At 36.3% G+C, this 144179-nt stretch overlaps 2 protein-coding genes, 3 long non-coding RNA genes and 1 pseudogene across 11 annotated transcripts in view; 5 read left to right on the top strand and 1 right to left on the bottom strand.

Moving 5' to 3' along the window:
• The window catches only part of LOC120612235 (uncharacterized), a 24245-nt gene extending 23597 nt beyond the window's left edge, over positions 1–648 (top strand). Inside the window, exon 5 of the long non-coding RNA XR_005655419.1 lies at positions 1–648. This exon is cut by the window's left edge and continues 1435 nt beyond it. This is a non-coding gene — a long non-coding RNA (uncharacterized LOC120612235).
• Positions 1–48139, top strand: part of LOC120612234 (uncharacterized) — a 219178-nt gene extending 171039 nt beyond the window's left edge. Inside the window, exons 2-3 of the long non-coding RNA XR_005655418.1 lie at positions 11088–11165; positions 45347–48139. This is a non-coding gene — a long non-coding RNA (uncharacterized LOC120612234). The remainder of the gene's footprint in view (positions 1–11087; positions 11166–45346) is intronic.
• A 7429-nt stretch (positions 48140–55568) lies between these two features.
• On the bottom strand, positions 55569–55684 carry LOC120612285 (uncharacterized; annotated as a pseudogene).
• A 4556-nt stretch (positions 55685–60240) lies between these two features.
• Positions 60241–125838, top strand: LOC120612231 (uncharacterized). Of its 5 annotated transcripts, XR_005655413.1 has the most exons (6): positions 60241–60280; positions 60797–60846; positions 61590–61706; positions 62674–62721; positions 86227–86311; positions 89088–89714. XR_005655413.1 is itself a non-coding variant. In XM_039874718.1 (5 exons), the coding sequence occupies exons 1-4, from the start codon at positions 61478–61480 to the stop codon at positions 86243–86245; spliced, it is 435 nt and encodes a 144-aa protein (XP_039730652.1). In that variant the 5' UTR covers positions 60855–61477; the 3' UTR covers positions 86246–86282; positions 125557–125838. The 5 variants fall into 5 exon arrangements, 1 of the variants encoding a protein (XP_039730652.1); XR_005655414.1 differs by lacking the exons at positions 86227–86311; positions 89088–89714 and adding an exon at positions 63268–66768; XR_005655411.1 differs by lacking the exons at positions 60241–60280; positions 60797–60846; positions 89088–89714 and adding exons at positions 69570–69708; positions 125557–125838 and having other exon boundaries at positions 60855–61706.
• BLID (BH3-like motif containing, cell death inducer) lies at positions 125564–125820 on the top strand (the record flags this gene model as incomplete). The annotated part of the gene is given in 2 exon segments (XM_039874719.1): positions 125564–125726; positions 125729–125820. Coding segments are annotated over 2 exon segments (255 nt in total), but the record flags the coding sequence as incomplete, so codon positions are not given.
• A 10710-nt stretch (positions 125839–136548) lies between the features above and the next one.
• Positions 136549–144179, top strand: part of LOC120612233 (uncharacterized) — a 14542-nt gene continuing 6911 nt past the window's right edge. Inside the window, exons 1-4 of one of the 3 annotated variants that reach the window (XR_005655416.1) lie at positions 137726–137736; positions 138298–138440; positions 139050–139117; positions 139539–139722. This is a non-coding gene — a long non-coding RNA (uncharacterized LOC120612233). Of the gene's footprint in view, positions 138441–139049; positions 139118–139538; positions 139723–144179 lie in introns of all 3 variants that reach the window. The other 2 variants (XR_005655415.1, XR_005655417.1) reach the window with 2 other exon arrangements.

Below are 144179 nucleotides of genomic sequence, written 5' to 3'. Positions count from 1 at the left end.
ACATATTTAGATTGTAAAAAAAATTTTCTCCTTAAAACTAATTTAGCTCTGATGACATCAGCTGTATTTGCAGTGCACCTGATTAAGGCCATGATACTAATTAAATTCTTGAATGATTTGAAATTCAAATTACCAGACTTGGTTTAGTAATAGGCATTGCTGCCTGGTTCCATAACAGTAGAAGAAATAGCCAGACTCCTCTTAAGTAACAAAATGCTCTTGAGTCTAACCTGAATCTAATGGGAAATAATATTAACTATGAATGACAAAGACTTACATATTTCATATTAACATTTCATTAATAGAAGCAGCTTTTTTCTAGGTGGCTCACATCCATGTGAATACATTGAGAAGTGCTCTGGTAGAGTGGAAGGACCCCAAGCTTTGAAGTTAGACTGATTTTAAATTCTGCCTTGTCAGTTACCAGTGGTGTGATCTTTGGCTAATTATTTAGTTTTTCTGAGCCTATATATCTTCATCTATAACAGGAGATTTGTTTATCTATCTCAAAGGGTTTGGGGCTAATTAAATGAGACCACTTACATCACTGGGCCTAGTATACAAAAGGCACTTAAGAAATGGAATCTAGGATAGCTTATGTAAGGTGAGGAGTCTTGACTCTCCATTCATTCAACAACTATTAACTGAGTGCCTACAATTCGTTTATCCCTTCAATTCAACTAATGTTTATTGAATACCTACTATATTCTTTGTAGCATACTTAGTGTTCAGGATACATTAATGAATTAAAAAAAAGACAAAAATCCACATCTTAGTAAAACCTACTTAGACATAATAATAATAATTAATAATAATAATAATAATTTTATGATATGTTACAAAGAAGTATGTCTTATGGAAAGAAAGAACAAAGTAGGGTAAGGGGGAATCTAAAATGATATAGATGGGGAAAGGATGAATTTTAATTTAGGTTGGTGAGAGAATGGCTTATTGTGTAAGTAAAAAATGACCTAAGCCTTAGAAGAGATGTGGAGCGAACTGACCTCCTGCAGATTTCTAAGGAAGAGACTCATAGGCCAAGTAAACCACCAGTATACAGGTCCCCAAGTAGAATGTACCGGACAACTTCAAGAAATATCAGGGAGGCCAGTTACTGTGCCAGCCACCAGATATAGAATGGTAAACTGAATAATCAGAACTATGTTCAAATTCTGCCTGTCACTTGCTAGTTCTATGATCTTAGCTAATCATTTAATTTCTCTGAGCTTATATCCATTTCATTTATAAAATGAGATTTGAACATCTGTTTTAAAGGATTATCTGTCCCAAAGAATTAAAAAAGTCATTTTCCCCAGTCAACCCTGAAGCTAGAATTTGTAGATTGTACTTCAGCAGAATAGGAACTACTGTTTTATTTTTGTCTGGTTCTGATCCATTTGGTTGCTATTGCATCCTCTTACACTGAACTTATTCTAATACTCCAGCACTACTGGTGGGGCAGTAAGGAGATTAAATTGACTGAAATAGAAAGATGAGAGAGATAAGCATTAATTTATTCATTCATCCAATAGATATTGAGCTCCTACTATGTTCCAGGCACTTATTGCATGGAGAAGAACAATGCAGAATATGGTAAAGAGTTTTAAATACTAGAACAGTACTAAATTTATATCTCTATCTCTATCTCTATCTCTATCTCTATCTCTATCTATCTCTATCTCTATCTCTATCTCTATCTCTAGACTTTATATTCATATCTTATATCTATATAGGTAGTGTGTGTGTGTAGAGAGATATATATGTACATATATATATATGTATATATATGTGTGTGTGTGTGTGTGTGTGTGTGTGTGTGTGTATATAGAGGACATATATATATATATGAGAGCATATAGGACATATATATATATATATATATATCTGTGTGTGCATGTAAACTTATAGTTTCTTCTCAGAATCTGTGCACCAAAGTTGATTCAGATATTTATGGAATTTTTATCAGCAACTTCTGGTAAATTGTGGGTTGGAGGTTGAGAGAACAAGAAAGGGACATGGTGACTCCTTCAACATTAGTCTTCTCAAATTTTTCTCTTATTGTCTCTGGCTGGCTATGATGTTATGGAAAGAATACTGGATTCAGATTCATAAGACCTCAGTTTGACAACTGCTCCTTCAGGTTTTAGCTGGGTATTTGGGTTTGACCTTTAACTCTATTAGCTTCATTTTTCTCATTTATATGAGGAAAATAAAAATCTCTATTGCATCTGCTGCTCAAATATCAAAGATCAAATGAAGAAATGCATTTGAAATCATTTGATAAACTATAAAACTAAACAAAATGAGGTGTGGTGTTGGTCATTGCTGAAAAAGAAAAAAAGACTGATGAGACTGGGAAATGGTCAGGTGTCTATTGTTAAAAAGAATAATTTGGGGGTATTATTCCACAGAGTAGACATGTAAAATAACTAATTTTTTTTGTGTGCACATTAGTTAATTTTGTTTTGCTAGGGGCTCAGATGGGACTCTGATGGATGTGCCATCCATAACAGAGTCAAGAAAACAATGTGATTCCATACTGTGACCCTTCCAGGAATGAACTAAAGGAGATAGGCTAGTAAGAGGCACAGGCTTGGCAGACGATTTCAAAGGAAACCCTGCTGAGGCCTAGAAAGTGGGATAAGTAGAGAAAGTCCCCTTTTTTTTCTAAAAAAACTGTCAGGTTTACTTTCGACCCAGCTTTCTGGTCCTCTGTGCTTTACATTTTAGGCATGTAGGAATATAGTCACCCAGTGGGAAATGGTGGTGCTGTACCCTTCTTTCCAAGCTCAGCAAGCCCATCTGGGCTAGCTGAGAGTGAGAAGGAAAAAGGTGGTATACATTTCAGTAGGAGAAAAACACTTTTAAGAGTCAAACTTAAGGCTAGTTTTTGGAGAAAAGAGAATTATTCAGAAGAAAGGCAGCCAGATGCTCTGTAAATCATGTGTCTCATTGTAGCATAAATTGAGCATGGGCAAGAAAGAGTCACTGAATCTTAAGAATTATCGCACCTCATAACTCAGGCAAAACATAGATTCCCTTGTATCTCTGCTTATACATTGGTTTTACTCTCCACACTGTAAGCTGCTCCTAAACAAGACTGAGGTTTTGCATTGTTTTGTTGTTGTTGTTGTTTGTTTGTTTGTTTGTTTAATCTCCAGGACTCACTCCAGCACTTGGCATTTCACAGTTGCTCTTTATATGTGATTAAACAGAATGGTTGCCCTGGCCCTTTCTACACACCAAGACTTGCTAGGAAAGACAATCCTTGAGTCTTTCACAAGTAACTTACCTCAGTGTTCCATAATCTTTAATATTTGAAGAAGATTTTCATTTGGTTAAAAAATTTTAAAAATTCTCCCCTTTGGTAACTGTTCATTTTGATTGTGCTCATAACACTATCAATGGGTTAGAAGGGGATCAGCAGGCAAATAAATTATGGACTCTTTCTATAGGCAGTGCTTCCTAGGGGCACTGTGGCAGGCTCAGGTTCGCTGTAATGGTTTGCAGGCAGTTTCTAAGATATGAATGGTTCTAAATTTCTTATAGTGGTAAAATGTGTAAAATCGGATTGATAATTATTTAGACAGCTTCACTTCTATTTGAACATACATTGTATGGCTTTGTTTCTAAACTACATGAATTCTGTAATGACTATTTGGGTATCTGAAACTTTTTGAAGAGCACCCACTACCAGATAGTCCTGAGGCAGCTACATATAACTCACTTCCTCCTGACCTTACCATTAAAATGTCCTGGTATTGGTTCAATTATTATTATTATTATTCTTTAAATAATACTTTCATTTTTCAATTATAGTTGGCATATAATACTATATTAGTTTCAGGTGTACAACATAATGATTAGACATCTATAGAACTCACAATATGATCACCCCAATAAATCTTATACCCATCTGACACCATACATAGTTATTACAATATTATTGACTATATTCCTTATGCTGTACTTCATATCTCTACGACTATTTTGTAACTACCATTTTGAACTTCTTAATTCCTTCTCCCTTTTTCCTCTACCCTCACAATCCCCTTCCCATCTAATAATCCTCAAAATGTTCTCTGTGTCTGAGTTGGTTTCTGTTTCTTTTTATAAAATTTATTTTTATTTTTTTTGAATTCCACATGTACATGAAATCATATGGCATTTGTGTTTTTCTAACTTACTCCACTCAGCACAATATCCTTTACATCCATCAAGGCGGTATCTTTTTCTATCCCCTTCCTTTTAGTTTGCGTGTGTCTTTTAATATGAAGTGAGTCTCCTGTAGGCAGCATGTGTATGGGTCTTGTTTCCTTATCCATTCAGCCACCTTTTCTTTTGATTGGAACATTTAATTCTTTTTCATTTGAAGTACTTGTTGATAGGTATGCAGTTATTGTTATTCTTTATTCATGTGTTTGATACGTATATTTTTCTTTTTCTTAAAAAAAGTCCCTCTAACATTTCCTGTACTACTGACTTGGCACTGATGAACTCTTTAAGCTTTTTTCTTGTCTGAGAAGTTCTTTATCTGTCCTTCGATTCCAAACGATAGCTTTGCTAGGTAGAGAAATCTTGGTTGTAGGTTCATCACTTTGAATATTTTGTGCCAAGCCCTTCTGGCCTGAAAAGTTTCTGTTGAGAAATCAGCTGACAGTCTTAGGGGAGCTCCCTCGTAGGTAGCTAACTGCTTTTCTCTCACTGCTTTTAAGATTCTTTCTTTGTCTTTAACCTTTGGCATTTTAATTATGATGTGTCTTGGTGTGGGCTTTTGGTTTCATATTGTATGTGACTCTCTGAGCTTCCTGGGGTTGTATGTCTATTTCCTTTACCAGGTTAGGAACATTTTCTATCATTATAGGTTTATATCTTAAAATGGGTTTTTAATTCCTTGCTCTCTCTCTTCTCCTTTTGATATCCTTATGATGTGAATGTTGGTATGCTTGTTGTTGTCCCAGAGGCCCCCTAAACTATTCTCATTTTTCTGGATCCTTTTTTTGTTGTTGCTGTTTCAACTGGGTGTTTTCCGCTACTATATTTTCTAAATTGCCAATTCGATCCTTCACTTCATCCATTCTGTTGATTCCTTCTAAAGTACTCTTCATCTCAGATATTGTATCCTTCATTTCTGACTGGTTCTCTTTTCTGTTTTCCATCTCCGTTTTTGTGTTTTTTATCTCTTTGTTAAAGTTCTCATTGAGTTCATCTACTCTTCCCTAAGTTCATTGAACGTCCTTATAACCAGTGTTTTGAACTCTACATATGGTAGATTGCTTGTCTCCATTTTGTTGAGTTCCTTTTCTGGAGCTTTGTTCTGTTCTTTTATGTGAGACATGTTTCTTTGTCTCCCCATTTTTGGCTTCCCCGAGTGTATGCTCCTAAGTCTCCTGGTCTTAGTAGAGTGGCCTTATACAGTAGGTTTGCAGTGGGTCCCAGTGCACAGTCTTCCCTGGTCACCTGAGCCAGATATCACTTTTATGGGTTGTGTGTGCCCTCCTGTTGCAGTTGAGCCTTGATTGCTATTTGCCCATCAATGGGAAGGATTGGCCCTAGGGCTGATTTGTTGTTATGACTGGCCGTGGCCAGTGGAGGAGCTGTTGTGCAGGGGCTAACCCTACAAAGCAGGATTCACTTTAGCAGGGCTCTGGTGACTGCCTTGTCTGCCTTTTGGATGTGTTGCCTTCAGATGTGACCCCAGATGTTGCTCAGTCTCAGGCCAAGGCCAACCAGTGGGTATGTAGGCCATGGCCTTCTGTGAGGGGCCCTGCCATAGGCCAAGTTCAGCTGTAGGCTGTGTCCTGCCCGGGGCTATCTGGCATGAGCCACCAAACAATCTGCAGATATGGGCACCGCCACATTGGACTTCAAAGTGCCTCAAGAGGCCAAGCCACAAACAAAATCACTGCAACTAGTGCTGGGCTTGGGGCTGTTCAGCAAGAAGTAGAGGGCACGCCAAGGCCAGATGCTGCTTGTTTAGGTTTTGTGAACCTTTGAGAGATTTTGGAAAAGTCCGCAGCATGAGCCAAGACTGGCCATTTGTATGGAAAATCCACTGGAAGGGGCTTGGGTGGGCCCGCACATTGGGAGGGGCAGGGTCTCAGGGAATCATCTGGGCGAGGGGACCAGTGTTAATACATTGATGGAGACTAAGATATGGCGCCTAACTTGGTCTCTAAGCCATTTCAGGAGAGGGATCAATAAAGTAACAATGAATTCTGCCAGCACGTTTGTCTGGGAGAAGGCTGTCCCTCCAGCCCTCATCCTGAAGCCAAACAAGTCAGTTTCTCCCATATGTCCTTGGTGCCTTTCGAGCTGCTGCCCTAGAGCTAGACCTCAGAGAGAGTGACTCCGTCACTGAGGAAGTCCACACATGGGCCCTTTAAGAGGAAAGTCTGTGACTCCCTTAGCCCCTTGTCTCACTCAGCCACAATTTCCGCTAGTTTTCACAACCAGAAGTTGTGGAGACTTCTCTTCCTGGCACTGGAATCCTAGAATGGGGAATTCAGTGTGGAGCTGTGTGCGGAGAAAGAAGGATGGCTGTCATCAGGCTCCCTCCTCTCACCCATAGCTAACTTCTGAATGGAAGAAAGTCTATACTTCTTCCCTTATGTAACCATGTGCCTGGTACGCAGGTATGGGCTCCCACCATCTGGCAGTGTGCTACTATTGTTTAACCTGTGTATAAAAGGCGCCACCACCATGTGAGGGGGTGCCATGTCCTTGTTTGATAATACTGCCACCCTGTGAGTTGGGAGTTGCCCTTTCTGGAATAAAGAGCTACCTTGCAGTTGTCTACAGCTCCCTGCATTTTCTTCCAACTGCCTGAGTCTCACGCCTCTCACCTCAGAACCACAAATCTGCAGCAACACATTTGGTGTAGTCAGGAGCAGGATTCCCAGGCAAGGGAGCTGTCCGCCCACCAGAGGACGGGAGGGACATGTGGCCCCCACAAAGTACGTGGTATCCTGTGGCATCTCTATTAATGACTTGGACCCCACCTAAGCCTTACGTGAAACGTATACATGAAGTGTATAGAGGGGAGAAGCCATGAGGAGGGGAACAGAAGTGTCTGTGTGATAACGCCCAGACCCCTGAGGGCTGAGAAGAAAAAGAAAGGCCCTGGGCAGGGTCCTGTTTGGGTGACCAGAACACAAATGTGGACTGATTTGCTAGCTGTAGGAGTTGATCAAGACAAGATAGACTGCCACCCTAATGCAGTGTTGCTAGAATTGTGGTGGCAGCAATTCAGGTGTGGGCAGAAGCCTCCCACTGAAAGAGTTAGACCTGTGGCCCTGAAGGACTTTTTGAAACCCCAGAATGCTCTATTGACCCTATATGATTAGGGAGAATGCTGAGGTACCTGTTTGGAGGGGATAGGTGGAGACCGGAGGTGGTATGTGAACTTGGCAATCCACTGGTCCACAAACAACATGCAAAGAATCCTAGCACAGGTAGATATTGGGGCCAATTGCAGTCTTATCTGGGGAATCCAGACAGATTCCTAGGACCAGCCACTTATGTAGATGGCTATGGGGGAAAGACTGTTAAGACCAAAGCTGTGATTTTGCCTCTTGGAAGTTTGCCTCACATCTATATAAAGCGCATCTTTCTCCAGTGCTGGACTATATCCTAAGGGTAGATGTGTTGCAAGGGCTCAATCTGCAGACCTCTGCTGGTGAATTCCATCTGTGTGTCCAAGTGGTGAAGACTGTAGTGCGGGGACATACTCATCACTCACCACAGAAGGTGCCAGCACCAAGGTGTATTGTCAATGTTAAACAATATCGCTTGCCTAGTGGACATGATGAAATCGGGGCTATAATTCAGGAATTGGAGAAAGCTCATATTGTGCACCCCACCCCAGCCCTGTGCGGCCAGTGAAGAAGCCTGATGGCTCATGGAGAATGACAGTGGACTATCAGGAATTGAATAAAGTGACTCCCCCACTGCATGCAGCAGTACCATCCATCAATGATCTAACGGATGAACTAACTACAAGGCTGGGAATGTATCACTATGTCTTGGATTTGGCTAATGCTTCTTTCTTCTAAGATTTAGCTCCCAAAAGTGAAGACCAATTTGCCTTCAAGTGTGAAGGAAGACAATGGACTTTTGTGGTATTACCCCAAGGCTACTTACATAGCTCAACAATTTGCCATGGGTTGGTAGCCCGGAATTTGGCAACCTGGACCCAACCAGCAATGGTAGAATTGTTTCATTATATTGATGATATCATGTTAACCTCTGCTTCCCATACATATATAGAGCAAGCAGCACAGGTGCTATTGAAGTATCTGAAAATATGTGGCTGGGTAGTAAATGCAACCAAAGTTCAGGGACCTGGCTTATCTGTCAAATTCTTGGGTGTTGTCTGGTTGGCTAAAATGAAAATTATCCTTGTTCTATAATTGATAAGATACAAACATATCCATGACTCACTACAGTTAAAGAATTGCAGAGTTATGTGGGCCTTTTGGAGTACTGGAGAGTGTGCCCCACCTAGCACAGCTAGCAGGGCCATTGTATGGCCTGATCAAGAAGGGAGCTACTTGGGAGTGGGAGCTACTTGGAACTGGAATGAAACATCACAGAAGGCATTTACCGCCACCAAGCGGGTGTGCAGCAAGCCCAAGCCCTATAAATAACAGATCCCCGTAAACGCTTTGAACTGGAAGTGCATGTAACAGCAGAAGGATATGGCTGGGACCTATGGCAATGTTCAGAACAAACTAGGACTCCAGTAGGTTTTTGGTCCCAATTATGGAAAGGAGCAGAGAGCCAGTACTCACTAATAGAGAAGCAATTAGCAGCTGTATATGTGGCCTTACAGTCTACTGAGGCAGTGAGTGACTGGCATGGCCAAAGTGTAGGTGCATACCACTTACACTATACAAGGATGGTTACACACATGGATACAGGCCCCCAAAACAGGGGTGGCCCAAACCCCTATCCTGTATAAATGAGGTGCCTATCTGGAACAATGGAGTACCTTAGCTGCTAGCCCTCTGGCCATGGAATTACAGATAGTTTTAGGCCCAATTGAGTTTACCACTGACGATACTGGATGCTGAAGTTCCTACAAGTTTAGAAATGTCCCCTTGCAGAGAAGGGAAGCCACCCATTCCCACTGATGCATGGTACACAGATGGGTCCATTAGGAAGCAGGGAGCCAAGTGAGTAGCTATAGGTGTGAAGCCAGTTACTGACCACATTTGGTATGATACAGGTACGGGCCAAAGAAGCCAATGGGCTGAACTGCAGGCTGTATGGATGGTTATAGCCCATGAAGATAGCCCCTTGACTATTTGTACTGACAGTTGAGCAGTGTTTAAAGGCCTAATATGGTGGTTGACTATATAGAAATGCCAAACTGGCTAGTGAGCCATAGACCCTTATGGAGACAAGCCATGTGGCAAGACCTATGGGAGAAAGGACAAGACAAAGACATAACTGTTTATCATGTTACGGGTTGTGTCCCCTTGGTGACTCCAGGAAATGACAGGCAGCCTCCTGTCACTGATGTGGCACTCTGGCTCCACAGACGATTGCAGCGTATGGGTGCCAAAACTATGTGGACAGTGAAGCAACAATGGAACTTTCTCCTGAAGTGGGAAGATGTCACAGATGCCTGTGTCAAGTGTTCAGTGTGCTGACAGATAAGCCGCATCCTCTCCACATAAAGTGGGAGCGTGCCCAAGTAACAAGGGGAGTAACGAGTAACTATCACATAGTAGATAGATTATATAGGACCTCTTCCAAAGGCTCAAGGGACATCGTATGCCCTTTATGGCATGGACACGACTACCAGGTTGTTGTTTGCATGGCCCTGTGTGGCCGCATAGGCAGGCCTAACGTCTACTGGGCACTAGGTCTTAGCTCTCCTAGGAGGTGGAGCCTGCCTTCTAGTGGCATGTTGTTGTTTCCTGTATTGTTGTGGCCTGTGAGTACAGAGCTCTGCACTCCTGCTGCTATCACATACCAAACCTCCATAGGTGTACGGAAAGAACCCTGAAGGAGTGGAGTGTGTGGAGAAAGGAAGATAATCATAGTCAGGCTCCCTCCCACATCTGTAGCTAACTTCCGAGAAGAAGAAACTCAGCACGTCTCCCCTTATGTAACCATGTGCTCAGTATACATGTGTGTGCTCACATTATCTGACAGTGTGCCACTGTTGTTTAACCTGTGTATAAAAGGTGTTGCTGCCATGCGAGGGGGTGCCATGCTCTCGTTGGATAACACTGCCTCCCTGTGAGGTGGGGTGTGCCCTTGCCAGAATAAAGAGCTACGTTGCAGTTGTCTACGGCTCCCCGTGTTTTCTTCCAACTGCCCAAGTCTCATACTCCTCACCGTGGAACCGTGAATCTGCAGCAACACAGTCTGGGACCTCTCGCTCTTCTGAGGGACCTCTGCAGCTGAGATGTTTTTTCTGATTTTCAATCGCCACATGAGTATGGGACCAGCCCATTTTTTGTCTCTGCCTCTCCTACCAGTCTCACAGAGGTAGCCTCTTCTGTGTGTCCCCAGTTGTAGGACTTCTGTTCAGCTAGACCTTAGACGACTCCTAATGATGACTATTCTGTAGTTTAGTTGTAATTCTGATGTGGTTGTAAGGAGAGGCAAGCATAGCATTTACTGTCTCTGCCATCTTGACTGGAAGCCCCTATCTTTACATTTTAAAGTCAGATATTATGTGTTCCTAAATAGAAAATGATCAATTTTATTGGGAGATTTTCAATTTAAAAAACTTAATAATTTTATTATTAAGTCTCAAATAGAATCTCCCAAATTCTTTCCAACATATCCCAGTTATGCAATTGTTATAATTTCCTGTGTGAATGGCATGAAAATGGTAGATCGACACTGCTATAAATTATGCTTGTTGCAATTATTCACCCTGGGAGATTGATTTTAAGTGAAAAGAATGTTAATATTGGTGGAAGGGATATGTTAGAGGAATCCAAAATGTTACATTTTTATTTTTTAAGTTCTATTTATTAAGATAATGAAATAAAGATGGCAAATTAAACTTAAAGATATTTCGTAATGGTGGCCAGTGTCTGACGGGATTTGATTTATTTCTGCAGATTCACACCTTGCCAACTGAATCGCCCTTGCTTCTTTCAGGAGAGACTGGGTTGAAAGAGTCAGCAGGAACTGAAAAGGTAAATGTTACTACATCTAGTTTGCTATACTATGAAATTGAACAAGGATTGACAAATTCCAAAGTGTCACAATCATATAATTCATACAATTTATTAAATAACATTTAAATGAAAAGTAAATAACCTTACTATTTAAAAATAATTGAGTGTTTTTATATTGAATGGAAACATTTACATTTCATTTCTATTTAATAAAAACATCCATTACAAGAGGAAAAAACACAAATGGATCTGAAACTGACCTTAAATTACTCTTCCAACATTCTGGAAGTGTGTACTAGGGGTGCCACCCTTTCATTTGAGTGGCCATGGAGAATGGTCAGTGCTGAGAAAGTGCACTTGTAACTTTGAATAACCCTCTCTATCCCCCACATTCAGGAAGGGAGGAGGAAACATGGCATGAACTCAGTGGTCTCAGGAGTAAGGTTGCCATATTTAGCAAATAAAAATACAACACATGCAATATTTGGAATGTACTTATACTAAAAATGACTTATGCTTTATCTGAAATTCGGATTTAATTGGACATTCTGTTTTTATCTGGCAATCCTACTTAGGAGGGAGTTGGGGGGTTAGAGATCTGGGAAAACATTAAGAAGCAGGTCAAAAGTAGTGAGTGAATATTATAGTAGGAAAATGGAGATACCAATATCATTTCTATAACATGTACTTAGAATGAGACTTGCACAGGACTGCTAAGGACACACAGGAGCAAGGTGCTGGTCAGAGAGGGCTTCAGATGATAGCAGTACTGATTCTTAAAGATCAGAAATAACCTACAAAAAGAAGATGGTGGGGGCTGACAAGGCGCAGAGAGGGTGAAACTGTTAGACAGGACAAAGGTCTCAAGATCTAGGCAGTTCTTACTAAATGCTATTTTTGCTAAATGTTAAAATGTAGCACAATATTTTGCAGACATAGCTGTAAATAGGATAAGCTTGACTGGGAACCTAACAAGATAAGTGTAGCCAACTGCAAAGAAGAAATCAACATGTAATTAACCAAAGAGTGTACTACTCAATGACTAAGTTCCTCTTCAGGAAGACAGAGGTTTGGTTGTGAATCCCCCCACCCCAACTCTTTTACTTGCTACAAGTAATAAAGCTATCTAACAACAAACACCTCTTATTCTTGAATGGAACACCTTAAGTTCAGTTACAAAACAACTCCAATATCTGTCTCCAGGAAGCCTTTCTGGTCTCACCTGGAGGGAATTCATCCTTCCCATCTCTGTGCTCTTATGGTCCTTTGTTGGAGCCTGAATCACCTAGCTCTTGCACTTTCTGTATTGATACATCTTTGATGTGGGCCCCCTATTAGTTGCAGGTAGTAGGTTGAGGGACAGATTCCAGATTCATCTACTGTCCTAGCTGAGCAGATAACCCAGCAGTGAACCTAGTTGAGCAGACCTCACTTTTTGCAGAAGATTGAAAACAAACACATCAAATGTTTCAACAATTTTTTGAGCAATATAAAATTTTGCATATTTGTATATGTACTTAAGTAAGCATCAGTAATTGATTTCTATAACATCAGACTTAACTATCTGGGATTGTTTCCCTGTGAAAGAAATAAAAACATGAAAGTAAACAAAATACAAAAATATGTACAACTCTTTGCATTCCCTAAGATTTGTCTTCAAGCCAACTCAGACTGCTTAAGTGTACGAGGTAAATTCTTTATTGCACGTCTCAGTGTCTACTGCTTTTGAAAGTGAGATTTTAGAGGAAAGAGGTTGTGCTATATTTTGTGTGATACTTTTATCCCCATGTTTAGGATCCTCACCTGCTTAATTTTTTCAACTATGATGCTGTTTAAATAGGTGTTTTTTGCTTTAGAGGACACAGAAACTGAGGAGCCATGGGTATATAGGGGAGAAGAACTTTCTTGTTCTCTTTTTCCCATAATGATGTGATCTGGAGACAAGCTTTCCTAGAGATAAGAACATGGAGAAGGTGGCTTGTCTAGTAGCTTTAGGGTGTAGATAAATTTATTTATTTTTAATGCTTCTTTCAAGAACTTTACCAACCAGAATTAGTTTTTGTGTTTTTTTTTTTTCTATTATCATTGTTCTTGTTTTGTTGGTAGTGGGGGCAGGGACAGGCTATTTGGGAAATTATACTTTGCCCATCCTCTATCTAAGTGTCAGAGTGGTTTGAGCTTTTCAACTCTAGAAGTGTTTATCTCATGCCAGAAGTTAATGTTGTATGTTGATTTTCTCTTTCATTTTCTTTACACATTTCTTAAAAGTGCTTCATACAAGGATTTTATTCAGACCTATGCTCCCTCCAGGCAATTTGTCTTTTTTGGCACCATGTAGAGAGCCTGTTATCCTTTTCTTTTCTTGACCCTAGTGCCTCTTTTGGGGGTGGAATGAATCCCAGGCTTTCTTTCTGGCTCCACTGAGGGTTGGTTTCTGCTCTCCTGCGCCACCTGCTGTAACCAACTCCAAACACAGATATCCCAGTCTCCAGCCCTAGGTTCTGAGAAAGGAGCCAGAGCCAAAACCTTAGACCAAGCAGATGTTATTTAGGCTGCCAGATTTCTGTCCTGTTCTTATCTGTGCTGCCTCCACTGGCTCAATAGATCAGAATCCCAAATGTCCCCAGATGATTTTCCTTAAGTCATGCAGTCCCTGAGCTCCCTGGCCAGAAAGAGGGAACTTGCCAGCTTGGAAGTTGGTGACTAGCAACGCCTGCCAGCTTCCTGAATGTGTAATTAGTGGAGGCCAGGTCTGCTCAGCAGTGAAAATACAAATAGTTTCTTTCTCAATGCCAACATACATATGGCACTTATTCTTTAATGGGCTCTACAAAGTGTCCCCAACATGTTTTCTCATTGGGCCACTCAGTTTTCTCCCAAGTTGTTCAGAAATTAGAAACTATGTTTGTTTGTTTGTTTTGATTTTAGCACTCTGGACTTTGCTACATTCTCACCAAATTTGGTGATTCTAATGGAGACACTACAAAGAAAAGAAAGAGGAGTGCTGCTTTTTATTAAGTGCCCTCATTATGTCCTATTCCGGGTGAAAGATCTCCTGATGACAGGGATGTATAGTTTACTTATTCTCCATCACGCACAGCTTGGCACATAGGCACTTCACAAGTTTGTTGAAATTTGCAGATTCTCCTTGGTCAGAATCCTTCTTGAAAGTTATTTTCTATTCGTCAGTTAGAAGAAAAAACTGTCAGATCTGAGATTCTGATTGTACATTCCTGATTTAAGCCTCCCAAATAAACTAACTTGGTAGAAAGAAATGATGAGTCATAGTAGCAATTTCTACTGTTAAGAAGTAACCAGCTCTTATCTCCTGAGGTTAGAAGAAGTAGCAATGTATGTATGCAGGAGAAAGTTGCATTAAGATATGAGATAGAACTTCCTGAGAGCAAAGGTTATAGCCTACTCTTATAAAATACAAACAGGAGTTTATGCCACCAATAAATAGTTCAATAAACAAGTATTAAGATCTCACATTGTACAAACACTGTGCTAGAAGCTGAAGTTAAAAAGATTAATAAAATACAATGGCTGACTACAGAGAAGGCTGAAACAAATAAACAATTTCAATATCATTTCCTAAGTGTTAACATAATGATGTGCCTATGGTGTGGGAGCATGATAAAGGGACACTAATTTGAGCTATGCAATCAAGGAAGGCTTTCTGGAGGAGGCGATGCTTGTACTGAGTTTTACCATTGTGTGAGAGATACCTAGATAAATAAATGCAGTCGGTGCATTCCAGTGCTAGGTTAATTGACGTAAAAATGTCTTTAGATCATAGAAAATCATTTTAGTCCTTCTGAGTTGAATTATCTGGGAAATGCTATTGTTCTAAGGGAAATGTCTTACAATCCTGGTGACAAAAGGGGGCTCAATTTTCTGTTCCATGTTTGACTTGTCACCTTTTTGGGATAGCCTTTCATCAATTTAGGAGTGGAAAAGTAAAAGAGTGACTTTATTTTCCTCTGTATCCAAGAGGCATGTTTCTTTAAGCAATCTTTCTTCTCCAACTGCAGAGCAGGCACGTCTTTGATGCATCAGATCTGAGATATTAGGGGGCTGCCCACAGAGCTATGCTGACTGGACCCATAGGCAGGACATTCTCCATGAGATCCAGGAGGCCACACAGAGGAAGGTTAGGTCTGCGACTTGCCTACTGGCTCAGAGAAAATGGAAAGATTTATATCTAGGAACTCTCACAGCAGCTACTTTCTGAATTCCAACGTATTATTTTACCAGGCCTCATTGTACAGACAAGAAACCAAGGCTGAAGAACACAGAGCTGCTTCCTAGGTCCTGGAGAATAATGGGTGGCTACTATGTACTCATTTAGCTTATTTCTTCTCACTTCAGAGCTGTAGCTAGTACTCCCCAACCTCCCAAGAATGGGAACCTCCGAAAGGCATTTTTCACAGAAAAAAGTGCTTTGAAATGGCAGGCAAGTTAGTAATGGCCTGTTTCTACTAAATATCCTGCTCATTGGGCTGGCATCATGGGAGTGGAAGTTTCCAGCCTCATCTAGGGAGGTCATTTCATCCCAGCCATAGCAGCTGGTGTCCTCCTTGCCCTAGACCACCATCAGAGAAAGGAATCTGAGGGGAAACAAAGAGTGCTGCATGGCTGCAGACCTGAGCCCTCCACGCCCACTCGCCTGAAGCAAGCCACAGCAGGGCTGGTACCAGGTGTTGTACTGCTTCTTCACCCTCTTCCTGGGCCTCTTGGCTCATCTGCTCACTTTCAGAACTTCAGCCATCCTGAATAGGTCTTTGTGTGCATCCAGGAGCTTGCCTGGAAGAGCCTTGATCAAAATGTTGGACAGAGATGTCTCTTCTGGAGGCACGGCTCTAGGTACTGCTCACGCTGTGGGAGGCAAGACTTTACTGTGTCATGGCATTGCTCCAGTTCAGGGAACTAGTTGGGACCTGGATGAATGGGAGAAATGTTCTACACTATGCACAGTGGGGTCATTGGCAGGGCCATGGTTCTGGCAGTGCCTCAGTCCCTTCCCCCGAGCTCTCTTTTCCTCTCTCTTTGCTACTTTGCCTTAGAGGTGCCTGTGCTAATATTACTACCAAGAGGCATAATTAAATGGTCACTCCTTATGTGCCAGGCATTTGTTAAGGCTTTTATCCCATTTAATTAAACTTTCTCAGCAAATTTGTGAGATACATCTTTTTATCCCCATTTTGCACGTGAAGAAACTGAGGTAGGAGAAGTTAAACAGCCTGCTTTAGGAATTTTGAACACAGATTGGATGGGCTTCTGCCCTTTCCCCCTCTTTCTGGCCTTCAAAGTATTTCCTACCAGACACAGAAGTCCCAAGGCCACTTTATGCTTAGCCATCTAAGAAATCACTATGCTGTAGGGTGCTGGCAGATTTGGGGGACCTGAAGGAAGGCAAAGCCTGGTTCTGGCAAAATGCAGCAAGCCTCCTGGCTTTCTGAAGTCCCATCTTGTTTACACTGTCACCCTTTGTGCTTTTTTTAAAAAAAAATCAAGAGTAACATTTAATTTCATAAGATAGAAGAAATTAGGGCTGTGTAAGGAAAAAATTGGGGTACAACTACATCCTGACAATTTTACTAAAGAGCCCTACTCTCGCCTCCAGGAAGTAAAATGGCTTTATGAGGTAATCACCACATGAAGATTAGACAGAGGATTTATTTCCAGTGTCAGTGGTGCCAGCTCTTACTGACTGCACTGCTCTGGCCTAGTATCACTCTGTAAATAAGGGAATAGAGTTAATTCCAGGTGTCTGACTCTGCAGCTCTCTCTGGTCAGATTGAAGTGTAAGCATAAATGTTGCTTTTATTTTTTTTCTTAGTAAATAGAAGCTGTGGTGACAATAGCATCTACATTCAGGCATATACGGCAGGGCTGTCTAGCTTGAGAGGTGTGATCCATAGCTCTCCTATGGGGCGAAGCTCGTTGGCCTTTTGGGGGACAGAAATTTTAACTATGGCTTTTAAAACAGCTCTGTTAGCTAAGCCAAATAGCTAACTGAGAAGGACTGTGAGTATTTCTCTGTTTGCAAAGAGGCCATGGGCAATTTGTGATCAAACAAACAAATAAATAAAAACTGCAAGATAAATGTAGGTTAAATCTTAAGAAGACCTTTCTAACTGTGCAGTGTGGTGAGATAATCAGGCAAAATTATAAGTTGCCTCCAGAGTTTATATTTTTCTTTATTTTTCTCTTTTTTCTTTTTAAAATAAAGTTAGCTCCTCACCTCTCTAGGCTATTATCATTATAGTCCATACTACTTCTGGGGACAGGGGAATGACTATCCTAGGCCTATGTAAAAGGAAATTCCTTTATGTCTATGTTTCACACATGACAATAAATCCTAGAATTGGAATCCTCAGAATTGCGCGTGATGTGGTGTGCTCTGCCCCTCACCAGGAGGAGTTAATGTCCACTTCTAGCCACTGTTTCATTCAGCCCTAGAAACGGCAATGTTGTAATGATGGGTAAAGTGACTGAGTAATTTTTCTCTGCATTATTCTCCAACTTTCTATAATATTTATGTATGGCTCTGGTATCCAAGGATCTTTACTTGAGTATGTTTCTCCATTAAATTATTGCTATCATCATAGACTATCATCATAGTCTAATTGTAGTGATATATAATAAATACTTATGTTTTGAGTAACTAGAGTATAAATGCAACAGAGAAATACCTATCACAATCAAGATAATAGTTTGTACATGATGAAGGTTCTGAGATGTAGGGTATTATGTAAACAAGAGTCATTAACACTCATTAACTTACCTTTCAGTTCCAGCCCTTCTCCACTCAATATGCTGTCATTCTTTGGTATTTTTCTTGAGAGTCGCTTGCTTTTTTTTTTTTTACTGTATTAGTCTCATTCCTGAAAGTGGAACTCACTCTTTAAACGAATAATAGTTAAAGATAGCAGAATTCAAGAGCATGAGGGATAATTTAGGGTAGACAAAGGAAAGGACTTTTTGATTGTAACAGGGAGGATGTATTGGAGATTAAGTCATTTGAATCAGACAAGTGAAATTCGCCTCCGGTGTGTGGGCTACTGAAGTTTGAGCAACTTTCTGGGTTTCAATCTTCTATTCAAAGGGTAACATGTGAGTCTTTGGATAATTTAATCTTTGTAAATAAAGCTGTCCATTTTTTCATTAAAATTTAGTTGATATGTAAGGTAGAATCATTATGTTTGGACTGTGAACAGTAGACAACAGAGTATGACTAAGGATTTTTTAACAGAAGCGTGACATAATAGGTTGCATGCATCACGAAGACTAAACTGAAAGTCATATGTAAAATGAATTATGGTAGATATATATTAGTATAGGGAAACCAAATGGAAAGGTATATCAAAGTCTAGCAGAGAGACAGGCCAAGATGGCATAGAAGGTAAAGGCACTCCTCATCTCATGACTGCACCAAAATTTTAATGAAACTACAAAGCAACCAGCACATGGAATCACCTGAGATCTTGCTGAATAGCAGCTCTACAATTAGGGACAAAAATAAGAGGTCACCTCAGACTGGTAGGAGGGGTGAAGACACTAAACAGCCCGGTCCCACAACTCTGTGTAGTGATCAAGAATTGGCAGGGCTATCTTGGCTGCAGATCCTCCTCCCCTACATGAGGAGCAAAGGCTCATGGCTCCACCCTGGACTCCTCAGCCCAGGGTTCCAGTGCTGGGAAGAGAAGTCCTCACAATATCTGGCTGTGAAAACCAGAGGAGATTTTGGCTGAGTGAGACAGAGGGCTGCAGGAATTGCAGGCATTCCTCTTAAAGGGCCCACATCTGGACTTACTCGCTGACAGACTAACTAATTCTGAGCTCAAGCACTGAGTCAGCTGCTCAAGGAGTGCCAGGGACATATGGGGAGACAGTGAGTTATTAGGCTTCAGGGCAAGGGCTAGAGGGGTTTTCTCCCAGACAGAAGCACTGGCAGTATCCATTGTTCCGTTGTTGAGCCCTCTTCCATCCCAGTATACAGACACAGGTGGACGTCATATCTGAGTTGCCATCAATCTAGATAATTCAGGTTGCTCTGCCCGGTGGTTCTCTGAGACTCCACCTCTCCCAACGTGTAGGCCTACCCAAGCTGCTTCCAGTGACTTATTCTATACAAATAGCCTATCTCGGTTCTTGCTGCAGACTTTCCTAAAATCTCTCGAAGGCTCACAAAATCCAAAGTAGTAGCATCTGGCCTTGGCATCCCCTATACCTCTTGCTGAGCAGCCCCAAGCCCTGCACTAGCAGCTTCTGGCCTCAGTTCCTGTCTTGGCCTCTTGGGGCACCTATAAGCCCAGCACAAGAGGCAGCATGGGATTTCTTGATGACTCTTACTAGGTCACTCTTACATGGCCGTGGAGATCATAGGCTGTGCCTGAATTTGGTCTGAAGTAGAGCCCTCCCAGGACTATGCCACTGGGCTCCACAGCACACCTACTACATAAAGCCACTATGTAGGAGCCCTACCTAGTACACAGAAACAGACAAAAGGAGGCAGCAAAAATGAGGAAACAATGAAGCATGTCCCACACCAAAGAACAGAACAAAGCTTCAGAAAAGGAACTCAACAAAATGGAGACAAGCAATCTACCACATACAGAGTTCAAAACATTGGTTATAAGGACGCTCAATGAACTCAATGAGAGCTTCAACAAAGAGATAAAAAATATAAAAACAGATGAAAAACATAAAAGGGAACCAGTCAGAAATGAAGAATACAATATCTGAGATGAAGAGTACATTAGAGGGAATCAACAGAGTGGATGAAGCGAAGGATCGAATTGGCAATTTAGAAAATATTGTAGCAGAAAACATCCAATTGGAACAGCAACAACAAAAAAGAATAAAAGAAAAATGAGGCTAGTTTAAGGAGCCTCTGGGACAACAACAACATTCACACCGTAGGGACACCAGAAGGAGAAGAGAGAAAGAAATTAAAAACTCATTTCAAGAAATAATGACAGTAACATCCCTAACCTGGTAAAGGAAATAGACACACAACCCCAAGAAGCTCAGAGAGTCCCAAACAAGATGAAACCAAAGCCCATACCAAGACATGTCATAATTAAAATGCCAAAGGTTAAAGACAAAGAGAGAATCTTAAAAGCAGTGAGAGAAAAGCAGTTAACTACCTACAAGGGAACTCCCCTAAGACTGTCAGTTGATTGCTCAACAGAAACTTTTCAGGCCAGAAGGACTTGGCACAAAATATTTAAAGCGATGAAAAACAAGGACCTACAACCAAGATTTCTATACCTAGCAAAGCTATCATTTAGAATCAAAAGACAGATAAAGAACTTCCCAGACAAGAAAAAAGCTTAAAGAGTTCATCAGTGCCAAGCAAGCAGTTCAGGAAATGTTAGAGGGATGTTTTTAAGAAAAAGAAAAATATATGTATCAAACATGTGAATAAAGAATGGCAATAACTGCATATCTATCAACAAGTACTTCAAATGAAAAAGAATTAAATGCTCCAATCAAAAGAAAAGGTGGCTGAATGGATAAGGAAACAAGTCTCCTGCATATGTTGCCTACAGGAGACTCACTTCATATATAAAAGACAAACACAGAGGCAGAAAAATAATTATGTAGAGGATAGAGGCTCTGTTCAATCCCTCTGGCAACCAAATCAAAGCTGTGACAGAAACAAGGAGCAAACAGCAAGGAAGATCACTTGGAATCTAGATGAACGAGCCATATAACTATAGAAAAATCTATGAAATCACCCTGCAACAGCAGAAGGTAGGACAGGGTAAGGACACGAGGCTGCCCAGTCCTGAGTGGCTGAGTGGGATAGAGGCTGCGGCAGTGGCAGCAGTATCTGCAGACACCACTTAAAGGGGCCATGTCCACCAGCAGACTTTCGCGGTGATGGACCTGCTCACTCTGAGCATCAGTGCTGTTTCAACTGCACAGAGGGCACCAGAGTCTTACAGGGGAACACTGAGTCATCTGAGTGAGGGCTGAGGCAAGACTCACTCTGTACAGAAGTGCCAGCGGTACTCATTGTTGAGCCCTCCCACTCCCAGTGCGGGGACTCAACACTGCATTGCGGAGATGTCATCAAAATGGATAACAGAGGTCACTCTGCCCAGAGGATTCCCTGAAACTCTGCCTCTCCCAACTTGCAGCCACATCCAAGCCATATCCAGATGAATCCTCGGTGAGTCAGGTGGTCCTTACTGAACAGAGCCAAGACCCACACTAATTGCAGCTGGCCTGCCTCAGTTTCTAGTGAGCCTTTTGAGGCAACTATAAGCACAGTATCTTTGGATCGCTTGCTGAATTTTAACAGGTGGCCCCTTAGGGACACAAACTTGGACTAAACTTGACCTGCAGTTGAACCCCTCTCAGGTCTGTGCCACTGGATAGCTACTACACAAAGCCACAGTAGTAAGACCAGGAGACTTAGGAGCTTTGCTTAGTACATAAAAATAGACCCAGAAAGGCAGCCAAAATGAGAAGACAAAGAAGTAGAAACCATATGAGAGAATAGAACAGAGATCAGGAAATAATGGAGTCAAGCAATCTAACAGATGCAGAGTTCAAAACACTGGTTATAAAGATGTTCAGTGAACTTATGAGAAGTGTAGATAAATTCAGTGAGAACTTCGACAAAGATAAAAAGCATAAAAATAGAAATGGAAATTATAAAAGGGAACCAGTCAGAAATGAAGAACACATTATCTGAGATGAGAAGTATATTAAATGGAATAAACAAAGTAAATAAAGAAGAAGATCAAATGACCCATAGAGGATGGGGAAGCCTAGGACACTCAACTAAGAAACAAGAAGCCAAGACTATAATAATAATTTCAGAAGCCTATGGGACACTATTTAAGGTAAAAATATCCATTTCATAGGGGTACCTAAAAGAAAACAAGATGTTTAACAGCTATTTGAAGAAATAATGAAGGAAAACTTCCCTAACCTGGTGAAGGAATTAGGCATACAACCCCAGGAAGCTCAGAGAGTCCCCCAAACCAGGAACCCAAAAGGCCTACACCAAGACACATTATAATTCAAATGCCAAAGGTTAAGTATAAAGAGAGAATCTTAAAAGCAGCAAGAGAAAAGCAGTTAGTTACCTTCAAGGTTAGTTACCTTCATAAAACTGGCAGCTGATTTCTCAAAAGAAACTATACAGGACAGAAGGGCTTGGCACAAAACATTCGATGTGATGAAGACCCAGGATCTATGACTAAGAATACCTTATCCAACAAAGCTATAATTTAGAGTTTAAGGACAGATAAAGCACTTCCCAGACAAAAATAAGCTAAAGGAATTTATCATCAATAAGGCAGTAGAACAGGAAACATTGGAGGGACTTCTTTAAGAAAAAAAAAATGTATAAAAAACAGTAATAAAAAATGACAATAACTACTTCCCTATTAATAAGTATCTCAAATGGAAAAAAGATTAAGTGCTCTAACTAAAAGATAGAGTGGCTGAATGGATAAGAAAACAAGACTTCCTACATATGCTGCCTACAAAAGACTCATTTCAGATTAAGAGACACGCAGAATAAAAGGAAGGGGATGACAAAAGATATTGCCTTGATAGACTTAGAGGGTATTGCGCTGAATGAAACAGGTTGGGTAGAGAAAGACAAACATAGCATGATTTCACGTACATGTGCAATCTAAAGAACAAAATCAACAACAACAAAAGTGGAAATAAACTCATAGATACAGAGAATATTTTGAGTGATACTAGATGGGAGGGAGTTGAGGGGACAAAAAAAGGCAAAGGGATTAAGAGGTACAAATGGATATTTGCAGAAAGACATGGAGATATAGAGTACAGCATGGGGAAGATGGTTAATGTAATAAATACATAAGGGGGAAGAGGGGCACTAGATTTAGTGGGGTGATCACTTTATGAGTTATGTGGATCTCTAATCACTATACTATACAGTTGAAACTGGTATATTATTGTATGCCAACTATAATTGAAAAAAAAAACTCATTGAATTGTACTATGTAAATACAAGCAACTAATTGTCTATTGTATTTCAATAAAGACAAAAAATAAAAGACATACACAGACTGATAGTAAAGTGATGGGAAAAGATATTTCATGATGGACCTAGAGGGTATTGTGCTGAGTGGAAAAAGTAAGATACAAAAAGAGAAATGTCACATGATTTCACATACATGTGGAATTTAAAGAACAAAATAAACAAACTCATAGACACAGAGAACATTTTGAGGGTTACCAGATGGGAGGGGTTTTGTGGGGGTAGGCGAAAAAGGGGGAAGAGATTAAAAAGTTCAAAATGGTAGTTACAAAATAGACATGGAGATGTAAAGTACAGCATAAGAAATATAGTCAATAATATTGTAATAACTATGTATGGTGTCAGCTGGGTACAAGATTTATTGGGGTGATCACTTTGTGAGTTACATAGATGTCTATGTTGTACACCTGAAACTAATATAGTATTATATGCTAGCTATAATTGAAACAAAAATAATTATTTAAAAAATGTCTAGCAGAGAGAAAATGAGAACTTCAGCAGGGACAATTGAAGCAAGAGTGAAAGAAAAGGAGTAATTCAAGATACACAATAAAGAAAGAATGAATGGAGCTTGGCAACTAAGCAACTTTAAAGGAAGGGTATGGTAAGGAAGGAATTAATTGTGGCACAGTCGCCATCAGATTTCTCCAGGCAGTAATTGGGCATTTGCCAGTGGCCAGTAGGAGTAACTGAACTTTCTGCATTTTTCTTGCTGAGAAACAAGGAAGGCACAACAGCAGTCTGTTTATCTGTATAAACTTACCCCCATAAGCTATCATTATAGCTAGAATATGGCCTTGACACAGAGTCAAAATCAGAAAAAGGGTGGTGGACACAGGTTTGTACTTCCACAAGGGGTGACGTCATTGTATGGATTCCTTTGCCACTACTCAACCCCCACTCTTAATGGTAATGAGATCTAATAATCAGGTCACTTTTAGTTAGTAGGGGCCTTTGCACACAGAAGTACTGATGACTTCACAAATAATTGAGAGTGAAAAATTTGACAGAAAGTGTCATGACAATATCCTGGATGACCAACAGTACTAGATGACTTTTAGTGGTTTTAATTACTTCCTACCTCACTCTTCTTGTCACCATTTCCCTACCCTGAAAACAAAGGCTCTGATACCGGATTTCCTCACCTTTAACAATGAAGTGGGAAATGACTTTCAATTAAGTTTTCTGTTTGTTGCTGTCATGCCACCTGAAGACAGTAGGTACTGGGAAGTATAGTGAAGATGGCATCTTATTGGCTTTCAAGATTAAAGATTATAGTATGGGACCATACTTTTCTCATTGGTGTCTCCCTGTGGGCCTCTCAGTTAACCTGGCAGCACATTTTTTTATGCTGACTCTGGGGTAGGAAAGAATATTCTTTCAATAAACAAAGCCCAGATGACTAAAACTCTTTCTTTAAAAGAAAGGCCCAGAAGTTTCCTTTTTCTATGATCCACATTGATCTCTGGCAAGGACCTATGAAATCCCCTGAAAATAAGTGGCTCTTGAGGATCCAGCTGTATTCTTAATTAAAGACAAGAAATTTGACTTCTTACAATCCCATTTGATTTCTCACATTGAAAGGTGCTTTTAACCTAAGATGTTTTTTTTCTCTTCTTGGATGGAAATGCTAATATCTATTATCATTTGTTGGTACAGAAAAACTAAACATCTGTGTAGTTGTCAGGCGAACTTTAGTTTGTAAATTTTTCTCCTAAGCATGTGGTTACTTCTGATTGCCAGGTCCCCATGGGGACTGCAAACTGATGAGGGCTTCTGGATCAGTTGGTGCTTGGGCTCTTGAATTAACCCACTTCCAGGAGGGTTATTAGTATCTACCAACCCTCTTGCTCATAACACCAGGCTTTCTGACAAGGGTATTGAAGCCAGCCTAGGTTCCTAGTATTTGTTTACCACCTGCAAATGAGAATTGCCCTGATTTCTTTGTTTTTGTTTTTGTTTTTTTTTTTTAAGTTAAAAAAAGGTAGGTTTAACATTGGAACCCTTTTAGTTTCTGTCTGAGTAAGAAAGTTCCATATCGAATGACCGCTTTTGGTATCTCTGGACATACGTGGGTCATCTTAACCTGTGAGAATGAGTTCAATTTTTTCTTTTCAAAAGTCCCTGTTTCCACAGTCTGAAGAATACCCTCAGACTCTGAACGTGGACCTGCAATGCTGTTGCCTTAGTTAACTATGAACCACTGCCAAAAATAGAGGATGCATTTCTATAATTTATTTATTTTTTTTAATTTATCAGAAGACTGTTTGGCTGGTCTTGCAGGCACCTCTCGGAAGCAGTCAGTTCTCAGTGATCTGCATATGGATTATATGGTTTGTGAATTATTTATGGATAATTTTTAATTCCAAACTGGCTGTGCCACTGCTTGACATACTCTCATTAAGATATTCTTCATTCTTTTTTACCTCAGCTAGGGATACCAAAGAGGGTTGTTACACATTCTAATATTAGTATAATAGAAAATAAGCAGAGAGGTAAACTTATTGAAAACTTATCATGTAATAATTTCCAAATCAGGAAAAAACTTTGGAGTAATTTCTTTTGGAATTGGATTATTTCTGTCCCAACATACTTCCATGATTATTTAAAAAGTCAACTAATCTACATACTGACTCCATCTTCCTCCCAAAGCCAGAACTTACAGGAATGTAATTGCAATATTGAACCTTGAACCTAGTGAAAGTTCAAGAATGAGAAAGGGTATCAACACATATAAATTCTTCCTACTCGAAATCCCATAAGGCTAGCTCTTTCTCAAGACATTCATCAAGGAAGCTGACTCTGAGCCATATTGTTCATCCTCTTAAACAAGATGAAACCCAATCAAGCAAAGTAAAACCAAAGTAAAAATTATTACACTTCATCCTCTCTTTGGTAAAAGCATTCCATGCCTCCACCACCTTAAACATAAAACATGTACTTTTTGTGTGCAGGGACTACATGAAGCAGATCCTCTGCTCCTTTCAGGAGGGAAAGCAAGCAGATCCCTGAAGAAACCACTTGGCTCAGCAATTTTAGGGTTCGTTGTAATTGGCTTGGCCTAAAAGAATTCTACAAGCTGTACCTGTGCCAGGGAAAATGCAAATGCTTCCCAGAAGCAGGTGTTTAGGGTAGGTGAGAGAAGCTGGGATCATCTGAGAACCCAAGGAGAAAGCAAAGCAGACAGAAAATTTGGGAAATCACAGAGTCTCCTTAGGGACTGTTTTCTTACTTAGCCTTGGGCAGAGGCCATATCAACTTAATTGGTCACTCAAGACAGGATCAGTATGGTTCAGAGGGAAAGAGTTTGGGTAGAAGGCTTCCTTCTTCCATTATGAGCATCATTATTTCCTCCTGAGCAGTAAGCCAGTCTGGGTCCCTACCAGTTGCCCCAGTGATCCTCTGCTGGGCTCAGCATCTACTTTCCTTTGGACACTGGAAACTTGACTGGGTATACTCTCTGACATTCTCAGGCCAGGAAGAAACTCCCTATGGACTGACTACTCTTGATTTTCTATGGCTCCTCACACCTCTTTTTTCTTATAATGGTAAAACATAGGAGCACTATTTTCTATGTCTGTTATTCTTCTTTGCAGCATCCTATAATTCTTTACAGTCGATTTTACATTTGGCTACCCTGTCCCCACTTCCTCATCATCTGTAACCTCTATAGGAGAAGGCTTGGTGTTCGCAACTATTTATCTACTGCTTGCCATAGTCCTCAGCCCGTAGTAGTTACTAAACAAATGATTGTTAATTGACTGATAGTAATTCAGATTCATGATTTTTTACTAACATTTTGAGTTATATTTCTATAAAATATCTGAGAGTTAGGAGGTATTCAGTCAACTCTTGATGGATTCAATTTTTTCTGATGAATTCACTATCTTTTGCAGCTTGGACGGTACTCTTGACAAAGCTCCCCTAAGACACAAGCTAGCCAGAGAAATGGAGAAACGAAGTCTTATGATGAGTTTTTCTGCTTTTTTCCATTAGATTTTTCAGTGCCTTGCCTCTCCCTTCCCCCTCAACATTTACTCTTATCCCTATTGCTCACCACCTCTTGAGACCCGGAGATGGTCTTGAGAACATCCCAGGTATCTTGGCCACTCTGTAGGCTCTCTCTTCACTTTGCCCTACCTTGAAATTTCCTTTTCCGATTTCATTTCTCCATTTTCCTCTATCTCTAACTTCTGTGTCTTTTTCCTCCTTCACATAAGCCCTTTATCTCCTCTACTCAAAGGTAAATTCTTTAATGCTCCATTTTTCTTGTCTGCCATCCTTGCCAGCTTTCCACTCATTTTTACATCTCTTCCCTAGTTCACATCATGTAAGCAATTCCAAACACATACCACATACCACATACCAGGATCGCTCAAAGTTCCACAATATTTCTTTCTTATTTATTAGCAGTCTTCAACTTTTTAAAAATTGTCTCCTGCCCCTATTCTTCTACTTTTTCAACTGGCATTGAAATGCTTCCACGTATAGGCAAAAGATAGCATAATGGGAAACAATTTCACCTATGCTTTTTACCAGTCCATGTGTCATAAGTAATGTTCACTCAAACTGAAGGTGGTATTTTTTTTTAATTTACTATAATTCCAACTTTTAAAAATTCTGATTAATTTTAGTTTCTGTCCTTTTACTCTGACATAGTGCATACGAAAAGTATCATTTTTCTTTTCCTTTGTTTCCATGTCTTGCTGATGCATTTTGTATATGTATATTTTGCTTCTTTCTCCATTAGAGTGAAATTAGCCTACAGTGAAATTAGCTTTGGGGAAAACATTCCAACGGAGATCAGACAATACTCAATCAGGGAAGATATGGCAAGATTTCAGACATGAGGGATAAGAGTATTCAACAAAATAACTTCTAAACATCTCTTTTAAAATCTGAGAGCCTCCTGAAACTGATCAGGGTATAGGAGTTTTGCCTTTTTCTTTGTGTTTTCTATGCTAAAGTGCTTAACTATTGGAACTACTTGAGATAGTAAAATAAATGATTTTGTTTGTGGGAAAGAGAGGAAGAGGCAGCAAACATGCTTTGTGTTTATGTAATCATTGAAGAGATTAGACCACAATAAATATCAATAGGAGTTAAATGCTCTGTGTGAGGATTTCATGTGTTTCTCTTGTCTAGTTTCTCTTTTGGATTGTACGTTGTTTATAGATCCAAACGCTCTCAGAGCTGGAGGCATCCTCAAGAGTTATTTCAGTCCAGTAGATCTTCATGCTTGGACGCTCTTCTTGACCAAAGAACTTCCGATGACAGAGCCCTTCTAATCATCTCTAGACAGAAAGCAATCTTTCCAATTTTGGATTGAATTAGCAGAGTGTTTTTCTTTTAGTGATTCAAAAAGCATTCTCTTTGGACTTTCTCCCCATTGATTCCATTCTATTCCCTGAAACTCCACAGAAAAAATCTCATCTCTTTTCTACCTGAGAGCCTTTGGTATTTGAAGACAGTAATTATTTCCTATTCAGAGTTGTATCTTCATTTACCTAAACATTTCCAAATTCCTCATGACAAGATTTGCAGTCTCCTCTATACTTTGATTGCTCTATTTTCAGTGTACTTCATTTTGTTTGGTGTGGGGTCCAGAGCAGAAAGGGATGCTCTGACCAGCCCCAAAGGAACAAGACTCTCCTTTCTACCCCATTTGTTTTCCTGTTCTTCAACCCCTGACCCAGTGTTCTTCCTATGCTCCAGATTCCTTGATACTTTCTCTTTGAGAAGATTTATGGACACTTATTCCATCCTTCGTAGCAGTCTTATCACTGAAGGTCCTCAGTTTTAGATCTATCTGCATGAAAGGGATTTTGTTTTATTTTATTTTGTTTTTGCAGCTTTCTTTGAATTCTTCAAATCCTTATGGTTTTTTACTTGACTATAACAAAGTTTAAATGTTTTCAGGGCAGGTTTTTTATTTTTCTTTTTTAATATTCAGTCCAGAGCCCAATATAGGTCAGAGAAATATTTATCTGGACTTGGCTTGTGTTTATTTCATCATCATCATCATTACCATCATCATTATTTTAGTAGCACATAGCTCCTTTTGCCTAGTGTTTGTTTGTTTCTTCGTACCAGTAATATATGATTTTAATCCAACTCAGTCTTCTCATATGGTTCAGTACAGAGCTGCCACCAACATCAGGAAGATAGTGGCATTTAATAGAGATCAGTAGGAACTGGCTTGAGATGTCATTTGTTAAAATTAATATGAGGTGTTTTATGTTGACCCCCTGGCCAAAGATCCTTTGGCAGGATGACTAAAAGAGTTATTGAGGCAATGTGATGTGGTGAAAAGTCCTAGGCATAAATAGATCTAAATTTTATTCCTATCCCTGCCACTTATTTTATGGTAACCACCTGGACCTCAGTTTCCTCATCTATAAAACTGGAGTTAACCTGACTTAACAACCAAGGTCTCAGAACTAGTATGATAGTGAAATGAGATAATGTATCACAACACATGTGGTAAACTCTGACCAGAGCACTGTTGTCATTCTGCAAATGTCCTTAGTCAGGCCCTACTTCTGGTTCTGGTAAATAAAGAACATTCCAAGAGAATCATTGGTTGTTTTCCCGACATTTGACATAATAACAAATTCTCTCCTGCAAGCTCAGTCTGGGTCTCTCTATCTGTGTCACACCCAGCATGCTGTCCTCATGGCTAGGGAGTCAATCAGTACTCCTTAACAGTGCAGCTCATTGCCCTGCACTAAGGAAAATCAGCAAGCATCATTTCCATTTCTCTCCAGAGACAGAGCATAGTCTAAACACATGGGGCAGGGAGAAATCAGGAAACCTGGGCCCTTAGCTCCACTGATGCTTTTTTTCCCAGTGTATTAGACAACTTACTTTGTTGCATAAGCCTCTGATTCTGTTTGTAGAAAGAGTAATTGATTTCCTACCCTGTCTATAAGGGTATGTGAGAATGATGAGATTATATGTCTCTGGAGAAAGATCCTGTTTGGACATACTGTCTATTTTCATCAAAGTGGGGAGCAGTAAGGTGCCAAGACTCCAAAAGTCTGTGTGCTCACCCTGGAGAGAGCCCAGGAGACTGGACCATCACCCTTTCCCCAGACGGCGGAGACCACACCTGTCTCCCCAGCACAGCTCTGTGTGAATGTCCAACTTTATGATACATTTGCGCTGGTGAGGGAATTGGACACGAAGCAGAGGCAAATGATTGCCAATCGCCACTTCCCATACAGAGCATGAGCTGTGCAAGCTCATGACTCATGCCATATTCACCTGGACTCAGAGACTTCCGGGCACCGAGAACTCTGTCTTCCCAAAGCATTTCTCTGATTAATTACGAAGGGCCTCAACACTGCAGCTCACTCAGTGGGCATTATTCATGGCTGGAGTTGGCCTCCACACCCTCTGGGTCACACCCCTGAGTGTGTGCCCTCTTTTTTTCACTCACTCTCTTCCCATGAAAGCACTGGCTCAGCTGGGTACTGCCTTGCCATGCCCCAAATCTCCCACAAGGGGGAGCCCCCGGAAGGCAGCGGAATTTTGGAAGCTTTCGTTTTCTCCTTGTCCTCTGATTTGCAGGCAATGCACCCAACTGTGAGATTTCTTTGTTGCAATGTTAGGATCTGAGATAACACTTCTGGAGGCTGAGGGTGACGACCACAACTGATGCCATCTTTTATTGTTTGTTGTTATCATCTAGTGTTATAAACTAAGAAGAAAAAGTAACAAAAAGCTTGAGGACTTTCATGGCTCACAGGCCCTGGATGGAGGCAAGAGGTATCAAACAGACAGAAACAAGAAATTTGAGAGGCAGCCAGGAGGTCCCTGTGGTTGCAGAGCTCAGATAGGTTCCCGAGAGAGGTCAATGGGAGAGACTCATAGGCTAAAGAGGCACAGAGGCCCTGACGGTGGGAGAAGTGAATGAAGCAGACACAGTGGGTCAGGAGAGAAGGCACTGCAGAGAGGAGCTGGGAGATTGAGTGAGAGTGGGGGGAAGAGCCTAGAAGGAGCTTAAAAGAAAGAAAAAAATGCTTGTAGACTGTGATACAAAGGACTGGCCCAGGAGCTGGAAAGGGAAGTTTAGTGAACAGAATTAGAGACTTACACTGGTTTGAAGTTGATTCCAACTTGACCGCCCTAGAAATTTCACAGAATGTCACAGGGCAGAGTTTGAGAGCAAATGCTCAGTAGAACAAGAAAATTCAAAATGAGTACCTGAAAGTCTATCTAATTGCTCCGATTGTGTGTCATGTAGCCACACCTACCATGTACTTTTGACCTGAACTAGGAGGAATTTTGGTCTGATGGTGTTTTCAGATTCTCTTCCCTCAGAACTAATGTTTCAGACTTTCCCCTTTTCCTTCTAGTCTCTACAGTTGCACCCATTAATGAACTAAGAGTCAGAAGTTCTCTTTCTGCCATTTCCTGAGATTAGTTTAAGCAAGGAAACGTCGGAGCATACTTTTTCTTTGTCTATAAAAGGGAAAGAGTAATATATTACTGATGAGCCTTTTAGAGTTTTTCTGAGGATTAAATAAATGTGATAATGTGAATAAATGCTCTTAATAGATTATAATTGCTAGCTAAATAAAAGATGACATTAATAATAATTATTTGGTTAATATGTCCTTACAGGGTGTTTTCCTACTGAGCTTTGCTTGGAGAGGGAAGGGGGGATTTAAATACACTGCTGTGGATTTCTGCCACACTTTCTAGAGGAAACTCCTTGGCAGATAAGTGGGAAACTCGATGTTCTTTCCCTTTTAGCCACCTTCACATGTTTGTTTTCCTAGCCTTGGCTAAGTTTTTCTATTTCTCAAACATGTAGATAGTGATTGATGGCGTCTACTTGGCTACCTGATAGAGTAATCAGTCTATGTTCTAGACACTGTGCTGCCTGATTGAATGTCACGTTGTATCTCAGGCACATGATCAGACTGAATTTGCTTGGAAGAAGCAAACAATAGACTGTATTTATAATCCCATCACCATAGTCTTTGCCTGAGATGTTCCTTTCACACTACTTATTCACTGAGATGTCTCAGATAGAAAATCAGGTTCTGCACTCTCTGGGTCAGTCTGAGTCAGTCAACCTATGAAGGCTTTCATACCTGTGAACACATTACCCTTTTCTTAGTTCCAGAAGCATTGTGGTGTATGGAGAAGGCAGTGCAGACATGGGCAGAACCCTTGACTTCACTGAGCCTTCTCTTCCCCAGTCGTCTAATGAAGTTGTTATTGCCCTTCCTTTCTGCATACAAATGTAGGTGTGAGGTGCACATGAGATTATACCTGAACACACCAAGTGTTTGTAATTCTATAGTGTTATATAATTATAAGGCATCATCATCATCGTTATTCTGATGCATGTTTCTTACTAGTGATCTACCTGTATTTCAGAATCTTAATAATTTTAAAAGCTGACATTTCCAGATGTTGATGTGTCCTCCTACTTCTTTATTTCACCAATCAACAGATAAATTGAATACTTAGAGATGCTAAGTTTAAGATCTACACCTACTAATCTTCAAAAAGTTGATATCTTATCTAAATCACATGATTAGATGCACAATATGTACATCGACTTTATTATTCTAAAACCACCAAACACACACCCGTGCATCTCTTCTTTCAAGCATGTATTTACTCCCCTTTTAATACAAAATATATACAAATATATGTTTGAGCAAAAAACATACACTGACATCCACATGGTGTACTCAGAGAGTATATTTGATTGGGAAGAACGAACATGTCATTCTAACAGCATCTCAGCTATTTTAGAGTCCAGAAGTGACCTCAATATGCAATTCATGTGGTTAAAAAAAATCATGAATCAATTTCTTCCTGTTCCTAGCAATGAATATCAATATCTTGCCTCTTCCAGACTGATTCTCAGCAACTTCAGATATTTTTAAATAAGTTTTTAAAAATATATTTGCAAAGTCAATTATTTTGAATCTCATCTGAAGCAATTAAAAAAACATCCTGACATTTAAGGTGATATTTTTCCCAAGTAAAATAATTATAAATAATACTAATTATGAACAAGTCATTCAGATGCTCTCAGTCTAGCTCAACCTTTAGGTTAATAAACCAATGCATTAAAATTCATCTTGCTCAAAGGACCAATTTGGTAAAAAATGTAGCGACATTTTACCACAACTATAATTGATATTTTCTGTAACAATAATCAGAGCTGTCTTTCCCAGAAGACAGTGTGGTCAAGTGGTGGATATAGAAAACGAGAGTTTTTTATGCCTCTCTTGGTAATACTTCTCAGTTAGGTACAAAATGATGATGATGAAGAAAATGGTGAGATAATGTACAAAACTAAAACTGATTTTGAAAAGTATCTTAAAGAGATGTGTGAGTCTCAGGACAATTGCACACAAAAACTGATAATATCAGTCTTCATACTGGAAAAAATTATAGCTATGTCCTTCTGTTTGCCTCTGGTGTTTCATTCTCTCCAAAGGTTTACTGAAGGAATTTGCAAACATGGATCATGGACCAAATACAGTGTGCCACCTGTTTCTGTAAATAAAGTTTTATTGGAACAAAGTACATCTCTTCATTCACATGTTGTCAAGGGCTGCTTTCCTACTTCAAGGCCAGAATTGAGTAATTACAACAGAGACCATATTGCCTGTAAAGCTTAAAATATCTATTATTCGGCCCTTTATAGAAAAAGTTTGTCAAACGCAGATATAGAATAATGAAAACAAAAACAAAACCAGTTATTTTTGAATTTATAACCAACTAATATTTGAACAGAATTTTACAGTTTATAGTCTGACCACATTATTTTGTAACAGGTATTATCATCCTCACTTAACTTCATCAGTTAAGTGAGACTGAAAAAAGTTTTCAGGGTCATTCAGCCATTAAGTAGTGGAGGTAGGACTTGGCCTCTGAAGAGGGAACAGTGCTGTCCTCATGGCAGTCTTTAGAGAAGCAGTAAAGGAAATGGCTTTCAAGCTGCAATAATGGTTACCTATCTCATTTACCCACCCAGATGTGGTCACAGCCAAAAGACAGTAGAGGAAGCAAAAACTCTTCACATTCTGTTTCCTTTTTATCTGACTTTGGCCTGGGTGATTTTAACCTAGTCTGCTTCTACATCCTATTTTCATAACCAGAGTAATATTAATAAACAGAAGGGAGAGCAAAGTACTTTGCAACCAAAGCTAAACTTTATTGCATCAACTCTCACTTTCCATACTGAAGGAAAGTATATGTATCCACCCTAAATTTGGCATGGATATTCTGAAATAATTAGTAACACAAAAGTCTTTCTTTTGGAATATGCTATCTTTTTTAAAGTTTGAGTTTTGAAACAGCAAATCTCCTATTACTTATGTTTTTTCCTCACTTTATTATTAAAATTAGATTTTTTTCCCTCAAGCTTGTTCAATCTACTAGCAAGGAAGGCCACCAAGGTATTAGATATCAAGAAGAAGGAAGCTTGGGATTAAGGCTTTGCCTTTGAGATCCATAGCTATAAAACAAGTTGTTTGCAGAGACAAAAAATTTTTTTTCTTTTTTTCTTCAAATTTATTTTTTAATTACAGTTGACATCAATATATTTATTTCAGGTATACAACATTGTGATTAGACACTTATGTGCCATACAAAATAATTCCATGCCCCCCCCAGTAAGTCTAGTACCCACTTGACACCATACATAGTTATTACAATGTACTAATTATATTCCCTATGTTGTATTTTACATCCCTGAGATTATTGTCATAATTGTATTTTTTAATCGCTTTACATTTTTCATCCATCCTCTCCAACCCCTTTTTCATGCAGCAACCATCAATTTTTAATCTGTATCTATGAGTTTGTTTCTGTTTTTTTTTTTTTTTATTTCCACATATAAGTGAAATCATGTGGTGTTTGTCTTTTACTGTCTGACTTATTTCACTTAGCATGATACCTTCTAGGTCCATCCATGTTTTCTGAAATGGTAACATTTCACTCTTTTTTAAGAATGAGTAATATTCCTTTGTATATATGTACCACATCTTTATCCAGTCATCTATTGGTGGACTCCTAGGTTGCTTTTGTATCTTGACTGTTGCCAATAATGCTGCAGTGATCATAAAGGTGCATATATCTTTTTGAATTAGTGTATTGGATTTCTTTGGCTAAATACCTACAACTAGAATTGATGGGTCATATGGTAATTCTATTTTTTAATTTTTTGAGGAATCTCCATAGTGTTTTCAAATTTACAATCTCACCAACAATACACAAGGTTTCTCTTTTCTCCACATCCTTCCTAACACTTGCTGTTTGTTGATATATTGATGATAACCATTATGACAGGTGTGAGATGATACCTCACTGTGATTTTAATTTGAATGTCCTTGATGTTTAGTGATGTTGAGTATCTTTTCACATGTCTATTAGCCATTTGTATGTCCTCTTTGGAGAAATGTCTGTTCGGGTCCTCTGCCCATTTTTTAATCAGATTGTTTGTATGGCTCCTTGCCCAGGGAGCCATAGCCCATGTATGTATATATATATATATATTATATAGAGTATATATATATATATATATATATATAGTATATATATATATATAATATATATATATATATACACATACACACATATATATATATATATACATACACACACATGGCTAAGAGCAATGCCAAAGAGTTTACTGCCTATGTTTTCTTCTAGGAGTTTTATGGTTTGGGGTCTTACATTTATGTCTTTTATCCATTTAGAGTTTGTTTTCGTATACAATATTAGTGGTCTAGTTTCATCTTTTTTGCATGTGTCTGTCTGCTTTTCTCAGCATGATTTATTAAAGAGATTGTTTTTATCCCATTGTATATTCTTGCCTCCTTTGTCATAGAATAATGACCATATAGGCATGTGGGTGTATTCATGTACTCTATCTTGTTCTATTAATCTATGTGTCTGTTTTTATGCCACTACCATTCTGTTTTGATTACTATAGCATTGTAGTATAGTTTGATACCAGGTAGCATGATATCCCAACTTTGTTCTTCTTTTCAAATATTGTACGACTATTCAGGGTATTTTGTGTTTCCATATAAACTTCAGGATTATTTGTTCTAGTTCTGAAAAATGCCATTGGTATTTTAATAGGAAATGCATTGAATCTGTAGATTGCTTTGGGTAGTATGGACATTTTAACAATGTTAATTCTTTCTATCCGTGAACATGGTATACCCTTCCACTTATTTATCTTCTTCAATTTTTTTCTTCAATGTGTTATACTTTTCCAAGTATAGGTATATCACTTTCTTGGTTGAATTTATTCCTAGGTATTTTATTTTTGATGCAATTGCTTCCTTAATTTCTCTTTCCAATAGTTCATTACTGTATAAAAATGCAACCAATTTTTGAATATTATATTTGTATCCTGCTACTTTACTAAATTCATTTATAGGTTCTAATAGTTTTTTGATGGATTATTTAGGATTCCCTCTATATAGTTTAATGTCATCTGCAAATAATGACAGTTTTATTTCTTTCTTTACAATTGGGATGCTTTTTATTTCTTTTTCTTGTCTCATTGCTGTGGCTAGGACTTCCCATATCATGTTGAATGAAAGTGATGAAAGTAGACATCTGTGTCTTGTTCCTGATCTTGTAGAAAAAGCTTTCAGCTTTTCACCATTGAGTATAATGTTAACTGTGAATTTGTCATATATGGCCCCTATTATGTTAAGCTTTGTTCCTTCTATTCCTACTTTGGTAAGAGTTTTTTCTTTCTTTCTTTTTTTTTTATCATATATGGATGTTAGATTTTGTCAAATTTTTTTCTGCATCTATTGATATGATCATATGATTTTTATCTTTCATTATGTTTCTCTGGAGTATCACATGAATTGATTTGTGGATATAAAACCAATCTTACATCTCAGGAATAAAGCCCACTTTACCATAGTGTGTGATCTTTTAAATGTATTGCCAAATTTGGTTTGCTAATATTTTGTTGACTATTTTTGCATCTATGTTCATCAAGGATGTTGGACTATAATTTTTTTTTTTTTTTGGTGGTATCTTGTCTGGTTTTGGTATCAGTGTAATCCTGGCCTCATAAATAAGTTTGGGAACCTTTCCTCCTTTTTAATTTTTTTGAATAGTTTGAGAAGGATAGATTTTCATTCTTTTTTTTAATGTATGGTAACATTCACCTGCAAAACCATCTAGTCTAAGACATTTGTTTGTTGGCAGTTTTTTATTAGTTATTTAATTCTGTTAGTAGTTATCAGTTCATTCAGATTTTCTGTTTATTCCTGATTGAGTCTTGGAAGATTGTATATTTTCAATAATTTATCCATTTCTTCTATGTTATCCACTTTGTTGGCCTATATCTTTTTGTCGTATTTTCTTATAATCCTTTGTATTTCTGTGTTGCTAATTGTCACTTCTCCTTTTCATTTCTGTTTTTATTTATTTGGGACGTCTATTTTTTCTTATTAGTCTTGCTAAAGGCTTATCAATTTTATTTATCTTTTCAAGGAAACAGCTCTTGGTTTCATTGACCTTTTCTGTTTTTGTTTGTTTGTTTTTTAGACTCTATTTTATTTATTTCCATGATTATCTTTATTATTCTCTTCCTTCTACTCATTTTGGACTCTGTTTGTTCTTCTTTTTCTAATTTCTTTAGGTGTAAGGTTAGGTTGTTCATTGGGATTTTCCCTGTGTTTTTGAGGTAGGCCTGCATTGCTAAATTTTCCTCTTAGAACTGATTTGGCTGCTTCTCAAAGATTTTAGAATGGTGTGTTTTCATTTTCATTTGTTTCAAGTTTTTTTTTAAATTTCTTTTTTGATATTGTTAACCCATTCATTGTTTAGTAGCATGTCATTAACTTCTACATATCTGTTTTTTAGTTTCCTTATAACTGATTTCTAGTTTCAAATTATTGTGATTAGAGAAGTTGCTTGATATTATTTCAGTCTTCTTAAGTTTATTAGGACTTGTTTTGTGGCCTAACATGTGGTCAATCCTGGAAAATGTCTTGTATGCATTTGAAAAGAATATATATTCTGCTACTTTTGGGTGAAATGCTCTAATAATATCAATTAAGTCCATGTAGTATAATGTGTCATTTAAGGCTACTATTTCCTTCCTGATATTCTGTCTCTGCAATCTATCCATTGATGTCAGTGGGGTGTTAAAGTTTCCTACTATTATTGTCTTACTGTCAGTCTCATCCTCTATGTTCATCAATATTTGCATTATATATTTAGATCCTCTTATGTCGGATGTGTAAATATTTACAAGGGTTATATTCTCTTTGTTGGATTGATTCTTTTATCTTTATGAAATGCTCTTCTTCGTCTCTTGTTACAGTCTTTGTTTTATAGTCTATTTTGTCTGATATAAGTATTGCTACCCCAGCTTTTATTTTTCATTTCTGTTTGCATTTGATATCTTTATCCATGCCTTTACTTTCAGTCTGCGTGTATCTCAATCTGAAGTTGGTCTCTAGTAGGCAGTATATGTATGGGTCATATTATTTTTAATCCATTCAGCCACCTTATATCTTTTGATTGGAGCAATTAAAGAGATTATTGATAAATATATAATGATTGCCATTTTATTAATTGTTTTCTGGTTGTTTTTGTAATTCTCTGTTCCGTTCTTATTTTCGTGCTCCTTTTTTTATGTTGATGATTTCTGTAGAGTTATGTTTGGATTATTTCTTTTTATTATTTGTATATCTTTTATAGATTTTTGGTTTGTGGTCACCAAGTACTTCATAAATACCACGTTGTATTTATAGCAGTCTATTTTAAGTTGATGGGAGCTAAGTTTGAATACTTTCTAAAATAACTACAATGTTTACTCACCCCTCGATGTTTATGTTTTTGTCACTTTTTTTGCCTCTTTTGTGTGTTTGTATGTATGACTTAATTTATTGTTGCAATTACACATGATATTTCTAATTTGTCTTTTATCCTTTGTACTAGCTTTATAGTTGGTTGATCCATAATTTTTATACTGTTTACTTTTGTCATTGAGAGATTTTTCCTTTCGTATATTTTCCTATTCCTAATTTTAATCTTTTCTTTTCTTCGTAAAGTAGTCCCTTTAACATTTCTTGTAATACTGATTTAGTGGTGATGAACACTTTTAGGTCTTTATTCTCTAGGAAACGATCTCTCATTCAATTATAAATGATAGCCTTGCTGAGTAGAGTAATCTTGATTATAGGTCTTTACTTTTTATTACATCGAATATTTCATGTGAATCACTTCTAGCTTGCAAAGTTTTGTTAAGAAATCAGTTGACAGTCTTATGGGAGCGCCCTTGTATGTAACTAACTGCTTTTATCTTGCTGCTTTTAAGATTCTCTCTTTGCCTTTAACCTTTGGCATTTTAATTATGATGTGCCTTGGTGTGGGCCTCTTTAGATTCATTTTGTTTGAGACTCTTTGCACTCACTTCCTGGGGTTGTAAGTCTATTTCCTTCACCAGGTTAAGGAAGTTTTTAGTCATTATTTCCTCAAACAGGTTCTCAGTCCCTTGCTCCTTCTTTTCTCTTTCTGGTACCCTTATGATGCGAATATTGTTGTGCTTGATGTTGTCCCAGAGGCCCCTTAAATTATTCTCATTTTTGAATTTTTTTTTTTTTTACTGTTCAAGTTTTCTGCTACCTTGTTTTCCAAATCACTGATTTGATCCTCTACTTCATCTAATCTCCTATTGATCCCTCTAATGTATCCTTTATTTCAAGTACTGTATTCTTTATTTCTGACCACCTTTTTTATGTCTGCTGTCACCTTTTTTATGTTTTCTATGTCTCTGTTGACGTTTTCACTGAATTCATCAATTCTTCCCTAAGTTCACTGAGCATTCTTATACCATTATTTTGAACTCTATATCTTGTAGATTGCTTAGCTCCATTTTGTTTAGCTCCTTTTCCTGGAGTTCTGTCCTCTACTTCATCTGGGACATGTTTCTTTTTCTCCTTATTTGGCTGCCTCCCTGTTTTTGTTTCTACATATTAGATAGATCTTCTATATCTCCCAGTCTTAACAGAATGGCCTTATGTAGAAGGTGTCCTGTCCAGTAGCACAATCTCCCTGGGTGTCCTTTGGGTAGGTAGTGTGCCCTCCAGTTGTAGTTGAGCCTAAACTGCTATTGGCACAGCAGTTGGTGGGTTTGACCCTCAGGCTGACTGGCTGTGAGGTCTATTCATGACTTCAGCAGAGGAGCTATTTTGCAGTAGTCTACCATACAGTGTGGCAATCACTTTAGCAGGGCTCTGATGTCAGCTGTGTCTGACCTTCAGGTATGTCATTTATGAAGTTGCCTAGATGGTGCTCTGGTGTGTCGTAAAACCAGCCACTGGGTGTGCTGTTTCTAGAGACTCTTGAGAGGGGTTCTAGTGTACGCCAAAGTCAGTTGTCACTGTGCCTTGCTTGGGGCCTCTTGGTAAATGCTACAAAGTGATCTGTGGTTGATTGATGCTTGTGGTAGGTTTAGAGGCACTTGGAAGAGGCTATTCTGCTAACCGAGGTTAGCTGCCACTTGTGCTGGGCTTAGGACCCTTTGTTTCACACCACAATGTGAACTGCATCCACTTACTTCTTTTGCCAGAATTCTAGTCACATAGTTGAAGATACATTCCAGGCCAAGACTGGTTGCTACTTATGCCAAGCTCGTGGTTACCTGATGGGAACTACTATGCAAGTTTAGACCAGTCACCACTTGTGCTGGGTTTGGGGCCACTTAGTAAGAGCTTGAAGTTACACTAAGAGTGGCCACTGATTGTTTGGGGATTGTGAAACTTTTAAAGATTGTGGTAAAGTCCACATTATAAGTGAAGGAATGCTGCCTGTGTGAAGGAGCTAGTGGAAGAGGCTCGGGACAGGAGAGTGAGTTGAGTGGGATGGGGTCTCAGTGAATCACCAGGGTGAGATGAATGTTGTCAGCCAGGGTAACGGAGAGCTCAGATTTTGTGCCTGCCTATTTTGAGCTGGCTGGGTTGGAGGAGTTCCACAAAGGAACAATGGAGCCTTCCAGCACTTCTGTCCCTGGAGAGAGTTCCCCCAATCCCTGCCTCTCCAGTTCTCATCCTAAAGTTAGTCAATTTAGTTTCTCCCCATATGTCCTGGCACTTTATGAGCTGATGCCCTTGTGCTGGAGCCTACAGCAAGTGGGTTTGTGAGTAAATGAGTTGTGCACTGGCCCTATGCGAGATATGTCTTGGTCTCTAGCAGCGCTTTGTCTTTCTCAGAAGCAATCTTTGCTGTTTTTCACAGCCAGATGTTATGGGGACTCTCTTCCAGGCACTGAGGCCCTAGGTTGGGAGCCTAATGTGAGGCTGGGCTCCTCACTCCTCCAGGAAACCGCCAAAGCTGAGATATCCTTTCTGTTTCTTAACTACCCACCCTGGGTGTGGGACCTGCCTGTTCCATGTCTCTGCCCATCCTACTAGTCTCAATGCGGCTTTTCTTTAAATCCTTAGTTATAAGAATTCTGTTTGACTAGTCTTCATGTGGTTCTCAATGATGATTTTTCTATTATTTAGTTGTAATTTTGATATCTCGATTTTGTTAACATTATGTTTTCTTGGAAAGGAAGTAAGGAATAAAACACAAGAGATGAGAACAAGAAACTCCATGTCAAACCTTTCCTGAAGATTCCAAGACAAAGATAAAGATTTAAATATTCAAACTTTTTCAATTTTTCTACTCGACAAACTTTTATGTTGGGAGTCCACTATGGCTAGCATTGCCAGGAGTTGAAGGACTATCACATTGACTATGATTCAGACATTCTCCAGGAAGTGATTTATTCGAGATATGAGCATGTTCATGCGAATTTATAATACACATTAGAAATAAGCAATGGAATGAGAGTGCAAATAAAATCTCAAAGGAGAAGTGTTCTTCCTTAATGGACAGTCACTGAAGATATTATGGAGAAAGTGGCATTTTGTGAATCTTGAAGAATATGTAGGTTTAGACATATAGAAATGGAAGAGAGTATGCATTCTAGGAAGAAAGAGAGGGAACAAAGCCATGGAGCAAAGTATAAAATTTGCATGTGATCAGAAAGTTGTTCATTCTACTTGTAGCACATATTTATGTGGAAGTGGACGCAGATAAGTTTGGTGAAGCAGGTCAGAGACAGATATGAGAGGGCCTAGAATCATAGGTTAAGAAGTATGGTTTTTATTCTGTAGGTGATGAGAACCACCACATTGTTTTTTCTTCAGGAGAATTACATGACCATACTGTGATTTGGAAAAGAGTGTAACAAATGTTTGAAAAGAACTTGGAGGCAGTGTCCCTACTTAGCAGTTAGAGCAATAGTCCAGGCAACATGAATAAGGTAACACCTTCATCCTGTACACTAACTGCAAGAATGCTCCTCTATAACCTGACTATCGGAGGTTATAGCACTGGCTGAGGGCTTTCTGAGGGCATTTATTTAATGACATGCCAGTGGCATTTACTCATAAAACCAAAAAGACATTGGGACCAGAAATAGGGGTTTGGTTACTTCCCCGGACAGGATGCAGTGGGGTGATTATACATGTGATTCACTGAGGTCGGGAAACAAGTCCTCCACAAACAAATATCCCTCCCTTCCAAGTCTGGTGACTCACAGCTTCTTCAGTTTGGAAACCTCTGGTGTCTAGGAAGAATTTGAGATATAATGGTAAATCATAAATCGTCAGTGTTCATTTTATGAGAGAAACACTTTTAATCATTCTTTTAACTATTCGAGCAGTAAACATTTATTGCACTCCTATTGTTTTAGGCTCACAGAACATGGAGTTATAAAACATAGTTCCTTCCATAAAATATTCCCCAATTTATCTGGGAAAACATATATAACATAAACAATATGTAGGTTATCTCATGAATGTTATAATAGAGAAATGCAAAGTACTAATGGGTCAGATGAAAGACCCATAACTGCTTTGGGAGAGGAGGAGTGACATTGGAGTTGGTCCTAAAGAATGGTTGTTCATCATGTATTTATTCATTAATTCAACAAATAATTATCAAGCACTTACTACATGACAAGCAGTGTTCTAGACATGAGATTCCATGCTTTGTGGAACTTACATTCTAGCGCAAGGACTCAGATTGTAAATACATCTGGGAATCAAACAAACAAATCTCTAGGGAATTTACATTCTTGTAGAGGAACATAACCAAGAGCAGCAACTAGCATTTCATTCCAAGAAAGAACAACATATGCAAAAATAAGTATAAATTCAGCCCTACTTAGAATGAGTGAAGAAAGAAAGCTCGGATTTGGGGGAACCCAGTATGATAAGAAGGCTTATTAATAAAACTGAATTAGGATGGGCAAGTGGCCTTGACACTCTTTGGCTGGAGCTGACAGACTAAAAATACACATTATTTTTACATGGATACCCATAGCGCTGAGTTCCCAGACATTCTGATTTTGCATTGTATATCAGGCAAATGAAGTTACTGATTCAGGAATGTGAGAACTGTGGTTTTGACCCTTTAATAATTTTTTCTGTACCTTCAGTCTGACTGTTCTGCAGTGGCCCGATGTGCTGAAAATAAAAACTTAAGACACTGACTACCTCTTTGCTTAAATAATATTCAGGTCATATTCTGTAACAGCCAACTCTGGCTTGGAGGTCATGCTTGATTCTCATTTTTATCAGGCTGTCTAAAATAACCAGGCCATGAGGTGGTTATTGTTATGGTACTCATTGGTATGGGATTTAACCTATATAAAGAAAAGAACTAGGACAGAAATAGCTCTTCAGCCCATCACAAGCTTGGATAAATCCAGTATAAGCAATTGCAGAATTACAGAGCTGAAAGGAACTTAAGGTGATCCTGGCACCTGCCTCTAGGAAAATATGCCTATCAGGAAATGTAATATAAATTCTAGGACTCATTATTTTAATAGTACATAAAATTTACCCATCTTAAATAATATAGTTCCCTTCAGGGCAGTGATGCTGCCTAGCCTTAGGCAAAACATCTTTGAACTTATATTTTACAATTGATTTCAGAACCTATAGCATATATATATATATATATATATATATATATATATATATATATGTGTGTGTGTGTATATATAGAAAGAATATATATTACGTATATATATACATATATGTATATATATACGTATATATATACATATATATGTACGTATATATATGTATATATATATGTACGTATATATATATCTACGTATATATATATATACGTATATATACGTGTATATATATATATATATATATATTTAATATACTTCATAGGAGAAAATCATTGTCTTTGGAGGGTGTTTTGCCTTTTCAAAAAATGAAATACCTATCTAATTGGTCCATCTGGATGATACCATTTTTGTTCAAAAGGGAATTTAAATGCAGCTATGAAATTATGAGGTGACATTTTTGTTTAGCTCATAGCTGGTTCAAAAGGGACTTACCAGCAATTTCAAAAATAATTAGTAAAATATTCTCCCAGATAGCTAATTTGTAAGTATATGAGCTCTGGTAAGCCATACTATTTCTCACTATATTTGGTGAACTACTTGAGATAAAGGAGCATGCCTTGTTTGTCTCAAAATACCCACCTATCACAAAGGAAGATGCATGTCAGGAGCTATATTTTGAGGAACTATATTTAAAAAACAATAATGTATCACTTTATAGTCATTATTATGAATTATGTGTCCTTTTTTTCACTAAATTTGAATCCCACAATCACCTCTTACCTTGAGGCTGATTAGCAATAAATGACAAGGAAATAGTGTGTGGTGGATGAAACTGTTTTGTGAAGAGTCCACATTCTAGTGTAAATTCTGTTATGAGTAGGATTGGGTGGCTTTGGAAAAGGTACTTAAGCCGGTGTCTCCATTTAGAGGAATGAACTAGACAATGGGAGAAGATCTGTTTGAGGAATAAAATATTAAGTAGCTACTTTGTACCTATCTCTGTGCATGTTGTGGGAGATTTTCTTAAGGTCTTAGTGAAGATCCAGATTCTTATGTTTGTATGTCACAGAAACCCAGCTTGATTTAGTTGAGGTAAAAGAACAAGCTTTAGGAAATGTAGGGTACACCAAACTCCAGAAATTACCAGAATCAAGGACTCAATTGCTTCCATGACACACTTCCTCCAACTTTGTCCTTGGTTTCTCTCTCCAGATCAGCTTATTCTCTCAGATCTGCATCCTTTGTGAGCCTGGAGAAATTTGTAAAACCTGTGGGAAGTCCTCTGGGCCAAAGAAACAGCATACCATGACTGAGAGGTGCTATTAGAACCATGAGGTTGGCTGGAGAAGGGGAAACTGACCCAGAGAAGGGGTTGCTGTACATTAAAAAAATAGAACTCCACTAAGCCTGCTGTCCTCATTTGCTGCCTATTCCCACTCTACTCCTATCACTTCGCACACACTGGCTGGTAACCTACCTCTTTGAAGACCCTGACCAACTTCAACATCTCTGAGGGCTGACTGCCTGGACAACACAATCCCTTCTACCCATGCTCTCAGAGTACCATGAACCCACCTTCACTAGGAAAATCCAACTCTTCATATTGCTTGTCCTGGTCTGTCAACAGGTTTTTCTTCACCTTGAGACTGGGAACTCTTCAAAGGCACTACTGACTTAATTGGTTTGTGTTTCTTTATTAGATTTTTTTGTTTCTCAATTATTGATAGTCTACTGTGTGGTGGGTTCTGGGAATTCAAAGAGAAATAATTCAAGATTCCTGTTCTCAAGATGATCAAGGCCAAGTGGGAAACATATGATAAAGAGACACTTGCAGTATAATGAAATGGAATGAGTTTACCATAGCCATCAGCACTAATGCTATAGGAGTACATGGATGAGTCTCCTCCCTGAAGCAAGGACAGAGGTGAGAAGGCCAGAGAGAGTTTCCAAGAAATAGAAAGGAGCCACTGCTAGCCTATGCTGCCTTCTGTTGAATAGGATCAGGCCTGACTGTGTTAGGTCTGGAGGGAAGAAGCATTCTTTGCAGTAAGAATAGCCTATGAGAGCTCAGAGAATACCTGAAATTACAGCATAATCAAAAGCTTGTGGCAAAATGAAATCACTAAGACAATAAGACAGATGAAGTTATTGGAAAATAAGACAATTTCCAGTAAAGTATTAATTTTATAGTATAATACATTAGGAGTTTAGAAAAGCTTGAGATCACCATGATCTTAACAAGGGAATCCTTCAAAAAATGTAGGTGTTGCCTTACTACATGGGGAGCTGACAGTGGTAAATCTGAAATCAAAGAGTTTGGATTTCAATTTTACTCTGCCAGGTATTAACTTAGTGATAATTTCTCAATCTCTAATTTCTACATCATAAAACAAAGACACTAAAATTCATCTCTGAGTTTTATTGAGGATAAAATAAGACACATAAATGAAAGTACTTAGAAAACTGTAAAGTACTATACGAACTTATTCTTTAAACATGCTTATCGGGAAAACAGAATTTTTAACTGACAAGAATATTTGGAAGACTTAAAAAGGCATGTAAGTATAGTTACATGGCGAGATACATTATTCACATTAAGAGGTATGTTAATTGTACTTACTGGCTAAACATCTTGGTTAATGCTATTATAAATGCATAACATCTTAATGAGTTGACTATGGTTTTTTTATACATTTCTGACTCTGAGGATAGGGCAGAGGAACACTTTAGGGGAGGCAGTCTGACTCAGCTAGACATGTGATATGTTAGGAATTAAGTCATTTGGATGTTGTGATTATAAGGCATTCTCTCTAACAGGTGAACTATATATATCCTTGTAGATGAATTAGCCTAAGAATTTCCTTCTAGTTCTAGAACTCTAAGAGGTGAAACTTTCACTTCAGTGCTTCCATTTTCTCCTATGTAAATGATTGTAAACAATGATAACATTTTCAAGAGTCACATAGCATATAAAGGAACTGAACAAGTATAATTCCATTATATTCTGTGAGTCTGTCTCATGCTCTGGTCAAGTATGGAAGAAGGCAAGGAAGTACATCTGACAGATAGAGAATGATCCACTAAAGAAATCTGAACTCTCTGAATATATCCTAAAGACTATGGGCAAAACGCTAAGTTGTAATTGATACAGTGTGTTCAAGCACACAATGTAAATAATTTTACTCCATGTGATCCTTCAATTTTCCAGAGTTCTTGGCCCTCCCATGAGAAGAAACCCCTGCCTCATCTCCCACATTCCCCACTAAGACCAACTCTGACCTGATTATTACAGGGAAGATTGACTCCAATAATTTTCTATGTTGCTATGAGGGTGACCCTGAAAAGCATTAGAGATTTGTTACTCACTCTTGTTTAAAGATAAACCCAGAAAATCTAGAAATAGAGGTCTATCACTCCCAAGTATGGGATCAAAGATACGGCCAGTTGGTAGTTCTCTCTCTTCCATGAATTATTTAATCTCCTTGGACCTAACTCTTCTGATAGTTGCCTTTCTAAAATTTAGGTAAGGAAGAACATGGCTTCTTTTTTAGAATATTAGGCCTATGAGATATTAATACAAGTTCCACAAAATAAGAAGATATTAGAAGGTTAAACACGTTCTGGGTATGTCCCCATTAAAGATATAAAATGCACACACACATATCTGAGGCTGTAAAAAATAAATTGAACTCAGCTTTTCCAAAATTATTTGACTATAGAACTGTTTTATTTAGCAATACTCATTAGCATACTGAGTACCTCTTGTTCCTCCATAGATAGTTTGGAAAATGATGTTCTTGGATAAATTTCAGTAAATAGTCTTATTAAAAGCTGAAATCTATATTTTAGAATAAAGAAAAGTTTAATACAGTTTAGATACATCCTTGAAATTAGGGAATACATGTTTACCATCCCAAAGGTTCTTTTAAACAGCCCATTCCTCATTAAATTGAAGGTTTGTAGGAAGGAAGTCTGAAATAAACAGTCGAGTTTCTAGTACATACATCTAATAAAGCTCTATTTTTAAAATTAATTCAGAAAAAAGGTTTTTCTTTTCTCTTAGACTGAATAAATTTAATGGAAAATTCCTTGAAAATGGTGAAATCGACTCTTCCTCTCACTCCCCTCTGCCTTTTTTTTTTCTTTATAAACATTAAGTCCAGGTTTGATTTATAACTATTATAGTCTGTATTTGATGGGACCTTCTGGAAAACTACTAGCCAAGAGAAATAGTAATAGTAGTTTTAGTTGTCACCACAAAAAAATCCTTTCTTTTCCTTCCATGTTTCCATTGCTCTGTGATCATGAGCCATGTCTTCAATAGAACCTATCTGATAAGTGCTAAGATTGTGTTTTCTTTCCATAGGCTCTCCAAAGTATCTTTTCTTCCTACCCATGAAATAGCCAGGAATATATAGGCAATAGAATCAACTCTACTTGTTATATACTTTATTTTTTAAATGTATTTTAATTAAATTTTTGGTGACATTGGTTAATGAAGTCCAGTAAGTTTCAGGTGTACGGTTGAACAGTAAGGTATGTATAGATATATCTCTGTCTATTCATTTGCGTATTTTCTCTGCCAACTAGAATTTAAAGTTCATTGAAGGTAAGTAGACTATATTTTAATATTTCATATTATCTTCAAAGTCTCATATGCAGCTCTGTACAAAGTAAACATATGTTTATTTGAATCAATTTAAGAATAATTTACATGGATATTAACCTTTCATCAGATGTGTCATTAGAGAATATCTTCTCCCAATCAGTCAGTTGTCTTTTTGTTTTGTTGATGGTTTCCTTTGCTGTGCAATTTTTTTTTTTAATTTGATGTAGTCCCATTTGTTTATTTTTTTCTTTTGTTTCCTTTGCCCAAGAAGATATATCTGAAAAGAAATTATTGTTAGCAATATCAGAGAGTTTACTGCTTATGTTTTCTTCTAGAAATTTTATGGTTTTGAGTCTTACATTTAAATCTTTAATACATTTGAGTCTATTGTATGCAGTATAAGAAAGTGGTCCAGTTTCTTTCTTTCTTTCTTTCTTTCTTTCTTTCTTTCTTTCTTTCTTTCTTTTCTTTCTTTCTTTCTTTCTTTCTTTCTTTCTTTTCTTTCTTTCTTTCTTTCTTTCTTTTCTTTTTCTTTCTTTTCTTTTCTTCTTCTTTTTTTTTTGCATGCATCTGTCCAATTTTCCCAACACCATTTATTAAAGAGACTATCTTTACCCCATGGTATATTCTTGTCTCCTTTGTCATATATTAAGTGAGCATATAGGCATGGATTTATTTCTGGTGCCCAACAAGAGATGATTGGATAAAGAAGTTATGGTTCATATATACAATGAAATATTACCCAGCCATTAAAAAAATGAAATTCTACCATTTGCAATAACATGGATAGACCTAGAGGTTATTATACTGAGTTGAAATAAGTCAGACAAAGAAAGATAAATACCATATAATTTCACTTATATGCGGAATCTAAGGAACAAAAAGAACAAATTAATCAAAAACCGACTCAGGAATATAGAGGAAAATTTGGTGACAGACAGAAAGGATGGGGGGTTAAGGGACTAGGAGAATGGGGGTGAAGGGTTAAAGAAGTACAAATTAGCAAATGACAGATGGTCACAGAGATGGGAAACATGGCATAGGGAATGCAGTTATATTGGCTAGGTGGAGAGCCAGAGGAAAGAAGGAGCAATTAGGGGGAGGGGATTGCTTTATAAACTATAAAAATGTCTAACCAATGTACTGTATACTTGAAACTAATAAAATAAATAAATAAAATAAATTCAAAAAATTGAAAAAGAAAAGAATAATTTACATGGAGTGAATTTAAGTTAGGATATTTGCTCATCTTTTGAATTTAATCTCTACATGATGAGAACATATATGTTGTAATCCATCTGACCTGAGTTTAAATTCCAGGCTAAAAACCATTAATAATCTTTGGGTTCTTAAGCTACTTATCTTCTTTGAACTTTTATTTTCTTAAACATAGTGGAGACATTTTATCTACCTTTCTCTCTCTCTTCTTTTTTTAAAGAACTATATGAGGATAGTAGTTTAAGTTTAGGTATCAGACACTCTGGGTTTGACTCTCATCTCTCTTTCTTACTTGGCATATCATCTTGAACAAGTTAGTTAACCTCTGTGATCCTCATTTTCTTCATCTGTGATTTGGAATCCATAATAGTATTTATCTCATGGAGCAGTTTGGATTAAATGAAATAATGCATGTAAAACTTAAAATGGCACTTCATACCTAGTAAGAATTCAATTAATGTCAATTATTACTGTAGAAAATCACCTATTATAGCCGACACCAGTGGGCTCAAATAAACTTTAGCTCTTTCTCCTACTAATTCTCATCTTTAAATGGTTGCCATTGACAGACATGTTGGCTAAAGGAACTTAATGCATAACTTTTCTGTATAAATGGAATTCTGACTCTTTTAACTATCTTAAATGGCACCAAGGTTTTTCTGAAGGAAAAGCTTTCTTGGGAAAATAATAAATATCTGGATTAAAAAAGATCTTACATTCTTAAAATATGGTGAGGTGAAGATATTTTTAATTGAACACAGCCATTTTGTGATTTGATTTCCTCAGGATATGAATCAGAGAAAAAAAACTGAAATTTTGTCCCAGAAAAAAGGGCAGGATAGGCAGAGAATTTTTCACTGGTAAGACAATTTATACACTTATCCTTTTCATAATGAGTCATGGTCTATGATACATTTCATGGTAATGTCTATGAGTTTCCAAATCTGGAATTAGACATATCAGCCAAATAAGGCAGAGAAAAGAAAATGGACTTTTAATCTACCTAGTTACCATTCACAGAGTTCTAGAAGTGGAACTTTAAAAAAAGAATTATTCTAGCACTCCACTTTTAGTCATATCTTTAAATCCATTGAGAGAGAGAATTAGCTAATCACTGTTAAAATATCTTCAGCCGAGCAGCAGAGGAATGCAATCACTGGCTCTAGTGTCCTTTTAGAAGGAGTTTATTCTTTCTTCCTTATATCTTCCCCAAATCTTTATTTGCTTTTATATTGACTGACCTAAGTTTATCTTAAAATGACATTATAAGCTTTAAAAAATATATTAATGCTTACCTCTTAGTCTTTCATTTTTTAATCAAGCAATTTTCATTTGTTTAAAAATTCTTCTAAGTCTAATTTTCCCATGCTTTAGGTCATTTTGGGTTACTATTCTGAGGTGTTTGTCAGCTATTCTAATAATAGAATAAAAAACACTAACACTTTTTAATAGTCATTTGGGTATCCCTGGGAACTACTGCCACTCAGAGTGCATTATATGTACCTAAATAAAATGTTAATTGATGATAAATATGGTCTCATATTTGTGTAGACTTTGTACTTTATGGAAAGCTTTAACTTTATCAAAAAACACTGTCTAAGCTACTCTTATTTTAACCTCTAACTGCCCCCCCCAAAAAAAATAATAATTTGCCTTTAGTTATAAAGCCAGCATGTGGCAAAGTGGAGACCTGAACTTAGGTCTCTAATTCTTAGTTACAAAAATGTATTGACTTAACCTGAACATTTAGTAAAGCTGAGCTGCTAGTGTTTGGAAAAATGTAACCCCTCCAAACTTAACCTCACACTCAGATAATGAAGAGAATAATAGAAGGGACATATACCAGTTCTAACGTATCTTTGTTTGGAAATATATTTGAACATCATTATTTTTTAATTGTAAAATGAAACTTTTTTTCATAGATAGCTTTTAGTCTTTTCTGACTGTGCATTTCAATTTCCATTGCCTTTGTGCAAACGTTTTTTTCACATGGTATCTCCACATTTTGTTCTGGGTATGAAATATTAATAGGATACAAAAGGGGACTTTTAAACTCTTTATTACCAATGTGTCTTTGTGACATCTTGGTGCCTTGATTGAATGGTGTTTGGTCAGTGTGAGGACTTTAGGAAACCTCGTGATAAAATCCTTGCTGCTCCAAGATTTATTTAGTATTGAAATCAATCATCTTTATTATTCTTTTTATTCATTTTGTTAAAACTTCAAAGTCAGCCAAAAGTTGGTATTAAATGATCTGGGACACAGGGTCTCTAGCATTAAGCTCCTCCTCAAAGGTAGGGGCTGTGTCAGAAATCTTAAGAAGAAGAAGATCCAGGTAGTGAGTGTCTCAGAGCATTGTGAAATCCGTTAAATTATGCTTCTAGAATATGATCAATCTACCATTTTCTTGTTAATCTGACACATAGTGCCCATAAAGAGTATTTCATAAATGTTAGTGCAAGGAGAAGTCCATCAAGTCATTGTTGGGTGCTAGATGACCTAAGAATTTACTGCATTTATTAGTGAAGGAAAACTGTATTCTAATGTTGCCTTGCTAAGGAAGTCAGTGTAAACTTATGAACAATTCTGACGATTTCTCTCATTTTGCTTCCTCAATGGTTCTCAAACCTAAGGAGGCATTAAAATCACCTGGAGGACTTCTTAAATCACAAATAGCTAGATACTACCCTCAAGATTCTGATTAAGTAGATCTTGGGTGGAGTGGGTTCCAAAAATTTGCAATTCTAATGACTTCTCAGGTGGTGCTAATGCTGTAGGTACAGAGACCACACACTGAGAATACTGTGCTACCTGATCACCCTTAATGTTGCCAAAGCTGGTAAAAAGAATATTCCATGGGCTGCTGCTCTTTTCTGAGACTGCTTTAATGAAACAGAACTTAACTAAGCCATCAAACCATAGACAGACATCTGCAGTCAGGGTGTCTATATAGAGCCATGATGAACACTAGAAAAAGAAAAACAGAATTGTTTTTTAAAAAAGAAATTTTCAACTCCTTTTTGACTTTGTAGAATACATTATTATGGTATTTTCAAAACTCCTTTTTGAGTCATCCAAAAATATATTGCTTGAATCTTTAAAAGCAAAAGAAGAAAGATATATCTCCATTTTCTCCCAGGATTTTTTTTTTTATTCCATACTCTCTTTTCCAACAAATTAACCCTGTATTTAGATGTTCTGTCCTCTTGCTTTATGATCTAATTAGATACTAGACAATAATCTTCTATCGTGCTATTTTAAATTGAGTCTTTATTTAGTACAAGCACAATGTTATCAATTCATGTTATATTCCTGAAAGCCTATTTAATTTAATTTAATGCAACTCAATCTAATATCCATTGAGTGACTTTGCATGCCAAGCCCTATTCTAGATGCTTAGGAAAAGATATGACTCCAACCTACACAAATTCCTGCCCTTGCAGAGCCTACATTCTAGCAGAAATGGACAGTAAGCATAATACATAAATCAATATATTATATTCCTGGTAATAGATGCTATGAAAAGGAAGAGGAATAATAGAAGAATAATGAGATTTAGGACTTTAGGGGCTAGCAAGGGAGGGTTGTGTGTATTCTTGCAGTTTTAAATAGGGGTGTAATTTGAGCAAAGACCCGAGTCAAGTAAGCCTATAAACATGTATATATCTGTGTAAGAGTGCCAAGGGAGAGAGAGCCTTTCTAAAGACCAAAAGGTGGAAGCATACGTAGCATGTTTAGGGAACAGCAAAGTGGCCACTGGGGCTAAAGCAAAATGTGCGAAGGGACTTTCATGGTGATGGACCTGTTCACTCTGAGCACCAGCACCGAGTAGGCTGCATGGGGAGCACAAGGGACTTACAGGGGACACTGAGTTGTTGAAGTGAGGGCCAAGGGCCAGAGGTGAGGCTCTCTCCCAGGCAGAAGTACTGGTAGTATCCATTGTTCCTATGTTGAACTCCACCCTCTCAACCCCCAGTGAGTGGACACAATGCTGCCATAGCTGAGATGTCATCAAACTGGATAACAAGTTTTTCCACTCAGAGGATTCCATGAAACTCCACCTCCCCCAACTCACAGCTACACCCAAGCCACATCCAGGTGTATCCTCAGCGAGTCAGGTGATCCTTGCTAAGCAGAGCCAAGACTCACACTAGTGGCAGTTGGCATCAATTTCTTGTGTGGTTTCTTGAGTCAACTTTTAGCACAGTATCTTTGGATTGCTTGCTGAATCTTAATAGGTGGCCCTTGAGGGGCACAGGCTGGGACTAAACTTGGCCAGCTGCTGAACCCCTCTCAAGACTGTGCCACTGGACACCTACTACATAAAGCTGCACTAATAAGACTGGGAGACTTAGGAGCTTTGCTTAGTACATAGAAATAGACACAGAAAGACAGTGAAAACAAGAAGTCAGAGAAGCAGAAACCATATTAGAGAGCAGAACAGAGATGCAGGAATAATGGAGTCAAACAATCTAACAGATGCAGAGTTCAAAACACTGGTTGTAAAGATACTCAATGAACTTATGGGATATGTAGATGAATTCAGTGACAAAAAGATAAAAGAACAAATGGAAATGGAAATTATAAAAGAGAACCAGTTAGAAATGAAGAACAGATTATCTGAGATGAAGAGTACATTAGATAGAAAAACAGAGTGGATAAAGAAGAGAATCAAACCATCAATATAAAGGATGGGGAAGCCGAGGACAGTCAATCAGAATGTCAAGAAAAAAGAAGCCAAGGCTATAATAATAATTTCAGGAGCCTATGGGACACTATTAAAGGTAAAAATATCCATTTCATAGGGATACCTGAAGGAAGACAAGATGTTGAACAGCTATTTGAAGAAATAATGAAGGAAAACTTCCCTAACCTGGTGAAGGAAATAGACATACAACCCCGGGAAGCTCAGAGAATCCCCAAAACCAGGAACCCAAAGAGGCTCACACCAAGACACATCATAATTCAAATGCCAAAGGTTAAATACAAAGAGAGAATCTTAAAAGCAGCAAGAGAAAAGCAGTTAGTTACCTTCAAGGGCGCACCCATAAAACTGGCAGCTGATTTCTCAAAAAAACTGTACAGGAGAGAAGGGCTTGACACAAAATATTCAAAATGATGAAAACCCAGTATCTATGACCAAGAATACTTTATCTAGCAAAGCTATTATTTAGAGTTTAAGGACAGATAAAGAGCTTCCCAGATAAAAATAAGCTAAAGGAATTTATCATCGATAAATTTCCAGTAGTACAGGAAACGTTGGAGGGACTTCTTTAAGGAAAAAAATGTATAAAAAACAGAAATAAAAAATGGTAATAGCTATATTCCTATCAATAAGTAACTCAATGGAAAAGAATTAAGAGTTCCAACCAAAAGATAGAGTGGCTGATTGGATAAGAAAACAAGACCCCTACGTGTGCTGCCTACAAGAGACTCACTTCAGATTAAAGACACACACAGAATAAAAGGAAGGGAATGGCAAAAGATATTGCCTTGATGGACCTAGAGAGTATTGCACTGAATGAGAAAGATAGGGAAAAACAAATATCTCATGATTTCACATATATGTGGAATCTTTTATTTATTTATCTATTTATTTATTATTTATGCGTACAGCACCTGGTCTTCCTATGTGGTCTCCCATCCAAGCACTAACCAGGCCCGACCCTGCTTAGCTTCTGAGATCAGACATCCGGCTTATTCAGGGTGGCATGGCCGTAGACCATGGACCCTGGCTCCACTGGGGCATGAACCCAGGACCTTCTGCATGTAAAGCAGACGTGCTAACCGCTACACCGTGGAACCATGTCCCATGTGAAACCTAAAGAACAAAATCAACAACTACAACAACAAAAAAGGAAATAAACTCATAGATACAGAGAATATTTTGAGGGCTACTAGATGGGAGGGGAGTTGTGGCGGACGGTAAATAAAGGCAAAGGGATAAAGAGGTACAAATGGATAGTTGCAGAATAGACATGGAAATGTAGATGTAGAGTGTAACATGGGGAAGATGGTTAATAATGTTGTAATAATGTAAGGGATAAGAGGGGTGTTAGATTTAGTGGGGTGATTGCTTTGCGAGTTATGTGGATCTCTGATTACTAGATCATACAACTGAAACTTATTAATAACACTTGTTATTTGTTGTCTTGGTATATTATCTTATGCCAACTATAACTGGAAAAAAATCTCATTGAATTGTACAATGTAAATATGAGCAACTAAGTGTTTATTATATTTCAATAAAGCTGGGGGGGAGAAAGACAAACATAAATAAATAAATAAATAAATAAATAAATAAATAAATAAATAAATAAATAAAGCCAAACACAATATAAAAAATATACCATAAATATTTCATTTTAGAAGTTTTCTAAATTATACAAATTGACTGAGGTTTTTAAATAGAGATGTGATGTATTCCCAATAAAGAATTCTTTTCCTGGTTAATGTCTCTGTATCAAACACAGGCATTCTTCATTGCTGCAGTAAAAATTAGTGGTTGTATAGAAGTTTTTTATTTGCCAATTCAGTATGCATGAATTTCTATAACATTTTTAAAATGGTAAATATGGATGGAGTAATTTTCAAGAGAATTCTTCAGAGGCCTTTTGCTTTTTATTTCAACAGATGGCTAACCTTGACTGTTTTTTTAGTGTTGTCATTGCATTTTGTATATATTGTCTGTATTTCTTAAACAGATATTAATGAGAGTTTTGGCCATTCTTATTTATTATAAGTTTATAAACTTAATCAGAGATAGGAAGCACCTATAAGATTAAAAAAGAGAGAGATAGTAGACACTTTAACCTAAATTATGTTTCCCATTTTTTTCTTTTTGAGAATAACAGTAGTATTGAACTCATAGAAATAAAGTGAGGATGCCCATGTACAGTGCTTATTATAGAGCATGGCTCATGGTAAATTTTCAATAAGTTATTATAGTAGGTGTAAGGTGACTGGGTTCCTTGCGAGAGATACAATAAAATTGTGATAATTAGGGATTTTCTTAGTTAACTGTGTTTTCTGGGGGTTGAGAGGGTGGCGGAACATTACTATAGTCTGCTACCTTATTAAAAACCAATATTCAGTAGTAGAACCATAGTGAATAAGAAATAATCATTCAGCTTTTATGTACCAGGCACTATAGTAAGCTTAATATATAAATTTTATTAAGTCCTTATGATAGAACTGCACAGTAAGTTGTATTAACCCAATCGTAAGAATGAAGAAATCAAGTTTGGGAGAAATGATTAAGTGCTATAGAGTGAAAACTCTCTGTAAAATTATAAGTGAATTAAAAGACTGACCTCAACTACTAAACTGCTCATAAAAGAGCAAAATTTTCACCAAGATCATGATGTCATTTGATTCCTATGCCCGTAGTCATCTTTCTGCTATACAACTTATTGAATTGCTCATCTAAATCCAACTCAAATTCAAGTGCATGTTGCTGGTTTGGTCAGTATCAAGGAGTCAGCTACTTTGCTATCTATCACAGGATTTGGTTCATGCTTCCAAACGTGTGTGGAAATGTTTCACATGTTGGTATTAACAAATATTAAAAGCAAAAGGAATATCTCACCTGTCTCATTGAGACAAAAGTTTCTTCTCATTTCTGGAAGCTATAATATAGGTTTTCTGGAACCAGATTGTGTTCCAATCTCAAACTAGTGTTGTTCTGGTTGATGAAATAGAAAATGTTCCCTCTTTTTCCTATAAGAATGCCAAAAAAAAATTAAAAAACAAAAACAAAAACACACACACTTTGGCTGTTTCTATGTCTTGGGCACTGTGAATAACGCTGCTATGAACATCTGGGTGCCCATATCTTTACAGGTAAATGTTTTCAAATTATTTAAGTAAATCCCAGAAGAGGGATTGTTGGATCATATGGTAAGTATATTCTTAGTTTTTTGAGAAAACTCCATACTCTTTTCCATAGTGACTGTGCCAATTTACATCCCCACCAGCAGTGTATAAGGGTTCCTTTCCCCCCACAACCTCTCCAATACTTGTTATTAGTTGTCTTGTTGATGATAGCCATTCTAACAGATGTGAGGTGGTATCTAATTGTGGTTTTGATTTGTATTTCCCTAATAACTAGTGAAGTTGAGCATCTTTTAATATGTTTGTTGGGCATTTGTATGTCTTCTTGGGAGAAGTGGCTGTTCAGGTCTTCTGCTCATTTTTTTTTAATTGGATCATTTTGTTTTTATTTTGAATTGTATGAGTTCTTTGTATATTTTGGATATTAGCCCCTTTTCAGAGGCTAAAAGATATATGCAAATATCTTTTCCCATTCAGTTGGTTGCCTCTGTCTTATTGATGGTTTATTTTTCAATAAATGATTAGATAAAGAAGATGTGGTACATATATACAAAGGAATATTACTCAACCATAAGAAAAGATAAGATATGGCCATTTGTGACGACATAGATGGATCTTGTGATTATCATGCTGAGCAAAATAAATCAGATAGAAAAAGTTGAGAACCATGTGATGTTACTTACACGTGGGATATAAATCTGAAAGCAACAAATGAACAAGACAGAGATCCATCAACACAGACAACAGTTTAGTGGTTACTAGGGAGAAAGGGGAGCATTATGGAGGGAGATAAGGATAAAGGGGATCAAATATATGATGATAGAAGGAAATTTAACTTTGTGTGGTGAACACACAATGCAATATACAGGTGATTTATTATAGAATTGTACACTCAAATCCTATATAATTTTACTAACCAAAGTCACTCTAATAAATTTAATAAAAAGTTTTTTTGAAAAAAAGAAAAAAAAAAGAATCCATCCTAGTTTTTTAATTTTTCTATTCAGAACAAAATAAATCAAATAGAACAATAACTTTTTTTAAGGGGAAAAATAAATGGTAGTAGCTTGACTTTAATAGCTTTTTAAAGAATTTAAAAGATCTCAACTCCCTTTATTCTTGGTAATCAGTTATTTAACAGAGAATAGTTCCATTTATGAATGAAGGAGAACAATTTGGCTGGCAGAACAAGTGACAAATATTCAGTTCATGAATATTATATAAAATAAATAAGTTCATTTGGTAATGAATATGTAAATTATAATATTTTATACCTGAGTTTATTCCAGAACAACAAAAAAATCGATATAAGCATTTTGAAAAAAAAATATGTTAATACAGAAATGTCAGATTTCAAGTTCTTAATCTTTTAAAATTTTTTTATCTTAAGATGTGAAAAGATAAGCTCTTCATTCAGTTTGTAGTTGGCCACTGAAATAGGAAAAAGGATGCAAGAAGATCAATATATATATATTTTCTATGATCTGAAGTGGTAGGTGGGAAGTTCTCATTTGTGAAGGGGTAAGAGAATTGCCTGGGTTTCCATTATGAGTTTAGTATGAGAACAACTATGTGCAGATATATGAAGGATTTACACTTTTCAATGGGGAAAAATATCCATCCATATTCAGAAATGCCAGTTTAGAACAAGAGAAACTGATGTTTTAGAACAGAAATTAATGGCTAATGGATAAAGATAAAAATTAGTTAAATTAGTTACTAAGAGAAATTTTGACATTCTTTTTCTCCAAAGAATTTTAATAATCTGCATAGCCTCCATCTCCGATAACTTAGGTGTTCTCCTGCATGGATACAGACATCTACACTAACCATTCTCATAGATGAAGAAGACCCCACAAAAGTCTTCCTTCCTCCCCATCTCAGGATATGTTTATACAGTTTATAAATTTTATACTTTGTGCTACAGGTAAAATTGATTTCACTTGTTTGACAAATTCTTACTGTCCAATGGCCAGCTGACTTACTCCTTTTGTCTGATTGCAGAAGGGCAGAAATCCCCTAGGAGACGGGGAGACAGAGGGAAGAGAACAGAGACCTAGAGACCCAACCCTGCTTCCTCTGGTTTTAGTCCACTTCATCTGAGGAGTCTGTGACTCATGGCTGAGTTCACTCGCCACCAAGCAACTTCGATCAAACCACAGCCCCACAAATGCATTGTTGATAATGTTCTTTCGTGGTGAATCTTATTCAGAGATTACAGGGAATACTGATTTTATTAGAGTTCTTTCAAAAAACTCATTTAATTGCTGCCACCCCTTGGCAAGTGCTGAGTCACTTTGAATGCTTCATAGCATTCCAGAACACCTCATCCTTTCTTAATACTTCCCTTTTCTTCTTTTAAAGTCCTCCTTATGTTTAGTTTAGAACAAGTCCTTCCCACCCCCGCCCCTCCCCCACCAACAGACTTGTCTCTGGAAAAGGTTGAGAAGAGCCAGTAAACTTGGCTTCCTTTTCTTGCTTCTCATGTGAGTATAATTTATATTTCTAACTATTATGCAAGTGTCATTAAAGCAGTGGATTTCCCCAGGTTTCTGTGGAAGAATTGCCTTGTTTGATCTTTGCAATGCTGTTACTCTTAGAATTAACCATAAAAAAACTTGAAGACACTCCTGTGCTTCTTGTAAAATTCATCGTTGGGGTAATTTTATGGTATGTGTTTTCCTTCTTGAATGTTTTAAAGAGCTGGATTTCTATCTCTTTGCAGAACATTCTAGCAGCTGTGTCTCATTTGCTTTGCATGGGTATTGAAAGAAATTGCTATTTTGGAAGCTCCTTAACATATGGGATAATTGTACAAAACACTTTACAGTTTGCATTGTGCTTTCCCATTATTTTACCCAGTCATTTCTCAGAGAAGCCCAGGACATATTATTTACATATTTCAGAAAGAGTAATAGAGGTATTGAAGAAATAAGAGAATTGTGACAGGGTAATTTATCTCACTCTGGAATTAATTAACAGATTAAAATGTCTTCCTTCAGATCCTTTAATACCTATGACTAGAAAACTTCATGCCTTTTTACCTGAACAGGTAAGACTAACACATCTGCTGTGCATTTCAGGAAAGTGTGGTCTAGCTAGTCTTAGGTCTGCCCTAATTAGTATCTGTCTGAGTGACTGGACGTTGGGAACTGTGGGGTTCAGCTGCTTTTATTAAAACTGACATAATAGGTGGCTAAAAGCACTGGATCTAGGTTCAGACTGCCTGGGTATAAATTCAGACTCCAACCTTTATTAGCTGTATGATGTTAGATGAGTCACTTAACCATTTTAAACCTCATTTTTCTTATCTGTAAATTGGGAATGTTAGTTGCTACTTCATGGAAGTGTTGTGGGGCTGAATTGATCAAATATACATCAAGCTCTAAGCCTAGTGCCTGGCACACAGCAAGCCCTTAGTAAATTTTAGCTATTACCATGTTGTTCAAAAAGTGGCCACCTGGTCATTTTCCTGAGGTTCTTTTAAGTTGATTTGTTTCATGAAATTACACATATGGCCCAGTTAAGACTGGAGATAGATAATGGTCTTAAGAGGTACTTGGTTAAGTTGGGACTTATACTAGTATTTCTTCTGCTCTTAAGAACTGTGATAATTATAAGTTCCCATTCCTTCTGTTGTTCTACTCTAAAACACAAAGTGGCAATGCTGTTCCTTCTGAATAATGTGGGATATCAATAAAGGGCCCCACTCCCTAGTATCCATAGTATTTCAACCTAGCACTTTTGGGATATTGCATACAAAAAAAGGCAAAGATAACATTGGTTTCCTTACAGTTCCAGGTGAAAGTAAAGGAGAGGACATAGCAGGGATCTGTTTAGTTGCAAATATGCTCTTGTTGGAATATAGAAGACTAAATGCAATATCTGCTTCTAGTTTGCTGGATCAACCAGGTAAAGCACTTTGCTTCTCTCTACTTCAGTTTCCCCAACTATCAGTGGGAAATATAACATCCATAGGATGACCAATTTGTCCCTTATTTGCTGGGACTTTTTCATGGCAAGTGCCATGTGCCAGAAACCTACTCAGTCCCAGGAAAACCAGGATGATTGGTCACCCTAAATATTTTCCTCCGATCTTACTGTGTTTGCCATAAAAACAATGCATATAAAGATGCTTTCACATTTCATGAACTAAAGAGTATAACTAGCTCAATTTTGAATACCTCAATTTTGAATAGCTCAATTTTGAAGGAACAAAATGTGCTTTGAATTATTGGAAGAAAAACACAGTAATACAGTATATCATTTATTAAGTAAGAATAACACACTTTAAATTCTTGGTGCATCATTTAATAAACGGCTTAGAAATATGTAATGTGATCGTAAATTCCACTAATGGGTATACCATGTCATACATCATTTTTATATGTTTAAATATACTTAATTGAAAATACACACAAGCATATACATACAGAAGAGTTGGAACAAGTACTTTCAGGTCATAACAAAGATAATATTCATTGCAAAGACCTCATTTGAAGCATATTCATTTCCTGAAAAGTTGTTTTAATCCAAGGTCTATTTTGGAAAGGCTTATCATTTATAATAAATTGATTAGTGATTTGTCTTAGAAAACTTCAAAGGAAAAAAAAATAGTCTGGGAAAGATGACATCACCAGAAGATACTAGTCCATTGCTGGGAATTAACTTGAGGCAACATCAATGTTCAATAGATATGCAAAAATATTAACCAATGTGCATACCCAAGAATTGAGCGATTTCAAAAAATTGATTCATTTAGTTTTCTTTCATATCCTATAGAGATTTCACTTGAGTGGAACTTCAAAATGTACAAACTTGCATTTGCTTGAAAATTCAAAAAGTGTTTTTATTTGACTTTTGTTTCTGTTTTACCTAGAGACATCCCACCAAAATTCAAGCCAATGTGAGATTTACAAATGCCAAGGTGAGGTTCCTTGAAGAAATGCATATCAAGATAAATAATACATATATAGTATTAGTAAAAATATAAAAATAAGTGAGTTGCTTACATTAAGAGCAAGAAGTAATATTGATTTTAAAAATTAAACTTTTAAATATAATGGATTGTTTTCAGATTGGCTTTTAAAATGGAACAAGTAAACTTCTGAGATGTTAAGGCTCTTGAAGACTAAAACTTGTCACACACTTTTTCTTTGTCTACCCCAGAGCTACTGCAGCCTTGGGTACATGGCTGATACTCAGTAAAATGTTAACTTATATTGAATGTTCTATATATTAATAATAATTCAAAATAACATCATGAAACTGAGTGAAAAGGGTGTGGTCTACCATTCCACATTCGATTTTTCCCCAAGGAATGAACTACTTTACCTCTCAGACAAAAGCAAAGAACTCATTCAAGAGCAAAACTGAAAGTTATTGGAGTTATTGTTGTTATATTTCCCTGGACAGAGGAGTCATTATGTTGGCTTCAAAGGCTTTTTTTTCTATCTTTTATAATGGCATGCAGGAAGGAGTCTTCATTCTATTTCTACTTTACAAATGGAAACCCAGAGGATGGAACAATTTACCCAAGGTCACAGATGCAAACCTTCCTCGATATTTGTTAACCCTAATTTAATTTTCCCAAATTTTATCAAATGAAGCTTTAGGTAATTTTCTTAGCCCTTTTTTAGTTTAAGAGATGTCCTCCTTCCTATATTCTGCCCTCCCATCCATTGTTATCCCAATCCCACTATTTCTTAAACAACTCTACTTCCTTTTATCACTATCAAATGATATTTTCTTTGCTCTCAGACAACACATTTGAATCTCCACTCCAAGGTCTTAAACTAAAGAAATCTTCTTCATTACCCAAAGTGCTATGCAAATATTAGGGCTGTTTCTGCATTTCTTCTTAGGCCTGCAGCTTTTGATATAGTGATGCATAGCTCCAGATTTGTACTCATCTCTCTCAGGCTTCTGTAATGTGAGTCAAGGCTTTGTTTATGGTTAATTTAGCTGAAGATGAGAGCAAGCTGAAACTTGTGAGGATAGACATAAGCTGGAACAAACCAAAGTCATAGCTTGAACAGAACCTCTAAGAACATAGATTTTCTATGGCTTTTACAGCATCCTTCCCCTGACAGCAGTGATGGAAACTTAAAGTAGAAAAATCACAGTCTCCTTTGAGGGGCATATGAAAGCACACAGATTTTTCAAATTAACCCTCACAGAAAGGAAATCTGCTTGCTATTTATTCAGGTTCCTTTCTTTTAAATCTTGATTACTCTTGGCTCAGCTAGGTGCTGAAATTTATGCACCAGTAAAAGTGATTCTTATGTAAGAATGGAATCTCATGTGTGATAAATTTGGTCTTGAGAAATCTCAGCTCAGTTGCTGCTGATAGCAATGTTATAATGGCAGAGTTGGAGCATGGTGTCCTGCTGGGCTATGGACTGTGTGAAATGGCTACTCAATTTGGAATTGGCTTAGATAATTTTTTGACCCTCAAGGTCATGAGCAAGAGACATAGCCCAACTACAGAGTTAACATTCATTCTAGCAATGTTCTTTCCTAATTCCTTAGACACTGCTGGCTGACTCATTCCCATTCAAAGATCCAGCAAGAATCAGGCTGTAACCTGTGTTCTTTGTGAATATCTTTATAATTTGAGGTCTCTGTCTATTATGACTCACTCTAGTTAAAGGTGAATTCTATAGTTGCAAAGAATTGCTTATATTATAGGATTTGTATGAACTGGATTGGTTGGGCCAAGGAGATATTTCTACCCTCTTTGTCCCTGCCAGGTCCTGCAGCTTTCAGGCACATGTTCTAAGCCTTAGTTTTGAGGAGTCTGGAAATCCCTTAAAAGTGCATGCACAAAATAATTGTGAACATTCATGTTTCTTTCTAGGAAGAGTGACTACAGTTTTCATAAAATTGTTATAGAAGTCTAAGAACCAACAAGTAGTAAGAGTCATAAAGGAAGGAAATATTCTGAAGTGTTCATTATTATTTTCCAATTAGATATCCCACCTTGAATTTTAGATTGAACCTAATCAGAGATAAGCAACATAGGGCAAGCTTTAGAGTCAGACAGACCCTTGATACTGGATTAGAACCCAGCTCTACTTTCCCTGACTATGTGAGCTTAGATGTATCACTTTTCTGTGTCTCACATTCTTATTTAGGCAATGAAGAAAATGGAAAAAATATCACCTACTTTTTGATATTTTTCTCACAAAACAAATTCTATTGTGAGAATTAAATAAGAAAATATGTAAATAAATCTTGTGAGGTACCTGACATTGATTTACTGTTCAATAAACAGTAGCTAGTAGTGGTAGGAGTCACATGGAACTCATGTCTCTGGAGCAGGTGGGATGATGACCAATGCCATGTGTCTTCTATCTTTCTGCATTTTAAAATTTTCTCCTGTCTTTGTCTACTCACTGAGTCATTAGCTTCCATTTCCTATTCTTCATAAGTATCAACATGTTTTACCCACCACTGTTAAGAGGTGCCACTTTTATTTTCCTTTAACCCACCTCCTATGGACATAAGAGTAATACTAACTATCATACCTTTGGAATACCATTTTACAAGTGTTACTTTATTTAAAATAAAATATATATGTGTTTTAGTAATTTTTAAAATTCTTCAAAAGGTATAATATATATATACTAGGCATGTTTTTTTCTTATCTTACTTTGTTTTCAATAACCTGCTTTATTTCCTAGCACACAGTATTAGTGGATATTTGCTGAATGATTAAAAAAAAAACCCTAATAAAATTTTAAAAAGAAGAGAATGCATGCATGAGAATATTACTTATTTTACTAGACATTCTCTTTTCCATTCTATTCCCCTTTCTTTTTTTAAAGACTACCACAAACATGACTTACCTTAGAAATTATGAAAAAGGATGGCTTTATTTGAGAATATTTATCATCCTGGTTTATGTACTTATTTTCTATTTGGGATTTGATGCCAACAGTATCCAACCTCAATTTCTCTTTATAGAATCAATATTTCCATAGCACATGTAAATTCATCCTAAATGAGGAATCCCATCTTTTTTTATATATACTAGAGATGACAATACTTTTGAGATTGGATTAAAAAAAATAAAGAGAGAACATACTAAGAGTAAACAAAAAAAGCTATCATGAAAATATCATGAAAGCTAAGTGTGATGCACAGCAAAAATATGACAGCAGATTTCACTGTATACTCATGAGATCTGTCTATCAAATATACTGATAATACTATTCAAGGCAATGTAAAAATTCCTTCTATACATGCATTTCTATTGGTCTAGTTCATTGCTTAATCCATAGGAAGCACTTCATAAATAATAGTTGGCTAGATGAATCTATATTAATTATATTTTATTATAATATAAACACTTAATTATATTATATTTCTATTATGTTGATAAGGAAAAATGCAATAGTCCTTCATGTACTATCTTTATGAGCATAATATTTCTGAAGCTCAGCTTGCAAATAAACCATTAAAAGAAAGTGCCATCTACATTTGTTTTCTATAAGAAATAGAAATTTAAAAAAAATGTGAGTGTAAGCCTTTCTTTTTGGTTTTATTGAGAAATAATTGACATAGATCTCTGTATAAATTTAAGGCATATAGCATGATGATTTGATTTACATATATTGTGAAATGATTACCACAATATGTTCAGTTAACATGGATCTTCTCATATAGACCCGATAAAAAGAAAAAAAGGAAAAAAAAGAAAAAAATTGTCTCCTTGTGATAAGAACTCTTAAAATTTACTCTCTTAATTTTCCTGCGTCGTACAGCAGTGTTAGCTGCAGTCATCATGTCATACATTATATCCCTAGTCCTTATTTATCTTATAACTGAACGTTTGTACCCTTAACCACTTTTCTCCAATTTTTCCTGTCCCCACTCCCTACCTCTGGTTGCTGTGGTAACCATGATTTACTATGAGATTTTTTTTTAATTCCATGTATAAGTGAGATCACACAGTATTTATCTTTGTCTGATTTATTTTACTTAGCATAATTCCTTCAAGGTCCATCCATGTTATCACAAATGCTAAAATTTTCTTGTTTTTTTTTATGGCTTAATAATATTACATTTATATATATACATATACATATGTGTATGTATATATACATATACACACACACATACATATATATATACACACATACCACAATTTATTTATCCATTTATTAGTCAAGGGATATTTAGGTTATTTTCATGTCTTGGCTATGTTTAGGCTTCTGAGTGATCCTTTATGAGTGTGTGTAAATTATCATTTAGTGTGTTAGAGTTTTGCAATTATACCCATTTAGATAGAACAATATTCAGGAGCCCAAAAGAGTCTCGTGGATATGCATTCTTCTCTCTTTCTCCAATCTTACCTTTTATAAAAGAAATCACAGAAAAAATCAAAATGGCATTGGCCTGCCTGACTTAGAGATGAGACCAATTACAGGCAGCACCGTGTCCTATGAGAAGTCTCTAGAAGCTCTTATCCAGTGGAAATACTCACCTGAGAAGTTAATGGAAAGATGGCTATGTGATTAGGATAGCAGCGTACAGAAGTCAGCTTCTCGTAGGCACAACTGGACGTGGGACATTGTCATCCAGAAGCAAATGGTCATGTGGGAGAAGTAAGAAATTATCCCCAAAGGAGCAATGTCTTTATTTTTTTCCTTTATTGCTACTCAAAGCCCTTTGATTGCTATTCATCTTTGATTACTCAGCATTGTATCTCAGATGTGTTGTCTCAGGTGGGACTGTATTTGAAATCCTTGGCTGTCAGCCTCTGCATTTCTATATTGAACTCCTTAGGACAGATAAATAATCCTAGAAAACTGAATAAAAAGACATTCTAGGTGATAAGGAGTACTCTGTTTGAAGATTTATTTTCTCACTTCCTTGCATTCCTTTTTAAAAATTTTTCAATTACAGTTAACATTCAATATTATATTAGTTTCAGTACATCATAGTGGTCAGACATTTATATAACTTAAGAAATGATCCTCTTGATAAATCTATTACTCCCCTAACACCATACATAGTTATTACAATAATAGTGGCTATATTCCCTATGCTGTACTTTACATTCCCGTGACTATTCTGTAATTGCCAATTTGTATTTATTAATCCCTTCACCTTTTTCACTGAGCCCCCCTAATCCTGCCACCCGGCAAGCATCAGTTTGTTCTTGGTATCTATGAGTCTGTTTCTGTTTTGTTTGTTCATTTATTTTGTTTTTTAGATTTCACAAATAAGTGCAATCATATGGTATTTTTCTTTCTTTGTCTGACATATTTCACTTAGCATAATACCCTATAGGTCCATCTACGTTGTCACAAATGATAAGATTTTATATGTTTATGGCCAAGTAATAATCCATTGTATATATGTACCATATTTGTAAAAAAATTATTTATGGTAGTCTTATGGGAGCGCCCTTTTATGTAACTAATTGCTTTTCTCTTGCTGCTTTTAAGAGTCTCTCTTTGTCTTTAACCTTTGGCATTTTAATTATGATGTGTCTTGGTTTGGGCCTCTTTGGATTTATCTTGTTTGGGACTGTCTGTACTTCCTGGACTTGAATGTCTATTTCCTTTGCCAGATTAAGCAAGTTTTCAATCATTATTTCTCCAAATAGGTTTTCAATTCCTTGCTCTCTCTCTTCTCCTTCTGGGACTCCTGGTATGTGAATGTTGTTATGCTTGAGGTTGTCCCAGAGGCCACTTAAACTATCCTCTAATGTATTTATTGCAGTTATTGTATTCTTCATTTCTGACTGATTCTTTTTTATGTTTTCTATCTCAATTTTTATGTTTTATATCTCTTTGTCAAAATTCTCACTGAGATCACCGAGCATCCTTATAACCAGTGTTTTGAACCCTGCATCTGGTAGATTGTTTGTCTCCATTTTGTTTAGTTCTTTTTCTGGAGTTTTGTCCTAATTTTTCTTTTGGAATACATTTCTTTGTCTCTTCATTTTAGTTACCTCCTTGTGTTTGTTTCTATGTATTAGGTAGACCTGCTACATCTCCCAGTCTTGCCAGGGAGGCCTTTTGTAGTTGTCCTGTGGGGCCCAGTGGTGCAGTCACCCTGGTCACCTGATCTGGGTTCTCCAGCGGTGTCCCCTATGTGAGTAGTGTGTGCCTTCTTGTAGTTGAGTCTTAATTGCTGTTGGCATGTGGGTGCAATTGAGTCTCAGGCTGACTGGCTATGATGACTTACTCTGACTATAGTGGTCAAGCTATTGTGTGGGTGCTAACCCCACAGAGTAGGACTCACTATAGGAGGTCTCTATTGCTTGCTGAGCTCATCTTTTGGGTATATTGTTTGTGGAGCTAATTGGGTCTGAAGCTGGTCACCAGCTGTGTTGTTCTGGGGCCTCTTGGGAGGGGCCCTGGTGCAGGCTAAGGTCAGCTGCTGCTTGAGCCTGCCACAGGGCCACCTTGTAAGAGCTATAAAGTGATCTGTGGTTGCTAGCTGCCTATGCTGGGCTTGGAGGCACCTGGGAGAGGCTATGCTGTGAACCAAGGTAAACTGCCACTAGCGCTGGGCTTAGGGTCACTTAGCAAGAGGTACAGGGCATCACAAAGCCAGTCACTGATTGTCAAGGCTTTGTGTACTTTCAGAAATTTTAGGAAAGTCCACAGTGTAGGTGTAAGCCAGCTGCTTCTGAGTATCAGTCGCTGAAATAGGTTTGGGTCTATGGTCCAGTTGGTTGGGACGGGTTCTCAGGGAATCATCAAGTTAGAGCCAGTTTGATGGAGACTCAGATTTGGCACCTGTGTGCACTTGCAGGCTGGGTGAGGAAGACTCAGCAAAGAAACAGAATGGAAGAGAAAGCTGCCCGTTCAACTCTCGATCTGAAGCCAGACAGTTCAGTTCCTCCCTGTATGTCCCTGGTGCTTTTCAAGTTGCTGCCGTGCTGGAGCTCAAAGTAAGTACATCTGTCAGCAAGTGAGCCCTCACATGGGTTCTTTAAGAGGACCACTACACATGGATGTGGAGATAGCCCATTCTGCATCTTGCCCTACCTACCAGTCTTGTTTTGGCTTCTTCCCTATATCTTTAGTTATAAGAGTTCTCTTCAGCTAATCTTTGGGCAATACTCAAGGATGGTTGTTCTACAATTTAATTGTAATTTTGATGTGGTCATGGGAGGAGGCAAGCACCATGTTTACTTACTTTGCTGTCTTGACCAGAAGTCCTTAAATTCCTTTTCTGTACAGACAAACACAGAGAGACACTCACTTGCATATCCACATGTGTGAGCTTAGGGCCCCTCCAATATTCCTTATTCATACAACAGCGAAGGTTCCATTTTACAGATGTGGAGATCATGGCCTAAGACTGCACTTATAGTATTTGGCAGGCCAAGATGGTCACAGGAGGTGAAAAAGGTAGAATAGGAATGGACTTATAAGTTCCAGATCGAAGGTTTGTACGTGGCCAAATTCTAGAGTACCTTGGTTTCCTCTTACCCATCTTGATATTCAAAGTAATTGCACTTGATTTTGAATTGATTTTTCTTCTTTTCTATTTCTTAAATTTATTTTTATTGTAGTGACATTGATTAAAGAAATCCAGTAAGTTTCAGATGTACAATTCAACAGTAAGGCATATATGTATTGCATTATGTGTTCACTGCCCATAGTTAGATTTCTTTCAGTCACCATATATTTGACACCTTTTACTCCATCTATCTCCCCTCTCCCACCTCCCCCTTCCCGCTGGTAACCACTAGTTTATTGTCTATATCTATGAGTCTTTGTTTGTTTGTCCTGTTCATTTTTCCCTTTAGGTCTATATCCCACATACAAGTGATATAATGTGGTTTTCAGCTTTTTCTGCCTTCCTTATTTCACTTAGCATGATTATCTCTCAGACCATCCATGTTGTTGCAAATGGCAGTATTTCATCTCTTCTTTTGGCTGAGTAATATTCCATTGTAAATCTATATACCACAGCTTCTTCATCCAGTCATCTACTATAAGATACTTTGGTTGCTTCCGTATCCTGGCCGCCATGAATAATGCAAATATCTTTTCGGATATGGGTTTCAAATCTTTGGGGGTAAATACCCAGTAGAGGGATTGCTGGATCATATGGCAGAAAAACTCTTAGTTTTTTGAGGAAACTCCATATTGTTTTCCAGAGTGGCTGTACCAATTTGCAGTTCCACCAGCAGTGTATGAGAGTTCTTTTTTCTCTGCATTCTCTCCCACACTTATTATTACTTGTCCTGTTGATAACAGCTATTCTAACAGGTGTGAGATGGTATCTCATTATGGTTTTGATTTGCATTTCCCTAATAGCTAGCGATGTTGAGCATTTTTCATATCTTCGTTGGCCATTTGTATGTCTTCTTGGAAGAAATGTCTGTTCAGGTCCTCCGCCCATTTTTGATCGGATCATTTGTTTCTTTGTTGTTATTGAGTTATATGAGTTCTTTGTATATTATGGATACTAGGCCTTTATCAGAGGCATTGCTAGCAAATATATTTTCCCATTTAGATGATTGTCTCTTTATCTTGTTGATGATTTCTTTTGCTGAACAGAAGCTTTTTAGCTTGATGTAGTCCCATTCATTTATTTTTGCTTTTACTTCCCTTGCCTTTAAGGTCAAATTCATAAAATCCTCTTTAAGTCCAAGGTCCATAACTTTATTTTCTATGCTTTCTTCTATGCAATTTATTGTTTCAGGTCTTATATTCAGGTCTTTAATCCATTTTGAGTTAATTTTGGTATGTGGTGATAGACAACAGTCTAGTTTCATTCTTTTGAAAGTGCCTTTCCAATTTTCCTAGCACCATTTATTGAAGAGGTTTTCCTTTCTCCACCGTTTGTTTTTGGTTCTTTTGTCAAAAATTATTTGCCCATATAAACATGGGTTTACTTCTGGACTCTCGATTCTGTTCCACCGGTCTGTGTGTTTTTCTGCCAATACCATGACATTTTGAATTAATTCTAAGTCAATGTTATAACTCATTTCTGGGTCCTTTTGTCAAATAACTTTACGTAGTGTTTAACTGCCTATGCTTCTGTTTTGATAATTTCTCAAATGCCTTTCTTCATCATCCTATATTCCCACCACTCTTTCCTACTGAGCTTGACTCCCGGATACAAAATGGTATTTTGAATGCCCGGTGCAAGTCAACAAGTAACTCTCTGAAAATCAAGAGAAACAGCAGCTTACCACTTCCCAGTACTTGTTAAAACAACTGAAACAGCTCCTGTGTAAGTGCCAAGGTCAAGGAAGTCAGCCCACAGTTGATCTTAGGCATTTGATCAAGTAGTTTGTCAGATGAGTCAGTCAAATGAGAATGTTGGGGTTTCTTGGCTGAATGCATGTCAATATCACTGTGCATAAAAGATGTCTGCTATACAGAGTTTGTCATCACACTAAACCATTAGTTTAAAGAGTGACTAATGTCCTGAATACATTTGTCTTTACAAGAAGTTCCTTGCTGCAGGCACAGATGAATTTTGTTGACTATTCTTTAATCTCCTCTTTCCTTTCCTTATTTCTCCCTGGTTATTCACTGTCTCCTTCATGCCTCCTCTGCACCTCTACAAGAAGTAGTGTACTTTCTCTTCACCCATTGGCAACACCAGAACACATGCAATCACTTGTGTATCATCTATCTTCCCTACTAGAGTGGACATTCCATGCATTCTCACTCATTTATAATTTATCTGTAAGTCACTGGTGCCAAGTTCAATTGCTGGCACGAAGTAGGCATTCAATAACTATTTGTTGAATGAATGCAGGATAGAATGAATACAAAAGTACATTCATTTATTTTGCTGCATATTTGACTTCACAAAATATTTGGATTTTTTCTTTTAAGTTTAATTCATTTCTATTGCTTCTCTGCCTTCCTATTTAGGGAGAATCTTTGATGGGTCAGGTATTAGACTATATGCCAACATGAGGGAGGCATGGTCACTACTTCCTTGGGAGGTCTAGAGTGGGTTGTAACAATCATGTTAGTTCTGAGTCAAGAAGCCATTCTTAGTAAATCATCAAACACTGTGGGTGTAGATTTGAAGTGGTAGTTTGTGGGAGGATACAGAGGAGGAAGATGTTAACCCGATCTGGAGACTTTCACAGCTCATGGGGTAGTGAACAAACAAATACATGAACTATTTAGAATAATATACACCTAGCAATAGGAAATAGTGGGGTACTGTAGAGACGACTGGTATGGCTGATAAAGGTAAAACAATGAGTTTTTCCCCTTGGTATGGACTCTCCCTGATACTTTGAGCTGATATATAATTTATATAACATTTTTTCCATACTATTTACTATGTGCTCAACACAATGCCAAGGCTAGGCACATGCCAGCAAGAAAGAAAGGTGTGAAACTTGCTTCTAAGAAGGTGCAGAGTCTGACTCATACCTGAAAATGAAGTGAACATTCATAAGCAGAAGCGAGTAAGAGTGAGAAAGGAAAGGAATGAGGACAGTAAGAAAGAGATCAAATCTAAGGGCTCCTAGTCAGTCCTTGTTTTTAGGTCCAAAGAATTCCAAAGATGGTGTTTAAATTCTGGAATTTTAACTCTCTTTCTCAGAACTTTTTTGAAGAACTTGATATTGTGGAGGTGACAGAGTGAGAGTTTAATATAAATGTGAAAATATCTAAAGAACTCCAATAATCTAGGTTATTGGAGGCTAACTTATTGACAGGTGACTTGTTTCACTCTCAACTAAGATTACCAATGAATTTTCAGATTTAGCCTTCCATCTCTACTATCTATACACTGTCAACCTTTAAAAAATTTAACTTTATTTCCTGTTTTAAAATGACTAAAAGCTTTAGATCTTGTGTTCATTTTTTTGTATATTTATTTGGTACTTACTACGTGCCATGCAGTGTCCTAGGCCAGGGGATTTCATCAGCCTCAAATCATTGATGGTGCTGACATCAACAAATTTGGCTTTCCTTTTGTAAGACTTATTTCAAGGTGCCTCTAAAAAGGTCTTTAGAGTTTATTTTTTGAGAAAAAAAACTCACCATGCATGCGTATGAATTGGTTTTAATCATTAAAGAGAATAAGAAACAGAGCTGAATAAAATAGAAACTAAAATTAAAACAATTTGAGAATTTCAAAAAGCGTGACCCCCTTGAAGTCCTAAATCACCACTCTATCAGACTTCTGTGAAGAAGATAAGACAGGCTCAAAGGACAATTATCTGCTATACCATCATAGGAAGAGGGATGTTGTTTTTTAAATATTGGCCTAAGGCTTAATATACCCTGGGTACAAGGTGAGGTACTTTCACATGCATTATTTCATTTAACTTTTGAAATTCTTTCAATAATCTTGTGAAATAGATTTCATTTTTATTATTATTATTATTATTTTTATGTAGATAAGGAAATTGAGGCTTCAAATGACTAAGGAAGTCACCTAAGATCATAACTAATAGGGTGGAGGACACTTAACTACAGATTCATTGACTTCAAAGTCCTTGGCTTAGGTAAAAACCTCTTTCAAAGTATTCTTATTAAAACTTAGGGCCACTTCTTGGTGACTCTAAGAAATTCTTCTGAAGACTAAAGGAGGGGTTAATTTGGTTTTGGATCCTGTCTTCTGAAAACCTTTGGAATTTATTAGAGGATGCTATCACTTGCCATTTCTTGCCTGCTGCACATAGGGCATGCTAGAGAGTCCCTCTTCAACTTAGCCATCTGTATTCTTGGCTTTTAATTTCCATGAAAATGACTGAACATATTCTTTTATTTCCATCCATACTCAAGGCCAAAGAGAGACATTTTATTGACCTTCTTCAGTAATCTTTCTTAACATTGTTTTCCATATCCATTCCAAGGTCTTCATGCCACCTTCCCTTAACTGTGTGTGTGTATTTTCTATATTATTTTATAGTAATTATGTTAATATATAATAATTAAACACAAATATATTAAAATATAAAAATTGTGTATTTTGATCATTAAGAACCAATGCTCAGAGAACGTCCTTACTAGCTGGTTTTACTAATTAAAGAGTATGAGGAGCAAGAGGAAATAATAAGCACTTCAGAATTTGAAAAGTATCTAAATGACAGATCAGAGACCCAAAGACAACTCAAACCAGGTTTAACTAGTCCATCTTATATGGCTTATATACAGGCCTACCTAAAGGCAGGGAATTAGATTGGTCATAGGCATATAATTTTACAAATTAAAAGGGCATTTAAGATCCAGCCCCTATAATATAGAAAAGGAGCTGAGGTCTGGAAAGGTTAGTGATTTGTCCAAAGTCAAACAGGAAGGCAGAACAGGATTTAAAGCAATGATTCTCAAACTTTGATCTACAGATAAAAAGGAAATTGTTATAAAACAGATTCCTGTATCACAAATCCAGAGATTCTGATTCAGATCAGGGATGGGTCCAGGAATCTATATGATTAATAAGCCTCCTGGGTAATGTGTCAGCTGGAGGGGCCTGAGACCACACTTTAAGAAACACTAATCTGGAATCTAGGCCTCAATGACTCTCAGACTAATTTCTTCGCAAAGGACTATGCTGCTTCTCTACATTAAAAACATTCCAAACAAAACATGACTCTGCGATTCACATTAGTGCTTTTATTTCCTGACTCAACAATTAATTTCTGATTGCATCATTCATTCAAAGTTATTTTTTCACTCAATAAATCAGCCCATATGATGTGCCAGGTACTGTGCCAGGAGCTAGATATGATACTAAGATTAAAACACAGCTCCACCACCAAGGAACCTATACATAGCAAAAGTTGTAGCTCCCATTTTGGAACACTTTATTTATACATGCTTCATACAATTTATCTTACTCACTTTTCTCATTCCTTAGCTTTAAGTAAGTCCATATATAATAATAACATAATTCGGAAGTTTTTCATATATAGAGAATTATATATATTCTCTGCAACTTGTTCTTCACACTTAATATGTCTTAGAAGTATTTCTTTGTTCTTTCTTTATATATTTATAATCTTTACAACAGCTACGGAGTATTTCCCAATATTGATGTACCATCATGTATTTGACCATTTACATACAGACAAATGTTAAGTTGTTTATATTTTCTTCTATTGCAATTAGTCCCATGATGGATTCCAAAGTAATATTACCCCTGTTTTACAGATGAGGAGATAGAGGAAAGTTAATTACCTGTCCACAGTGTTACAATGGCAGAATTAGGATTCAAATGGAGGCATATCTGTCTCAAAGACTACAGAGTTATTTTTCCCCCCCACTATTATGCTTTCTAATAATTGTAATAGACTGAGATAAGAGCTTTGATGGTTACTACAGGATCAAAATCTAGCTGCTGATAGAACCTGCTGATAGAACCTCAGCAACATCTGGGAAGAAGCTAGGAGTCTTCGGGCAGAGAGGGAGAAAGCCACTCTAGAAAGAAGTATAGGTTTATTACAAATCAATCAATCTCATGTATTGATCACCCACTAGAGGAAACTTGTGGGGAGATTTATAGAAAGAAAGAAGATATGATTTGCACGCCAAGATCTTATGGCATTATGTATGTGTGTTTGTGTTTGTGAAAAATATTAGAGTAATAAGCTAGTGAGTACAGTGTAAGTAAATACCACTTCATTAGGAAGGTTCAGATGAGCCCTGGAAATGAGTGAGCCATGGGTCCTATCTACAGGGCAGGGCAAAGAAATTTTCTCTCTTAATAGCTCTATTTCTTCTTCTGAAATGAAATACTAATATCTAGTTTCTGGCTACTTGACAGGGCTGTTGTAAGGCTTGGTTAATTTTTGTAAATGTTTCGAGCTCCTCCAAGATGAGGTGTATGTTCTCTAAATAGGAGGTACTAATAGCAGCCATCAGAATGTAAACAAAATTGAATTGAGCTGCAGTCATTTTCTGAGGAAGAAACACAAATGATCATAAAGCTTGAAGCCCACACTGGGTCCATCACATTGACCCTTCTTTAAAAGGCACCCTGGGTCTCACATAGGACATTGTGACAGCTCAGGCCCTGATCTCGAATGAGACAATTCAGGAGACTAGCTGGATTTTACAAAATTTAATTTCTCAGCTGATTACTATGATTAAGAGCCCATCTGGCACAGCCCATTTGTGAGTTATATGTATGCAGGGAAATAGGACTCTAGTAAAAGCAGAGATCTAAGAGAGAGAGAAAAAAAAAGCACATTGGGGCCAGTACCATTTTAGAACCCTCTGATAAGACATTTAAATAGGAATTTCATCATATTAACATTAGTGAGGACAGTAGGCCATATGTTGTAACAAAAGCAGTTAGGGAGCAAGTGTTTCTCTTTCTCAGGGCCATGGGTCTAGAGGGGTTATGAACATGCTAAGAAGAAAATCCAGCTCTGGGTTTCAGCAGCAAGATATCAACCTCTTTATCTGCAAACTCATGGAAACTAAGCAGTAGCTGAGGAGACATATGATTGTACTTCTACACAAGGATGGTGGTAATAATTTAGGATAAAGGATACCCTTGAGCTTGTGATCCCTTTGCTCTCATCCCCTCAAAGAAAGCTCTTAGCAAGGGGTGGGGAAGCCATATGTTAGCTCTCATATCGCCATGGCCCCTTTAGTGTAACTGCAGTCGCAAATCAGTCCACAGGCTGATGAGCACTAATAAGTCTTACAGATGTGCAAAAACCAATGTTATGATGTTCACCTGGCTCCCAGATGGAATTTTTCTTAATTTTCTGATACCTAGGAGATCTTATGTAAACTTTTTTCAGAGTTTGTATTGTATTTTATTTCTGAGCTCAAACCAGGCTTCACCCTTAGAGGGCGAGCCTTTAGGTCTTCTTGAAAATCCCTAACTCAAAGGTTGAGATTTCTCTCTCTTGTGGTCACCAGTTCTGCTGGGAGCTCCAAGTCCATGAGGAAAACTCATCAGTGATTTGATCTTAATCCCTCACTGTATGTACACAGGTTCACTGAAAACATCTGGCAGTCCTGACCCTTCCTGTCCATTTGCCAAGTGTATTGAAGTGAGAAGGAATTGTAGAACCCATTTGTAGTCCTCTGTGGTGACAGAGGATGGACTAGGTAATGGTCTAACTTCTGGAGAACTAGGTAATGAGTCTGTCTATTTGACTCAGTCAAGAAAGAATTGATGACCTCCCTTCAATGATTAGAAGATCCCTACCTTTTACAGGCTCTTATGCCTAGTTTCTTAAGGCTGAGGGTGGGAAAGTATCCTCTATCTCATATCATAAATCGGAAAATAAAGCTGGCTTCTCCGCAGGTTAGAATTAGTATCCACTTGCCCTTTGAAAGAATCCCACTTTGTCTCTCGGAAGGTGGATTTCACAACTCAAAACATAGAATTCTGCAGAGAAAGCTACATCAGTAGAAATGAGAAAGTCTCTGATGCAGTCCCCTTAGACCTCTGTTTCTGAAAAGGAAATTTAATTACTTGGGCCATAGACTAAATTTACCTTTTTGAGTGGCAGGAGTTTATTAGTGAATCTATGAATTTATAGTGACCTCACTTACAATGATGAAGCTTCCTCAGAGACTAAAGTTTTCTGGTGAAGTCTGTCTGTGAATGATTGTCCTGAATAAAGGACAAGTCTACTGATTTTAGGTCCTGTTCAGTCACAGTTGTCTAGCCTCATAAAAAGAGGGAGCTTGGCAAATTCTATGTTGTAAGATGGGATGCATGCAGGTCTCATCACAGTGCCTTCCCTTGCTCTGGTTTGCCCTCAGCCAGCACCAGGAACCTCCCAAGCTTCCCTGGAGAAATGGTAATGCTCATCTAGTCCTGTTGTATTGCCTGGGGAGAAGTCTTTATTCTAAAGATTGTATGAGTAAAAATTTTAAGACTTATTTCATGCAAAGGAAAAATCAACTAGAACTCCTTCTTTATTAGCTAGAATGTCCAGATATATAATAACAACAATATACCTTCTAAGAATTCAAAAATTTACCACGGAGAGGCTGTTGAACAGTTCTTCTCCCTTGTCATGAGGAAGACAAAGAAATGCTGATATAAGAAGAGTCTGCGGTCACTCAGAAATGGCAAATACTTGGTACATCTCTTTCATCCCTAACCGACTTCCCCCATGACAGTGATAGCTTTCTGAGTGCTCATAAAACTCTTTCCTATTGAAATCAGATAGAATTTCATAATCCTTTTCAGTTTGTACTCAATGCAGCCCCTACCAGCCAGTCAGAGTTGACATAAAGGAATTAATCAAAAAAATAAAATAAAATAAAATTGTAAAAGGTGGCTTTTTGAATTCTTCAAGGCATAATTTAAGTATCTAAAGAAGGAGTTTTGGACTGTGTGGCTTTTGCCAGACTTTCTATTTACAAATTATTTAGTTGAGATTCAAGATTCAAGACACACCCTACCTATTCTTGTCTACCACGCAGAATTAAATGGGAAATATGATCCTGCTTTTATGAGCCATCTACGAGGTGTTGTCTGGTCTATATTAAATGTCAAAAATAAATTACTTATGTGAGATAAAAATACAGATATGTGATTATATTATGAATATTAACCCTATCCAAGAGAATGAGCTTAACTACTTTGAATGCCCCCTGAGGAACACTAGTACTTTTTAAATTGAACTTTAATAACCACATGCCTTGGAAATACATAGAAAATATGTAAACATTTTACACAGGATACCTTGAACTTGATGTCCTCTCTTCAAATCTTACATTTATCCTCTCCCATCCCATAGGTGAAAACAAATAAAATTTCAGTGAGCAATAACAGTTACCTCAGGTAACGGTTAGATGGACTTTAGTCTAAGTGTAAATAGACTAAAATCATTTTGCAGAACCAAATTGTGACTTATATGTCACTCATGATCAGAGTTATAGTTGGATTGGCTTGACTAGAACACACTGCTGGAGACCTTTCTCAACCTTAATTGACCTCTGATGTCAATCTCAGATATGAGCATTTAGTTGCCTATTCTTTGGGATTCCCCAAGATGGCAGCTGCTATGTGGCCAGTATTTTCTATATCTTGGGATTATAGGTGATTCAAAATGGCTGACTGACAAATAAGGCAAAATGAGAGAAGGGGCACCACCAAATTCCTCCAGCCTGACCTAAGCTTTCTGTCCAGTTTAGTGTTGGCATTACAGTAATATATGAGCTTTGGAAAGACACTTAACTTTTCTCGTTGTCAACTCTCTACCGCAATATTAGTACCAACTGGACTTAGGAGACAATTACTAACTGACACGTAAAACATTTTGTGATCTGAAGCATTAGCTCATGAAAGATAAAGAAAGAAAACATTCTTCTCTGTGTGGGGCATAAGACTGAATTTCAGGGTGGATTAAGGGAAGGTAATTTTATAAAATGTGAAAAATATGTGCTCTTCGACCTCAAAGCTAAAGGTGAGAGATTTGTAAAGCAAATACTTAAAAAATCCATGTTAAAAATAGAAGTTATATTACTTTATGCTTCGAAGTGTGTCTGGGCAACATTTTAGTTTGCCAGACACTATTTATATGGCCATTTTTCTTTCTTCATCTCAAAGAAAAGACTCCTTAAAGATTTTCCAATATAATGTGGAAAGCTGTATTTTTTACTGAAAGTCATCTGAGTTGGCTCTTTATGCATCCAATGCAGTCTTTCATCCAGACTAACCTGCCATGTTAATGATTTATTTACTGGTATCTTTCCTTTTTCCACAGAGGACTGGCAGGTTTGAAGAGAAGACAGGGGGTGATATAATAAAAGGTGTCTAATATGTTTTCTGTACTTTGGGAATTTGAGAAAGCGGTAAGACAACTTATAAAGGGTAGAATTTTTGTTATTGTTGTTGTTGACTATCTAGATGGAAAGAATCCTTTCTTATAGGACTAGTTGTTGCACTGATCATGTAATTTATTTCTTCTCTTAGATGATATAGGATCCTACAGTATCCTAGCAAATATATCTTTACTTTAGGATGAAACAGCCTCTTGTTGCTAGCAGGAAGGACAATTAGGCCAACAGGTGACTAGGTAGGATTTCCTGGGATTCAGGCTAAGGAAGCTTGCTGGACGAATGAGAAAATGCAGGTGTCACTTGGCCAATCAGGCACAGGGTAATTTTTCAGTTACCTGCTGGGATAGGCCCATCTTACTTTCTTTATCAGGGTTCATTTTTCATTTTCATTGAATCATAATGGCTTAGTGCCACAAAACATCTGAGAATATACTTTGTAGGTAAAAAAGATCATAAAGAACTCCAATGATGCCCCTTTCCCTAAAATCTAGAGCTTGCTTTCATGGAATCATGTAAAGGGTAGGCAAGTAGGGTTAGTTGCAGGATAATGTCTTTCTCTGTGAATGGCGGGAGCAAAATCTTCATCTTGCCAGCATGAATCGCCTGACTGCCTTACTTTAACTGAGGCAGTACAGCTTGCTTTAGCTTTGAAGTGTGAAAACCAAATAATGTTTGGCAAAGGGAAGAAATGGAAGCTGGAATAGCCTTCTTGGAGCATGAAGAGATAATCCCAGACCTATGCACTGAATGCAGAAACTTTTCCCATCCTCTTACCAAATTCCCTGACCCATGGCCACCCCTGAGGATTGTGACTAAAACAGCAGCAGGTTTGGTAGGTTATCCCTCACTGAAACTTTTCTGTTGTGGCTGGTGGCCAGACATTGTGAACTTCTTGAATTTGGGAAGAGAACATGCAGATGCCAACATCCAGCTACCTTGATGTGTGTCTTACTCTTCCGTTCATGATTGCAAAGCAGGGAACTACATGCGCACACGCATATAAACACACACACACACACACACACGCACACACCCCTAACTTTGGTTTGCCCCAGCACCCTGAGCAATAATTAAAGGTATTTATTGTCTAACCCCCTATGTCCTGGGGAATATTTTAGAAATTTTAATACAGGAGGCTGAAAAAGAAAAATATTGGCTTCTACACTACAAACAACTCTGTCTTGAAAGAAAATGTTAAAATTTCCCCTAAATCAAATATTGATACATATCAGCTCCTGCTGAAGGTGTGTCATTATGGAGTGAATTTTCTGCTCCTGAGCACAGATATTGGTTTGGAGTCTCTTCTCTGAAATTCTGGCTGTTTTAGAATCTAAACACGTTTGGTTTAGAGGTTTATGAATTGTCCTAGTTTGTTTTCAAAAAGCTGATCTCACTGGGACACCTTCCTGAGCAGGGGAATAGGCTTCCACTTTGTGTAGTACACTGCCTTCTGCAGAGGCCTGGGCCCCTACAGGGTATCTGCAATGATTCAGGCACTATTTACCTCTGCCAGAGACAAATAATTTTAATTGGGGATGTGGGAAGGGGAAAAGGCAAGGGCATAGAGAAAAGATGAAATCCACAGGCAAAGGGAAATTTCCAAAGGTAGATGTTTTACCTACCCCTGCCTCCCAAAAACAAAGCCTCCCAAACACGAAATCTAAGTATTCTTCTTTGTTCAACACCTATGTTTTAAAAATTCAAATTAAATTATCCTACTCTCTCCCTCCAACTAGTTATACACACATATACAGACACTTTTTAACTTGTTAGGTTTGAAAGATGATGATATATACAACCAGTGTGCTTTGCCAGTCTGCACGGTGAAGGCCAAGATTAATGCAGAAGGTTGGTGCAACGTTGCCGCAGAGCAGCGTGATCAGAATACAAGATGGAGCATAGGGGGAAAGGCCAAGAAATGTGTCTGTGCTTGGAGTTTACACAAGTCTCCTTAGCAACTTGTCTGAATTTATTTTTCCCTTAATGTGTGTGGGTTTCTTCCAAACCCTCAGTGAAATAGGAGTTGAGTATCTAACAGTCCCCCTATTTCTCTTCTATGAGGGTGAAACTATTTCACTTGGTTAACGAGCCTTTCTTTCCCTTACCAACTCTTCTCCCACCCTAACCCCTCCCCTGTTTAGTAGATCCTTTGCGTTGTGACTTTGTGCACTGTTGGTAACTTTTCAGAAATTCAAGTCTCCATGGGGGAGTGATAGAGCCTGTTTCTGATGGCCACAGCTGTGCAGATTTCTGCCACAGCCTCTCCTAGTACATGTTCTTGTGTGTGGCGTATGTTTGTGTAAATGTGCCTGTTTTTATGTTTGTAGGTATGTATGTGTGATATAAAAGGGGAGAAACAGCAGAGTTCTCTTCCTCTCTATTATTTTATTTTTCTGTCATGCTCTTCTCCTTTTCTATCTTTCATGCCCACCTCAACACACACAAGCACAAAAGATCCGTAATTCTAATCAGAAGATGAATATAAAGCTATTAGAAAAAAATCTGACTCTTAAGAATCTGTATGTAGGATTTTATGTGACTCGGCTCATTTCAGGGGAGACAACCATAAATACTGCAATGGTTTTACCTAAAATTGCTTTGCCTTGAAATGGCTCTGGGGGAGTATAGTTGCTGCCTCATTGGAGCTGATGTTGAATATAAACCTTACTATTTCTCCTTTTTGCCTCCTCCCCTTTTAGAGTTGGGGGGAAAAAGAAAGAAGGAACCTAGCCAAAAATGTTAAGGTTTGATTTTGGCTCTTTTACAAACAGATGTTGCTTGTCATTCTGTTGTTATTAACCAGATTGGACCAAGCAGCAGTATGTGTTATGTGTACATGCATGTGTTTGTATGTATGTGAGTGTGCACGTGTGCATGCATACATGTGTGCTTGAGAGGGAGAGAAAGAAAGAGAGAGAAGAAAGAGGACAGGCAAGGAGAAGAGAGAGAGACTTGAAGTGGGGGCTTTTTAGGGGAGTAGATAGAGGGCTAAACGGCAAAAAAGATCAATTTGGGGAAAAATTTAGAGCCAAAAGTAGGTAATATAGATTAATACTTTTTTCTTTCCAAGCTTTAATATGGAGGAGGTTATATAAAATTGTATTTCATTTATTTGCTTGTTGTTGTTCCAAATGAAGAGGAAAATGTGAAAATCAGTAGACATGGACAGCCTTAGAGAAGAAAAGCTGACCTCTCCTAGGGTGAAGGGCAGAGAGAGTTAGTAGGCTATTCAGATGCTCCTTCTTCTAAGTGAATCTATACTCTGGAGTAAGGCAAATGTCTTCTGTTTCAGCTGAACTTTGTTTCTTGTGTTTGATGGTTGCTTCTTTTTCTAAATATCATTGTGGAAGTTCCAGGCTTTTTTGTACTTTTTCCAGAACAAGAATCCCATTGTTATACAATCAAGGTTGTAAAGAAACACTGATGCTTTGGATATTGCATACCTCTGTTTTTGCAGGATACAAGTCATTTAATCTGCAATTCTTTTCCAAGCCACCCTTTACCTTCACTTAATTCGTAGCTTTCTAATAGAATAGTGGCATGCCTTCTCAAGAGCAAAATATAACTTTGGATATAAAAGTGTTATAGTTGACTGGCATATAGGAAGCCTTGTGCGGCATATAGTTTATTTATATTAAAGAAATGACAGACATCTGATTTTTAAAAATATATACCTCGTTCCTATGTCAGAATCAACATCTATAAGTTTTAAAATTTTAATTCTTAAAAAATATTCCTGGCTTTATTAACAATATAGCTAGAAAGGAAGTTGTAGGCTGGCATCATTGTTAGCATTTTAAAAAGGAAGAAAAACATCCTGAGCAAATGTATTTCATTCAAAAATGAAAGTAGTCTTTTTTAGCTAGCTGCACATGAAACAACTTGTAACTTGCAGCCTCTTTCTCTTTTGTTTCATTGAGTATATCAAAAGCAAATTTGCCTCCAGTTTCTCCTTCTTAAATAGTTGATCTTCATTATACATCTGTTGTAAATGAACATTTAGTGGATTTAAGATTGTTTTTAAATTACAAAAAAAAAACATTGACTACTCAATTAATCTAAGGGCATCATTTTTTTTTTTTTAGTTTAATCTGTCTTATTCTATCATGCCATTTTCACATCTTCGTTCTTTAGTCAACCTAGCCACATTTTTAGTTTTTATTTTACGTAAAATATATTTTTAATATGAGGGGTGTGTGGTAGGGAGATTATAAACTATCAATTTCTAATTTTCCCTTTGCCTGAAAGGAACGTGAAAACCTTGGTGTTGCTTTGCCAGTCTCCTCCCTCCTCTACTCCTTCCTCGCCAGTTTTTCCTGGGTAGATAGGAATTAATTCACTTAAGCTAGCTGGCTTTGGTGCCAGAAGCCTCTGCATAGCATCTTTGAGAGGCATTCCCACAGTGGGGTCTGGTGTCCTGGTGGCGATATTATAGATGGATAAAGCATTGTGTGTTACATGGCACCAATAAATTACACTTGGAGCAGCAATTGCTGGATGTGCCACTTTTGTTAAGGCTATTGGATCTTTCTACAAAAAAAAAAAAAAAAAATAACAAGAGCTGCAGAGGATGAGAGAAAAGACATCAGGAAAACTGAAAAGCCATAGGAAGACCGAAGACTAGCTGTCTCCCCTGCTTCATGAAATCAGAGTGAACGCCAAAGGGTAGATTTGAGCTTTTCTTTTTCTTTCTTTTGATTTCTCCTTCTCTCCTGTCTCTCTCTCTCTCTCTCTCTCTCTCTCTCTCTCTCTCTCTCTGTGTGTGTGTGTGTCTCTTTTCCTCCTTCCTTCCTTTATGAAAAATTATTCAATTGAATTGATTTATCCCCTTGAGACAAAGAAGTTTGGTGGATATTCTGAACAAGAGATACATCTTTTAAAAAGAAAGAGGGTGGAGGGCAGGAAACCTTTCTGTTGGTATCATTCTCCTGACATCCCCATGAATTTGGTGTTCAAGTCCATAGCTAGATAAAACTCAAATAGATCATCCATTTTGCAAGCAGCTGTGCAATGAGTTTCCTTCCATTGATAAAGGAACAATGAAGGAGAAATAAACCCTGTGTCTAAAATATGGGCAATTAAAGAACGTTGGAGAGGAAGCCAAGAATCCTGCTGTGGTGGAAGGAGGATAGATTCATGAATCCACCACAATCAGATATTCCACTTCTTTTCAACAGCCCTATTAGCAGAGAGAAATAATGATTCCTGAATCATTTCAGAATCAAAAAGCTAAACAATGTCTCAGTGATGCTACATTATGCCAGGTAATGATCGACCAACCTGATTATAACTTAACCACTCTTAATTATTGATAGCCTGTCTCTTAATCATATTTAGTGAATGAGTGGTTTGGTATAAAACACTGGAATTTGGGAGTATTCCAAGACTTCACATTCCTATTTGATCACTTTTCTGGTAAAGTCATTCTCAAGTTTCGTTGGTAGCCAGGGAAATTCCAGGAAGAATGTGAAAGTTACTTATTTTCAGATACTTTATATCATATGTTGTTTGGAAAATGAAGTAAACATAATGCTGCCCAGTGTTTTTCTAGAATTACTTTTATTTCAGTTTCTGGTGTTCTTTTTTGCTCTCTTTCTGGCATTAATTCTAATTTAGCTTTAGAAAAGAATTGGGTGACAAAAACAAACAAACAAACAAACAAACAAAAAAGCAAAAAATTGTGACCCATTTAAAATAATTTTATTTTCCAGACACAGGTGGATGGTTTGAAGATATTGGACTAGCAAGATGGCAGCAGGTATAAAAAGTAAGATTTATAAGAAGTTACTTTTTCAGGTAATAGTATTTTCCTATAATTTCCTCAAATTTTCCATCCTTGAGTATTGCAATTTTTAGAGCATATGTGAATGATTTAATTATGAAGAATAACTGCATTTTAAACTTGATTTTTAAAAATAGCAACCAGTTTTATAATATTCATAGCCAGTAAGTAGAATGGTCATGACATTCAATTCTATAGAATTCAGAAAGTTTTTTTGAAACTTATTGCTTAACACTGCTTACTTCTTTCAACAATGATTGAGGCAGAACTTATTTGAAACCATCAGGTACTGTCCTTAAACTCTATGCTGTATTTAGTAATCAAATTTAAAAATATAAATATTAGAGAATTATCTCTAAAAAGTGTACCATGTACTCTAAATTCCCAAAAGACAGGGTTTATTATATAAATTGTGTAATAACAATATTGTGCTTTAAGTTTAGTCCTATATTGGTAATACTGTGTGGTATTTTATGGAACTATCTTCAGGCATGTCCAGTGACTAAGATTTGCGCTCAACTATCATGTTATAAGAAGTTTCCTTTTAGTGTTATTGAAAGACTTTGTGCCAATTAATTTTTTTCATAACATAAATGGTATATTTGCTTGACAAATTGCCTTACCCAGTTTTTGTCATTGTTTACAGGCATTAACCTATATTTTTCAACTTAATTATTAGTACTGCTATCTAAGAGAGCCCCATAGAATCTTTCTTAATAAAGAAAGCCAAACTTACCTCTGAAAAGAATCCTTATTTTTCTCTTCAACATAAAGAAGGTTCTTAAAGGAGGTATTCAATTCAAATTTTGTAAAATAAATATTCCCAAAAAACCATCCTTCTATTAGGTCAGTATTTGACTTTCTTTTTCTTTTTCTTTTTCTTTTTTTTCTGCAGTCTAGGCATCTTCTGATTTCTCTTTTATTTTCTGAAATTAAAACTGAATTGTTTAGAAGTTAATGCTACAAACCATTTGGGATGAAAATTTCTCTCTGTCCTATACTTGACCCCCGCTAAAAAAGGTACAGAGATGCCTCCCAATTGAAGTACAGTATTGAGCTCCTTCCTATGAATTTTGAGGGTGCAAATTTATGAAGGATGTGATACTTAAATGATTAAATGTAACATTTTGACAAATCTTTGGCCATTGCTAAAAAATAGTGTATTATATCTTTTTAATAAGTTTGATAATAACAATTAATTTTCATCACTTTGGGAACTTGGACCTATTCCTTTCTATTTTAATAATAGCTCCTATGTCACATGTGTTCCAGCAATCCTTAACAGTGTTCAGAGCGCCCATCCACGAATACCTCTGGCCGCATGCCTTTGTCAGAGGGATCAAAGGAAAATAAGAGGCTTTGAGTTTATTTTAAAATCTTTTATTTTAGGAAAAAAACCGAACATTTTTAAATAAAATAAAGATAATTTTGAGGTGACTGGTTTAGATTTCCACCTACTTCCACCTGTTTTTTGTTGTTTCTTTGGATCTAAAAGTCAAACCATGAAACTGCAACTAAATTTTGAATTTTGGCAACCTTAGCTTTAGGAGTGTGCTCCAAGCAATTGTGCCCACAGACAGCTCAGTCAAGATGGTATAAGCAGACAATGAAGTATCTATGAATGATTGCACCTCAGTCTCTGTTTGTCCTGCTATTGGCTTCCTGTATTCTTGCTTTCACCTGTTAGTTTATATAAGGGCCTGCTCTTTTCTCTGAATAATCCCCATATTTAGCTCCATCTTTTTTCTTATTAGTAGAGTCTCTGAGATTTTTTAAGAAGGAATGAATGTTTATATGTTGAGGCAAAGGAGATAGTATTTTTGAGAGTCAAGATCTGTAGACTTTGCTAACAAAAATTGAAAAGGTCTCTTTTTGGTTCTGCAAAGGAATGGAGGCATATGTTTTTCCCAACATCTAGGGAGGGAATTATTTTGCTTTGCATCATGTGTCCATGAAGTGCTTATGAATAAGACTATGCCCTCAATGAAATTCACAAAAGGAGCCTCTAATAAAAGTTCTTTGTCTTGGAGGTTCCATTCTTACAAGAAGAACATTGGTTTTGAAGAAAAGATGTTATGTTGACAAATGAAATCTTTTTATAAGAAAGACTCAGAAACAGATTTATTCCCACATCCTCAGTTTGTGACAGAGCGATTTTACAATTTCTTTTCTGGTACACATTATATAAAATATGTTCATACTTGCTCAGTGTTGGTGTTTGGACCAATAATGGGGGTGGGGGTGAGAATGGGGTGGAAATAAAAATACTAACTTTTTCTGAAGATGAATCTTCTAATTTAATATAGCTAGAAATCTCCTCTAGAAGTTTTTGGAAAATACGTACAAACTTATTGGTGGTGCTTGCTAGTTTGTTTCAGCAGTTTTCCAAAATGCAAATGGAAAAGAAAAAATTCACTCTTTTTTCATGTAATTACAGATATTTAAAAGAATGAACTTGCATTTGTACTCTCATGTTTTTCTTCCTGCCCCACCCCCTTCCCTACAATTTAAAGAATTTTCTTTATTTCGATAATTTGCCATACTTTACCCAGATTGTGTGTTAAGGACTGAATAAATGAGTCTTTCATAATATTAAACAGTAAAATGATGAAGTTTACCTAAAGTTTACCAATCTGTAGCATACATGAAAACAAAGGGAAGTATGTGGGGAAAAATATAGAAGATGCCGCTTAACTTTTACTCTTTAAGAGCAGGATGAAGCCTTTCAATTTCTGGCATAAATTAACATTCTCTTTGGTTGGACTAATGATTTTAACGTTTTATTTTCAGACATGTCAAACCCCCAAATGAGAGAAGATACTGAGGCCTGTTGCCACAAACCCGTAGATCCGAACTTGTGGTGTTAGTCCACACAAGCTTGTGTCTATAGGTATGTGTCTGTTAGGCAATCTCACAGACCACAGGCTTTGCCTGTATGCCACTCAATATCCCTTCAAATTCCTTTGTTCTCCTTCTCTTCCCCTTCAATTCCTTTAAGAGTGGTGGAAATGGAAAGAGGAGCTGATATAAAGGAAGGAGACCATTTGTTCTGGAATGGATGAGGTTCTTCAATTTGCAAGCTTACCCTGAAGTCTCTTATCTCTTATAACTACTCTCAGCTATCAAATTAAAATACTAGGTGAGGCAGCAAGAATTCAGGTGACTCAGACAACTTTTTGTTGAGTGATGAGGAAATAGATATATAAACAAGAGTTTGTTTTATTTTCTGTAAGCCTGACCAATTGTTTTCAGAGTTATGATCTTTTTTTTTTTTTTTTTGGAAATAACAAGGACTTATTTATAAGAGCCATTTCACCTTGCTTTGGGCTGTATCTTGTAGCAATTATTCCTCACTCATTGTTCTCCAAGTACAGACAAATCGGTCCTTATCTTTAAAAATAAAATTAGTGCAAAGAATGGATATGCTTAACTATTAATACTTCTGTAAATATTCAGTACTGTAAGACAAATGAACTATTTATAAATAAGAAATAGCCTGTTTAGGTCCAACTTCATACTTGACCAGAGTTGTTTTATAAGTCTTCACCATGTTTAAAAGGCTGGAATGAAAATAATTTTATCCCTTTGCCTCTTAAATGTCACTATTGTGCCAAGATTGGAAAGCCAAACTGACTACAGATCAAAGCAAAACTGGCTATATTTATCTCATTCCAACAAAGTGAGCTGAAGAGTCTGTCTGTAAACAGAACCCAGGGTGAAAAGTTGATCCAATTTGGATGACTCTTAAACTTTTGCATTTCCTTTTGGTCAAACGTAGTACCAGGAATTCCCTTAAGATTTTTTTTTTTTGGTAGCCTCTTATAACAAAAAGAGTCAATATGAAGTAGTTATTGAGTTAACATCAGCAAAAACTTTGAAATACAAATAGATACATTTTATTTTATCAAATTATGTCTCCTCTTAAGAGCCAAACAGTTCAGAGATAGTTAGAACTCTTCTATCAAGAGAACAAACTAGTGATTACTAGATGGGAAGGGGGTTGGGGGACCAGGTGAAAAAGGTGAAGAAGAGATTAAGAAATTCAAATTACTAATTACAAAATAGTCATGGGAATGTGAGGTACAGCATAGGGAATATAGCCAATAATATTGTAATAACTATGTATAGTGCCCGGTGGATACTTGAGTAATAGGAAGAGGAAGGAAACCACTTGTAAATTATATAAATGTCTAACCACTATGCTGTACTCCTGAAACTAATATAAAACAATATTAAATATCAACTTGAATTGAAAAAAGTATATAAAAATTAAATTTTGTATGTTAGAATTAGGAAGGGTCCAATATAGATCACATATGTTTGAAGGGTAGAATATCAAGCTCTGCAAATGCTAAACCCAGAGGATACTGTGTATATGCATTTCCTTTATTTTTGTTCTGCATAGCATTTAAGAGGGTTGACTGTAGATCTCGACTTCCAGTTTGCTAAATAATCATTGCTTTATTATTGAACGATGGAACAGTACATCCAGAAGCGAAAGACTGTCCTCATTGGTGTGTATGTATTATGTATAATTGTTTGCCCAAGACCTTTATTGACCCACTAAGCAAACAATCTACTTGGTGGGCTTTACATGCCTCTTTGAAGTGGCTGACGGAGAATGGATAAACTGCTATCAAATTAAACTTGTACCTTCTCTGGATAAATACTTATACTTGATAAAGGCAAAATCACGTCTCTACTCATCGTCCCTTTAACCTCCTGTTAAGTGTGCTACAAGAGAGACCATCAAATTCATGAATCCAAAGGGACACCAAGCTGCCTATATTCCCTGTACAAACACAAAATGAAGACAACAGGATGGCCAGTAGGTGACTACCAGGTTGTTTCTTTTAAGAAGGGATTTTTAACCACCACCCACTCCACCTAAAGAAAAATAAAGATTAGGCAGAGTAGTCAATCTTTTCAAAGTTTCTAAAAGACCTAAAACATCATTATTATTTGATTCACCTGGCTAGAAAATATTCTGATAGAAAGCCCAAAGTCCCTGGACAATGGCCACCAAAAAAGAAACACAGGATATTAAATATTTTACATGATGAAATTCAGTAATTTTTCTTTCTTCAATGTTCATGAATAAATGATGCTGTAGATACTAATTATTCTTTTACAGATTCCTCTGAGTGGACCAAATGTTCTACAGAAAGCTATAGAATTTCAAGTTTTTCCCCAGAAAGATTCTAAAAAGATATTTCAGTAGTCATTACTGCATGGAGGTATAGACACAATGGGAATAAAACAAATTAGTTTTATTAAAATTCTCAAATCGTTACTATAAAAATACATTTATTAAGCTGTAACATAGGAAAATAGTTTAGATTTTTTAAATAGAAAAAATAATTTCTATTTTAAGAATTTCATTTGATTAAGCAATTCACCCCTCAAAACCAGAGTTTGGGGAAGACAGGGGAGCTGGTATTCAGTTTTGGAAGGATCCGTTGTTTGTATTCCAAAATTAATAAATCGATTCTCTATATGGAAAGAAAATAGTGTGTGTAGGATAGAATTAACTTTGTATTTTAAGTTAATACGATCTCTTATTTTTCAATGTGCTTACCAATCATTCCCCAAAGTTTGTTAGATCTTATGAATCCTTGTCTGCTGACTATGATATTTAACCTCATCAGATGTCACGTAGCCTCTCTAATTAAAATTTTGAAAGCTTCTTATGCCTATAATAGTGCTGGAATTTTACAGAGACATCAGTATGAATGACTCCTCAAAAATTTCAAAAATTTATTAACATCTAACATAGTCATAAATTATGAGTTGGAATAGATTCATTTTTTTTTCTTCTGGTGTAGCCATATAGCTCTATTCATCCAGCAAACCTTGTAAATGCTTACTATGTGTTTAGCACTTTGCTAAAGATTGAAGTTATGACTCTTATTTCAAAACACTGCACTGATGATCTGGTCAGGAGCCCATTTGCAGAATTCCATACTGCAAACATGCCATACTGACACGTTTTAATGAATCACATATTGTAATCATAACATTTGTACAACTTCCAAATACCTAATCAAATACAGAATATGTTTACTAATGGGGAGTCTATGCTCTTCCATAATTCCAGACACTTATAATATTGTTTGAAGTTCATTCTTACTTCATTTGGGGGTGGGGGATTTGCTGCTGGTAGCATTCAAAACCTCAATGATCAATAGACTGAGAGTCTGTTTACATGTATTCAGAATACCTTTGGAATAAACTTTTTGGAGGTTAAAAAGTATAATATATTTTCTGTACTTAAAATATATAACTACTATTCTCCTATAAAAGATAGTTATATGAATTTTTACTTCTTTTCAATGAGACTATTTATGACATCATTCCATATCATAATTGCATGTTGTTATCACGTGCCTACAAATATTTACACTAATTATGTAATGAGCCATAATTGCACTAATACATGATAATGGGCTAAAATCAGTGTAAATAAACAAGGAAATTCACACAACCAAAGGAGTGGAGTATTGAAAGCCATTAGTATTTTAAGAGCAACATCCTTTTATCTTTGACCAATAGAAGAAGAATGTACATGGAGAAAGATGAATATTTCCACTTTCAGATATTTAAAAGCTCTGTAAGCTATATGTTTAGGCTAATATATTACCATTTTAGCACATAGAAACTTATCGTCTCTTTATTGTATCTTCTTTTTCTAACTCTTACTTGCCCCTCATTGCCTTGTTTCCCATTCATAAGGGTCTTTACAGAATCAAGCAAATGGTCAATGCAAAGAAAATATAAGAAATTCAAATGCAAAGGAAAGAAAATATATTTTCTTTTAAAGTCTCAGTGAATATTAAATCTTTTACATAAGTGAGTATCTAGAGGCAGAGGGCTCACAGTCTCTCCTTGAATTTCCACATGATATCCAAGATCTGAGGCAAAATTGCCAGGTTGAATTCAGCCATTCTGCATTGCCCCCCTGGAGAATCTTGGTAGCAAATCCACTTTACTATAATTGAAGTTACAATAAAAGGGAAAGAACAAGAGACCTGACATAAAAAATAAAAATCACTTGGTCTTTAACTTTAGGTTCATACTTTCACTTTATCCTTTCATTTATACATTTTTGCTTTCATTCAAGAGACATATTTTTAAATTTCTACTATGTTCTAAGTAGTCTGTATGCAAGTGATACTAAAATTGTCAAGGTTAGTGGCACAGCCCCATTTTCAAATAGCTTAGATTCTAGTAGAGGAGGGAGACCTATAAATGATAATGCAATGGCATTAGGGTTAAATCAGAAATTTCTAAATTAAATTATAAATATATGAAATTATGAGATAATCAGAGGAAGAGCTACTTAAGTTGAGACTTGAGGGATGAATGAGAGTTTGCTTGATAAAACTAACTTCCCAGTGTTTCCCCAAAACCAGGTAGCATTGATTCAACAGAGGCAGCCTCCTCAAAAATGCTGCCCCACACTATAGTAGCTGCATATGGGAACAGGATTGGAAAAATAATCCTTTTCCAGATTAGTGGAGAAGCATGAAGAAATATCATCTCTACAGCATTTGTATCTATTTTTAGAACACAATCGGCACAATAGAATCATCATTCTTCCTCATTTACTCAAACACTCCTCCATCTGTAAATGCCTAGGCCTAGCTCCTTTGTGGAACAGCCTTTACCAGGCAAAACCAGGGTCCATCTAAACAATGAAGAGAGGTGACCATCATTGACCACAGAGTAGTCCTCATGGGAAAAAACAAACCCGAACAAATATGAGTTCACATGGAGATGGGAAGTCACCAAGCTTGTGAGTCTGTCTGCTGCTTCAGCATTTAACTAGAGCCAAAGGTAAAGGAAAGACCCAAATTAAAAATTAAAAGGAGAAATTTACCAAATCCCCTTATAAAGAAAAAAATAGTCACATTTTTATATAAAATAAACTTTATATAAAATTTTTATATAAAATAAACTTTACAGTTGCTAAATAAACTGTTGGGGACAGGCTTTCTGGAAAGTGCTGAAACATTCAACTCTGGAAAGAGGGGCACTTTATAAATATGTGAATTATATAATATATATGATCAATACTGTTGAGTGAATGTTCAACATAACTTCTATATTATTCATTTATCTCTATTTTGCTCAGAATCTTGTGTATATCTTTTCACTGTGTTTTGGCTTTAGCTATTGCCCCTTGTTTATTGATCCTTTAGATTTTCAAGTTTTTCAGTTTGACAAGGAAAATATTTGCTTTCCTAATTCTTTTTTTCAATTGTCCAAGTTTAAATATTGCTCTACTTCTGTATTCTGTCAACAGACACCAGAGGGCATTAGATTGATCAGAACAACTGCCATTATATGACATTACCGTAATTTTCATGCACAATAATTTTGAGACCAATCCCAAATATTTCCTCCCTTTTTGTCTGCACAATAATCTCAAGCCAAGATTCTTGATATTATCTCTACTGTCAGACTTTTTAATGTGTTGTCTCTTTTGAATGGCCCAAATAGGTGACAGCACGAAGAATAATTATAAGACTAACTTGCAATTTCATTGCTTAAGAAATAGTAGCTTTCCAGCCATTGTGACTGCATGCTCCCAGGTTGAGGTAGTAGGTTGTATAGTTTAGAATTGCATCAAGGGAGATAACTGTACAGCCTCCTAGCTTTCCTTGGGTCTTGCACAAAGCAACATGCTGAGAACAATCATGATTCCTCCAGGCCTTTTTTTCTTAGGAAAGTCTATGAAAGGTAATATTGGGTACAGTTATTTTACTGGCATTTTAGAATTCAGATTTTGCTTAATTCTTGTACCCATGTTGTATTTTCATGTCCTGTTTCTTCTGGTCTAATTTCGTTTAACAGAGAACGTAAGATTTTGAGAGATTTGGTGCATCAGTTATTCACTATCACAATAATACTGTGTAATAATTAACAAAACCTCAGTGGCATACAACAATAAATATACATATTAGCTCATGAGTCTGTGGATTAGTGACATACTGGGCAGTTTGTCTGGCCTTGGCTGGTCTCATTCATTCTGGCTGTCAGCTGTAGGATGGGGTCACTAGGATGACTGGACAACTCAGTTCTATTTCATGTGTCATATCCTTCAACAGCCTCTTCCTAGCACATTCTCATGGTAAAAGCAGAAGAGCAAGGACAAGAATACGCCAAATGGCTTAAATATTTTGCAAGTTTTTGCTGGCTTTCTGTTTGTTCCTCATTAGTCAAAGGAAGTCACATGACCAAGCCTGGAGCTGCAGTTGGAGGCACTATAAAGTTTCATGGCAAAGGGCATGAACACAGGAAGGTATGACAAATGGGATCCATTTTAGCAATCACATTGCACTTTCTTGAATTTCACCAAATTGAAAGTAATTATATACCCTCCATCCTTGGTAGCTCCCAAGATCAAGAGCTATATTTGTAAATTTACACTTTGGATTTGAAGCTAAGCTAGTCTTTGAATGCTATTTATGTCCTTGTTAATGAGATATACTACAACCAACTTCTGTGGAAAAAATGCCAAGAGACTGGAATGGTAATAATGTGGGGGTTGATTATATTACAATTTAAGGCTTAGTCATTTCATGGTGATAATCAATATTATGAATGATGGACATTTTGCCTGACTTGTACTGAACTCACACAATCTCCACGGAGCATATGAGCAGCAAACCAGCACTACAATCTAGTCCTTTTGGATAGGATGGTGTTGCTCCAAGCCTAGACACATTTTAATAGAAAATACAGACAGATAGTCAGAAAGCACCTAATGAGGTTATTTAATTTTATTAATGTCTTGTATTTTAATAAACAATATATATATAAGAGAATGGTTTTACAACCTCTAGCTAGAGCTCTTTCTAAATTGCCTTAAAAAAATAAAAAAGATGAAATCCCTGTATCACCACTGATTCCACGCTCAAATATTTTTATGGTGAGTCATAGTGACTGTTATATCACTAACAGATCGAGGATAACTAGCCCCAGTTTGATTACAAAATACAGCTAAAGGTTCAGTGTTAGTTTTAGGCCACTGAAAATCTACAGCAGAACTAAGGGCCAGGCTCTAAGGTTCCTGTATGGTCTTTATTTCTGAGCTCATTCATCCATCCTTTAGAAGGGCCTGTGGCCTTGCTCTAGAAGACACTGTCATTCATTACTTTGTCACATTTATTATAAATTTGACATGAAACAAAGCTGTTACCTGTATCCATGTTGAGTAAGAGTTTGTGTTTTAAACATCTGTAGCCACTTGACATATAAGGACCTACTTAGTACTGTTCATACATTTGGAAAGCTTTTTCTTTTTTTAAATTAAGTTATCTTTCTGTACAAGATAATAAGGTCCTCTCCTTTTCGATTGCATAATCTTGAGTGGTTTCACACAGCCATAGTTCCCAAGGGCAAAGTAGTGTTTGAGTTCCTGCTTCTGAAGACAAAGTAACTTTTATTTGATTTTCTACTGATTTGATAATAAAGTTGTATCTACCAGAGTTTAAATAATGTTTGCTTTCAGAATGGCTATGATGTCTAGGAGGTCATACTATTATTTTAAGCCACTATCCCACGCTAGGACAAAGAGTTTGGGACCCACATGGAAAATAAATTATGATTGGGGGGGCCACTTAAGATACATTTTAGTGTCAGTTTTAGCATAATGAATAGCTAAAGTATTCTTCAAAATGATTCAATCCTTACCTTCATCATTGGTGAGTATGTGTTCAATTTCCTTAGGGAAACTCTTCACTGAATTTTAGATCTGACAATCATTCTTAATCCCAGATATCCCAACTATACCATTAATATAAATAAAAATAGTATCTCCTTAGAATTAATGTTAGGACTTAAAAAGATTTTTTAAATGTGTTGCAGAATGCTACATTTTTTTTAAATATCATCAAGAAATTATATCTATATGGTGGTATAAATGTTATTTTAATTTTTCAGAATCTGGTCATTTCATCCAGCTCTTTTGTAGAGCACTGATAATTTTCAAAACATAAATGCGCTGTTGGCATCTTGACCTTCTTCATCAAGCAAGGCATGTTTGGCTAATGCAATATAAGGAGACTCTGGCCAGTTAAAACAGTGAGTTTACATACTTCCTTGAAGACAGGTCATTTGTACTTTTTTTATTTGCATGCATCACATTCTTTTTGACTTGGTTTATTAGTAGAGACATTTAACTAGTATGTGATAACACAATCAAGCCACATCTTGTACTGGGTAAGTATGCACTTCCAAAGACATTCTTGTAAAGATAAACACTAGCTTTCTCATAGTTGGTTTTGGCTCATTGTCTTCTTGAAGCTTTCTGAAGACTCAGGGAGGAATGAGTAAACCGAGTTTTTCTTATTTCAACCAATAAATATTTTCTAAATACCTAGTGCAAGCTTTGACTGTAAATAGAATAACACCCTACTTCATTAATATTTTTGTCTCACTGGACTATTTCCCCTTCATCTCTTGCTCTCCAAATTTTAACTCCACCAAAATGTTTGTTTTTCTATTCTGAATAAGACTAACCTCTAGTGGTCTTTAATAGCTTATTTCTCTAATAGTTGAACTTCCAAGTTCTATCCTTTAAATAGTGTTTATCAGACTAATTAATATGAATTCTCTGGGATGTTGTTACAATGCAGATTCTGATTCAGTAGGTCTGGATGGTACAGGAAATTCTGCATTTCTAACCAACTCTTAGGTAAGGCTGATGCTGTTTGTTCATGGTATACACTGTTGAGTAGTAAGATTTTGCAAAATCAAATGCTTCCAAATTCCAAGATGTCCAGGCATTTAACCTGAGAATAAAAAATTTGGAGACAGCCTCTCATCTTTAGTTAAGTACAGCAAATTCCCCTTTTAATTGTAGTTATACAGCTTAATTTTTAAAAGTATCTTTGTTCCTTTCAGTAATACAGAATCCTAAAATGCGGCACTATGAAACTTGCATTTTAGAAATAGTGACATTGTGACATTGACTATAAAGATCTTTATATTACAATGATCATTCATTCAACAGAAGCATCTCTGAATAGCTCATGTAAAGAGAATTCAGCTAGGGACATGAGTGCAGGTACCAAACCTGGTTCAGCAATACCCAAATCATTTAAACTTTCTCAACATAAATATCCAATTATATAAGCCCATGGACTAGAGAGGATAATTTTTGAGATGCCTTTAATATAGAATATGCTGCAAGTCTGGGAATTCAGGAATCTTAGATGGCATGACTTATTTCTTAGCCTCCATATCCTTCTGTTCTATAATATGGAAGAGAATATTCCCAATTCTGTCTCTATACTGCCAAAGGGACATGAACAGAGTGATACCGAACAGTCTGCAATAATGGTTACCACAACAAGCTACTAATAATAAAAGCCACATTAAGGCAATGGAAAAAGTAGCCTAAACCAACAGCAAATATTAATCCCCTTGTTCCTTTCATGGTTTGCAGATTACTAGAGTAATAAATAAAAGTGAATTAATTTCTGCCAAGTTAATGTCTATGAACAGGGTATTTTAAAGCACTGAATATCATTTTACAGTAGAGATTATCTCAGGGCTGAACAAGAGGGGGATATGTCGGATATGTGAAATTTACCACCTCTTTCCTGGTTCTTGTTTGTGCTCTTTCTAAACAAAAAATATGTGCTTCATGCCCCACCACCAACTGCAATATGGAGCACATGAGAGCTTCTGTGGCCCTTCTCAACCTTTTTACATCAGTCACAGAACTCCCACTGTTCTGTGCTAATGCAAAATGCAATAACGTTTAACATCAGGACATCTCTGAGTCAAGAGGTTAACAGAAAACACATCTCCCATTGTGTTCCTGCAGCTCTGATACTGTTAATGGTGAAAACACCATGGAGACAAATAGATTTTTCTTTATTCAGGAAGCTTTGAGTGAAGAGAAAATATATATGACATCTTTACAACATGAGAGCCCTCTCTATATGGTGCATTAAGGAAGGATGGAGGAGGGGAGAAGTTCATGGAACATTGTGCTTGTTATGGCTTGAGTCTTGTCTAGAGAAAGGATTATGTCTTTTTCACTTTCTTTCTCTGACTTCCAAAAATAATTCCCGTTCTGGTAAAAGGAAATGAGATTTAACCTTTCAAGGTACAAACTCAGGGAAAGAGGACTCTGCCTAATCATAGTGGAAGCTTTACGGGGTATTTTCTAAATATATGATGACATAGCTACCTCTTTATCTCCTATTTGTGTGCTTCAGGTATAGGGACTGTGAATATATATATTCGTGAAAGAGACCACGGCAAAAGAACGATGCATTATAATTATGCTGAGCTTTTTACTTGAAAATTACCTGCAAGTAGGCTGTGTGTTCTGTATATAAAAAGTACATGCAAACATATTTTTGTGGTCTTATTCCCCTTTTATTTGAAAGGGTCCCTTGGAGAAATATTCATCAAGGTCAACTCTTATTCCCATAGAATTTTACAAAGAAATTTGTTTATAGTTTGTGAATTGTGGTCAGAAACTAAAATTACGATGTTCCATTTCTTTAGGACCTGAAGACTTTCACTCAGCAGAAAAAAAAAAAAAAAAAAAAATATATATATATATATATATATATATATATTACAGTATGACTATAAAGATCTTTATACTGGTTTGAAAACATGTCTAAAAGTTTTTGGTTTAACATAAAGCTGTCGCAATTTTCATGCTCCCCTCCCCACCCCAAAGCCAGTACATGCATCTGAGAAGATTAAGTTGTAATCAATAATGTATATCCTCCAAATGTTTCAAAGATTATTATAACATAGAAAATTTGATAATTATTTGGCGTATCTAAACTGTGAAGATAATAACCCTCAAACATTCTTGAAGATAACCTCTCAAATATATATATATATATAATATATATATTATATATATATATATATTTGAGAGGTTATATATATATATATTTATATATATATATTTGAGAGGTTATATATATATATATTTATATATATATATTTGAGAGGTTATATATATATATATTTATATATTTATATTTGAGAGGTTATATATATATATATTTATATATATATATAAATAAATATATATATATATATATAAATATATATATATATATATATATATTTGAGAGGTTATCTTCAAGAATGTTTGAGGGGTTATCTTCACAGTTTAGATACGCCAAATAATTATCAAATTTTCTATGTTATAATAATCTTTGAAACATTTGGAGGATATACATTATTGATTACAACTTAATCTTCTCAGATGCATGTACTGGCTTTGGGGGTGGGGAGGGGAGCATGAAAATTGCGACTAGCTTTATGTTAAACCAAAAACTTTTAGACATGTTTTCAAACCAGTATAAAGATCTTTATAGTCATACTGTAATACTAGTACTGTAATTGTTGATTCAGTTGTATCAAGTGCAGCCAAATTTCATGTATTAAAGTTCATCAAGTCCAGGAAAGAGAGAAAGGAATTCCAGAATGAATCATTGTTTAATGAATAAGGCTCCAAGTGTTCTGTAGTTGCCATTTTTAAATTTGAATAAAATGTATAGAATGGCTCCAGTGTTATAGCAATATGCTGCTTCTGGTCAGCTGCTAATAACAACTTCACAACATAAATGAGACACTCATAATGTGCGTTCTGGATCCTCTAAGAGTTTAACGGTCTTTTACTCTATTTGTAGCTTTTTATTACTGAGTAATAAAGTGCTGCTGATACACTAGAACCAATATGCAAAACACAAATTAAATCAAGCATAATTAAAGGAGAATATGTCCCTAAAGACTGAACAGAAAGTTACAAAATGAATTTTTGAGAAATAGATTTTTTTTTGGAGGGAGAGAGTAAACTTTTTATTATCTTCTATGACCAAGAAGCAGAGTTTTCTCATCAATCAATATAGTTTTTTTTTTAAAACAAAATCACCATGTAAGATATATGACTAATTAGTTTAAAAAATAAAGATTATATTCTACTTAATGTAAAATTGTTCTAAATGCAATGTAATATTTCTTTAAGAGTTATAAATTATTCAGAATTCTGAATGCTTTAAGATCAACATTATAAAGCTAAATGTTGTTAATTGACATGTAGAAGTACTAATTATAGACCTAAACTTGGCAGAATATTTGTTAAACTAGATTGTACCATTTATGTTCTATGGCTTAAGTTGGAAACTCATTTTAATATTGACTGCTTTATCTCATCTAATGGAGAAATGCCAAAATATTCTGTTGCAAATTAAACACTACTCTTAACCAATGTACCAAAATATTTAGTTCTGAATACAGCACATATATTATCCTGTGAACTCGTATGGCTTTAAATTTAGCCAGCTCTGCTGGTATTCTCTGTCTTGCTAGATCTTCTCTCTGCATTTTCCCATCCTGTTCTGTGTTCTCAGCAGTTGATCTTTATAGGCTTCCTCAGTGATCCTTTTTGCACTCTGGCTTCCTAATATGTTCATTAAAAGATAAGCACCAGTAGGAGTCCCAAGGGAAAGTGGAGAGAGAGGTCAGGGTACTTAATCAACCTGCCTTTCTTCATGCAGGACATGGGACTGATCTGACTTCATTTCTTACTGAAGAAGGCCACTTCTTACAGTTCTAGTTCTCTCTTCAGTTTCTGATAACTATCCCCACTCCTGTTCTCTCAGGCTTAGGTGTGGTAATAACTTCTTTCTATTGTTAGTCCTAGGACACTTCACCATTTACTGTTGGGCTCTCTGGACTCTACCCAATCTTTGTAAATAAAATTGATGCTTGAAGAACATGGGTTTGAACTGAGCAGGTTCACTTATACATGGATATTTTTCAATAAATATGCAGTTGGCCTTCTGTATCCCCATATTTGCATTGAGGTTAAACCAACTGCAATTGTAGAGGGCCGACTGTATGCATTGTTTTATTGCATTTTATATGAGGGACTTGAACATCAATGGATTTTGGTATCTGTGGGGAGTCCTGGAACCAATTTCCTCCACCCTGGATACCAGGGATGACTGGGGAGTCAAAATCTATACTTTGATGTTTGACTGTGTGAGGGTCAGTGCCACATTGTTCAAGGGTCAACTGTAATCCTTTTGCTAAACTTTCCTCAATTTTCCCATCAGAATGTACTATTTTCTTGTCGGGACACTGAATTTCTAGCTAAAGCCATTATAAGCTAGATAACAGAAATTAATCACTCAATTTCCACCCTGTGTGGGGGATGAGGGAGTAGATATTTATGTTTTCTATAATACAGTAAGCTCTGGAAGGGTAAGGGCCATGTATAATACTTCCTTTATAATTCTTTGCAATACCTGCAAAGGATTTAGTTCACAGTGCATGTTCAGTTACTGAATTCCTCTGAAATCTTCAAATTTATTACAGGCCTAAATGGAATGTAAGCTCTTAATTTAGGATGTAGACTTCAAGAAGTCAAGAACTTTATTTTTTAAACAGCATTTTTAATAATTTCACATGACATAATTATCATAGTCACTTTGAAAATTCTAAGTTGATAAAAATAGAAGATTTACTTCATGGGTTAGGTTGATTTTAGTTAATAGATGAAAAAATTACATTAAAATATTTAGATCTAATTTTCCTTTTACATTACCACCTCATTCCATATTGACATGGTGCAATAAGATATTTTGAGAAAAGAATATATATATATTTACTTTTGTGGCTTTCACTTCTTCAATAGTATTGATAATATTCTGAATATAATCTGGGTAAAGGTCTGTGGTTGAAATAGGATTTAAGAACTACAGAGTAAAGAGAATAGTTACCAAAGGCTTATCTTCACTATTTCTTTGGGGTACCTGTCGCTGATTTGCTTTTTGACTTTTCCCATAATGCCAAACTTCTCCATGCTTTAAATTTCAAAATTACTCCAAAATTATTCCAAATGAAATATAGCAAATTGAAATGGAAAATGCTTTGATTCATAAAGTCATTAAGTTGATATTATATTGTATTTTACTGTATTATTTTCCTACTTTGTGCAAAACAATGTTTTAATATATAATTGCTCTAAAACTGTGAAAATAGATTAGGAAAAAACAGTTAGGAATTACTTGTCCTTTGATATTCTTTACTGAAAGGAAACTGCCTGGCTAGTTTCAAAGTGCAGATCCCTCACTGTTCATATTTTGCAAACAAGATCATTTCTTCAACAAGTAGAGGTTGTTGGAACATTGCCAACTCAGATAAGTTAACTTTGGTCTTCCAGATAAGGGAAACTGTTTAATGATAATTTTACTAGTCCACATGGGAAATGACCAAAGCACTATTAGATAAGTTAAAACAACAACAACAACAAAAAAAAGCATGGAAAATAGTTTTGCCAACTGTTTCTTCTTGGCTTCTTGGCAAAGATCAGCAGTTATGTTTCCTATCTAGGGACTATCTCTTGTGGGCCAGACTGGATGATCTAATAGGTCATTATAATCTCTAAATACTGTGAATTTTATCCCCAAGTGAACTACATAGTTTATTTACATAGAAACACACTCACAAGCTTAAGGAAATGCAGTATGACTAATGCTAAGGAAAGTGAACCAGAATGACTCAAGTGACTTTTTTCTAAATTGAGTAAGTAAATTAAAATCATAGACATTCTCTCTAGCCCCCCCCCCGCCACAAGCATCTCAATATGTAGATTTTAGATGTCAGAATTCCCCAGTAGTTATTTAGTTTTCTGCCACCAGCAAATTAAAAACAAGTTGTCCTGTTAAATCAGTAAACCATTGCCATGCTTATTAAAGAAGCTCTTCAATGGAGATTTGGTTTAATTGTTGTTTTAATTTCACATTCTGTCACAGGCACTTGGGAAATGTAAAATGTTAGGAATGATAGAATAATAAAAATTACTGGAAAAATACAAGCATGATAAAGCATAATTACTGTGCATTTAAACTTTACTAAGATTCTGTTTTTGTGCCTTGGGCTATATGTCTCTAGAAAATTGAAGCATTGAGAAGAATATCAATTTTTCCACCAAATAGTAGTTTCTTTGGGACTTTGTTGACATAGACAACATTTTAAAGAACTCTTTTTGTTTTCCTCTCTTCGTCTTGTCCATACATTTCATATTATCCCTACAAGGTAATATTTTGTCTATCACAGCCTAAAAATCAAAACTGTTTGTATTGTTGATTTTTTTTATTTTAAAATAAAATCTCCTCCATACCTGACATTGCAACCTCTTTTTTATTTTCCAAGCTTTATTGAAATATAATAAACAATTAGTTGCTCATATTTACATTGTACAATTTGATGAGTTTTTTTTCAATTATAGTTAGCATACAACATATTAGTTTCAGTTATATAGCATAGTGATTAGAGCTCAAGTGATCACCTCACTAAATCTAGTACCCTTCTTCCCCCTTGCATATTTATTACAACTTTGTTGACTATTTTCCTTATGCTACACTTTATATCTCCATGATTATTTTGTAACTATCCATTTGTATTTCTTCCTCTCTTTGCCCTTTTTCACCATCCCCCCAACATCCCTCTTGTCTAGTAGCCCTCAAAATATTCTCTTTATCTATGAGTTTGTTTCCATTCGTGTTGCCATTGTTGTTTATTTTGTTCTTTAGATTCTACATGTCTGTGAAATCACATGGTATTTGTCTTTATGTGACTTACTTCATTCAGGGAATGCCCTCTAGGTCCACCAAGGCAATATCTTTTTCCAACCCCTCCTTTTAGTCTATGTGTGTCTTTTAATCTGAAGTGAATCTCTTGTAGGCACGAATGTAGGAGTCTTGTTTCCTTATCCATTCAGCCACCCTATCCTTTGGTTGCAGCACTTAATACTTTTCCATTTGAGGTACTTGTTGATAAAATGTAGTTATTACCATTCTTTATTCGTGATTTTGCTACATGGTTTCTTAAAGGAGTCCTTCCAACATTTTCTGTAATAATAGCTTGGTGTTGATGAATTCTTTTAGCTTATTTTTGTCTGGGATGTGCTTTATCTTCCTTCAACTCCAAATGATAGCTTTGCTGGATAAAGGATTCTTGGTTGTAGATCCTGGGTTTTCATCACTTTGAATATTTTGTGCCAAGCCCCTCTGGCCTACAAAGTTTCATTTGAGAAATCAGCTACCAGTCTTATAGGTGCTCCCTTGTAGGTAACTAATTGCTTTTCTCTTGCTGCTTTTAAGATTCTCTCTTTGTCTTTAACCTTTGGCATCTTAATTATAATGTGTCTTGGTGTAGGCCTCTTTGGTTCTTCTTTCTGGGGACTCTCTGAGCTCTCTGGGGTTGTAGGTCTATTTCCTTCACCAGGTGAGGGCAGTTTTCCATCATTATTTCTTCAAATAGCTTTTCTACTTCTTGTTCTCTCTCTCCTCCTTCAGGTATCCCTATTATGTGGACGTTTTTACAATTAGTTTTGTCGCAAAGACTCCTTAAATTATTATTATATTTTTGGTTTATTTTTTCTTGCCACTCTGATTGGTTGTCCCTTGGTTTCCCCATCCTCCAAATTGGTGATTCGATCCTCTTCTTTATTCACTCTGTTGATTCCCTCTAATATACTCTTCATCTCAGATAGTATATTCTTCATTTCTGACTGGTTCCTTTTTATAATTTACATTTCCATTGTTATGTTTTCTATTTCTTTGTTAAAGTTCTCACTGAATTCATCTACACTTCCCATAAGTTCACTGAGCATCTTTACAACCAGTGTTTTGAACTCTGCATCTGTTAGATTGCTCGACTCCACTATTCCTGGATCTCTGTTCTTTTCTCTTATATGGTTTCTGCTTCTTTGTCTTCTCATTTGGCTGCCTTTCTGTGTCTGTTTTTATGTACTAAACAAAGCTCCTAAGTCTCCTGGTCTTACTACTATGGCTTTGTGTAGTAGGTATCCAGTGGCACAGACCTGAGAGGGGTTCAACTGCAGGTCAAGTTTAGTCCAGGTTTGTGTCCCTAAGGGACCACCTGTTAAAATTCAGCAAGCAATCCAAAGATACTGTGCTTATAGTTGCCTAAAGAGGCCACGCCAGATACCGAGTTCAGCTGCCACCAGTGTGAGTCTAAGCACTGCTCAGCACATGGCACAGGACTACTGAGGATACAACTGGATGTGGCTTGAGTAGGGCTGTGAGTTGGGAGAGGAGGAGTTTCAGGAAATCCTCTGGGTGGAGCAACCTCTGTTATCCAGTTAGATGTCGTCTCAGCTATGGCAGTGCTGTATAGCTGGGAGTGGGGAGAACTCAACAGAGGAACAATGGATATCACCAACACTTCTGCCCAGGAGAAAGCCTTGTCTCCAGCCTTCGCTTCAACAACTCAGTGTTCCCCTGTATGTCCCTGGTGCCCCTCCCCCATTCCCAAGCAACCAACAGGGCACTAGTGCTCAGAGCAAGTGTGTCTGTCACTGCGATAGTCTGGTCATGGACACATTCCCTTTAACAAGCATCTTCAGTGGCAGGCTGCTGTTGCCAGAGCCTCTGTCCCACTCGGAATCATGCAGACTCACATCTTTACCTGTCCTACCTCCTCCTGTTGCAAAGTGATTCCTTATTTTTCTCCCTAGTTTTAGGGGTTATTCATATATACTCCAGGCGACTCTGCTTGCTGTTTGCACCGTGTTTCTGTCACAAATTTAATGTGGTCATAAGAGCAGATGAACAAAGCCTCTATCATCTATGCCATTTTGACTTTCTATCTGGTATTTGTTGACATTGCGCCCTCTTAAAAATAAATATAAGGATAGACAAGACATCTCAGAGGGCTCAGAGTTTCTCAGCTGATTACTTGCTTGCCCAACTCACTCTGGCATACTTAGGTTAGAAGAATGTAAGGAAGATATACCAATTAAGAAGACAAATAACAAAACCCTCATGATACCAATGGATTATGTTCCTAAGACAATTGGATAAACTTCAGGTCATTATTTTCAGAGGACGTTTCTGGATGCTGATCTTATCTGATAAAAATGGTCATAGAGAGGAATTCTGTCTGGTTATTCAATGATTGGTCTTTTCTATTTTTTTTCATGATTTCTGCTTTCAGAGTCCTGATTTACATTTTAAAATCCTTTCTATTTCAGCACAGTGGAGAAAGGTCATATAAAAATAATGTGTAGTTTCTGACATCCTATATCTTATTACACAGTTTATTATGTATTTTTTATCCTTAAACTAAAGCATTTCTTTAAAAATAACCATTTTTTTACAGGCTGTCTGATAGTACATGCTAAAAACCACAAGAAGACACTCCTAACTCCATCTGTGCCACATGTAGACATCTCTCAGGGTTACTTCCCACAGTAAATTCAATATGGGATATAATACATTTTTTTCACTCTGTAGTCTTACTGTTTAAGTGAAAATATCTCCCTCATTTTACTAACTTATCTCAGCTTAGTGTCTTATTATACATGCTACCTATGATTTATCTTTAATCTCAATTATTTAGTTCATGCTTTGAAATTGCCCTAAAACTTATATTTCTACTGAGGACTATGTTCATGGTTGAGGATACATTTGTTTTGACTGCTTTTATCTTCCAAAGTCTAGCTTAAAAGTCGCTTTCTTTCTTTCTGTTTCCCTCTCACCTCCCTCTGGCAGATCTTTCTTTTGTGACCACGTAATACTTTGTTTTAACAGCTACCCTTTTATATGAGTTTTTGTGAATTCTTTGATGAGAAGGACAACAATTTAACCACTCTTTTATTCCCAGGCTGACACATAATAGTTGCTTAATAAGTGTTGATTCACTTGACAAAATTTTCTTTCAGTAAACAATTTTTGATAGGCATATGATTTAGGAAACGTTGAACTCAAGTAACATGTGTACCCCACATTTAAGTTCTCTTTTGCATTCTGTAGCATCCATAGAAATTTCTCCTTTCATTTTGCTATTGTTTCATTGCACAAGATTGAATCTGAAATAGGTTCAATAGCCAAGTCAAAATAAGTACAACTGAGGCTTGGCTTTTAAAATTTTCTTAGGATGTTGGGAGTTCCCAGAAATTAAAAGGTTCATTAAACTATGCATATGTAAAATAAACCTCAAAGAGAAATGTTTTAATGCTTGTCAGAACAGACTTGACTAAATTTCATGACTTAATTTTTATTTTGGTATAATCACGAGTAGTGTCCCTGCAGAGGAACAAAACTGACTGGGAAGAAATCTTTCTTGATATACCCTTTTCTGAATTGTTATTGAGTGTAAATAAAACTATCATGATGAATGGTTTTGCTTTGATGTTACTAAGATTCCCAGTTGTTGTAGCTTCCTACTGAACTACATTTCTAGTATAGTTTTTCATGGCTTTTTAAACTAAAGAATATATTTTATGATGATAGTAGTAGTGATAGCAATGATGGTGATTTCTTTCATTAGTATTTACTGTACAAATACAATAGACAATAAATACTGAGTTATTTTATTCTCTTAATCAAAATTAAACAGTCTTTCAAATAAAGTGATATACCATTACAGTATTAACTATGTCTAGCAATGTCGTTTCACTTTAAGCGTTCATTGAATATAATTATTCTTAAGTTATATTTTATTTTTTAATTCTAGAAATGAAATAAATAAATCCGTCCATCTGGAAAGATTTCAATACAACCCTATCTAAAGAGTTAAAGCTATAATAGTTAACCATTCATTTTGTTCACTTTATCAAATAATTGTTAATTTATTACACTTCTATTCTCTGTTCCCCTACGTCTATTTCACATTTGAATTCATCAATAATATCGGCCATTAACAATGTGCTATACTTTGTTCAACTTTCTCTTTTGTACATAGATCATCTTATGTATATGTTATTTACATTATATACATACCCATATTAGGCATACACGGTAGTTCCCCTTATTTGTGGTTTTGCTTTCCACTGTTTCAGTTAACCATGGTCAACCACAGTCAGAAAACATTAAGTGGAAAATTCCATAAATAAACAATTTATTAAGTTTTAAATTTTATTCCATTCTGAGTAGTGAGATGAAATCTTGCTCTGCCCCATTCAGTCCTGCTTTCATGTAAATTATCCATTTGTTCAGCATATCGACATGGTGCAATAAGATATTTTGAGAAAAGAAAACAGAGCCCACATTCACATAACTTTTATTATATCATTAAAATTGTTCTATTTTATTATTAACTGTTAATCTATTACTGTACCTAATTTCTAAATTAAACTTTATCATAGATGTATGTATAGGGAAAATATAGTATATATAAGGTTCAGTATTAACCATGGTTTCAGGCATCAAACTAGGGGTCTTGAAATGTATCCCCCATGGATAGGGTGGAACTACTGTACTAGATATATATCACATTTATTTATTCAGTTAGTAGATAGAACTCTATTGAGCATTTATGCTAGGCACTGTGGTAAATGTAAGATAGATATATTTTCTACCCTCAAAGATCTTGAAATGTAGTAAGGAGAATAAAATAATTACAAAATAACTATTCATAAATACAGATGCATTAGATACAATTCTGAAGTGCTATAGTGAGTCAGAGGAAGAGGGAATTTCCAATTGTAGAACCAGAGAAGGCTTCATGGAAGATAGGTATTTTGATTTGGTGCTTGAAGAATGGGTAAGATTTTGAGGGACAGAGTTTGGGAGCAAAATATTCCCGATAAAGGGAAAAGTGTAAATAAGGGGCTTGATTGGCGAGAAGTTTGACCTATATTGAGAACAGAAATAGTTCATGTGGGCCTAGACATAGTGTGAAAATTGGTTTAATATATGAAAAGTCTTGATTCAGCTGTGAGGCAGCTCAGGCGAGGCAACTCTGATGTTATAGTTCAGGCCGCGGGAAATGCAGTCTTTGGTGGAAACTGAAAGATAACTCCTTTGAGGAAGAGGCAAAGCTGGATTATTTAGAAAAGAGTGGTTTCCCCAGTCCTAGAGTGGTCCATTTCTATGCAAATGAGGACTCTAAATTTTCACAGTTTGATTGGTCCAAATAGCACCATGCTGATTGATCGGAATGGAGCCGCGCTGATTGGTCAGTGCAAATGCATATGAAGATATAGTTCCTCAGTTCTGATTGGACAGGGTAACTTTTAGTCCCGTTGGTCAAATTTCTACCCTAGATGCTCTCTTATAAGGGTTAACTTAGACAGAAAGAGCACAGTGCAAGAGGCTTGTCTCAGTCTGTGGCTTTTCCCTGAAATGCAGAGTGCATGGGAGGCCCATGTTTAGCAATGACTATTAGAGAATGTTTACAAATTTAAGCCCAATTAGCCACCAGGAGCTTTTCTTAACAGGCACATTTATTCTTGGGATCAACCCAAGTAATCTGAAATCATTTCATAAAGGGACATGAATGGCATGTAAAGGTGTTTGGAATTTTGCCAGATAGCTATGGGGAGAATGTTGGATGATTAACTGTCTACTTTAAAATGATTAATTAGCTTTTAAAGTGGGCAGGGCAGAATGTAAGAGACTAGTTAAGAACTTACTACCATAGACAAGTGATCTATGTATCCCTCTGAACTACAGTACTGGCAGTATGTGTGTAGAAAGAAGAGAATGTTTGGCAGATCCAGTCAGTGCAATTGGGATTCAACAGTGGATAAATAGGAATAAGAGCAGTAAAGACTTGCTGAAGGTTGATTAAGTAAATTATTATTATTTTTTTAAAACAATATGTGAATTTTGCAGAAATACTTGGCAGACCAGGAATAAAAAAAAAGAGGAAACAAAGGATGATTACTCTAGAACATAGTTCGGAAAATTTAAAAAAAATGTGAAAGGTCAAAAGATAATAGATCTTGTAGTGCTAGTGAAAACATAACTGAAATGACTTCATAAGCGGTACCAATTAAGTAGAGATAAAGTTTAAGTACAGCTAGAAGAGAGTAACTGGCTGGGGAATAGGTAGGAATTTTGAAGTATTTATGTCACAAATAGAAATTGAATTGATTGAATAGAAGTGAAGAGTGGATATGTGATCACCAAGAGAGGATTTCCTGAAGGTTAAGCAGTTTCAGATAATGGTGAAGTTCAGGTTGTGGCTATGTTTACTGAAGACAAAAATGTAAAGTAGATAAATATCATTTTATAAGGCCAGGATTTTTGAAAGGTACTCAGTGTAGACAGAGTTGGGGAAAAAACTATAAATTGTGATAGAACTAAATTATAAAATTAAAATACCCTGTTACTGAATGAAAATTCAGAGACAGATTTCCATGGACTGTCTCCATCTCTAAAAAAAATTGTGATGCTAAAATGTGCAAGTCTCAGTGAAGAAGCCCCACTCTTTCTGCCAGATTTTGAAAACTGAAGAATTGTCAGTTATTTTCTAATTCTTCAGGAATTCAATGCAAATATTATTCTTACTCTCTTATTCACTAAAAGCAAGGACATATAAATTTGCAGTCACTAGATGTATTTAAAGGTACAGTTATTAGATGTGTTTCAACTCCATATTTGAAAATTCTCCAACTCACTAAAATGTATTTATTTGAAAACCCACATTAGTACTGGCAATACTTTTATGCTCATTGCAGACATGGACAGAGCAATGAAAAATTTGTGTCAACTGAAACACACATTCCCAGCTGAAGTCAAACAAGGCAATGCTCTGCCTTCTTGTTATAGCTCTCATACTGTGTCTTCTTTGAGATCTATTTAGTATCACATTTTTTTGCATTTTTGTACTTTTTGTTGATGATTTCACTGTTTAAAATGGACTCCAGGTGTAATGCTAAAGTGCTATTTAGTGTCCATAAGCACAATAAGCTGTGATGTGCCTTATGAAGAAAATGCATGTGCTAGATAAGCTTCATTCAGGCATCAGCTATAGTGCTGTTGGACATAAGTTCAATGATAATGAACCAATTGTACATATTAAATAAGTTGTCTTTAAGCAGAAATACACATAAAACAAGGTTATGTATTGATCAGTTGGTGAAAATATGACTAGAGGCTTGCAAGAAACCAACCCTGCATTTCCCCTAAGAGCAATTCTTCAGTATTCACTAATTCAGTGTTTGCAGCAACTCTATGGAACATAAGTACCACAAATAACAAGAATTGACTGTACCTTTTTGTTTTGGTTAAAGGTAGCTGTCTTAGTTGTTTGGCCACACTCAAGTTCTTTATCTCTAATGATTATTCCCTCTTAGAAGCATATCAACTTTGCCTAGACACTATTCTCTTGTTAATTTGTCAATGAAACCAAAATATAATTTATTTTTTATTTTAAAATAATTTTTGACTTACAGACAAGTTGCAAAGAGTATGGTGTTCATTTAGATTACCTAATGTTAACATCTTCATAACTATAGTATAATTATTAAAACCAGGAAATTAACATTGTTATACTACTACTAACTAATCAACAGACCAACTTAGAGTTTCTCCACTTTTCCCCTTAATGTCTTTTTTCTAGTTCAGGATCCAATCTGGGATTCCACATCGCATTTAGTGTCATGTTTCCTTAATCTCCTTCAATCTGTAAAAATTCTTCAGTCTTACTTTGTCTTTCATAACCCTGACACTTTTAAAGAGTACTGCTAGTCAGATATTTTGTAGACTGTTCCTCAGTTTGGATTTATGTGATGTTTTCTCACAATTAGATTGAGGTCACTAACTTTCAGCAAAAATGACACAGAGATAATTTCAGTAATGTCAACATGTTGTCTGACTGGTGATGTTTAATTTTGAAACATGTGCCATGTTTCTCTATTACAAAGTTACATTTTTTCTTCTTGGTGATTAATAAGTGGAGTATTTTTTAACGTTAAAATTTTCTAGATTACTTTTCAATTAATCAGCAAGTATCTTATTGCTAATTAGTTCAGTATTGAGCATGATAATAAGTAATTGGCATAATTTTTAAAGAATATTCTTTTATTCATTGAGAACTGACAGTCTAGCTGAGGAAATAAGTATGGCACAGATTAAACAACATTACATGAGTAAAGATATAGAGAACTACACTGTGGTAAATTATATAGCACAGAATATAAGAGTTATAGGAATGATTAGGGAAGGCTTCCTGTGGAAAGTGGGAACTCCTGCTAGACTTTGAAGGGTAGGTAAGGTTTTCCTAAGTAGAACATAATTCGGTGAAATATATTGACTTGGCTCCTTAGGAGCAGTTATAGAAGCCCAGAATATATGGATAAAAAACGGAATCCCTACCTTCAAGGAGCTCCCACTCTACTGAAGACAAAGATGGCTATGAATCAAGAGCACGTATAACTAATATTGTATAGAGAAAAGAGAGTATTTCAGATATGTGGCAGCAATATTACACCTTAGAGATGAAAAGAAGATAACCTTCAGATTATCTAGTCTAATTCTCTGCACTCTAAGAATGCCAAAAAAAAAAAAGTTCCTGAGATGATGTCACTCAATCTATACTTGACTATTTCTAGTGACAAGAAGTTAATTTCTTAAGATATCTTATTTCACTGGTTTATGTCTTTTACTGACAGAAAAATTTCTATTGAGCTAAAATTTACTTCCTCCAAACTTTCACCAATGGGTCTAGTTTTTCCCTCCTTTTGCTATAGAAAACAATCCTACTCTCTTTTTTAGGATAGTCCTTTAAAACATGGACACTATGTCCTTTCTTAATGCCCCCATCAAGTTAAACATGAAAACAAATCTAAGTACTAATGTGATTTCTAGATCCTACACAATTCTTCATGTATTTGGTTATCAATTCATATAACAACCAGAATTGAAAATACTCTCAAACTATCCAATCCGTGAAGAACACAATGTAACTTGTTCTAGACAGTATAATTCTATTAACATGGCCTAAGAGTGCTTTTGCTCTTTTAGAAGCAAAACTGTTGACTCGATTTGTAGTTCTCTTATAAATAATCCATTCCTCCTCACTCTACTTCCATGTGCTCACCCTCATCCTGATCTATATCCCTGGAAATATTTTGTAATAAGTATTATAAGAGGTCTTCCCTATTCAGTTCAGTTGTACTTTTGAACCTAACATTCAAAACTTATTTATTTCTGTTGTATTTTGTGATCTTCACTTTGAGCTATTGTTGGAGTTCTTTTTGAATTTGATCTTGTTATCTTGCATAGCTTCTATTTTCCCTCACTTTTAATATCTATAAATTTGATAAAAATGTAATCTATTTTCATCCCAAGGCTTTAATGAAACAAACAAGACAGAGTCAAGAACAGAGCTCTTGGACGAGCCATGTATGTCTGATCATTTCACAATATAGAAAGCTCCCACCTGCACTATCATGCAACCTCTGTGTTTCCCTCTAGAGAGACATGTGGGGAGGGAAGAGCAGGACATGTGCTGCTCTTGACAGTGCTGAGCTCAACCTAACTAGAGCCCAAGGTGACATGTTGGCTAGCAGTTTCAAATCAGATTATACTTCAGAGAAGATGGGTCACGTTATGTCATATCTTACAAGTGAGATGACTTAATGATGTGACAATCATTGATACTAATGACAATAATTCTGAATTGTTTCAATGCTTGTGGAGTTTCTTCTTGTATGCATGGTCTTATAGATATGAAATGGTCTTATAGATATGAAATGGTACATAATAAGTTGCCAATAAAGATTTGAGACTAGGGAATAACAAAATAAAAGCAGAATTTAAAATATTGTTAATGGAACTCAAGATTGACTGGATGGGGAAGAAACTAGAGAGAGGGAGGCTAGTAGGGAAGCTGTGGGAGTTATCCAGGAAGTGAGGAGGCAACGAAATTAGACAGACAACAGAGAAAAATGGAAAGGAAGCAACAGATAAAATACACGTTTCCTCAGAAGAGCAATAGAATTTTGCAACTAAAAATGGATTTGGGGAGGGAGGAGGTCAGGCAAATCAAAAATAACTCCCACATTTTAAATCTGGAGGAATGATGGTTCAGTAGGCAGAAGCAAAGGAATTGGTAGAGAAAATCTTGTTCAAAGTGAGATTGGTTTTGTTTTTGTGTTTAACTTAATGGTGATAAAAGACAAGAGTAATTCTTAGATGAGAGACTAAGTTTGAAAAATCATCATCCATTAACATAAAGAGAAGGGTTTCTATGGAATGCTATATACAAGTAGAAACATAAATGACTTCTGTGGCATAGCAGAACTGTAGGATTACAGTAGCTGTCAATACCTCTTGGTTTCCTGGCACATGAATGGTATTATTATAAAAGTAATAAATATTGTTTCTGATTAAACCAAGGATTTTTTAACTGCAAATCCATTTAAAATGTTGCAAACGGTAAATGTGGTTATGAAAATCTTGGAAATTGAAATTAGTTAAGATAAATTATATACAAATCATAAAATGAGTCATAGGAGTAAAGTTTTGGATATCTCATTCTTTAACCATCAGAGATATTCTGACAAAGCTATATACATACTTCTAAAAAGAACATTCTACTTTTTTTCAATGACTGCTCAATTTATAGTCACTCTATCCACTCCCAACCCACGAATAAGTGCAAAGAGAGAATGAAAAGATATTAACTTGTAGCCCCATTAATCAGAAAAGACTCTGTTATTAAGTTCTCGATCATAATAATCACTAGATATTCATCAAGCACCTGATCGTGCTTATGTTAAGTATGCACTCACTGGGCAAAGGTCACATGGGCTTTCCCTCTCTGGATATGTAGACCCTACATGCAAGAGCAAGAGAGAAAATAATGTAAAATGGTCAAACAAAATTATATTAGCAATGTTTCAACTATCCTATTTTATCAAGGAACAAAATATTCTATTTAAGCAAATTTTCGAAAGAATAAAAACTCACCTATCTAATCATTATAGCAACTTCTACATTTCCAGCCTCTTTAAACTGTTTTCTGTACCTAACCTGATGACTAAGAATTATCCAATAAAAATTGCTATTGTTGAACTCTGTACTCTTAAAAGTCTTTCTTTGCTTTTTGCTTCTCAGTGGTTTCAGTAGCCATCTATTGACAGTTGCTTCCCTCTCTTCTTGTTCTTGTCCCTCAGTTGCTGCCCTGCTTCACTTACAGTTTGTTACTTCAAAACATCTGTAGGACTGGATAACCAAGGTTGTCATAAATTGTAAGTGAAATGAGTCAATATACAATTCTGAGTAAGGGTCTAAAAGAAAAGCATATAACTTTATTGTGGAGACATTCAGCTTGCTACTTTGAGTGTTCAAAAGTATGATCTGCTCACTTCTGCATTCTAAGGTGGGATTTAGGAAGTTGAGGTTGAAGAAATACTGACCTCTGTGTAAGGGGACATGGTGTTTTGCTCTATTTACAGTTTAGATTATTAGGTCACAAGTTAGTACATACATTAAGGTTAGAAAGCAAAGTCTCATGTCTGGAAAGTGGAGAAACATAGACTTTCCTATAATCAATCTGATGAAATAAAAATGTAGCATAATATTACATTATTAAAATAAAGATAAATATTCTACTCTAATTTTGGCTGCCCTCTTCCAAATACACACATATACACACAATGCTTTGTTAATTTCACTGGTGGACATTTTTATTCCATTAATGGAAATGCTGTCATTTTCAGTGCTTCTGAAGAGTACTGTCCCCTGTGAGTCACAGAACGGTGTTCTGAGAGGCAAGCATTGAAGAGTAAGCTAGGCAAATGGACTTTGGTTAGAGATGGAAAATGAAAAGAGTCACTTTGAAGATCACGACTCATTACTGAAATATTAAGAAGTACTATGGTTGGCTCAGAGTGTAAGGGTTTGTGTTAAACTTCTCGAGGGCTATTTGTGAGTCCCTATCAATATCTAGGTGGGCTTTTCATGAGTCAGGTGATATGTAGCATTCTTTTCTTCCCTTGATATTTTTAGGTTCTTCTAAGAATGTGCATGTGGCCATATTCTTCATTCTTCAGGCCACATTAATATTTAAAAAGAAATATTTTGAGATTTAAAACTTATAATTTCCAGATTGGCTCTTTTAAACTGATATAGAAATAATTTGATTAAAACCACCACTTAGATTACCATTAGTAATAGCAATAAGAAAATCTGTTCTTGAAATTAGAATACTGTTCGTATCTCCAGTGGGCCTTTTTATTTGTCTTTAATAGATCTGTGCAGAGTGCCTGAGAGAATACCATTTTCATTTTATACATGCTTACACTAGAACCCAGGAAGAACCAAAGACACAGGGTCATGCTGGGATGTGGATAGCAACACATCAAGGCTGTCTGGAAGGAACAAGACAGAAGTTCAATTAAGCAGAAAGAGTATGGTGGCAGGACACTAAGGTTCAAGTGCAGAGGAGTTATTTACAAAAGAGGACTAAGCCTAAGCAAATAGATATGGTCCCAAAATCTAAAGGTCAGATGATAAATAGGGATAGATTAGCAAGCAAAGCTGAAAATCAGTCTTAGAAATGGAAGGTTTCTTTCCAGCTTGGCTTTATGCTGTTTTCTGACATAGATAGCTTTAGGGCTTAAGGATTTAGTTATAGTCAGACAGAAGTCCAAAGATGAATCCTGCCCCTCAATGAGACAAGAACAGAAATACACAGATTGCCTTATGGTTGGTTCTATTTAAGCAGCACATTGAAACTGAACTTCTATTTCACTGCAAAATTTCTTCCATTAAATTATGAAATGGGTTGCAGTATTTGAAAAGCTTTTCCTTCATTTTAATTAAATGGTTTCAGAAAAGATTAGAGAGTTAATTTCTGTAAAGGATCCCAATAACACCATGAGAAGAAAAAATCTTTCTGGAAAGCTTTTTTGTTTTTAAGAAAAATAATTTTAAATTAATTTTGCAAATGCTTGTGTAATCAGTGTAAAGAATACAGAGTTGTTAGGAAAACATAGCAAGTATTCCACATATATAAAATGTGTTGAAACATGACGTACTTCTCTAGGAAGAGACAAAGATCACATATCTAGGTAAAAACTCAAATTAAAACCAAGTGTAGAAGTTAATCTCTTCCCTCAAATAAACATGTTAAAGAGACTTTCTAGTAAGCAGTAGCAGTCAATATCACTTTGTGATGTTGAAATAACTATTTCAATTAATATGATTGCCTCTAGAATAATGACATGGAAGATGAGTCATAACATTTATTGACTGGCTACTTTGTTTACATTACTCTTTACCAAAACACCATAATTGAAGAAGTAATATTTTTATTTTACAATGAGGAAGCCATGAGTTTGAGAGGTTAAGTGATCTGTTTAATACCATACAACTACTCATATAAGTAGAGCCAAGATCCAATGCTAACCTGTTTCTTCCAAATTCAGAGCTTTTTGCACTATACCATTTAACCCACTTCCTTAACTGAGTAAATCTCATTATATTTGAATAAAATTGGCATTGAACACAGTCTGACAATTAACCATTCACTAAGCTGAGATGCTGATATTGCTTTGTGAGTAGGAAGGACTCACAATTAACCATTCACTAAGCTGAGATGCTGATATTGCTTTGTGAGTAGGAAGGACATTTTTGATTTCACTTATCATATGCTGGAAAAAGAGAAATTTGGCAAGACATTTTTGGTTGAGCTGATTAAGTACATACTCTCAATTCTTCACAAACTTCACTTTAATCAGTCTCCATAAGATTTTGTTCTAACAAGATTATAGAATATGAGGTAGTTTGAGGACCCTAGAGCTAAATATATTTGGCTCATCGTTCATTTTTGTTGTTGATTCATATTATTGGACTTGGATATTTTTCTTCTAAGTCCAATGTGCCCTTCTTACTTATTCTTGTGAATGTATCTACCCTATTCCTGATATAATATCAATGCAGATATTCTGATGGCTGAATCTAACTTTGTATTATCTAGAATAGGGGCATGTGAAATTTTATAAAGGACCAGAGAGGAAATATTTTAGGCTTTGCAGGTCACTCAACTCTGCTACTGTAATGAAAAAAAAAAAACAGTTATAGACAAGAGTAATGAATGGACAAGCAAGGACATAGGTTTGCTGACACTTAAACAAAAAGAAAGATGTTAATTTACTAACAAAAATGTACTCAAACCAACCCACATCTCCCTATATGTCATATAGAGTTCTTCCCAGTATATTGCAGAACATGGAAAAATGACAAAGCTCATCAGATCTTCAATCACAGAATGTCTCAACAACTATAATTGCACTCTTCTATAATTTGCCATTTCAGTCAAACATTCATATGAATCAGTCTTTGAAAGGTTGATTATATTATCCTTTTTTTTTCCTAGGAGAAGGAATCAGTGTGTCCTTTATTAAATATGTCTGGTTATTTCTTTAAAATAATATTCTAATATGCATTTCCTCTTCTAAGCAACTGTATTTAGAGGCCTTCTTTCGCCTTGATTTTTTTCATTCACATGCCCTTATCATATTCATTATTTCTCTTTCTCCTTGAAATCTTCACATTGTGACCACATTTTCCCACCACTTATTTATCTTTGGTTTGCTTATTTTTTGTTTAGACAATAGCCTACTCTTCATTGACTTTACTAATAGAGAGCAGGACATAGATAATCTAGAAACTATGGGTAGCCCACAAGTCACTCCTACTTTGGAATGCTTGCTCTGGTTTTAGGGGGAACAGATTTACCTTGATGATTGTATTCAGCTCAACCTAATATTAAAATTAATTCTAATTTCTGGGCACTTCATTGACCAAAGTGAATATAAGTGTGTCTCTGATTAGGAAAATTGTTTCATATAGATAATACTTATGCAGATAATAAGATATTTGAGTACATGAATAATGAAATAACAGTTGGCATGTCAATCAACAAATGTTTTTTGAAGTCCTACCAATTGTCATGGATGTGTATCATGTACTTCAATATTATTTGGCATTTCATATGTATTATTTTAACACTTACGGCAAATGCATTACAAGGATAATTTTTCATACTAGGTTTTGAGAGGTAAAATGACTTTCCACAGGTCTCAAAAGATAAAGAAGGGTTGTGATTTGTACTCGGTCTTCTGATAATAAATCTAGCACTCTTTAAGCAGCTGCCTGTGGGTATATAGGTTCCATGCAACTCAAAAATATAATTTTATTCCTTATTTCTGGACACAGAGATTCATCCATGTTGCATGTGTAAGTAGTTTGTTCCTTTTTATTGCTGAGTAGTATTTCACTATAGTATGGATATGTCACAATTTTTTTTTAATTCATTTATTGGTTGGTTGACATAGCCAGTTGTTGGCAATGTGAATAAAGCTGCTATGAACTTTTATATATAGGTTTTTGTGTGGCTATGTTTTCATTTGGTAAACTCTAGGAGTAGAATTGCTGGGTCGTATGGTAGATGTATATTTAACTTTGTAAGAAAATGCCAGGTGTCCACACTGGTTTACCATTTTACATTCCTACTAAGAATATATGTGAGCTCCAGTTTCTCCATAGTCTGTGAAAACTTATTATTTCCAGTCTTTTAAATGTAGCCATTCTAATGAGTATGTAGTCTTATCTCATTGTGATTTTAATTTGTATTTTCCTGATGACAAATAACTTTGAGCATTTTTTCTTGTGCTTACTAGCCATTTGTATATATTTTTCTGTGAAGTATTTGTTTAAATTGGTATCTTTTTTTTTATTAGGTTTTCATTATTATTGGGTTTTATGAGGTCTTTATATATACTAGATACCAGTCTATCATGTTCTATGTATTGTAGATATGTTCTTTCAATTTGTGGTGTGTATTTTCATTTTCTTAATGGTGTCTTTTTTAAAGAGCAAGTTTTACATTTTGAACAAATCCAGTTTATTGACTTTTTTTTTCTCTTATGGTCCATTGTTTCTGTGTCTTACCTTTGTTATCTTTGTCTATTCCAAAAATTTTGGGGATTTTCTTCTGTTTTCTTCTAGAAGATTTATAGTTTTAACTTTTACATTCAAGTCAATTGTTTTCTTTGAGTTAATTTTTGTGTGTGGTGAAAAATAGTTGCAATGCTCTTTCTTTTGCACATAGCTATCTTCTCCTAGCACCATTCGTTGAAATGACAATTTCCCCATCCATTGAATTGCCTTGACGCTTTTGTCAAAAAATCAATTGGCCATATAGGTGTGAGTCTATTTTTAGACTCTATTATGTTACATCGATCTGTATGATTATCCTACCCTCCAATACCACACTGACTTTATTATTATACCCTATAGTAAATCTTGAAATAAAGTAGTATAAAGCCTCCATTCTTTGTAAATTACTGTGAAAATAATGGAACGTTTGTATTTCTGTATCAGTGTTAAAATTAACTTGCCAATATCTGCAAAAAAAAAAAAACTTGCTAAAATTTTGATTGTGAGATTACTTTGAATCTATAGCTCAATTTGGGTGGAATTGACATCTTAATGATGTTGGAATCTTCCAGTCTATCAACCTGGTATATCTCTGCATTTTTTTAGGTCTTTAACTTTTTCCCAGCAGTAGTTTGTCATTTTCAGTCTTACACATTGTATTTGTTTCCTAGGACTGCTTGCTATAATAAATTATCATAAACTGGGTAGTTTAAAACAACAGCATTTTATTCTCACTGTTCAGGAAGCCAAAAATCTAAAATCAAGGTATTGGCTGGCTGGTTCCTTCTAGTTGCTCTGAGGAAAAATTTGTTCTATGCCTAGCTTTGGTGTCTATAAGCGATCATTGGCATTCCCTGACCAATCTCTCTGCCTCTGTCTTCACATGGTCTTCTTCTTCTATGTCTCAGTGTCTTCTCCTTTTCTCTCTCTTATAAGGACACTGCCATTGGATTTAGGAATCAACCTAATCTGGGATGATTTCATCTTGAGATCGTTACCTTAATTACATTTACGAAGACCCTTTAAAAAAAAAAGTTCTCATTCTGAGATTCTATGTAGACATATCTTTTAGGAGCCACAATTCAACTCAGTGTACACATATTTAAAAAAAAATATTCCTAAGTATTTATGTTTTATTATACTATTATACTATTATAAATGAATTTTTAATTTTTTCCAATAATTTGCCACTAGTATATAAAAATATAATTGATTTGTATGTATTATTCCTGCATGTTACTAAATGCAGTTATTACTTTTGGTCATTATTATATATATTCCCTTAGGATTTTCTACATAGACAAGCATGCTGCATTCAAGCAAAAGTAATTTTACTTTTTTTCTATTTATGCCTTTTGTTTTTCTTGTTTTATTATAATTGCTAGGATATCCAGTGAAATGTTGACTAGAAGTGGTAAGAGCAGGCATCCTTGCTTTGTTCCCAATCTTAAAGAGAAATAATTTTATAGTTAATTGTTACGAATTATCTTAATGATAGGTTTTTTTAGAGTTTTTTTTTTTTTAATCAGACTAGGGACAATTCCTTTCTATTCTTAATATGCTGAGAGGTTTTTTTTTTTTTCTTTTAAATCATGAATGAGTGTTGAATTTTATATTAAAATAAGATTTTTTTAACATATATTTAAATAATGATACTTGTCCCCATTTATTCTATTAATATGGTGAATTACACTGATTTTTAAATATAGAACCAATCTTAGTTTTTTGGAATAAATCTTAATTGGTAATGATGTAATTTTTGTATATTGTTAGATTTGATTTATTAATTTTAAAGAATTTTTGCATCTATGTTTATGAAGTACAATTTCTGTTATTGCCAATTTTATACATTAGCCTGTATTTAATTGTCCAACTTTGGTCAAAATGAGTTTGGAAAAGTTCTTTCTTTCTCTATTTTCTGGAAGAATTATGTAAGATCAGTACTATTTCTTACTGAAATATTTGATAGGAATCACCAATGATACTATTTGGATCTGGAATTTTCTGAGTGGGAAGGTTTAAATAATGAATTTAATTGCTCTGATATAAGGCTATTTAGACTTCCTGTTTCATCCGTGTCAGTTTTAGTAAGTTGTATTTTTCAAAAACTTTGTCCATTTTATCTAAGTTCTGACCTACTTATTTTTATAGATCTAGCCTAGATATCTTCTTTTCTGTGGAACCTTACTTGACTCCTCCGATAGAAATGATTTCTCATCCTTTGTGCCACTGCTTTATCTAGTAGCATTTGTACCCTCCACCTTCCTTCGAGGTTATTTGTCCATATGTCTCTCCCTATACTAACTTAAGGGCCCTAAAATTCAGTGATTGCATCTTATATAACTTTGAGTCTCTGCCTCCTTGTATGGTGCTTGCCACATAATAGATACATCCATGCCTAATTTATCAAATTATTTCATTTATTGTTATTTAATTTATACTTACACAGGCATGTTTCTAACAGTAGATTTTGAGCTTCTATTGCAAAAATGGCAAATATTATTCAATGTTCCTATTTATTCTATGTCATATACTTAGAACAATTTTTAAAACTATTGAATTGAATAGACTTACTTGTTGAACAGTACAGGAAAATCAGAATTCTATGAACTCAGAGAATAGAGATTAGATAGAAATAAGGAAAGCGTGCATCAATAAAGGAAAATAACATTATTGAGTACTTACTATATATCAGACACTATGATACAAAATTTGTATTTCTTACCTCATTTAATCCTAAAATAATTACACTATTTAATTAAATAATTACATTATTTAATCCTAAATAATAGAAGATATTATTATCCCCATTTTATAGATCAGGTGTAGAAAAGTTGAATACTTTGCCTAAGTCCACTAAGTTATTAAGTTGCAGATCTAAGTTTCACATATACAAGTTTAAATGATCCTATTATCTATGTTCTTGGTTTCAATTGTACTTTTGCCCATTTGGTCTTCTATAAGACACCTAATGGATTTTCCCAGTATCTTTAAACTTTGATAGAATAGAATAGTCTATGGTCTCCTTAACTGAATGTTTGGATCACTATAAATTTAGAAAAATTCCAAAGTATTCCCTGCTTATAGCACAAAAATATGCAGAAGTAGCATAGAAGATCGAAAGCAAACTTATTTCAAAGTATGCTGCACAACTCCCTGGCATTCATTTGATGATATCAGATGCCACCATTTTGGATGTGGCTAACTGGGGACATCACTGCTTCTTGAGTTTCTACCCAAATACCATAAGGGAAATGAAGAGATCAAGGCCATGATGGCTCAAGCAATCTTCATGGCTTGATGTGAAAGCAGAGGGTCATTCTTTAAAACAGATCTTACTTTTACGTCTGTTTCATATTGGTTCAGTTTAGAAAGCTCTGTGGGCTAATTTGCACAAAGCACATTCCTTCTCCTTATATCTTGATAAAAGATATGTGAAACACTAGATTCAATCACATTGCCTCTATGCTGCTACTAAGATGATTCCACCTTCAGACTCTTTTCTCTTTCAATGCAACAGTACTCTGTAAGTTACCTAGATCTGAGTTGCATATGATAACTAGGATTTTCTCAATTATAAATATGAATAATGCACCATTTTGCTAATACATCTTAACCAAAGAACTGGAAGGGAAGGCATGTTTTTCTATGATTCCAGACTATCAATTGAAGCAAAAGTTCTTCTTAAAGTGGAAAAAAAAGTATATATGTATGTATGTATGTATATATGTATGTATGTATTTGTGAACAATTTTGGGGTGAAGAACTTGCTACTTCTCCAGGGAAATTGTTTGCAAATATTGAAGAGACAGCTTAACAATTCACACTGATCATTCCCTGTGGTCTGCCATGACTAGGGTGATACTTTCATGTATTATAAGCATCAGACAAGGAAGCTGGATCAATTCTTTCCCTTGAAATTCTAGTCTGTTAGAATGTCTCCCTTAGGCATCCACAGCTCTGAGTTCTCTCTGAGTAAGAAATGAAGCAAGTACTCTTAGGGCTGGTCACATTAGGGAAAATAAAATATAAAAAGCATCCCTGCCTTTTAAATGCTGGAGGTAAGCAAGGGACTCTTTCTCACTTTTAGGTAGTAGATACAATTTCCTGTGCTCTGGGCATTAAACTTGTTGAAAGGACATTGTTGAGACTTAACATTAATTAATAATGTTTATCATACAAATCTGGATGAATACTATCCTACACGAAGGTAAAGGAGAACAAAATCGAATAAATACATGCTCCTTTGGAAGCTGTTTTTGGTTAAGGGTTTTTAAGTAGCCACTTGAAGTCAAGAGGCATAGTAGGAGTTTGGAATAATAGAAGTTGGAGCAGAATATAACCATGTTCTTCCTCCTGCCTAACACTGGGCTTAGGCAAAGCACAGTCCATATAAGAGCTGCCTTATAAAAACTTGCTGAGTGAATGGAATGATTGAACTAATGGTTGTTAGATTCTGAACTTTCTTACATGGTAGTTTCAAATTGTGGTGAATTTGGTTGTACTCCACCTAGGTGTTGTAAGAGGCCAGGAAAAACCTTTCTATTTGATTCTAGAAGCTGAGAGAGTGCTCTATGCTGCCAGAGAAGACCAGCTTGTGACAGTTCTGTTTATCCAGAGGCAGTATGGACCATCTTACCCATTGTCAGTTTCAACAAAGAACCTATATTGCCTAAGGAAACAGTGTTTCCTCTTACAAGGTACAATCTAGGCTCCTCTGTCATGAGGGGACTGCTCTTGGAAATGCACTCCAGAGACTTTCCTATTTAACCAAGATACCAATTGCAATTCTACATAATTCTCCTGCTGAGGCTCTATGAAAGGAATGATTTGGGATAGATACAGCAAGATATTAGGACAAATTTTCCCTATTCTTCATGCTGCACAATACAGAAGTGAACTTGATTTCAAAAAAGACCCAGTGCTTTTCTAACCACTTTTACTCATAATGCTTTCAAATCACTGTCTTTAATTCAAATTGTGCAGAGAAACAGGGAAATGAAAAAAATGATAAAGTGGCTAGTAAAAAGTAAAATGACATTTAATTAAAACTAAGCTTGCAATTTCATGGGGAAAAAATATATTTTGCTAGAAACAAACCAAGAAACAAAACCTTTGTGATTAAACCTCAGGGCAGCATCACTGTCCTCTTATGGTTTTGTATTTAATTTGTACATTGACAGTAGATATTTGTGATATTGTTAACAATCGCTGTACTAAATTGTAAACTCAGCATTGTGCATCATTTTAACCTTGTTTAGTCACAAGGCTTTCATTTTCTTTCTGTACTTTTGTTAAGCTTGTTTCTGAGTGGTGGTTTATTCACATAAGCTTTCAATTTTAAATAACGTAATCCATTTATTTCACTAGCATCTTTATTTGCTTAAAGTGAAAAATCTCATTGTGATTGTGTTGTAAATAAGTCAATCCTTTCCTTCCCTTTATAGGAAAAGCTGTGGATGCTAAAAAAGAGAACTGAAAGAAATAGAAATTCTACTAGTCTTTTATGAACTCAGTTATTAGAGTAAGTAGAGATAAACCTATGGGTGAGATGAATTGAAGAAAAGAAAATGGAAAAGGCATTTTTAGAGCTTTTACTTTAAGTCACTCCAATGTCCCCCTTCTCTACTTCTTTCCACTAATTTGATCCCACCCCTTCCCCACAGTCACAATCAAAAGCACAAGATAACTAAGAAGCTAAAAGGAAAATAAGAATAAGACTCTGTGTAATTTTTCCACAGTAATTTTATAAAGTCAAGGTAGAAAGACTCTGCCTGGAGAACATACTTTTACATTTCTAAAATTGTAGGAGTGATCCTGAAATCTTTGTAATTACTTTTCTGCACTTTTTATAAGAATGGTGTATGCATGTATACACTATACTTTTTAATACACATTTTAATATACATACATATGTACATTTTAATATATATTTAAAATGTGAGTACATATTTAAAATGCTTATATGTACATATGTATATGCACATACATTTTAAATATACACATACATTTAAAAAGTAAATAAGAGTAATTTCTTTAAATTATTACTAATACCAGAGAAAAATTCATCTAAAAATATTTCGTTGAATTTCATTATATGATACTCTATAAGTATCTTTAATAAGTCTTTTGATTCTTCTTAAAGAAGGAAATTTATGTGCAAAAGCCTAAAGTGACAGACGAAGGAATGGAAACCAGATATCCTGACCCAAGACCATAGGAAATCTTCCAAAGAGTCCTCTGGGTCATTCATGTGTGCTTCCTTTCGCAATCAACACTATTTTCAACAAGTGTGAATTCAGCAGAGCTGATGAAAGTCAAGTTAGCCAGAGACTGCTTGATTCCACTGGACTGTGGCACCATGTCCTCATGGTCATTGGAAGCAGTGTTGGTTTCTTCATCAGACAACATGACTAGGCAGGAAGCAGGGGTCAGGCTTTACTTCACGTTCACAGTGTCACATGAATGAGTTATCTATCCTTTCTGGACTTTCATTTTCCTTTGTGTTGAATAAGATGAACAACTCTTGCCTCTTCCCAACAACATGCTTTCTTATTGCCCCCAAATCATCTCAAACATTCATTTTATCCACACAAAGATCAAGGGATTTTGGAGGTAGCTAATTGAGGATCCCCTGTTCATGACTTAATCTACTATTGTTAGTTTCACCATTCTAAGATTCAACATTTTTCTTCTCTTCTTTTGTATATTTAGCCTCTAAATTGTTTTAACCATCAGATGATATGCTCTATTTATTTTTCTAAATTCAAATTCTATCTATATTATAACTGTTAAGAAAATATTCTTATAAGAGAATGGAATCTAGACAGAGAGAGGGACTATGCAATTCTAGAGGAAACTATGCAAACTTCCCCAGAGGGAACTTAAGAGTTCATCTAGTCTAAACTCTCATTTTATAGTTGAGGGAGCTAATGATCTGAGAGGTAAAATGTCTCATCCAAGGTTACCATGACAGAGCTAAGCAGAGAACTCTATGTCTCTTTAACTTTCACTTCTATATTCTTTCTGTTGGTTCATGTGTCTTGGGATTACTATAACCAGAAACGGAATCTGAAGTTCAAATAAGCAGACAGACAAGCATATGTAAGCTTTGGTTTTTCCCAGGGCCAGACTCCAACTCTGTGCATAACTTGGCCAGCAAGTGGTCAGCATTGTCATGGAGGATGGAGGATTCATGGTTCTGAAGCCTCTTCTTTGACCCTTCCTTTCCTGTAACATCCAGCCTAGAATCTGGACCTACTGAATTCCTACCTTTTCATGTTTATTTTGGACATGATTTAGCTTGCATTTTTTCTTACAGTTCTTAAATTTTCTCTTCAAGTTGACTTTACTTCATTTTATATCAACATTTACTGAGAGTTTACTGTGTTCCAGGTCTGGAAATGCAGAGCCGTACCTCAGTCTCTTAATTACAATCACAGTGTGACACATCCTGAGTAAGATATGCTTACAGTGCTGCTGTGGGGAGGGGGAGGGGGGTGCACCAAGGAAGGAGAGATTGAAGTCACCCAAAGGAGTCAAAGAAAACAGCAGATTGAGTGATAATTCTCTTGTCTTTACTCTCCTATCCCCTTCCTTATTAGGGCAGAGAAGTTAATGTTATGTAATGGTATTTTTCAGAGTAATTTCTCCCTTGTTTTCAACAGAAGAGAAATAGTTATACAGTAAGTCTTCACTTAATTTTGTTGATAGATTCTGTGACTTAAAACAAAATGAGTATAATGACACCAATTTTACCACAAGCTAATTGATATAAACAAGTTAAATTCCTATAGCATTTCATCAATATTATAACAAAACTACATTGAACAAAACACTATTCGAGGACCTGTTCTATAGAATTCTTTTCCTACCTCCATGTCCACCCCCAGTCTTAGATACCTCACCAATTCTCCATGAATTCTCTGAGCAAAGTTTGTTTCCTGATACTTCGATCAATTCTTTCTACACTGTGGAAAGCGAGTCATCAGGGCCCAGAGATATACACAGATTAGTAGATTAGTTTGGGCGAAGATATCGTTTACCAATCATTTCCTCCCCAACTTTGGTTTTTGAATCTACTTTCCCTGTTTACTTTATTTTTAAAAACACATTGATGAGTAGAAACTTAGATGTTTACTAGAAACACCCAAAGCACTGGCAATCGTTTAAACTGAATCTTAACATCAGCCAGATTTTTGTTGTTGTTTTATTTTCAAAGTTCTTTTCCTCTTTTACCTTAAAACTTTTCTCACTTTTCCATAAAATTTAAGATATGCGTTTTGAGAAATTAAACTCATGGCAGGAGACAAAAAGAGTCAATTAAAGTTTGCTTATCTATGTATAATCAATTGATTGGCCTGTGTTATATAACACTATAACCTTAGATTATATTAAATTCTTAGAGGAGTACAGAATGAATAATACTTTGCAAAGTACATATTATGTGACAGGCATACTGCTAAACATAATAGAATCAAATTCAGCACATGACTTCATTCAGTGCATGTAAATATATAGCCCTAAGCTCACAGACACACGGACCCATAAACTGAACAATCCAGACTTGCGGGTAGGTAGTCAAAATGTCACAGTGAATCCTTAGAGGCTCAAAAATGAAAAAAAAAAATTACTTAATCTCTCTTCATTTGGGAGGGCGGTTTGGTCACAAACTATATAGTTGGTTTACTCTGTGCTGGCCTGAACTGCAGCATGTAGTTCACCATTCCCGAAGGACAAAGCATCAGACCCTACAAACCAAGCCTGGCTCCATTTGACAACTCTCTGAGGTCTTCATGTAATTTCTATTTGTATCATGGAGAGACTCCTTGAGAAGCACCGAATGTGCCAAATTTAAAATCTGAGGTAGCAGTTTCCACCTTTAAAGTATTCCTCTGCTTCTCCCCAGAGTGTTCCCTATTCCTTGAACTCTATGTTAATCTCAGCAGCAATTCTGATACTATTGTTGCACCTCAGCACCAAAAATGTGTCTCAGATTACGTTTCTGTATTCTTCTAATTATATTAATTCTGCATGCTCAGCATTTTTGAAACTCATCTATTTTGCAAATGCTCAAATAAATTTAATCATATTTTTTGGAAGCTCTTCCTTACTGTAGTGTCAGTTAATAATGGAAGAAACCAAGATGCACAGGGTATTATTAATGATACCCTGGATTTATACAAACTCACTCTGAATGAACTCCAGGCAGTTCATACACAATATCGCATTTTTCCTCTCAACGGCTGGATTGAGAGACCTAGATTCTATCCTTGGTGCTATAACATCTTCTTGAGAAAGAACTTAGCCACTAATTGCCTCAGTTCTAAAATATGAAATGAGAATAGTAAAATTATATGAAGATATTTGCTTCCCCCTCTCCTTATTCTAAAACTTTAATACTTAAATATCTTTAAAAAATGGAAAAGATGGAAAAACATGAAAGGTCTAAAAGTGAAGAAGGAGTGTGTCTTGATTTTATGATCATTAATGAAGAGGCGAGATACAGTATTAAGAATTTGACTGGAAATGCTGAAATCTGAATTGTAATACAATCTCTTCCTTAATGATGGCTGTTGTTGTGGATATCTCTCTCCATTATATTGGAAAGTATTTAGAGACCCAGAGATGGTGAATAACATAAAAGAGACCTGATCTTCTAAAGAGTATTAATTTTACCAGCAAAGATGTCTCTAGGAACCATGGCATCAATAAGACTGGATCTGAGATGAGAACACTCTTATCTTCCAGAGCCTTCCCCTTCCCTTACCTCTCTCTTTCCCTCACAACCTCCAGGCTTTGTAGCAGCTCCAAAAAAATATCTGAACAACTCCAGTCCAAATCCCTGGCTTATATCCTTGGTTGCATATCATCTCTAGACTCTTTGCTTAGCTATTTTAATCTTCAGAAGTCCCAGGATCATAGAAATATGCCTCTTTGCTTGCCTGCCTAAACCTAATGATTGAAAGGCAGGGAACCTAGACCAAAATAGAACTTGGCTCTTAGATGACACATTTCAGTCAAGAATAATGATGTTTATGTCAGGGTCAGTTCTTTTAGTGCCCAGGTAATAGGGATCTCATATTTTAGAAGGATCTTCATTCTTTCTTTTTCTCTCTCTGTTTTCCCATTATTATACAGCAAAGAAAAATTTCTCTTTTACCTTCCTACATTCCAAGGCTATTGAAATGTACTTTCTACAAATTGGTAGAATCAATGTTCCCATAGCTTCATAAATCACATGGATCCATCAGATAAACTCAGCCCTTCTATGGAGTTAAAGCTAGAAACCAAGAAATGACCCCTGAAACTCACCCAATAAGGGATAGGAGACAAATTATTTGTTTTATATATTCATAGAACAACATTATTAAATATATAAACCAAAAAGTTGTCTCACCATTGATTCCCTCTGATATCTTAAAAACCTAAGGAAGGCAAAAACAGCAACAAAAATTTTTTCTACTAGGTCAAAATTGCAAGTATTTGGCCTAATAGTACTTAGCCTAACACTTGGAGCTGGTGTGGATTTGGAGTTTAAAATTTGCCATATGACTCCTTTCGAGAACACTTGAGCTACAGATTGCCTGAATTAAACACTGCTTCATACTGGTTCAAAGTCTCATTGCTTTAGGAAAAGGGCTTTTTGCTTAACCGTGCTAAGTAAGCTTCCCATTGCTCAACTTCCTGTGAGGAGTAATAAGGAATATTTTTGTCAATCGATAAGGGACTCTTGCCGAGGGAATTTAGACCACATCTAAAGTACATTTGGAGTACTTGGAGTAGATGGGCTATGGTTATCCATCCAGCCCTCCCTTGAGAGATACCACCAACCTCTGAGGATACATCTTTAGAAACTGTGTTCTAGGTTGATATAATGGAACTTATTTCTGCCTAGTGAAGATAGTCACATATTTGTAACTAAATTCAGTGGTGTTGAAACTCTAAATGTGCATCAACTCTTGTCCAAGGACAGAAAGAACGTCATCTTATTCCCCTTGCCCTTCCCTATTCAGGGGGAGGAATTGCTCAGCTTAAGACTAGCAAAGAAGGTAGCCTATCAAGGAGTTCACTTATACATACTTAAATAGCCCCTCTTTAGGTAAAACGAGAGATTGTCTAATAATTTTTCAGAATATATACTATGAAACTGTGGAGACTTTAAGTCATATGGTCATGAACCATTTGTAGCTTCTCGACCTCTTTCTTTGAAATGAGGGCATATGAACTAGGTTGCTTATCTCAAAACTGGACTTATCCACATAGTCTAATGTGCAAGAGAACTCCCTCCTTGCATGTAGCCCAAAATAATCCTTTACAACCATGTCATCCTGGATACTTTAGCACTTGACATTACCTCCTGATCCACAGAGCAATGAGATTTCAGAGAGACTTTATCTGGCTTCAAACAAAAACAGCACAACTTTGGAACATTTAAAATTCATTAGACATCAATTTGCTATTTTTCAGAAATACAAATAAATATGGCTATAAGTGAGACCTCAGCCAGAGTATAGTCTTAAAGAATAAGCCAGCAATTCATCATTTACTAAATGTTACTTTTATATGGCATTTTACTAAGCATTATTCCAGTTGTTATTTAGACATGATCCCTGACCACTCAAAAAGTTATAATCAAAGCCAAATTAGCATAAAAGTTTATTAAAAACTTGCTGTGTGCAAGGTGTTGAGCTATATATTGGGAATGCAAAAGTGTCCATGTCACAGCCCCTCTCTTCATTCACCTTAGAGTTTAGAGGTGGAGATAGCATAGTATATAGACAGTGCCCCTATCACGCATCATTTTCTATTCTCTAGCTAAGGAAATTACACTGCCTAGCACAGTGCCTGACATATAGTCAAGCACTCAATCAATATTTATTGAATAAAACAAGTAAATGTTAAAGTAGAGTAAGTATAGGGTGCTATGGCAAATACATAAAGAAACTAGACTATTCTGAGGGGACTGAGACAGGTGTCTAAAAGTATAATGATGAAAAGGTAAGATCATTCTTATGGAGTTAGATCTGGCTTTAAATTCTAGCAGTGCCACTCATGAACTGGACATTTTAAACTATTATGAACCTTATTCTCGGCATCTATAAAACACTGATGATGGCTTTCACAGCTGTTTTGAGGACTGAATGAGGTACTAGTTATCTTTAAGTGTCACAAAGAAGAACTTCAATGGCAGCTATTAGAGGAGTTTCAGAAAACAGATTTGCAACATTAAAACAACAAATACTAAGTAATAAGGTTAAGAGCGCAAATATTTTGAAGGATAGATAATGATAATAAGCTTAAAATCATGGTAGAGATGCTATAGCAGTAGTTAGCTTTTAAGCCCAGCCAAGAATGAAGAGAGGCAGGTGATCTATGGGGGTTTGTCTTCCTCTTTCAATCCACCCCATAAGTTCTTCATGTTAAGCTTTTAGGGGTGGAACCATGTAGCTCTGCCTGTCACTGTCCAGAGTATAATAAATAACCCTTTCAGATATCAGATAATCTTAGGATATTGTGTCACATAGAGGCTTGATACAAACCATATATATGTATGTGTGTGTGCAAATATATACATACATACACATAAATACTCATATATACAAAATATAATGTTTCCTCTGTGTGTTCTTGCAATAATTAGCTTCTGTTGCTTTTATCCTAAATATCCACAAATATGCCAGACTCTTTTCTTCTATTCTTCCTTCTACTCGTGCATATCAGGCCCTTTCCTGTTGCATTCATATAGTTAAGTCAATTAAAACACACACACACACACACACACACACACACACACACACACACACCCCACTGTTTAGCCTTTTTAGGTAAGTTTTAGGGAAATGCCCAGAGATTAATTGAATTGTCATATATGTTAATGTGAGTTGGGGACGACTGGGAATGGGAAGATTCTAGCAGCAGATTTTTGGGTTTTCAGTCTATAACATGAGATAGAACTATATTTTGATGTGACAAAAAGAAATGTCAATCAAAAGAATGAGAAAGGTCAAAGAAAGGATACGGTGGTTGCCAGAGATGAAAGAAACTGTGAGCCATAAAAACATTTTAGATATAAAAATTTGAAGAAGGAAGAAATAAAAGTGTTTAAAATGATGATAGGGGAGGGAAAGCAATTGATTGGGCCTTTGAAACCACACCAGGAACCATGAGCCAAGGGCGGTCCCAGAGGAGAAGGCCTGGTAGGACAATTAAAAGGGAAATCTGGCTCCTCACAGCGCAGCCTGGAGCAGGGCTACAGAATTTGCTGCAGTGAGAGGTGGGGCCAGTCTGGCACAGTATGTGAGCTTGAAAGGAGCTGGGCAGAATGGAGAATGCCAGTCTGCCTTTGTAGTTCTAAGCTCAGAAAAGGGGTGACAAATACTGGGCTTCAGGTCAGAAGCCTGGGTTTGGGTAGATTTTGGAAAAATTTTCCCTTTGCTCTCAAACTCTTAAAATGTGCTTATCATACCACTGGCCTCCAATCACAGCATAAACACGTGTCCCGGAGGCTGTCTTCCAGCAGAGATTTCGGCAGTGGTACCTGTTGGCTGACTAAAGGGGTTCTTTCCTTTTCCTATTCCCTAGATAACATAAACTTGGCTGAATACAATATCTTTGCATATTTCCCTTCACCCTTCCCACATGCTCACATCCACCAGCCTCCTAGGGTTAATCCTCAGGACAACCTCACTTTGAAAGAAAAAATGTGGTGAGCCTACTTGAAGATTTGGATCCAACAGGCCTCTGTCTGTCTTGCCTCAGCCAGACTCCAGAGAGCTGACTCAAGAAGATGAACATTTACAGAGATAAAAGCAGTAAGTTTTTGTTGTTGTTTGTTTTCTAGGCTTGTTTGCCCTCCAGAATCAGGGTTCCTGAAAGCATGGGGTTTCCTTTTTTCTTTTTTCATTCTTTCTCAGCAAAAATAAATAACATCCCCTTACCATCCTGGGGGGAATTCATAAAAGCAATTGAATTAGAAAGTGCTTCTTTATTGCTGCTCATACCCTGAGTTAAAGATATCTGACTTGATCTAGATGTGCCTATTCTCAACATTGTAATATTTTTAAATGTATCTGCATTTGTAAAATAATTTGTACTATTGTTCTTCTCCAGAATAAAAAAATATATAAGTGGCCGATTGATTGTAATTATGATTAATTTGTCCCAGTGTTTACATGAATGTCTTTGGGAATTTTTTTGTGCATGTTTGCTGCTCATCAAAGAGAAAGATAAAAAGACTTTAGAAGGAGGGTGTGGTCCGGCTGATTCAGCCAGCTTCTTGGCCCATTACTGACTCCTTCCTCCTGCTCCTCCTCCACCCCATCTCCCATCTTGGCTCCTAAGATCCATCCTGAGCTGGCTGTCAATAAATTAGGATCTACCATTCTTTTCTATTACAGCCTGTGTTAGACTCGGTCAGGTAGGAGACCATCCTCCATAATCAAACTTATTACATTTGTGATCTCAGCATATTTTCAAACCAAGACATAGATCAGACAATTGCATCTACTCCCTAAACTTCTCCCATCCTGAGATTATTAAACAAAACAGTAATAACGACAATAATACTGTATTTAAAGCTCTCTAGCACATTACATCTTCGAGAGCTTCGCAGATGTTAACTAATTAATCTTCACAACACTCCGTACAAGAGATAAGTGTTATTAACCATAATAGAATATACCTATGGATATGCTAAGGACAGCAAAATAGTTCACTTATTTATCATGGTTCATTCAATATAGTAACTGGTATTTTTAAAACACCCATCATAAATACAATAATTAGAGATGTGCTTTTGTTAACAAAACCACTACCCACTTCTAGCGTACCCTTGGGTACTAAATAATTACCCACTTTGTGTGGTTATCTAGCTCACTAATTACCCACAGAAATTGGGGTCAGGTGTTAACTGCTTGAAATAAGTATCCTCCAAAGACATCACTGAGTTGTATAGAGAAAATGATGTGTTCATAGCAAAACTTTCATAACTCATATATTTGTATATCTTTGTAAGCTAAGCAAATACAGACAGGACAAATTAGCTTCATATGTGAAAAATCATGCTGAACTATCATTGTAAATACATAGAAGTTTAGGAGAGTCTCAGTAAATTTCATTCTCTGTTTATCTTTACTTTTTGAAGAGGAATGCAAAACATTATTCCCATAATCTGGCCTTCATTTACAAGTACACTAAGACAATTGATGATTCTGCTTAGGAATGATTCATTTTGGTGTCACAGGGAGGCACCCAGTGAGTCAAAGACTTTTTTTTTGACAGCTCCACCCTTTATGATTATTCTAGTATATTTCTTTTTTCTGCATTAGTCTAGTGCAAACACCCTATTAGCCAAATCTAAAAAAGATTCTAACTCAGTCACTAACCCCTGCAAACCATCTCTTTTTCCTTCCCAACAATGACAAAAAGAAAAAAAAAGTTTAAATGAAATCCAACACTATGGTTATAGGTCTTTCTCTTTTTGCTTCTTTTCTCCTCTCCTCTCCTCTCCTCTCCTCTCTTTTCCTCTGCTCGTCTCTCATCCCCCAACCCCTACCCCTTCTCCTCTCCCTTCTTCCTCTCTCTGAGTCTCCTCTTCACTTGATTTTTTTTCTTCTCCTTTTCCTTGGCATCTAGCTGTGTTACTGCAGGTATCACAGTTACAGACAAAGCACGATGTCTGAGTTGAGCACAAAGAAGCTACCTTTTAAAAACACTGACTTGGAGGAAACCTGCATCCTCAGATACCTCCCTCCCTTCCTCACTATGTATAAAACCCAGCATTATACTGAATACAGCACCGCCTGTAGTCTGCATGATTCTAGCCAGAAAAATTGGGTTAAGATGGCAATATGTACCCAGTATGCTTTTAAATAGGTGGAGACCCTAGTTTTCAGACAGTACCTATTTTACAGGATCATCGTGTTGCCAAGCTTTTAAAACACACGTGAAGAGAAATGGTAGGAGATGTTCCCCTAGTCAGCTCAATAAATTAGATGTGTTTTATTTTTTTCTTGTGCCACTTTTTGTATCTGAATTGTTGCTTATCATTATCAAGGGACTTTAGGCTGATCAATGAAGTATATATGTATCTGAAGGACATTTGAGGCAAAATGCTTGAGGAATAAGGAAAATGTCTACAGTAGAAGCAGAGAGTTAGGATGAGCTATAGTGACCAATGAGTTCATTTCAAAATCCAAGGGAATGTAAGTGGTAAATTAATACATATGGAAAATATAGTCAAGCAAAATGCAGCCACTGAAAGGAAAAAGAATTTTAGCATTGTAGTCATCACGTGTGTGAATAGAATGTCTGCGTATTTAAATTATAGATTCAGTCACTGCTCTTTTATTCCTCTAAATGCCAATTTCAGTGAAGTATCTGGACATTGTTAACTTTCTGTCCATAAAGAAACCAACCAAGATTCACAAACACACATTACCTGCACTCATACATGCATATGTATGTTTTAAATACCCACGGGATGTGGAACAATTGGGTAAAAAACTGCACTGTGGTCTCTCTTCTTCACTCCTTTCCCCTTTATTATCCTTTTAGAGCATGTGATACCTGATCTCTGCATTTAGCAGGCTGAGGAATTTTGTATTTGTATAATACAATGTCTGGCCTTACCCCTAACCTGATAGTGTATTTTTGGTCTCATTAGTAGTCAGGGAGATGCCTTAGTGCATCCGGTGCTGCGAGTCAGGGATGAGACACTACAGCAGAGAGAGGGAGTGTGCATGAGAGGATATTAGAAGAGAGGCTTGTCTCCAAGATATGGAAGGAAATGAGAAATGATAAGACTGTGAGCTTTGTATGCAGGATCCCGGCAGGGTGGGGAGCGATGAGGAGAGCCAAGTGGGTTCTCAGAAAAGCGGGGAGGCCATAGAGGAGCTAAAGGTGATTAGATGGAAATATTGATTCCTTATTCTGCCAGAGATTTAAGCAGGCATGCGAGGAATCTGCACCATGGTTGGCAAAGGAGACCCATTGCCTCCTGTAACCAGACACTCAAGCTTTCCAGGAGCCTAGGGAGAGAGCTGAGAAGAAAGGGGGCAGTGTGGTCTAGGAAAATTCAACTTGTCGCTGATTTGTGCCTGATGCTTGCTGTCCGTCAGCAGCCTCCCTTACAATCTTTTATTTCTCCCCCCCTTTTTCTTGCCTTCTCCTTCTTCACTGAAGCCTAGGGGAGCCAGTAAAGATTAAATGTGCTTTCTCAAAGGCAGCCACTTCATGCTCCTATGTCGAAAGGGCCATTACTATTATTATTATTAATGGTAAAAAGAAAAAGGAAGGAGAGAGAGAGAGAGAGAGAGAGAGAGAGAGAGAGAGGAACTAGGTAGAATGATGACGGACTAGCTTTTCTGAGAGGAAAAGGGGAGAGAAAAAGGAGACCCTGAACTGAGCAGAGGATTGTGCCTGAGAAGAACCTACCGAGGTGAGAAAAAAAAAAAGTTGTCTTGAAGATGGGGGTGGGGATGCTGAATAGACTGTGTACTGAGGGGAAGAGACATAATTTAGCTGTCTTGCTGGTATGATTCTATTTTGAAAGGGGGAGGGGAAGAGCCTGGAGCTTTAACGGTTTTAGTTGCATATGGAAATATATACAAAATATTTAGCATTTTTACTAAGTGCTTGAGACCTCCTCCAAGTGTCTTCCTTGTGGGGGCTGCTTTGTTATTCTCTTTGACTAATAATAGCCAAACCATCTACACTTAATTCAATTCGGAATAAAGAAAAAAAAAAAAGATAGAAAAAGAAAAAGAAAAAAGAAAGGAAGAAACAAGGAAGGAAGAAGAAGGAAGGAAGGAAGGAAGGAAGGAAGGAAGGAAGGAAGGAAGAAGGAAGGAAGGAAGAAGGAAGGAAGAAAGAAAAGGAAAAAGGAAGAAGGAAGGAAGGAAGGAAGGAAGGAAGGAAGGAAGGAAGGAAGGAAGGAAGGAAGGCAGGCAGGCAGGAAGGCAGGAAGGAAGGAAGAAAAAGGGGAAGGAAAAAAATTAAAGAGTCATCCTCCCACTCACTTACCCTCCCTTTCGTTTCATTTTTGGAGGCGGCAGAGGAGCCAACTTCGCATAGGAGAGCTCAGCTTTCAGGCAAATGGGGAAAAACTGCTTTCAGGTACAGAATCAAAAGCTGTCTGCGAAGATGGAGGGGAAATATGCTTCAGATTCTGCCGAAATATTGTCAAAATGCTTCAAAGAGTCCGCGGCAGGAGTGGGGCGGGGGAGCTGTGTCTCCCCAGCTTGCACCCACCCTTTCCACTTTGAGTCTACCAAATGACAGCCTGGTGCTGGCTCCGGTGACTTGGCCTTGGCTGCAGCCAAGCAGCTGATGCACAGGAGGCCCTGTTTGCACGACTGGCGAAGTGCACGCGAAAGAAAAAAAAAAGAAGAACATGTTTATTTAAGGCAGCTCTGGGAAGATTTCTAATTCTCTAATTTTCAAAAAAATTTTAACTGAGTATTTTCAAAATTTGATCAGTCCCAGCCCCTTCCTCTACTCCCACCAAAATAGCTTTTTTTTTTCTTTCTCGTCAAAGCATAAACTACAGAGTTACAGTCTCTAGATTTGGTGTATCGCTTCTGCCCTGCCTCCCCCTCCCCGCCCAGTTCTCCGTCCTCTATTGAAACACCTCTCCCAGGCTAGCGCACTGAGAGCTCACATTTCCCCCCTTGCTCCGAATGGTGCGACAAGAGGCTGCAGCCCTGCTCCACTTCCAATGGGTGAGTTTAAAAACGCTATTCGTATTTTTACTCTCACAACCTCCATATCCTACATCTTGGTCTTCTCCTTCTAAAAATCCGATCTCTATGATTTTGCATGTGGCATGCTTGTCCAGAGAGAAAGAGATTCCTTATATATTTTTTTATAGTCTAGTTGTGCTAGTTGTAAATTAAAGCTTTGAAGAGACACTTAATCCTTATTGTAGACCATGGTCTTAAAAACATGGGCATTTCTGAGCCTATTTATATTATTTTCTATTTTAGTAAGCAATTTTGCCCAAAGCTTCAAAGAGTTTTCTCTGGTATACTCGCGATTGTATGTCCAGGTATGTATATGCGCCCACAGATATTGCTTATATGTGTATGTATGTATTCCATTTAAGTGGAATCTAAATTTTGCAAACTAAGGGCGCTGGAAGAACGAGGGGTAAATATCCTGCCACCTGTTTGTTGCCTTCAGTCATGAAGCTCGAACAGAATTGCTTGTCATTCTTATTTTGCTTTGTTTTGTCTCAAGAAAGAACAATTTGTTGCGCTCCTCTCAATCCCTGAGACCCTAACTTGTGATGTTTACCGTTTAAATCCACGGGTTAGGCTCTTGGGAGCTGCGAGTAGTGCTTTAGCATCCTGGAAATTTGGTGGAACTTTTTTCTTTAAAGGAAAAACAAAAGAAAAGAAAGTTGGTCTGAAGTGATTGAGTGCATATCTGAGGTTTTCATTGTTAGATGAGATCAGGTGACCAGAAAGTGGCAGCTCTTGGGTTTCTGTTAAACTAGGCATATATTCTGTTATAATAGCGTGTTGGCTGCTATGTGTGTGCATGCAATTTATTGATGCTTGAGGCTTATGGAACTCATCTACCATGGTCTGTTCCTTGAGAGCAACACGCAGTACTATCCGAGCGTAACAAGAACAGCTCAGTACCTGGTGCTTGACCTCAGAACGTTATCAGCAGAAGTCCCAGCATGCCTCATGCCTCCAACTTTTAAACTCAACAGTTAATCTTAAAATTATGCCTGATTAAAATAGGCATGTGGACTTACTATATATTCAGTGCGCATACATGTGTATCATATATGGTAGACAGCGAACACACAGACACAGATGCGGTCAACCGGTAGTTTTGGCTAAAAAATCAATAGGCTAAAAATTCTACTCTTGCTATGCTATATGAAGGACGGAGTTTATGGCATTAATAAAGACTAAATTTGTATTTCTTTTCAATATCTTAAAAAATAAAATAAAAGGAAAGATATATCCTCTTTGCTTGGCATCTATTTTAAAATACTATACAAGATGAGTTTAAAAGTAAGAGGGATTGGAAATACATTATGTATACATATTATATACATATAGAAAAAGAAAGATATAACAACATACACACACTATATTGTATCCTTTAGGAGTAATCTATGCCTATTATCCTTCATTTAAAAATTGGAAAAAAAAACATTCATCAGTATTTAAATTTAATCCACCGTAGTTATTTATAACACCAAACTATATATTTAAAATTATCTTCTCTTAAGGTCACTGTTAGCATTGCATAGTTTGTAGTTTTCTGAAAATTTAACTTTTTGTGATAATAATTTCACTGATTTAGATCTGTCTCATAGTTGGAGAAAAGAAACATTAATTTGCCTTTCCTTTGTTGTGAAAAATTCCAATATACAATTTCGTTTAAATAATTTTAGTATTCTTGGGCCAACATTTGTCTTTTATTTTTGGAAAATACCTAAATTGGTCCCGACTTTAAATGCAAATGCTTTCTTCATTTAAAGACTTTATATTGGTTGTAATTTAGTTTTTTGCATGTAGTCTAAAGTTAAGGAGACTTATTTCCCTGTTTTTTTTAAGTGTCCATTGCAATTTTAGTCATTGATTCCAAATCATAGTCAAGAAACCATTTTGTATCAGAAAACTGAATTGAGCAGATGAACTGTGCAACAATTGCACTATACCTTTTGTTGAAACCTCTTGTATAGTTATAGTATTTAAATATTACTTTCCAGCCTTTGATAGTCTGAACGTACTTCAAAGAAAAGAATTATTTGCTTTTCTAGTCATCTTTTGATGTTTATAGACTGGATTAATGATTTTTCCCCATCTTAGCTGATGTGTATGCATAGGTATTTGAAAATTATGGAAAGGCATCTATTTAACTTATGGATATATATTATTTTATGATTTATATCAAATATTTGTAAAACATTTGGTACTTTTTGAGTCAAAAATATCTGCAGTTAATTTTTTGAAAATATTCATGGGTCAATAAAAACATGTTAGATATAATTCTTCTGGGATTTTAAGTTATAACAGGAGAGTAATTTAATACAAGTGATACAGTTTGTATTCCAAAGCATTCTTCTGGGTTTTTACATGTTTTCAAGTAAATTTTTCATGTTCTGAGGTTGCTTTTGGATCACACAGGCATTTAGAAGTGCATAACAACACAAGATTTTATATTTCAGCAGGGAACTGCTTCAGTGTTAGGGTAGGTTTCTCAACACCCCTTCTTCACCAAGCCCATCAGTGAAGTTCAGTGAAATGAATAACATAATTGGTGGTTGGTTCAATCACTACCAGTCTAGACTAGCCCAGACGCATCAATTAAAGGGGGCTGTCTTTTAAAGGGAGAGTGCAACCGAAACAAGCAGGGCATTATTGATACTGATCTTTAAAAGTGCAAATCCAGCTTGGCAGATAAAAAAAAAAATAAGGCGGGGAATTTGGAGGGGGGCTATTGCGGGAAGAAAAGAGAAAGAAGTGAACTGGAGCTTTTGGACACAGAAGGACAGGAAGCTGAGAGAAAAGGAGGGGATAATGAGTGAAATGCAATGCAGCACCTCCTTGGAACACACAGTTACAATTCAGTTCACAGGGCATACTGGTTCACAGTATTTTTAACTAGATTCCCCCACCCTCTTCTTTTTTTTATTCCTTTTTTTTTGCCTCTGTTTCTTAAGAAGTACCAGCTCAAAACCAATGCTATTGGAAATTTAACAGCTCTAGGAAGCTCTAGAGAGAATAAAGCCAAGTTATACGAACCAGCCAAAACTCCTTCTGCAGCATTTTTCGCCAAAAGAAAAACACAGAAGATGTTTATTTTTGAGACTCTAATCCTATTTTTAAAAAACCAACTGTACTAATGAAAAGTGCTCATTTTAAATCCAGCACCTGGGAACTAATTTTATGGGCAAGAGACCTTTAGGGACACAGCTCATAGTTTTCTGTTGAATACAATAAAATTATCAAGAATGTAACAAAGGCTTTGGCAATTTGGTGGTGCTGGGGGCAGCTGATGGATAAGAGACAGATGATTTAGAAAGCATTAAGAACACATCAAGCCCCAGGGAAAGAAAATGTTTGATTGGTATTAATTAAAACACTGCTAATATATTCTAATAAAATCAAATTTAGCATTCTAAACTAATCCGCTTGGTATGTCAAAGGAAAAGAAAAGTATTATCTTATTTGCATCTCTGCGATCCAAATGCACTTGCTCATTCAGCAGAATTAATTTTTATCACCAGCCTGTTTAATCTCCTCACAGATTTACTCAAACTTATTCTTTCAAACTAAAAGGGATCAGGGTAGGGAATCCATAAAGGTATTAGAAAGACTAGTGACTGTATTTGGTTCTGGCTTTCTATTTTATGACGTTCTTTTCTCTTCATTTGCTGTAATGAGGTGTGGGGAAAATGGTGAGACTGCAGCAAGAATGATGAATGGTTAATTTTTCCTCTCTTTCTCTCTACCTACCAGGTTATTTAGGAATTTTAGTTGCCAGATTATAAGAGTGGCATTTATTTACGTGACTGATGTTGGTCTGTTGATTAATATCTATTTTTTTCTAATTTCAGAATTTGTTTTATTACAAATGCCTAATGAAAAAAGGCTTTTAAGCAAGAAACAAATTGCCTTTTCTCAATTATTTTCAACTGTAGTCCTCCTAAGAGAAAGTGGGGAGGTGAATGTAAAATTTTATTCCCTAAGAACTGAGTCTTTTGTTTCATTTTTAAGTAAATATTTCCACAGAAAAATTCATATTTTTATGAAACTATGAGTTTTATGCTCTTTATTCTTAAACTGCCATGATGAATAAAATTGTTCTCAAATGACATCATAACAAAAACGTTTCTCCTCTCATTAGTCTCCCATGACTATGATATCATATGTAGATATGTGCCTAACAACAACAAAAAAAATGAATGGGTCAAATATATTGAGCACCACATTTGTATATTTCAAAAGTGTGTAATTCTGCACACTGCCAAGGAGATGTAAACTACTGACTCAACTACTGATGATACTGCCTTTTTGTTCCACTGCCTTTTTCAGTTTTTTAACGCAAAAGAGCAATCGCAGTTTGGTTTCACATGTATTGTTCTATAATCCAGGCAATAAATGCTAATTAGTAAAGCTCAAAGATGCGACCATTCGGAGTAATTATCATA

The sequence above is a fragment of the Pteropus medius genome, unplaced genomic scaffold (assembly GCF_902729225.1).
Source record: "Pteropus medius unplaced genomic scaffold, Ma_sr-lr_union100, whole genome shotgun sequence".
In the NCBI taxonomy this organism is placed as follows: domain Eukaryota; kingdom Metazoa; phylum Chordata; class Mammalia; order Chiroptera; family Pteropodidae; genus Pteropus; species Pteropus medius.
This window is presented reverse-complemented; position numbering and strand designations above follow the sequence as displayed.

Excerpts from the sequence above, each read along its gene's own strand:
- LOC120612231 (XM_039874718.1), top strand. The coding sequence starts at position 61,478 with ATGTGGGATATCAATAAAGGGCCCCACTCCCTAGTATCCATAGTATTT. Across the intron at positions 61,707-62,673 it reads TAGTTTGCTGGATCAACCAG|AGACATCCCACCAAAATTCA; the intron begins GTAAAGCACTTT and ends TGTTTTACCTAG. Across the intron at positions 62,722-69,569 it reads TGAGATTTACAAATGCCAAG|GCTGGGTGAGGAAGACTCAG; the intron begins GTGAGGTTCCTT and ends GTGCACTTGCAG.